At 37.8% G+C, this 144,179-nt stretch overlaps 8 protein-coding genes, 3 long non-coding RNA genes, 2 other non-coding genes and 2 pseudogenes across 15 annotated transcripts; 11 read left to right on the top strand and 4 right to left on the bottom strand.

Annotated features, from left to right (window-relative positions):
* The first annotated feature begins 20,890 nt into the window (after window positions 1-20,890).
* LOC110778835 (uncharacterized) lies at window positions 20,891-22,060 on the top strand. Its single transcript, XM_056832709.1, has 2 exons — window positions 20,891-21,521; window positions 21,639-22,060. The coding sequence occupies exons 1-2, from the start codon at window positions 20,891-20,893 to the stop codon at window positions 22,058-22,060; spliced, it is 1,053 nt and encodes a 350-aa protein (XP_056688687.1).
* A 267-nt stretch (window positions 22,061-22,327) lies between these two features.
* Window positions 22,328-26,427, top strand: LOC110778834 (uncharacterized). 2 transcript variants are annotated; one of them, XR_008923595.1, is made up of 2 exons: window positions 22,328-23,213; window positions 23,754-26,427. It is a non-coding gene; the product is annotated as an uncharacterized lncRNA (long non-coding RNA). The 2 variants fall into 2 exon arrangements; XR_008923594.1 differs by having other exon boundaries at window positions 22,328-22,806.
* Window positions 26,428-38,479: 12,052 nt separating this feature from the next.
* Window positions 38,480-45,631, bottom strand: LOC130463549 (uncharacterized). Its single transcript, XM_056832710.1, has 2 exons — window positions 45,495-45,631; window positions 38,480-42,911 (listed from the first exon to the last, which is right to left on the bottom strand). The coding sequence occupies exons 1-2, from the start codon at window positions 45,629-45,631 to the stop codon at window positions 38,480-38,482; spliced, it is 4,569 nt and encodes a 1,522-aa protein (XP_056688688.1).
* Window positions 45,632-47,779: 2,148 nt separating this feature from the next.
* Window positions 47,780-48,232, top strand: LOC110793582 (uncharacterized). Its single transcript, XM_021998474.2, has one exon. It carries the CDS (start codon window positions 47,780-47,782, stop codon window positions 48,230-48,232), a length of 453 nt encoding a protein of 150 aa, XP_021854166.2.
* A 19,865-nt stretch (window positions 48,233-68,097) lies between these two features.
* LOC130463837 (uncharacterized) lies at window positions 68,098-74,894 on the top strand. Its single transcript, XR_008923996.1, has 5 exons — window positions 68,098-68,677; window positions 68,930-68,994; window positions 69,630-73,775; window positions 74,028-74,092; window positions 74,728-74,894. It is a non-coding gene; the product is annotated as an uncharacterized lncRNA (long non-coding RNA).
* A 3,204-nt stretch (window positions 74,895-78,098) lies between these two features.
* LOC110805409 (60S ribosomal protein L4-1) lies at window positions 78,099-81,395 on the top strand. Its single transcript, XM_022011011.2, has 2 exons — window positions 78,099-79,299; window positions 81,110-81,395. Exons 1-2 carry the CDS (start codon window positions 78,187-78,189, stop codon window positions 81,221-81,223), a joined length of 1,227 nt encoding a protein of 408 aa, XP_021866703.1. The 5' UTR covers window positions 78,099-78,186; the 3' UTR covers window positions 81,224-81,395.
* LOC130464764 (small nucleolar RNA SNORD14) lies at window positions 79,923-80,044 on the top strand. Its single transcript, XR_008925114.1, has one exon. It is a non-coding gene; the product is annotated as a small nucleolar RNA SNORD14 (small nucleolar RNA).
* On the top strand, window positions 80,318-80,439 carry LOC130464748 (small nucleolar RNA SNORD14). Its single transcript, XR_008925099.1, has one exon. It is a non-coding gene; the product is annotated as a small nucleolar RNA SNORD14 (small nucleolar RNA).
* Window positions 81,396-86,209: 4,814 nt separating the features above from the next.
* On the top strand, window positions 86,210-86,818 carry LOC110805411 (uncharacterized). The gene is made up of 2 exons (XR_002538010.2): window positions 86,210-86,493; window positions 86,586-86,818. It is a non-coding gene; the product is annotated as an uncharacterized lncRNA (long non-coding RNA).
* Window positions 86,819-93,588: 6,770 nt separating this feature from the next.
* On the bottom strand, window positions 93,589-96,726 carry LOC110805418 (uncharacterized; annotated as a pseudogene).
* Window positions 96,727-102,039: 5,313 nt separating this feature from the next.
* LOC130463551 (uncharacterized) lies at window positions 102,040-103,227 on the top strand. Its single transcript, XM_056832711.1, has 3 exons — window positions 102,040-102,096; window positions 102,193-102,730; window positions 102,812-103,227. Exons 1-3 carry the CDS (start codon window positions 102,040-102,042, stop codon window positions 103,225-103,227), a joined length of 1,011 nt encoding a protein of 336 aa, XP_056688689.1.
* A 564-nt stretch (window positions 103,228-103,791) lies between these two features.
* LOC110805410 (rRNA-processing protein CGR1) lies at window positions 103,792-104,599 on the top strand. Its single transcript, XM_022011013.2, has one exon. The coding sequence runs from the start codon at window positions 103,899-103,901 to the stop codon at window positions 104,463-104,465; it is 567 nt and encodes a 188-aa protein (XP_021866705.1). The 5' UTR covers window positions 103,792-103,898; the 3' UTR covers window positions 104,466-104,599.
* A 137-nt stretch (window positions 104,600-104,736) lies between these two features.
* Window positions 104,737-113,580, top strand: LOC110805408 (cysteine-rich receptor-like protein kinase 5; annotated as a pseudogene).
* Window positions 113,581-125,630: 12,050 nt separating this feature from the next.
* Window positions 125,631-126,812, bottom strand: LOC130464214 (uncharacterized). Of its 2 annotated transcripts, XR_008924560.1 has the most exons (3): window positions 126,604-126,812; window positions 126,309-126,513; window positions 125,631-125,708 (listed from the first exon to the last, which is right to left on the bottom strand). XR_008924560.1 is itself a non-coding variant. In XM_056833679.1 (2 exons), exons 1-2 carry the CDS (start codon window positions 126,808-126,810, stop codon window positions 126,310-126,312), a joined length of 411 nt encoding a protein of 136 aa, XP_056689657.1. In that variant the 5' UTR covers window positions 126,811-126,812. The 2 variants fall into 2 exon arrangements, 1 of the variants encoding a protein (XP_056689657.1); XM_056833679.1 differs by lacking the exon at window positions 125,631-125,708 and having other exon boundaries at window positions 126,310-126,513.
* Window positions 126,813-139,836: 13,024 nt separating this feature from the next.
* On the bottom strand, window positions 139,837-141,088 carry LOC130464215 (uncharacterized). Its single transcript, XM_056833680.1, has 2 exons — window positions 140,909-141,088; window positions 139,837-140,385 (listed from the first exon to the last, which is right to left on the bottom strand). The coding sequence occupies exons 1-2, from the start codon at window positions 140,994-140,996 to the stop codon at window positions 140,075-140,077; spliced, it is 399 nt and encodes a 132-aa protein (XP_056689658.1). The 5' UTR covers window positions 140,997-141,088; the 3' UTR covers window positions 139,837-140,074.
* Window positions 141,089-144,179: the final 3,091 nt, after the last annotated feature.

Below are 144,179 nucleotides of genomic sequence, written 5' to 3' on the forward strand. Positions count from 1 at the left end.
TGACTAAATCCTCAATACCTGAGTGATTTGAGATTACTTGTTTGAGAACTGGTTGCTTTGACGTTGACCAACCGTCGCACCGTAAAAGGAGGCTATAAAGGCAACGCTCAGGTAATCACCTATCAAACGAAGTCTAATCTCAAGATCGCAAGATTGGGATTGTCCTCCCATAAATCGGGATGAGATGCTTAAAAGTTGTACAAGGCCACTCGGAGAGCTAGAAATTGTGAAATGCATGGCCGTGCTCGGATGAATCATAGGCTATGATTATCTGTTTATTTGATCAGTTGAACTCTGAAACCGAGGAACACCTCTGGACATAATAAGGATGACAACTCTTACCTTATGTTCAAGAGCAAGCATCGAGCGACAAAGGAATTAGGAAATGCACACTTGTCCCTAAGGACAAGTGGGAGACTGAAGGAAATAATGCCCTTGGTCCAAGTATGCATTCTATGTTAAGTCTAATAAATGCGGTTCAGTATTAATTAACAAGTTAATAATTCAGTGAGATCAAGTGAGCTGAATGCCTAGCTAGAGGTCGCTTCAGTTCAAGTGGAATTAATGATATTAATCCACAGCTTACTCTTGACTGAACCCGTAGGGTCACACAAATAGTACGTAAACGGATCAAGTATTTAATGGCATTAAATACTCTATCTATGGATATTCGGAATCGACGGATCTTGGTTTCAGTGGGAGCTGAGATCGTCACAGGCAAGAAATGAATACTCCGGAAACGATGATATTACCGGAAACGGAAATATGGATCGTATCGGAAATATAAATATTATCCAAGTCGTAGATGTTGCCGGAAACGGAAACATGGTACGTATCGGAAAATATTATCGGAAATGGAAATATTACCAGAATCGGAAATATTGCCGGAAACGGAAATATTGTCAGAATCGGAAATATTACCGGAATCGGAAAATAATTCCGGAAACGAAAATATTAAATATTTGTTCGAAACGGAAATTAATTCCGGAATCGGAAATGTTAAATATTGTTCGTATCGGAAATGAATTCCGGAATCGGAAATGAATTCCGGAATCGGAAATTTAATCGGAAGCGTATCGTACGAATAAGCATCGGACGAGGCCTGCCGGACGAGGGCCCAGCACGAAGCCAGGCCATCGCCCAGCAAGCCAAGCGCGCCGCACAAACAGCCACGCCAGGCCCAGCGCAAGGCCAGGCCCAGCAGGCCGTGGCAGCGCGCACAGCGCGCGCAGCGCGCGCGGGAGCTGCGTGGGCTTGCAGCTCGCGCAGGCCTCGCTGCGTGGGCTGCTGCTCGTGCGCACGCATGGGCGGCCCATCGTGGCTGCCGTGTGTGCGTGTGTAAGTGTTTGTATTCGTGCACGTTTCCTAAAACGTGCAGAGTTCGGTTAATGATTAAATTCCTAATTCTATTTGATAAATTAATTAAATTAGAGTTCTTGTAGGATTCTAGGTTTAATTAATTTGTATCTGAATAGGATTCCAATTCCCTTTCCATACCCCTATAAATATGTGGCCTGGGTTCACAATTTATAACGAGTTTAAAAGTATTCAAAAAGTGAGTTTTTGAGAGAAAATTAAAACACACATCTTGCTCATAAAAGTGCCGAAATTTTCTAGTACCTTAAGGGCGATTCTAGTTGGTCAATCTTAAGGCGGATCCGGACGTGCTGTGGACTATCTACGGAGGGACGACACTTGGAGTCCTAAAGACTTGTTCTTGTTCGGTTCGGGCGCAGCTAGGGAGGGCACGCAACAAAGAGTATGCATCTAAATTATGCTATATGATTATGTGTAAATAATATGTTGTCCTGGGTTAATGGTTGTTTCCGCATGATCTATGTAATGTCATATGTATCATAACCTAACAGCGCCCACGTTAATCATTCAGTGGAGGATAATAAGTGGTTGATCTTGGTTTTATGATGATAAGATGGAATGATTAAGCTACTTGTTCGTATATGATCACCGGCACTCCCTATTAAAATATAAGTACTTAAAATGTAATACACTTGGTCGGTAAGACATCTTAGGCAGGATCCCCTAAGGTGATGAACACATTGGTGGTATGACACATCGTGTCTTAATATTATAGTCGGAGCTAACTAGCACGACCTAGGCTTATTCTACTCCTTTGAGTTCAAAATACTCACTGGGGGGTGTGCACACTTAAGGACTAAGACCTATTTTGGTGGTTACACCCATTAGGGTGGTAGTCTCGAACTACAATTATGGTGGAATTATCTTGTTCTCTTACCTCTAAGTAATTAATTAACTGTTAATTATGGACTGAGTGCGTGTGCTTGTTACGTGCTAGTTGTGCATGAAATGTTTTTAAGATAAAGTGTTTTCCAAAGTAAGAAAAAGGTTTTCGAAAATTGTTTTACAGGGTGAAGTAGTACTTACTCAATTTCCACTGATTTGTGGTTTCTTTTCTGTATATGTTTTTCCAATTTACAGGTATGCATGGCACGTCACGAGCGACCGTTTCACAGCAGTAGTAGCAAGTTATTAATAACGTAGATCACCTAAAGACAATCAGTTGGATTTTATTTAATTCAGTTTATAACGAAATTTTGGGTAGATGGTTTAAGTTATCTAATTGTGACAATGTTGGTTTATTTATAAAGGTTGGATTATTGATGGATAATATAGCCTTACATTTGGGTTGTAACCTAAATGTGGCGGTAATACCCTTAATTTATTATTTTATGCTTCCGCTATAAGTCTTAAACAGGTATTGAAATTGGGGGTGTTACAAATTGGTATCAGAGCAATAGGTTTTAGGACTAAATTGGTTAATGTTAAATAAATATTAGGATCTTCAAATGAATTAATTAGGAATTAAAACTTGAAAAAGCCGTTAGTGAGGTTGAGCGACGTTTATCATGCTTTTATGTGCTATCTATTTTTATATTTTAGTATGTGTTTACATGTTAGTATTTTGTGCTGTAGATGAGTCTTACCTTTTTGCCTAATTACGAGAACATACTCGAAGAGTTTGATGCTTGGGTACAAGGAGAAGATGTATGGGTAAAATACATAGAAGATTTATATGGTGTTACACTCGTTAAACATGAAGTATATGAAGGGATTAAAATAGAGCCTATGTCCCCTCCTGCATCTACAAGAAACCAAGTAGAGGACTTAGAGATAAAAGATATGCCACTACCAGATCTGTCTAGCATAACTGGATGTTTTTGCGCTTTCTGTTCCGGGGAAAAGATTGATATTATGTTGAGCGACAATACGGAAGTCCTCAGTAAATGCCCTATTTTTGGAGATGAAGTTAAATGAATTTTTGTTTAGGAATTATTTTGAGTTATGTTAAATAGCCATGAGTCGAATTATAGTTTGGAGTGTTGAACATATACCTACTCGAAAATAAAATTTCAAATGATGGTCGTTACTGGTGATAAATTTGGATACATCTGTATGAATTTTTTTTTTTATTTGATTTATAATTGATTATTATATGTTTAGAATTCTAATAATGGGATAAAGGGGGTAAGTAATTAGTTTTTATTTTATTTTCTTTTGTGGTAGATGGAGGACCACCCAATGTACCCCTACAACCTAAGGATGGGACAACATGAGGACATACCTCCCTATGTAGAAAGAGTAAAAGAATGTTGTGAAGAATGGGGAGATCTCCTAGGAGACCTGAACAACTATGACACACACGCTAGAATAATAGACGTCCTACTCAAAACCATACCACGTTATGAGCCTTGGATCCCAATTACGGAAATGTATGATGATGTTCTCACAGAAGAAGGGGGGATTCACCCAACCAAATACAGATATGAGGGTCAATGGTTCCTTACCATTGAGTATGTCTCGACGAGGTTGATGGAGGCTTGGTCAAAGTGGGAACCTGAAGATGAGATGGGGGAAGTAATCGATGCGGAACCACCCGCGTTAGAGAATGAAGGAATAGGAGGTGAGAGAGATGAAGTGGAAGATGATATGCGAGTGGACCTCCAAATAGAAGAAGACCCTGAAGAAGACCCTGAAGAAGAAGACCCCGAGGAAGAAGACCCCGAAGAAGAGTTTGACGAGTGAGATTTTGAAAAGACTTAGTAGTGGGGCTATATGGCCCCTCATGGAATAGAAGTAGTCGTAGGAATGGTTTATTTTGACCAAGGGTACATTTTCATTTATTAGTTTTTTTTCTTTTTTTTTTTTGTTGTTGTTGCTTGTTTAGTTAAGTTTTCTTTCATTAATGGACAAACCCTATTGGGATATTCAATGTCAATTGATTATATTATTGAAATGATAAAGAGAATTATTATTAGTTTTATGTGTTGGATATTTCTTGAATTATATGAGGTGGAAATCTTTGTAAATTCTGTCTGGTGGAAATTGTCTGTGATTAAATTGTCTGAATGTACACGTAAACTAGAAGAGAGTAGTAATTAATTGAGGAATACATCAATCCTTTGATGCAGATAAACATGTCAGGAAGAAACAATCGTCCTCCCACTAATGCTGAGTTGGCTGCACGACTTCAGCAACTCACAGAACTGACCCAAACCTTAGGAGCTGCTTTGTTGAACAACAACAACAACAACAACAATGGAAACAACAATCCTGACTATGCTAAGAAAGTTGCCAGTAGAAACCCACCTTACTTCCAAGGTGAAGAGGACCCTAGTATCCTAGAAAACTGGATCCGTGAATTTGATAAACTGTTTGAGGCTATAGGGTGTCCTGAGGAAGAGAGAATCCCTTCTGCAACCTATTATCTTAAGGCAGAAGCTGATATTTGGTGGTCCACCTCCAGAGATGACCTAGTTGCTGGACATGGATTTAACTGGGAGGCCTTTAAGGATGCTATGAGGGATAGGTTTTACCCTGAACATGTCAAAATGCAGAAATTCGATGAGTTTGCTAACCTTAGGCAGAGAAACATGTCTGTCCAGGAATATCATTCCAAGTTCCTAGAGCTAGCTAGGTTTGCACCTACCATGGTCCCTGATGAGAGAGCTAAGGCAAACAAATTCATTCGAGGTTTGAACTTTGACACCCAGAAGGTTGTGATTGTTTTGAGATGCCAAACCTTGCAAGAAGCTTATGTTAGCGCAGCGAGTCACTACAGAGTTGAGAAGTTAGAGGAGGAAATCAAGTCTAGGGGTAAGAGAAAGGAGGGAGATTCGAGGAACAACAATCAGAATGGGGGAAATTCTGGAGGCTATGGGGATAAAAGGGCTAGGTACAACAATGGTGATCAGGGTTCGGGTAGAGGATACCATGGAAATAACAACAATTATCGAGGAAACAATGGAGGGAAACCCCAAAACCAAGGGCAGAACCAGAAGTATGGGAATGTGAACGGAAAAAGAAATGAGAGACACTGCTATTGCAAGCAGTGTAGTAAGGACCACCCAGGAGTTGATTGTAAGGGAAATGCTGTGCAGTGCTTTGGTTGCAAGAAGATGGGACATCGTGAGTTTGAGTGTTATGCTAAGAAAAATGGTGGGCAACAACAACAAGGGAGGCAGAACAATTTCAGGAATAACAACAACCAAGGGAACCCTTCAGGGAGCCAATCTGCTCAAAATGGCCCTAACAAGACCTTGTCTACCCCGAATAGCAGCAATGGGAATGTGAATGGTGGTAACAAGGGGAGGATATTTGTGATGAACCAAACTCAGGCTAATGGAGAGGCTAATGTGGTGACTGGTACTTTTCTTATAAACTCTATTCCTGCATATGTACTTTTTGATTCTGGAGCTTCACATTCATCATATCATCTTCCCTAGTTAAGAAGTTAGGTCTAGAACCTTCTTCTCATATTTCTGCTCAAATTTCTATTCCAACTGGAGAAGTAGTGTCATGTAGAAAACTTTATAAGGATGTTTCAATAAACATTAGCGGGACTATACTACCAGGAGACCTTATAGAGTTCAATCTTGATGATTTAGATGTCATATTGGGAATGGATTGGTTGGGAAAATATAGGGCCCGGATAGAGTGTCATGATCAAAAGGTTGTTCTGAAAGGTCCAAATGGGAATAGAATATCCTACCAGGGCATTGTAACCAAACCTGGGGTGAAGATCATATCAGCCTTAACTATGCATAAGTACCTTAGAAAAGGACAAGAAGCCTACCTGTGTCAGATTCAAGATTTGGGGAGAGAAGATAGTGAATTAAGTGATATTCTTGTTGTTAAGGAGTTTCCTGATGTATTTCCTGAAGATATTCCAGATATGCCCCCGGATAGAGAGGTTGAGTTCACCATAGAGTTGATTCCAGGAACTGCACCAATTTCTAAAGCACCTTACCGTATGGCCCCTGCTGAGAGGAAGGAATTGAAGGATCAGATAGAAGATTTATTGAATAAGGGATATATTAGGCCAAGCGTGTCACCATGGGGAGCCCCTGTGCTCTTCGTGAAGAAGAAGGATGGAAGCCTGAGGTTATGTATAGATTATAGGGAGCTAAATCAAGTCACGATCAAAAACAAGTATCCATTGCCTCGTATAGATGACCTTTTTGACCAGTTGAAGGGTGCTGGAACCTTCTCTAAGATTGACTTGAGATCTGGGTACCATCAGTTGAAAATTGCGGATAAAGACGTAGCAAAGACTGCTTTTAGAACAAGGTATGGCCATTATGAGTTCACAGTTATGCCATTTGGGTTAACCAATGCCCCAGCCGTTTTTATGGACCTCATGAATCGTGTATTTAGACCCTACCTTGATCAATTTGTGGTAGTATTCATTGATGATATTTTGATATACTCTAAGACCCCTGAGGATCACGAACAACACCTGCGTGTGATTTTGGAGACTTTGAGAGAGAAAAGATTGTACGGAAAACTATCTAAGTGTGAATTCTGGAAGAAGGAAGTAGCTTTCTTAGGTCATATCATATCAAAAGAAGGAGTTTCTGTAGACCCCTCAAAGGTTCAAGCTGTAATGAGTTGGCCTAAACCTACCAATGTGACTGAGATTCGTAGCTTTTTGGGTTTAGCTGGTTATTACCGTAGGTTTGTGAAAGACTTTTCGAGAATTGCGAGACCCCTTACCAACCTTATGAAGAAAACTGTGAAGTTTCAATGGGATGATAAATGTGAAGAATCTTTTCAAGAGTTGAAAACAAGGTTAACCACAGCCCCGGTGCTGACATTGCCATCTGGAGATGAAGGATTTGATGTTTATAGTGATGCTTCAAAGAAAGGTTTAGGGTGTGTTCTTATGCAAAATGGTAAAGTTGTGGCTTATGCTTCTAGACAATTGAAACCGTTTGAGGAAAATTACCCTACTCATGACCTGGAGTTAGCTGCAGTCGTTTTTGCACTCAAGATATGGAGACACTATTTGTATGGGGTAACCTGCAAGATATTCACAGACCATAAAAGCCTTAAGTATATTTTCACACAGAAGGAGCTGAATATGAGGCAAAGGAGATGGCTAGAACTTATCAAAGATTATGACCTTGAGATACAATACCATGAGGGAAAAGCCAATGTAGTGGCGGATGCGTTGAGCAGGAAATCCAGTCATTCAGTCAATTCTGTGTGGGTACTCCCAAATAAGTTGTGTGAAGAATTCTCGAGGTTGAACTTGGAGGTTAAGGAGTATGGAGAGGTGGAATCTGAAATAAAACTTTATTCTATGACTATTACCCCTACCATATTTGATAAGATTAGAAGTGGTCAACCTGATGATGTCAAGCTAAAAAGGGTGATATCTAAAATGGAGAACGGTGAAATAGGACCTTTTAAGATGCATGATGATGGTAGCATTCGCTATGAGGGTCGGTGGTGTGTTCCAATGAAGTGTGACGAAATAAAGAACCAGTTGATGAAAGAAGGACACTTCACGCCCTATTCGGTACACCCCGGAGGCGACAAGCTTTATAAGGATCTCAAGCAACACTTCTGGTGGCCTGGAATGAAGAGGGAAGTCGCTGAATTTGTCTCTAGATGTATGACATGCCAGAAGGTAAAAGCTGAGAGAAGCAAACCTAAGGGATTACTCCAGCCATTAGATGTTCCAAAATGGAAGTGGGATTCGATATCCATGGATTTTGTGACTGCCTTACCTCTGACTAAAACCGGAAAGAACACTATTTGGGTCGTAGTAGATCGTTTGACCAAGACTGCTAGGTTCATTCCGATGAAAGATACATGGTCAATGGAGCAAATGGCAGCTGCGTATGTTAAGAATATTGTAAAACACCATGGTGTGCCTGAAAACATTGTTTCTGATAGAGATGCGAGGTTTCTTTCGAACTTTTGGGAGAAAGTGCATTTGGCGTTTGGAACGCAATTGAAGTATAGTACTGCATTTCACCCAGCAACAGACGGTCAGACTGAGAGGACCATTCAGACCTTAGAAGACATGCTTAGAGCTTGTGCCATTGATTTCAAAGGTTCATGGGAAGAGCAATTGGACTTAGTAGAATTCTCCTATAATAATAACTATCATGCAAGTATAGGAATGGCTCCTTATGAAGCTCTCTATGGAAGAAAATGTAGAAGCCCGTTATGTTGGAGTGATGTGACTGACCAAGTGGTGCTAGGCCCTGAGTATTTGCATGACACAGTTGAGAAAGTACGAATTATTCAAGAGAGGATGAAAGCGGCACAAGATAGACAGAAATCATATGCTGATCAGGATCGTCGCCAAGCTGTCTTTGAAGTAGGAGAAAAGGTGTTGTTGAAAGTTTCACCAACCAAAGGTGTTATGAGATTTGGTAAAAAGGGAAAACTTAGCCCGAGGTATATTGGCCCCTATGAAGTGTTAGAAAGAGTTGGAGAAGTAGCTTATAGACTCGCCATGCCAACCGAGTTGTCTAAGGTGCATGACGTTTTTCACATTTCACAACTCAAGAAGTATATCCATGATCCGTCGCATGTGATTGAGCCAGAAATAGTAGAATTGGATGAGACCTTGACTTATGAAGAGAAACCCATAAAAATATTGGATGAGAAAGTTAGAAAAACAAGAAATAAGGAGGTGAAAATAATAAAAGTCTTATGGTCGAACCATCAAACCGAAGAGGCTACCTGGGAAGCAGAAGACACCATGAGACAAAGATACCCTGAATTGTTTTCGTAGGTACGTATTAGAGTTACGGGGACGTAACTCCCTTTAAGGAGGATATATTTTAACTCTTTTTCACCAATAATAAGCTAAAATAACATTTATTATCTAAGATTCGAAGACGAATCTTTCTTTAAGGAGGATAGATTGTAATATCCCGTATTTTACTAGATTGTAATATCCCGTATTTTACTATCAAAAATAATCTTTCTTTATTTTATCTAAGATTCGAGGACGAATCTTTCTTTAAGGATGATAGATTGTAATATCCCGTATTTTACTATCAAAAATAATATTTATCATCTTGAATACATAGTAATACTTTATACTAAATACTTTGTACCGTATTTTAAAACTAGTTTCCTACTCCCTTACAAAGTTAGCTATTAGTATTATTTATGCACTTTAAATATCCACCATAATAAATTACTCAGTAAGCTTCACTTATGTGTATTACGGTCCTTTTACCTTACCAAATTAATAAATCAATGTTGAAGAAAGTATATTGTAGTGGAGCATCCTTAACCATTTATTTTTCTCACTTGTATTTACCTATATTCTAGGAAGCTTAACGTATTTATCCTAGATTCTTAGACCTCTATCTATACTAGAACTCCCTAAGCATATCTTTACAACTAATTCCTATTTTGAAGCTAACTACGTGCATTCCTAATTCCCTATCCAAATTGGAGATTTGAATTACAAACCTTATTTGACTTTGTAACAAACTGATAAGCTAGAACAGATAATGCTTATCTACCGCTAAATCGTAACTTCTATCTCTTGAACCCCTCCCTATAAATAATAGTCAGAAACCCTAATACACTAGTTTTGCAAAACAAAAAACCCTTATACTCTCAAATACCACCAGAAAGCTCCGCAAGAAAACCTCGATCGCCGAAATTGATTTCTAGCCACTTTCGGCTTCACCGAAGCACCATCAAACCACCCTCGAAACCACCGCGAAAAACACTAGTTCATAGTCCTCACGACCCTCTTCGTAACCGACCATTCCTCTCTAAGAACCGTCAATAAACAGAGGTACGATAATCAACCAAAGTTGGTCTCTCGTTCATATATATATATCGCATTTCATAGTTTCACTCAACTAGGTAGTTGTAATTTCGGCGGCAACATCCTTATCTTAACCATGATCAAACCTCTCTTATTCTATTATTACTCTTCTAAAAATCCTGATATTTTGGTAAAACAAATAAATTAATAAATAGAGTAGTAGTATTGACGCTGTTACGGGTGATGTTTTCTTATATTAAAGTCTTTCTTAAACCTAGAGAACAATCACTATAATACACCCACTATGAATTATTATGCTGATAGATATATACTATACAACACGTGACGCTAATATTGGTAATATACGAAAGCTTAGGGTACTAAAAATACTAGATAGATAGCTCCTAATATACGATGTATACTTGTTTGTAGAGTCCGTAGAGCGGGAAGATCACTACTAGTGTTCGTGTTTGTGATTTGTGAAGCTAAGCTTAATAAGGTAAGCTACTACGTTCACCACTTTACTAAACCCTGTAAAGAAATATGGTTTTGACGTGAATATGTGCGACATGCTATTTGTATAGTATATGAATATGGGAATTATTATGATATGTGGTTCGTATAATTACATGATACATGTTTTATTGATGGGGTTTGATAAACAATGACTGTAGTAAAATTGGTGATTTACTTATGAGCTATACTCCTAGATTTAATGTATTGCAAGTACGTAATTTAGCATGTGATGAATGTTTAAAAGTGGTAGCAAGCTAACCCTCCCTTGCGCCCACGTTAATCATTCAGTGGAGGATAATAAGTGGTTGATCTTGGTTTTATGATGATAAGATGGAATGATTAAGCTACTTGTTCGTATATGATCACCGGCACTCCCTATTAAAATATAAGTACTTAAAATGTAATACACTTGGTCGGTAAGACATCTTAGGCAGGATCCCCTAAGGTGATGAACACATTGGTGGTATGACACATCGTGTCTTAATATTATAGTCGGAGCTAACTAGCACAACCTAGGCTTATTCTACTCCTTTGAGTTCAAAATACTCACTGGGAGGTGTGCACACTTAAGGACTAAGACCTATTTTGGTGGTTACACCCATTAGGGTGGTAGTCTCGAACTACAATTATGGTGGAATTATCTTGTTCTCTTACCTCTAAGTAATTAATTAACTGTTAATTATGGACTGAGTGCGTGTGCTTGTTACGTGCTAGTTGTGCATGAAATGTTTTTAAGATAAAGTGTTTTCCAAAGTAAGAAAAAGGTTTTCGAAAATTGTTTTACAGGGTGAAGTAGTACTTACTCAATTTCCACTGATTTGTGGTTTCTTTTCTGTATATGTTTTTCCAATTTACAGGTATGCATGGCACGTCACGAGCGACCGTTTCACAGCAGTAGTAGCAAGTTATTAATAACGTAGATCACCTAAAGACAATCAGTTGGATTTTATTTAATTCAGTTTATAACGAAATTTTGGGTAGATGGTTTAAGTTATCTAATTTTGACAATGTTGGTTTATTTATAAAGGTTGGATTATTGATGGATAATATAGCCTTACATTTGGGTTGTAACCTAAATGTGGCGGTAATACCCTTAATTTATTATTTTATGCTTCCGCTATAAGTCTTAAACAGGTATTGAAATTGGGGGTGTTACACTAGGTCATGGGTAGGGTAATTGATTTCATGAGGTTTCAATTGTCGCGACGACAGGTGCGGAGGTCAAACGCTCTTTTAAAATCTAGAAAGCTTTCTCACATTTCTCACTCCACTCGAATTTCGATTCCTTTTTCATCAAGTTGGTCATTGGTTTTTTTTTCTTTGTTCGAAAAGTCTTACACAAACCCCCTATAATAGTCAGCTAGGCCTAGGAAACTTCAGATATCAGACACGTTCCTTTGAAGTAGGTCACTCACTCACAGCTTGATTCTTAGTAGGATCTACAGAAACTCCTTATACTCAGCTTTCCCTTTCTAGTGAACCTCATTACGCCGTTCATGGATGTATAACTCTTGGGCTTAACTCTTAGCACTTTCACCAATTCATACATTCCCATCTTTTCAAGACAACAATTGATTTCAAACGATCCTGGACCACTCAAATCTTCTCTTAAATTTATTCCCTTACGTAACGTAGTTTTCAATCAATTCAATCCTTCACTTTTCCGTCGGTGTCACTTATACACACATAACTTCAAGATTTGTATACTTCATTTAGTAAAACTAGATTCTTTCTAAGAGTCTCCAAATAATCCTCAAGTGTTTGTCATGCTCTTTCTCATTCCTTGAATAAATCAGGATATCATCAATAACATAATAACGAACTTAATTCGGAATTCGTAGAAAATCTTATCTCAAATCCATATTATGGCAGGTGCATTGGTTAACCCAAAAGGCATTTCTCTAAACCCATAATGACAATACGAATCCTAATGAGGTCTTAGGCCCTTATCAGCTATCCTCAATTGGTGGTACTTCAAACACAATTCAGTCTTCGAGAACACACTCGCCCAATTCAATTAATCCAACATGTCACCTATCCTAGGCAAATGGTGCTTGTTCTTGATGGTGTTTAGTTCTCTAAATTCGATGCATAATTCCATACTCTTATCTTTCTCCTTAATAAACAACACAGGAGCTCCCCACGGTGACGCACTAGGCCTAATATACCCGTTAACGAAACAACTCTTGCAATTGTGTCCTAATTAGCTCATTTATAGGTGTCGTTTCAGGATTTAACTCTATAGTGAACTCAAATGCTCTAGCTGGTAACATACTTGCAATTTCACTCGGAAACACATCAATGAATCCACTCACAATGGAAACATCCTCGATTTTCACTCCAACTTCTTTACTCACCTCTAACACATTACAGAAAAATCGTTCACACTCTCTATTCATCAATTTCCTCACTTGCATTACAGAAATAACTAAAGGTTATTCGACTTCTCCAAAACGTCTATATGAGGTCAACCTTCTAATAAGGTTCCTTAAACTTACTTTCTGAATTTCACAGTCTACCTTAGCCTTGTACAAACTTAGTCAATCCATCCCCAGACTTACATCTAGGTCCCTCAGATCAAACGTTATCAAATCAGAAGGAAAATGCAATCTTTGATCTTCCAAGACAAGTTCTTAAACAACTTGATATACCCTATGGTTACACCAGTAGGTATATTAACAGGTAAATCAATCACCTTAAAATCTACTAAATTCAGACTCTTAACAACAGATGACGAAACAATAGAATAAGTTGCTCCCGAATCAAATAATGTTTTAACTAGCACGGAGTTAATAGAAAAGTACCATGAACTACGTCTGCAGAATGTTCAGCTTCATTTTTAGTCATCATGAACGGTTTGCCCGGAGCCTTATTCTGGTTGTTGTTCTCATTGGCAGACTTACTGTGGTTCCCTAGGTTATTCTGCGACTTTATAGGCTTCGAACTTTAATTTCTTGTCTGGTTAAATCACGACTTCACCTGGTTACCACTCCCATTACCATTTTGTTCCTTTTTCTGCTTAGTAAAGCACTCATACTTCCTATGCCCCTTTTTCTGACAATAGTTACAGTTCATTAATTCTCCCTTACAATTTCTACCAGGATGGTTGTTATTGCACATCTTACAGTGATACACTCTCTTAGATTGGTTCCTATTGTTGTGACCCTGTTTGTTTCTTCCTTGAAAGTTTCCATTCTCATTCCCATTTTCATTCATATTTCTTTTAAAATTCTCTTGGTTTTCCCCAGCATTAAACTCTCTGGTTTTTTTGAGTCAAATAAAACCACTTCTCATCAATATGAATGAAGTCATACATGCTGTAATATGTTGGTTCTTGTGGTATAGTGTAGTCCATTATCAGTCTGATTGCCCACCTTATCCTTGCCATTTTGCATGCTTCTGAAATGCCTGGATGCAAGGGACTTGAGTGTGGCTTTATAATTTTCCTCTTGATGAGCCTCCATACTGTTGTTGGTCCCAAATTCAGCATTCTTGCAAGATCTACGATGCATGTTCTGTCCCCCATGCCTATTTGTGCAATTGAGTCATAGGAGACTTGAACCTTTTTCCTTCCACATCTGTGATATTGGCTTTGCACAATATATGAATTCATTGCTGCCTTCTGTTTCTTTGCTTTGTCCCATATTTTGCCTATGGTTTTTCTGGTGTAATCATATTCTATGACTGCATCCCTTATTGCCCCATACAACAGAGTTTCTGAATCTGGAATCTTTCTACTGAGCAGGAACACCAATATTTCTAGCCTCAATTCATTATTTATTCTTGGAGTCCTTGGCTTGTGATGATCTGTTGTGTGTGTTGCTGTTTGATGATGATGAGGTGATGCATTTTCTGATGGTGGTGGAAAGTTCAAATAAAAAAGAAATGGTACCTCTTGAAAGTTGGTAGTTTGCTGCTGCCCTTCCCCTTCTACTTCTGGTACTTGCTGTACATATTCAGTGCTGTTTGGTACATCTTCATTAAACCCAATGTCCCCAAAATCAGCAGCAGTACTTTCAGAAGCTTGTACCAAGTCAGCAGCATCATCACCTTTCTCCGAGTCAGAATCAGAGTTAATGCCGTCGCCTTCATCATCAGAAAAACCGAGGAAATCGTCTTCCTCTTGATCTGAAGCCATTAAGTCCCCTGTTTTTTAGCTATTTAATGCTGAGTTGAGGAATAAATTTTGGTGTGTGTTTGTATTTATTGAACATGAGTTGGATCAGAATTTTGGTGTTTTGTGGGGAAAGTCACCCTATTTATAAAGGCATATCACTTTTTCAACCCCTCAAAATTTTGGAGGGAAAAACAAAGTCAATGTGTAATTGTTAGGGAAAATTTCGTGGAATTTTTGGAGGGAAAAGTGGGAGTCAGAATTTTGGGCAAAATTTCCACCCAAAAATACGTGACTCATTGTACTGTGATTGGTCCATATTTTTTCAATTGGGTCCCCCAGCCCATGTGACAGAAATTGTAACTCAATTTATTCAATACTTTAATAAATATCTACTTTTTCCCCAATTAATTTAATACTTTCTCTCTCTTTACTTTATTCTTTTTCTTACACACAATCATTATTCTTACACCCAATCATTACCCATATCCCAATACAACCCATGATTCAGTTTTCTTAAAATACCCCCAACATTCCTTATGGGTACAACAAAAAGGAATGGAGGGAGTAAATAATAAATAATAAATAATAATAATAATAATAAATAATAAATAATAAATAATAATCATAAATAATAAATAATAATAATAAATAATAAAATAATAAATAATAAATAATAAATAATAAATAATAAATAATAAAATAATAAATAATAAATAATAAATAATAAATAATAATAATAAATATAAATAATAAATAATAAATAATAAATAATAAATAATAAATAATAAATAATAAATAATAAATAATAAATAATAAATAATAAATAATAAATAATCAATAATCAATAATGAATAATGAATAATAAATAATAAATAATGAATAATGAATAATGAATAATGAATAATGAATAATAAATAACGAATAATGAATAATGAATAATTAATAATTAATAATTAATAATAAATAAAAAATAATAAATATAAATAATAAATTAAAAATAATAAATAATAATAATAAATAATAAATAACAAATAACAAATAAAAAATAAAAAAATAAAAAATAAAATAATAAATAATAAATAATAAAATAATAAATAATAAATAATAAATAATAAATAATAAATAATAAATATAAGTATAAATAATAAATAATAATATAATAAATAATAAATAATAAAATAATAATAATAATAATAAATAATAAATAATAAATAATAAATAATAAATAATAATATAATATATATAATATATAATAAATAATAAATAATAAATAATAAATAATAAATAATAATAATAAATAATAATATAAATAATAAATAATAAATAATAAATAATAAATAATAAATAATAAATAATAAATAATAAATAATAAATAATAAATAATAAATAATAAATAATAAATAATAAATAATAATAAATAATAAATAATAAATAATAAATAATAAATATAAATAATAAATAATAAATAATAAATAATAAATAATAAATAATAAATAATAAATAATAAATAATAAATAATAAATAATAAATAATAAATAATAAATAATAAATAATAAATAATAAATAATAAATAATAAATAATAAATAATAAATAATAAATAATAAATAATAAATAATAAATAATAAATAATAAATAATAAATAATAAATAATAAATAATAAATAATAAATAATAAATACTAAATAATAAATAATAAATAATAAATAATAAATATAAATAATAAATAATAAATAATAAATAATAATAATAATAAATAATAAATAATAATAATAAATAATAATAATAAATAATAAATAATAAATAATAAATAATAAATAATAAATAATAAATAATAAATAATAATAATAAATAATAAATATAAATAATAATAATAAATAATAATAATAAATAATAAATAATAAATAATAAATAATAAATAATAAATAATAAATAATAAATAATAAATAATAAATAATAAATAATAATAATAAATAATAAATAATAAATAATAAAATAAATAATAATAATAATAAATAATAATAATAAATAATAAATAATAATAATAAATAATAAATAATAATAATAAATAAATAATAATAATAAATAATAAATAATAAATAATAAATAATAAATAATAAATAATAAATAATAAATAATAAATAATAAATAATAAATAATGAATAATAAGGAGTAATAAATAATAAATAATAATTAATAATAAATAATTAATAAATAATAAATAATAAATAATAAATACTCCCTCCGTTCCATAATGTTCCTCACTTTTACATTATGCGCGGTCTCCAATGCACTACTTTGACCGTTAATAATTTTAATTCCGTATTAGTAAAACTATAAAAAAAATTATATTTAGAAAATTTATATTGAAACGAATCTAATGATATCCCACAAGTTAACATTTATACTCTTAATCATACTATTAATTACGGTCAAAGTTTTAAAACTTTGACCACATGAATAGTAAACATGAGGAACATTATGGAACAGAGGGAGTAATAAATAATAAATAATAATTAATTAATAATAATTAATAAATAATATTTAATAATAAAAATTGTTAACTAATAACTAAATAATAATTAATAATTAATAACTAATAATCCGTAACTAATTAATAAAAATAATAATAAATTATATTAATTATTTATAAATAATTAGTTATAAATAATAATAATAATAATAATAAGTAATATAATAATATAAATATAAATAATAAGTAATATAATAATATAAATATAAATAATAATATAAGTGATGTGGCCTAAAACAAACGCCACCTAGGCTGTACCATGAAGGCCCAAAAAGAAGGCCTAAAAGGCCCAACAGAAGATCCTGAGACCCACCTGCTCAGGATGGGCCCATTTATGAGGCTTTCAAGAAACCCAAACGCTTAAAAGGCCCATCAAGTTCAAAACAAATCCCCAGCAAAACACGTGTCCTGATCTTGCACAAATATCTAATCAATGCAGGACCAATTCCCAAGAAACCCTATCACTATAAATAGTGCATATCCCTAGGTAAACGGGACAATCAATTCATTCCCACCAACCTAAAACTATCTTTGTTCTGCTTCTCTCTACAAATTACTTCTCTCTCTAGCTTATACTTACTTAAGCATCGGAGGGAATATTCCTACGGGAATATTCTTGTTTTGCAGGTTGTCAGAAGTTTGTGCCAGCTCATACTTGATACCTCCGAGGAACGCGTGACACGTCATCACCGTCAAAGATCCCACAACATTTGGCGCCGTCTGTGGGGAGGTATAGTATCATGGCCGAACTGCACTCTGACAGAGAGTATGCTGGTGAGGGAGAAGAGAAACGACCTATCGAAAGGAGTCAACGTCATATGGAAGAGGCCAATCGAATCGCAAATGCAGGAAGCACACCACGTCGGGTGCAGGAAGCTGAGGTGGTCGTAGAAGAAGAGCCAATGGTAGAAGCGTCTCCGCCAGGCGGCCATCTAATCCCCAGCGTCCGAGATGCCGTGCTAGATGAGAATTTAGACTTGCCAGTCTCGGTAGGGTCACTACGCGAGATCTTAGCAAGATTCCAGCAGCAAATGAATCAAACCTTTCGACAGCAGATGAGCACCACAATGTGTGAGGGGGTCGAAAAAGCGCGAGGCTAATGCGTGACCTCGTCCCTCGTGGGTGTGACGATTCTTTTTTATTCAATCAAGTGTAATTGGATTTCCTGTGAGTTTACACCCAATTGACTAGTAATATAGGAGTCGCCATTCAGTTTTTAACGACAATGAGAAAAACTGACAAAACCCGGTTATCGTGACATAAAGGGAGTGCAATTATGTTTGACCACGACGACCGTAGGTTCCCTTGTGATCCCTGGTATGGGGATCTCTCAACATACACCCGCAAGGTAGAGATTGAGGGTTCGGGGGACTGTAACTACCGAGAGGAGTACTCGCTCGTCGATTACTCCAGAGGCAGGATATCCTTACTAGCTCAGCATAAATAATTGAAGGGACATGCGTTAACTATTAAACTAATCTGAGTTGATTTTAGCAATATGCAACATATAATACTAGATCGATCGCGATTATCTGATTTAAATAGCATTAAGGGACCTAGCATGATAATCCAATTTCCCAAAAATATTATATTTGTTAGGCGTGATAGAACAATCAGATTTAGTTAGTTTAACAGTTCATAAAAAGGGCGAGGAAAACAATTAAATCATCGAGAAGGGGCACATTACGACGCACCCTTGAGAGGTGCGTCACGGTTCTCAGAAAACTAACCACTTTGACTTTGTTGTTTCTCCTTTTATTTAATGAATCTCAAATTATGGGACAGGATGCGTTCTGTTCGATTTATGGATCGATTGCGACAGAACGTGTGAACAATTTCGCAGCGTGAGGCTTAGGCTAGGGGTTGGAGTCAATACTCAGAATCTAATTGTGTTGTGTGTTGCTTTCACGTCGAATTTGTGCTGTATTTATAGGGAAAGTTCGTGGAAAGATAGAATTGTAGAACTCTAATCCTCGAGGAATTAGGAAAAAACACGTCCCAGGTATTTTCAGCGCCCAGCTCTGGGCGTCAAAGATTTCGGCGCCCAGCTCTGGGCGTTGAAAATAGGACCCATGCAATTTCAGCGCCCAGGGCTGGGCGTTGAAATTGATGTTTGGGCTGTTTTCTTAGTCAGATTCGGATTCCTGAAATCCGTAGTGTTTGAGACTTAATCGAGTCTTTTAGTGCGTAACAATTTCATGACGGAATGCGTCTGGGCCCGTTACGAACTCTAGGCTCGTTAGGATTTTAATTAATACGTAACTCTTATTTCCGAATCATATTGGGAATAGGATTCTTGTAGTTTTCTATCTCATTTAGGATTTATGTTGGAGTGCAACACCTAATTCTGACAGGTTTCAATCTTTTATGACTTGCCACTTTTAGAAGCTACCCTTTACGGCAGTTACTATTTTAGCAGGTTTCCATAAATAGCAGGTTTCTATAAATAGCAGGTTTTCGGGTGAAACGAGAAGGGTGATTGAGATTCGTTATTTTATAGGAGATGCGTTGTCAAGTGGAGATTTATGTATTCATCATCGAACCTTCCCTTTTAGGAATGGGGACAAAAGTAGGTGTCTACACATTGCAAGATGAAATACGGAAAAATATGCTAATCTACAGCACTGAGAGGACGGCTCCACAGAGACCCCTCAGCCTAGGCATCAATCGGATAAACAGAATGCCACTTAGATCCAATGTGTGGAGGGCTGGAGAGGGCTCCCGTCCACAAGCTAGCCAGGTGCCTGAGCTCTCGGGGATTGGCCGCGATCCCCCAACTTCCTTACTTCGAAGGGACCAGGTCATACGACCACCGTCTAGGGGAAACCCACCAGCCGTCTTCCGGCCCGCCTCAAGGCGTCAAGAGCATTATGAAGTTGAATCTGAACTATCAGACATTGGGTCCACTCCTGTGATGGAAGATCCACCATTTTACCCCTCTACTCGAGGACAGACTCAGATGACGCCCAACAGGGTAAGCTTGCGCCCCCGCGTGCTTTCCAATCGCCGTGAACCAACTTATCACATTCAGCAAGGTTTTAATAATCTGACTCTAAGGCACATGAGTACCCCCTTCTCAGAGGATATCATGAACTCCCCAAAAGAACCCAAGGTAAAAACTCCTACCATTGAAGCCTATGACGGGACCACCGATCCTTATATGCACTTAGTCGCATACCGTCATCACATGTATGTTCAAGGAACCAACGAAGCCACTTGGTGCAAATATTTCCCGGCCACTCTCAAAGGAGTGGCGTCTAAATGGTTTGAACGACTACCCCCAGGGTCAATTCCCTCTTTCAACGAACTACAAACTCTGTTCTCCACTAGATTCATGGCACACAAGGAAGAAAGGAAAACGAGTATGCATTTGGGACGGATTCAACAGGGGAAAGATGAATCACTAAGAAGCTATGTGAAGCGTTTCAACCTAGAGGCCGGACAGATCCCAGATTTGCCTGATGGCGTCTCTTTCGATAATTTTATCAGATGATTGAAGAAGGGATCCTTTAAGTTTGACCTGGTCAAGAAAAGCGTGAGGACTATGGCCGAAGTTTTGGACGAAGCCGAAGCATTTATCCATGCAACAGAAATATGCAGCGCGTCAAAAGAAGGAAGGATTGGAGAAACAACAGAGTCCTCAGGAAAGAAAGACAAAATGGACCGAAAAGCCCCACGAGAAAATGGCACATGGGCCCTCTCAAAAGAACATGATACCAACTCTCCTGGGCACAAGAGAGAGCGTCCACAAGAAAGGGAATATTTTGAGTATAACACAGATCTCCTCACGATGCTGAAAGACGTCGGAACCAGGTTTGACCTTGAACGATCTTTCCCCATGAAATCTCCTCCTGAGAGTCGAGACCCCAAGTTGTATTGCCAGTTCCATGAAGACATAGGACATGAAACCAAGAACTGTAGAAGCTTGAAAAGGGCTCTAGACGGCCTGGCCTCCAAAGGAAATCTCAAGAACTATTTACAGAAGAATGCTCACGGCTTTGGGAAAAACCAATACAAAAAGAACAAGTCACCTGTCTCACCTGCGGAGGGACAGCACAGCGAATGGGGGTTTGTAGCCATCATATCTGGAGGACCGGCCGCTGGAGGACCCACCATGGGGGGGCAGAAAGATTATGCTTGCCGCCTAGGGCAAGTAATGCTGTCAGCAAAGTCACCTTTGGATCCATTCCCACGGATAGAGATATGTGAGTCGGATGGTGGACGAATAGCCACTCCGCATGATGATCCTCTTATGGTCGAATTCAAGATATCCAATATGAGGGTAAAGCGTATCCTAATAGACACGGGAAGCTCGTCCGACATAATGAGCCTGGAATGCCTCAATCGCCTAGCACATGATCCCAAAACCATGGATAGTATACACTATCCCATCATTGGTTTCGGAGGGAGCATCATACACCCTGTAGGCGTCATCACTGTGCCGGTTCGAATTGGAGACAGGAAAAATGGACGGAAGATGGAGGTGAATTTCCTGATTGTTAAGGACCTAACAGCATATAATGTCATCCTGGGACGACCCATCTTGAACAAGATTAAAGCCGTAGTCGTCACCCATCTGATGCTTTTGAAGTTTGTGTACGATGATGGGGCGATATGCACCATACGTGGAGACCAACAACAAGCTAGAGACTGTTATCTCACCACCCTCAACCCGTCAGCATGGAAGCAAGATTCTGCCGAAGCCAGAGGCAAAAGAAAGCACAAAGACGAGCTGCCAGCCGCCAAGGAGAGTAAACCAGCCAAAACAGAAACTGTAACATCCCGTATTTTTAAACCTGTTTTATTATTCGGTAATTACGATTACTAACGTAATTACGTCCTAATTTTTTTCCGATCTACTTTAAATATATTATTATGCCTAACTTTTTATTGTGACATAATAAGAATTATTTGAGCCCAATTTATTTTCATACATGAGTTTTCTCTTTTAAGCCAACTTTTATTCTCCAAAATCTGATTATTCTTTTTAATCTCTGAAATTACATTTTATGCCCTTGGTCAATCAAAGGACCAAAATTCAATTCTCTTTCTCCTTCTTTACACGTGTAATTATACACTTGAGCCAACAGAAGTTTTGACTTCTCTTTCTTCATGAAATATGTCCAAGTTCATGGCAATTCACTCTCATTCTCTATGCGTGTCAAAAACCCAGATAACTTGATTGACAATTGTCTAAATTCTCCATCTTCTTCCATGACTCACCATGTTAAGAAATTCCTATAAATAGCCATTGAAAATCCAATGTTCTTCAAGCTATAAACCAATTAATATTCTGATTTTATTTAATTACAAGCTTAATTTGTTTGCCCTCTCTATTTATTTCCTTGATTTTTCACCATTAATGGACACCCATTTTCTCTCTCCTCCGTTCTACCACCGCGGAGCCACCCATTGGCCACCGCCGAGCCACCACCTTCTGCCGTCAAATCCAGCCACCACCTCCAACTCGGTGCCACCTGCTTCCTGTTGCCGAGTCCACCTTGCCGGCAACATCTCTGGTTGATGTTGCACCGTGTTGTTGCTGCTATTATGCCTTCAATTGTCTCTTATTATGTAAGCTTCTTCCCTGGTTCCAATTTTCCAAAGACCCAAATTATAATATGAGCTCTAAATATGTTAAAAGCCCATTTTATTGTTTTTTTTTAAAAAGCCCAAAAGTTTCTTAATTCCTACTATTACATGTTTCTTATTCATTTGATACCAAAGTTTTAAATTTTATTTTACAAAAGCTAAACTAAGATTTCTACCATTACTCATTTACTCCATAAGGAGCACCATTTATAAAAAGGGTTGTCTATTCTTAAGAATGTGTAGTATTTTGGATACATGTGTTTTAGTAAAGAGTGATAATTCTATTGTTATGATTCTATTACGGGGCATTGAGAATGGTTGAAAGTGATGGAACTTATGAAATATCGGTTACCGGAGTCTAAGTAAGCAGTTAAGGAAAAACAATCGAGGTAATGTTTATGTCCAGCATTTAAGTTTATATGCCCGTATATGAAATGTGTGACTATTATGTGATTATATGTTTTATGTGATAAATGATATGATATATGTTTATGATTATGATTATGATGTTAAATACGTGGTTCGGGAATAATGATGATATTTATAAAGTTATTTTAAAGAAATACGATGTTGCTTTTGTCGGCCTGGAAAAGTGAACTGAACTAGTAAATGGGCGAGTTACATGTAGAGGCAAGTTAAAGTTAAAGTTTGGGAAACAGTTCCCCCCCGTGAAAAGATGTAAGAAAAGCCCCGCCAAAGCCTGTACTTGCCAATGAGCTGTAAAGGAAATGATTCCTTGCCGACACAGTTTTCAAGATAACGAGATTAAGTTAGTTATTTCCGAACAATAAATGCTAATGATTGATATGTGCCAAATGATTTTCAAAATAAAACCGTTTTGATGGGCTGGAGTAATATTACTGAGTTTTCCACTCATTTTTGGATTTTTCTGTGTTTTTCCTATTTTCTATTTTTATGATGATGCACAGGTTCGATTAAGGAGCTAGAGTTGCTCAAGACGAAAGTTATTACTGGAGTTAATATTTTATTATGGAGATATCGAGATGAGACATTATTTATTATGGAAATCCTGTTACTGAGGTTGTTATAAGAATATTGATTTATAATTATTTTTGGAAAAGTTGTATTATTTATGAAATGTTATTAAGGATTATTTTATTTGTGGGCCCATACCCACGGGTCCCATGATTAATTATGTCTAATTCCGCTGCTAATGATCAGTTAAGTACGGTTTATTACCGATATTTAAGGTACCAAAAAGTCGGGACGTTATAGTATGGTATCAGAGCGGAGCCCAGCCGGAAGTGCTCAGCACTGCCTGGGTATGATCTTTGGGATATGATAATGTTTTGAGGTTTTAACAGCTATTTGGGATATTGATGTTAAGTTATGAGAATAAGTGTTTTAAGAGAAGTGAGTAATATTTTTGGGTTGTTAAAAGAGTATGTCATAGTGTGAGTGTCTGAGTTTAGACTGATCTTAAGTTTTGAGATATCCAGTTTCGAGTACGAAACTTTTTCTAAGAGGGTAAGGATGTAACACCCCGTATTTTTAAGCCTCTTTTATTATTCTGTAATTATGATTATTATCGTAATTACGTCCTAAATTTTTCCGATCTATTTTTAATTATCGTATTATGTCTACCTTTTTGTTGTGACATAATACCAATTAATTGAGCCCAACTATTTTTGTACAAGCCCATTTCATTACTCCAAAATCTGATTTTATTCTTTGATGTGGAAATTACATTTTTGCCCTTAAAATGTTAAAATTCCAATTGTCTTCTTCCCCATCTTCTTTATACGTGTAATTTCCATGAAAGAGCTTGGTGGCAAGTATTTTGACTTCTCTTTGCTTCAAGTATTCTGTCTGTAGGCAATTGGCTTCTATGCGTGGCAAAAGACTAACATTTTGATTGCCAAATGTCCAAATTTTTCCTCTTCTTCAATGACTCACCATGACAAGAAATTCCTATAAATAGCCATTGAAACCCCCTTGTTCTTCAAGCTCAAAACTCAATTAATATTTCTGATTATATTTCCAAAGTTTGATTTATTTCCCCTCTCTATTTTTCCTTGTGCAAATTCAAGAAATCATTGATATCTACCTATTTTCTCTCTCCTCCCTTCGACCACCGCGGCACCGCCGCTACTGCAACCACCTTGGTCGGCGAGTCCTTCCTTCGTCGCCTCAGACCACCTCCATGAACCCGACACCACCTTCTGTCGTCGCCGGAAGTCGCGTCTCTGTTGAAGCATGAGTTACTGTTTTTGTGTGGGTTTCATTTCACCTTGCTTCCTTTGATTTTGCTGATAGTTATACCAAAATGCCAATAAAGTATAAATGGGGTATAAATAAGTGGGCCTTGAATCCATGATGGAGTATTATTTATGGGCTAAAGTCAACTATTTTCCTGGTGGGTTTCGGTTACAAGGGCAAGCAAAGTTAAGTAAGTAATTTGATTTTATTAAGGTTGCCTATTTAAGTTTAATGAGTAACCATTCCTAATTATGGGTTTTTATTGTTATTATGGAGAAATTGGGCTTATCAAATAAAACGTTTGGTGGGTTATGGAAGATACGTTTTGGAGTATAAAGATATAGTCACTTTAAGGTTATGGTGATCGAGGTAATTTTTATGTCCAGCACCTATATATATGCCTGTATAATATTTTAAGGTGTAATTATTATGTCTAGCATTTTAGCCTCATGCCCTCGTATGTGTTACGTAATTTTTATGTCCAACACTTATATTTATGCCCGTATAATGTTTTAAGGCGTAATACTTATGTCCAGCAATTATATTTATGTGCCCGTATATAAAAGTATTATATTATGTTATTATAACTATTATGTCCAACATTTAAGCTTTACATGCCCGTATATGAAATGTGTGACTATTATGTGATTATATGTTTATTATGTGTTTTATGTGATAAATGATGATATATGTTTTTATGATTATGATCATGATGTTAAAGACGTTGTTCGAAAATAATGAAGATATTTATAAAGTGATTTTAAAGAAAGACGATGTTGCTTTTGTCGGCATGGAAAAGTGAACTGAACTAGCAGGTGGAGACAAGTTACAGGTGGAGACAAGTTACAGGTGGAGGCAAGTTAAAGTTAAAGTTAAAGTTTGGGAAACAGTTCCCCCCCCCTGAAAAGATGTAAGAAAAAGTTCTGCCAAATCCTGTACTTGCCAATGAGCTGTAAAGGAAATGATTCCTTGCCGACACAGTTTTCAAGATAACGAGATTAAGTTAGTTATTTCCGAACAATAAATGCTAAAGATTGACATGTGCCAAGTGATTTTCAAAATAAAACTGTTTTAACGGGCTGGAGTAATATTACTGAGTTTTCCACTCATTTTTGGCATTTTTCTATGTTTTTCCTGTTTTCTATTTTTATGATGATGTACAGGTTCGGTTAAGGAGCTAGAGTTGCTCAAGACGAAAGTTATTACTAGAGTCAATATTTTATTATGGAGATATCGAGATGAGAAATTATTTATTATGGAAATCCTATTACTGAGGTTGTTATAAGAATATTGATTTATAATTATTTTTGGGAAAGTGGTATTATTTATGGAATGTTATTAAGGATTATTTTATTTGTGGGCCCATACCCACAGGTCCCAGGATTAATTAAGCCTAATTCCGCTGCTATGATCAATTAAGTGCGGTTTATTATCAATAATTAAGGAGCCAAAAAGTCGGGGCGTTACAGAAACTGTCAAGATAGAGGAAAGTGGCTGAAAATAGAATGTCATTAGGATAACTATTGTACTAGAGCCTACAAAACGGCCTAACTATTGTACTAGAGCCTACAAAACGGCCTGTAAATGCCCGCCTACGACGCGGTGAATTTAGTTTGCAACTTAGTAAAATGAATGTTTTCTTATCTGACAAATACAAGTCTCGGTAAAACCCCTTAAAACACTAAGGGGTGGAGAACCCCACAACAACAAAAGAAACTCCAAACGGTGGCGTCAATATTTACTAAACAAACGACGGCGCTAAAAGTACCATGTACTAACAAAAACGCAAAGTAAGACTCAACAAGAGCAGAGATTCAAAATGACGTCTCCTCCTTGGAAGGCGTCTAAAAAAGACTAATCGGTTGACCTCCTCAAATTAGGCTGATCACCTAAAACACTGAGGTTCCCGTCCATCAAATGGACCCATAAAAAGAATTCCTACGAAATCAGTAACGAACTGAAATGGATTAAAATAAAACCAGTGCACGAAGGCACAAAATGTTTATACATGCGCTCAAGGCGCAAACAAACCAAAACAAATAAATGCCAAAAGGCACCAAAGTTATTACAAGCGCCCACGGCGCCATTCAAACCAATTGCACAAAAGGCTACTTAAGGATGAGGGGCGGTGGAACTCCCGTCCTGAACGTCTTGGCCTTTAGGGGAGTTCACTTCTTCTTCCTCCATGTCCTCATCCTCCCCCTCGCTAACAAATTTAGGGGGATCTAGGCTTAAGCGTCTAGCCGTCGAGACGGCCATTTGGTAGGAGATACGACGTTTAAACCAGGAAAAGTCCTTGCCATCCATAGACTGATCCCACGCCCTTCGAGCATTCTCCAAAATGGACTCTTCGCCTAACTTGAAAGAGCTCATCGCCGCTCTGCGCACGGCTTCAATCTCGCCCTGCGTAGCCTTAAGCTGACCCTCCAAGGCGTTCACTTTGGAGGAGAAATTGGTCACCCGCTCCGAGACGGAGGAATACTCCTTCCTCAGCATGGCCAACCTCTCCTCATGCTCTACCAATTTCTTTTCATAATTCTGGACGTCCTGCTCAGCCTTTTTCAGAGCGTCCATCTCAGACTTAATCTTCTTGTCCGCGTCCACGTTGATCAATCTGGCTGTCCTCTCAGCATACTTCACATGATTCTCAATCTGGTTCTTATGCTTGAGCATCTCTGTATGCATATCAAAGAGGTAGTGCCTACTCTCGGCAAAGCGGATGAAGAGCTGCCGAGACAAAAATAGAGTAAAAAAAATGAGAAAAGAAGTCCATGAATAAGTATCTCACATCGAGTACGAGGGACTGAATGGACCCAAAGTACCCCAAGTCAATCCCGGAAAGCGACCTCACATACTCCTCATGAATGGCCGCATAGACGTCTGAAAGGATCTTATCCTTTGCCTCTGAGCTAAAACCGTCTGACGGGGGGATGTTCGCCACCTCAGCATGCCGCATCCGTTTGAACATATCAACTAAATCAATGTCAAAGATATTAAATACCATACAATACCAAGTTGTCATAACAGATTAAAAGTATAGAAACACTAACCACTCGACGGAGCAGGAGGAGGCATGGAAGCGTCGCCAGCAGAAGGAACATCAGTCTCCTTGCCCTTACCCTTGCTCTCCTTGGACGAAGTGGTAGCTCCAACAGCATCAGCCTAGTCGGCCGCTACTTCGTCAGCAGCCGACTGGGCCGCAAAATCTCCTTCAGTGTCCACCTGGGGAGAGACTTCCTTGTGCTCAGGCAGAGGGATAGACGCCTGAGAAAGGGGAACCTCTCCCCCAGTCAGAGGAGCAGATGGTTTTGCCAGTGACGGCTTCGTTGCAGCGTCGGCAGTACTCAGCTTCTTAAAGAATGACCGTTTTGGCTTGGGAGCCACCGCCGAAGACGCAGGGCGCTTCTTCGTAGCTGACGAAGTGGGCTCCTGAAAAATGCAACAAGTAAAATGATCAAGTCTAGATCTGAAAGGAATACAAAAGCATATTAAAGGCAAAAAATATACCTTGACAATGTCACCAGAGGCACCCGCGTTAGACTCCTTGGAGGAGTCCTTCTTCTTCGCCTCCACGGCCTTGAGAATGTCCTCAGTATACACTTCAGACAACCAAGTGGGTACGTCCACTACGCCCTTGTCCTCGGAGGATAAACGATCCATGGCAGAATCTACAGAACCAAGGGAGTTGGTAGAAGAAAAAGAACAAAGGTGTTGAATGAAAATCTATGGGAAACTACCTCTACTCAAATAGGGACAAAGACCGACGACCGAAAGGAAAACTATGTTGGTGAACTGGCCCACATGGGGAAGCCAAGCGTTAGGCACCCATGCATGGCTCTTTGAAGACAGCCGATACATCTCGGCCTGAAATAAGAGCTTTATGAGCCCCCAATCCCTTGACGAAAGGCGGGGGAAGGCGTAATCCCTAGATAAATAGCGGGGTCGATGGTTCCACCTAGAAAGACGCCTTGAAAGGGAGAGGTCCTCCATTCGAACAACATACCACTTCTTCCTCCACCAAACCTAGCTAGAGGTCTTACCCACTACCGTCTTATATCCCCGACGACTGTAAAGGGTGAACCATCCCTGGGGAGAGTGAGAGGAAGGGGCAATCGCTACAAGTCGGAGGAAAGCAGGAAAAGAAGTAGTGATGTCGCTCAAAGCACACTTGGCAATAAACCCAAAAATGTTTGCCCAAGAGTTAGGGGTCAGCTGAGCAAGGCCAATATCATATCCTTCCAGGACGTCCATCACAAAGGGATGCAAAGGAAAACTAAGGCCCAATCTAAAAGCAGCTGTGTAGACAGCGACCACTCCTTGAGAGAGTTGGTCCACAGAATTATGGGGTCGAGGGCTCCTAAGACTAAAGCCTGGGGGAAAAAGCAGAAAACGCTCAAAATCATGTCCTTGTTCCCTCAGATACCTCAGCCATTTCATGCTGGGAAAGATGTCAGAAGGAAACAAATCAACATCTTCTCTCCCCGGGCCATAGGAGGAAGATTTTTTGCAAACTCCTCGTCAGAAGAACTAGAGGAGTCACCTTCAAAATCCTCGCGCGGAACGCGAGGACGGCAAGCCACGCTTTTCCTTCTCCTAGAAGAATGAGCCGCCCTTACGGCCCCGTCTCCTGAATGACGAGAGGAGCTGACTCCACTCCTATCTCCCTGAGACGGGTTCGAAAAAGGAACCATGTTGTCCCTCTCTCGTGGTGTTGCCCATGCACCTACATTGGTCGTTTGCCTAATTCGAGCCATGCCGCCCTGCATAAGGAACAGGACGTCTGACTTTAGTAAAAAGAAAGAAAAGAGCGTCGAAAACCAACAGGACGCCTCCCCAAGATACTATAAACGACAAGAGAAGAAGTTCCACAAGCATGCAGAAAAACAAGAGTTTTGATAAAGGACTTACCAAAAATGATCGATCTGATGAGAAGTCTAGGAAAATCTTCTAAAGCCTCAAGAACACTGAACAAGAATCCAAGAACACTCAACGCAAGCACATGCAGATCTTTGGCAAACCAAATTCTCTTTCTCTCTCTAGAAAAATTGCTCTGAGGTAACAAAAGGAAAATGAGAGAACTTCTGAAGGTTTTAAAGGAGAAACCAAGCTCTAAAAAGCCATCACACGTGGCACTCCCTCAGGTCAAGCAGCCTACCCCACATGGGCGAGGGGCATCCTCCTTGAGGGGTAAATGATGTGGCCTAAAACAAACGCCACCTAGGCTGTACCATGAAGGCCCAAAAAGAGGGCCTAAAAGGCCCATCAGAAGATCATGAGACCCACCTGCTCAGGAGGGGCCCATTTCTAAGGCTTTCAAGAAACCCAAACGCTTAAAAGGCCCATCAAGTTCAAAACAAATCCCCAGCAAAACACGTGTCCTGATCTTGCACAAACATCCAATCAATGCAGGACCAAATCCCAAGAAACCCTAGCACTATAAATAGTGCAGATCCCTAGGTAAACGGGACAATCAATTCATTCCCACCAACCTAAAACTATCTTTCCTCTGCCTTCTCTCTACAAATTACTTCTCTTTCTAGCTTATACTTACTTAAGCATCGGAGGGAATATTCCTACGGGAATATTCTTGATTTGCAGGTTGCCAGAAGTTCGTGCCAGCTCATACTTGATACCTCCGAGGAACGCGTGACACGTCATCACCGTAAAAGATCCCACAACAATAAGTAATAATAATAATAATAATGATAATAATAATAATAACATATTATTATTATTATTAAATTAAATTAAATTGAATTGAATTAAACTGAACTGAACTGAACTGAACTGAACTGAACTGAACTGAACTGAACTGAACTGAACTGAACTGAACTGAATGCTCCTGAACTGAACTGAACTGAATGCTCCTGAACTGAACTGAACTGAACTGAACTGAATGCTCCTGAACTGAACTGGACTGAACTGAATGCTCCTGAACTGAACTAAACTGAACTGAACTGCCAAATAAGTCCTGAAACTGAAATTAAGCCAAAAAGAACAGGGCCTTACTCAATTTGAACGTCATGTTAAAGCTTTCCAATGTGACCATGGGAGAGAATTTGATAGTGACCCATTTAAATTATTTTGTGTCAAGAATGATATGCTTTTCGGATTTTCATGTCCTCACACGTCTTCTCCAAATGATAAAGTTGAATACATGATTAAAACTATTAATAACATGTCTCGTACCCTCCTTTTTCATGCATCACTTTCACCATTTTATTCGGTAGACTCTCTAGAAACAGCAACATATTTATTAAATATTTTACCTACTAAGACACTTGATGACATTACTCTCGCAGAGGTTTTGTTTCGAAAAATCTCATCTTATGATCATGTTGCATGACGTTCAGGCGATACTTGCGATTCCTATTGAGGGGAGTGTAGTGAGTTGTACCTACGACGACACGAGCAGATCTCTTATGAGTCTTATTCTTGAGTTGCTTCAGGTGAGCGATGAGGCGACCCTTAAAGCAAGGAAAGCAGCAGGGAAAGCGCCTATATGGGAGCGCGGTTGTGTGAAGATTTCCACTATTATTGGCAATTTGCAGGGATTGGGTAGGGACTCAGATTGTGAGATGACTGGTTGGTTGTTGACTACTATTGGATGTTGTTTGTTTACTGATAAGAGTAGAAGTCATGTTAGCTCACAGATCTTATGTAATTTCGATCATCTGGATCGTGTATAGAGTTATTCTTGGGGTTCATCTTGCTTAGCCTTTCTTTATCGCCAGTCGAGTATGGCTACACGATCAAAGTCACGACGTATTGGAGGTTTTCTCACGCTTCTTCAGGCGTGGATATATGAGCATTTTCCATGCTTCCGACCACGATCATTCAGGAAGGATATAGGACTTAGTGATCCTCGTGTATTGAGATGGTTTTATGCTCCTGAGCGTAAGGATCAGACTAAATTGGCATCGTTTCGTGCTCCACTAGACAAGCTCACACGAGAGTAGGTAATATAACAAACATAATTAATTATTTTAAGTGCATATTGCGTATGTTTTATATTTTAGTTATAATATTTTGTTGATGTTGTCATTATTCGTAGGTTTTGTTGACGCCATTTGGCGCCACCCCAACCCCGCCGCTCAGAGTCTGAGGACTACTTATATTGGGCCCATATGTTATCGTGATATTAGCGAGATGTATAAACTTGATCGGGTTACTCGGCAATTGGGTTATGTGCAGCGTGTTCCGTATGAAGTCATTTTCTTTGGTAAAGCGTATCAGCCACCTAACTCGAGGAAGTATGAGGTGAAGATTCATGACTTGTCACATATAGACAAGTTGTGGAAACGTTTCTGTTTACACAAATTTTCTAGTCTAGGAAAATAAGATAGAAAATAATGTAACAAAATATTTTTATTGATATTTGAATGTTTGGGTACAATCTCTGTAATTGACAGTTTACAAGAAAATAAACTAAGTCCTCTGATTCTGTTCTGCAGCTGATGGTGACACGTGTATGACACCTGAATTTGGTTTTAGGGTGACAGTCGTCTGATGACGTCAACCTGAGTTTGAGTTTAGGGTGACAGTCGTCTGATGACGTCAACCTGAGTTTGAGTTTAGGGTGACAGTCGTCTGATGACGTCAACCTGAGTTTGAGTTTAGGGTGACAGTCGTCTGATGACGTCAACCTGAGTTTGAGTTTAGGGTGACAATCGTCTGATGATGTCAACCTGAGTTTGAGTTTGGTTAAGCAGTCGACACAAATTTGATGTGTTTATTGACTACTTTCAGAGAGAATTCCCAGAGAATTTATGGACTCTTGAGAATAATGAATTTCTGATCCCCCGCCACTGAAGTAGACGAGAAGTATTTATAGGAGATGAAAACTTCTTTACTGGACTTGATAGGTTTAGGCTCGGGCCCATTTTGTGACTTGAGAGTCTTTAACCTGGTCCACTCGGTTAGTTTATTTTGGGCTAACAACATGACCTAGCCCAAAAATACATGATCCAAATTGTATCTGAGTAATTCGGATATTTAATTTAGGTGGGCTAAAATAATTAAAATGGATTAATATTATGATATTGATCCAAATTAATTAATTTATATTAATCGTAATACACTTTAAATTTTCAGTGTCTACAAATTGCCCCCTTGAGATCATGTCACATACACGTCTTGAAGTGTTTGAGGGTGACAGGGTCTCAAAGCCTCTTGACTTCACCGTTTCCACGAGTAGATCAAATTCTTACTTAACCGTCTTACACGATTTTAACTCTGGCTTGACTCGACAGTCTCCCTTGAATTCCCGTTGTACTAGGGTTTGCACTTTACATTGACAAATCAGCCGCAAGGCCCGCAACTTATAAAGGGAAGACTAAACTTTTTTCTCAATCACTGACGGCTTGACGGGATCAAGGTAATTCATCTAATTCACTTATTTTTTAATCCCTGCTCGTCAATCCCTTTTATATTTTTACTTTGATATTTGTATGATGTGTATTGTTAATTAACACAGACTAGCAAATTTGATTTCCTTATATTTTTTGTGATTCACTCGCTGCTCTTTGTTTTTTTGGTTTTACGAGTCGCATCTTGCCTCTGTTCATGCCTCTATCCTTTTGTATAATTTTGGATTGTAAAGCACCGAATTTTGTTGACCTTCTTGATTATTGGCATAATCAACAATCACGGGGAGAGAGGAAATCCAACACTAATCATATCCTGTGCTCCGTATAATACGTATTTGAATTCTTTCATACAACTAGCCTAATTTATCATCTTTGAGATCACATCATGATCAAAAAGTTTATAATTCCATCCGAACCAACTAGTCTAACTTATCAGGCGATATATTGACTTAAATTTTTGGTATGTCCCTTGTAGAAGAACCGAATATTTAATTTGATTTGTTGCTCGAGTGTCGAGAATGGATGACAAACCGCCATTGCCATATACTTTGTCCATACTACTGGTCTAAAGCCTTTGACATTCCAAAACAAACTGATGACACCATTATTGCCTTCTTTATTTAATTATGTAGTTAACATGCTGCATAAAAGGTGGACTAGTGAATCATCATGTTTGGTATTTTCTTGAGTTTTCTGTCTCCGCAACATTTGTGTAGTCATGTATTTCAACTCAAACTTTGGACCTCATATACCTGCTTTCTATCTAACTGAAATGCCTGAATATTTTTACAGGCTTTTAATTCCAACGGAAGTATCGCATGTCCTCATTTCACTTTAAACAAGATTGTTCCTCCATCTCGGTATCCAAAGCATTGACCATTTCAGGCTAAAAGGTAGATTTCATACACCAATTTAGACTAAATTTCCTTTCTCTATTTGCATATCCTCCATTTTTGTATGCGTGCGTGGTTTTTTGTACGCAGCTTAATGGGAGTTCAAGGAAAGAAGGAGGATTTATCGTGATGGGTCATCGTGTTTGCTCAGTGAACCCATCAGGGATGTCGGGTCATCGTGTTTGCACAATGAACCTGTCATCCTCAGATGATCCGTTTGAAGACCTGGATGCTTTTGAAGGAGGATTTATCGTGATGGGTCATCGTGTTTGCTCAGTGAACCCATCAGGGGTGTCAGGTCATCGTGTTTGCACAGTGAACCTGTCATCCTCAGATGATCCGTTTGAAGACCTGGATGCTTTTGAAGGAGGATTTATCGTGATGGGTCATCGTGTTTGCTCAGTGAACCCATCAGGGGTGTCAGGTCATCGTGTTTGCACAGTGAACCTGTCATCCTCAGATGATCCGTTTGAAGACCGCCTAATGTCATTAGCAACCAAGTTTTTTTGTTTGTCAATCCCGTTTGATTCTTTCTCATCCTTTCTTGTTGTCATTGCAGGAATGGTATATCTTTCAGAGTTCAAGAAAGGTGATGACATTCATCTTTCGATTAGAGACGCTGAGGAAGATGATCCAAAAACTGGAACCCATTTTATCATTCAAAGGTCACTTCGGCGCCCTACTGGCAGCATGAGAGCATCTCTTGATCAGTCAATCTTTCGCAGTGAGATGGCGATCCAAGTGACTCCAGGAACTTCTAGTGATCCCCCTTTTTATGTTCTCAAAAGCACTCTCCCTGATAGGTATCAACTAGATGCCTTGTCTCCAATGCTTGGTCGTCGTATTCTTTCGGGTTCAGTGGGCTGGAAGTCCAAAAATTTAAGGGTCTCTGGCGAGGCATCTTTTCTTCCTGGCTGGTGGGAGTGGACAGAAGATGTATTATCCCGCTTTGGAGACATTCTTCGTGTTTGCTCAGTGTACAAGGCAGTTCAGGCTTCTCTTTGTTTATACGATAAAGACCCCAACATTATCCGTGCTTTTTGTGAGAGCTGGAGCCCCACTACAAACACACTCCATACCATGACTGGGGAATGGTCCGTTTCTCTATGGGATGTTTATAAGCTTGGGGGGTTGCCCATTCTTGGAGGAATATATGATGAGACGATCCCTGATTATCATATGCTTGGAGCGCGAGATGAGAATGGTAATCGACAAATATCTCAAGCTTGCGTAATTCTCTTTACAGTCTATCATCGACTTGCAAAGGATCCTAAGTCAAAGAAAGGGGTTACCGCTCAGTTATGGATTGACTTTTGGTGCAAAAGGGAAAGGATTCACAAAGTCCCTCTTAAAAGACGAAGGTATACCGAGAGTCGCCCGAAGGTTACTAACAACCCTGATGTGAACATTGAAGCTCAACCAATATCTTGGTCACAAGAAGAAAATGACTTGTTTGAATCTCTTGGAGTTGTTGGCGCTAACAGGAGAGCAATCACTTATGTTGGAGCCTTTTTATCGTGCTGGTTGTGTACATTTGTGCTTCCTCAGTCTGAGGACAGGCTGATTAGACCGGGAACCTTTGAGACTGCTACTCTGATGGCGCGAGGTGAGACGTTTAGTCTTGCGGTGCCTGTGCTTACCAGCATTTACCGTGGTTTAAATAGCATTTCAAGCAATTCGAAGCCCTCCTATTCCAAGACTTTCTTCCCAGCTCATTATCTCTATGCTTGGCTTGCATATTATTTCAACACTCATCACGATGCTGATCCTGTTCCATTCGGGCCTTTAATGGTCATATATTCAGGGGCGCAGGGGTCAAAATATTTCAATGACGGTGATGCACGCACTCTTATACATGGTGGGGCGAAAATGAATGTGGGTTGCATGATGTTGAACAAAAATAGGAATGAGCGTTTGTTTGACGATGGTAACTTAGATAAAGTGAAGTTTAGTTACATGATGGCTCTTCGCTCAAGTTATCTTGTTTTGCGCCGTGAATCTCATGATGGTCATTTTTATGTTGAACCATATTCCCCTCATCGATTTGGTAGACAATTCGGTTTTTGTCAAGAGATCACAGGTGTACTTCGTCGTGGTGTGGACGAGCGAAGTGTAACTTACTATGAGGCATTGAGGTATTGGTCAATCATACTCTTCAAAGACAGTCGATCTCGAGTATTCACCCCAAGTCAGTCTCTCAATTGGAAGGAATTGGTGACACCTGAGTTCAAAAAGGTGTGGCCTACAATAAGTATAGGCGATTTGAGAAAAGGTGTTGATGTTCTTTGTTCGGGTGCAGTGTCTGACACGTCCAAGCCTAAACAATGTCAAGGTAACGAGAAAGGGGTACTTCGTCAAAGAAGTGATGTCATGCATCCGGAGGGGACTGACGACAGTCGTAAACGACGTTCTTCCGGAATAGACAGTGCTCAACGCCCGTTGATTGGACTTGACAACAATGATAAGACTGCTAGCGATGCCGAGTCTGATGTCGACTTCAAACACAGACGAAGGGTAAGACAAAACTCTGATGACTTAAGTATGGACGTCGACGACTTGGGCACTGATAGGTTTTTCTTGGACGTTCCCGAATCATCCGTTGTACCATCCAACCTTGAAATAGTGAGTACTTCTTATTTACTTACTGTCAGATTTTTCCTTAACATTTCTGTCTAGCATATCTTGTAAAGAAAGTAACACCCTATCAACCAAACAAAATAATCGTCCCTCAATTTATTTATTTTTAACTTGCAGGACGGTGATCTCGACTTGGAAGTTGATATAGGGAATACTGCGACTGACTATCTGTTTGCACAGGGTGACGACCCGTTTCTCCCTAGATCAACTCCTGGAAAAGGGAAAGGGTTGACTGTCATAAAGGACTTGGCTCCCCTAGGCTCGGCGCAGATGAATTCGAATGTCAACTTATCATCTTCCCCCAAAAGTCAACAATCAGTCGACGGCCCTAACTCTCTTGAAGTTGCTTCTAAGGCTTTGGGCGTTCGACCTTCTCCCGTGAATGTCTCTAATCATGTATCGAAGACTGTTCATACCCATGCCATGTCTGTTAGTTCTTTTCGTCCGGGTCCAAATTCTTCTACTATCTTCAATAATGCAGTAAAACTGATAGGTGCAGAATATTTACGCCTATTGCAGAGCACACCCTTTCTCGAGGTTACCCAAAGATATGAAGAAGCTTCCATGGTGTATAAGGGAATCCAACAACTTAGAGGTGATCCAAGTTTGTTGAAACGCAAGGTAGACTCCTATGTTTGGTCTGTCAAGTCTTATCTTGCGTTGGAAGAGGCTGCAGCGAAGCGACAGAGATCTGACCAGGTGGAGCGTGAGATACACGCCCAAGCTGAGGTGATTAGACAAGTCGAGTCTGACTTTGCCGAGGCACGGGAAAGGCAGAAACAGCTGGAGGAACAGGATGTCGCGATCACGAAGAAGATAAACAGTCTTGAAGTTGAATTGAAGGAAGCTCGTGAGATCAAGAGTTACTTGGTAGGTGACTTGGCGACTAGTGGTACATCTTTGGCATCTCTTGAGGATCAAGTAAAGGTTGCGAAGCAAAGTCTTGACGAATTGGAATCAACGCCTTTTGTGAGTGCCGAAGAGATCTCTCAACTCGAAGAACAGAAGACGCACCTACAAGAGCTTCAATCCATGATTAAGCCCTATGAGTGGATGGAGTGAAGGCGTATCTTTTTTTTTATTTGCTTTCCTTTCTTTTTTGTCTGATGTATTGTCTAAATACTTGTCATTACTCATACTTATTACATGAACATATTTTGTTTATTATTTTGCCGTTCACAGTTTTAGACTCTTGCGGGCCAGGAGTGTAGTAATGAATAATTATTTTGCCGTTCACAGTTTAGACTCTTGCGGGCCAGGAGTGTAGTAATGAATAATTATTTTGCCGTTCACAGTTTAGACTCTTGCGGGCCAGGAGTGTAGTAATGTTTGTGATTTTTTTTTTGGTGTGGCTGCACTTGAATAGTTTTTTTTTTGTTACTCAAGCTGCCTACGTACTTGCAAAATAATTGATGATTTACTTTACAAGATCAAGCCAACGTAGTTCAACACCCATCTCTTTTTTTTTTTTTTTTTTTGTTTCTTTTGGGCGAGCAGTTTATCCTCTTACTTAGGAGTTTACAAAGATTCCACTTTTCATGAGTAGTACCGCTTTAGAAACTTGCCGTTGATAGGCCCCACGCGTAGTCCTTCTGCGTCAACGATTTTGTAAGCCCCATTAGTGTATACCTCTTGCACAACATATGGACCATCCCATTTTGAAGTGAATTTACTTCCAGTCTTACGTGAAGTAATGATAGGTCGTCTCACTGCTAGAACTATGTCCCCCACTTGAAAAGAGCGAGGTCGAACTTTCTTGTTGAATGCGCGTGACAGACGAGCCTGATAGCATTCCGATTTCTGTTGTGCCTGCAGTCTTTTCTCGTCAAGTGCCTCTAACTCTACTAGACGAAGTTTGTCATTATCATCCTTAGTCAACCCTTCTTGAATAGCTACTCGCAATGATGGAATTTGAAGTTCCAAAGGCAAAATAGATTCGACACCATACACCAAAGCGTATGGGGTTGATTGTGTTGCTGTTTTGTATGACGTCCTGTAAGCCCAAAGAGCTTCCCCTATCCTTTCATGCCAGTCGCGTTTTGATTTTGAAACAACTTTGCTCAACAATTTACAAAGTGTTTTATTGAAGGCTTCCGCTAGGCCATTTGCAGGAGCGTTGTACATGGACGATTTATGCTGCGTGAATTTAAACTTCTCACAAAGACTTGTCATCAATGTGTTGAAGAATGGCTTCCCATTGTCAGTGATGATCCGTCGAGGTATACCGTACCTGTAAATGATGTGGGTACGAATGAAGTCGACGACATTTTCTTTCTTGACCTCGCGAAGAGGAATGGCCTCCGCCCACTTAGAGAAATAATCAGTTGCTGCTAAGATATATGCTTGACCCGCAGACGACTTTGGTGTAATTGGACCAACCACGTCAAGTCCCCATGCTTCAAAAGGCCAAGATGAGACCGTAGGGTGCAATGGTTCTGGAGGCTGGTGGATGAAATTAGCATGAAACTGACAAGCTTCACATTTCTTCGCGTAGTCCATGCTATCTTGCACCATTGTTGGCCAATAATAGCCCATTGTTTTAAGGCAATCATACAATTTAGGACCTGATTGATGTGCACCACAAATTCCAGCGTGAGCCTCTTCCATGGCTTTCATTGTTTCCTCGTCTCCGATGCATCTCGACCATGAGTGGTTGAAAGATCGTCGAAACAAAGTTCCATTAAAAAGTATAAATCGAGGGGCTCGACGACGAATCTCCATTCTATGCCTTGGGTCACTAGGCAATTTTTGATGACTTAGATAGTCAACAATTGGTTGACGCCAATCTTCTTGGTCAATTTGATGAACAGTGATCATGTCGACTTCCTCATATTCCTCATCTTCAATTTCGTCTATGTCTGACGCAACGACCCAACGGTTACAAACCGGTACTGACATGGTTTCTTCTGCCCCCAGTGCCAAAGTGGCTGCAAGCCCTGCAAGTGCGTCAGCCATTTTGTTGGCACTCCTTGGAACATGATTTAACTTAACAGTGTCAAGCTTCTCAAGCAATTTTGTTGCATGTCTGTGATGAGGAATTAAATCCTCTTTCTTGACTTCATATTCTCCTAAGAGTTGGCTAATCACTAGCTGTGAGTCTCCGTAAATATCCAAGTCCTTTAATCCTAGTCCCACAGCCATTTGGAGGCCTAGAATGAGGGCTTGGTATTCGGCCATATTATTTGAGCATAACTGAGTTAACACAAACGAGTAAGTCAGAACATGCTTTTCTGGAGACAAAAAGACAACCCCAGCTCCCGCGCCATCTTGACGAGCAGCCCCGTCAAAATACATTTCCCAAGGTGGGAGTACGTCAATATAGAACACATCCTCCCCAGGCAAATCAACAGAAAGCTCCCATTCAGGTGGCACTGGATGATCTGCAAAGAAATCTGCTATTGCTTGACCTTTGACCGATTTTTGCGGCACGTACACAATGTCATATTGTTTTATGAGTACAACCCATTTAGCAAGTCGTCCTGAGAGAACTGGTCTTGAAAGGATATACTTGATTGGGTCAGCTTTTGAGATGACATGGACTGTATGAGCCTGCATGTAATGCTTCAACTTTTGGATGGCAAAAACCAAAGCAAGACAAATTTTTTCAATGGGTGAGTAGTTCAATTCAGCACCCACCAAAGTCCGACTCAGGTAGTAAAGAGCCGTCTCTTTGCGATCCTCTATTTCTTGAGCGCACATTGCCCCCAACGACCGCTCTTGTGCAGCAATGTAAAGGATAAGAGGTTTTCCTTTGACTGGTGCCCCCAACACTGGTGGAGAAGACAAATACTTTTTTATGCTTTCGAATGCCTTTCGACACGAGTCATCCCAGTCAAACGAAGTATCTTTTTTCATGAGATGGTTGAATGGGTGACATCTCCCAGCAAGGTTGGAGATGAACCTTCGAATGTATGCCAAACGCCCCTGAAGACCACGAAGTTCTTTAAGGTTTCGAGGTTCGGGCATCTCTTGGATTGCCTTAATCTTTGTCTGATCAATTTCGATACCCCTATGCCTGACAATGAAACCTAGAAATTTTCCAGATGTGACACCGAATGCGCATTTAAGGGGATTCATTTTTAGTTGACATTTTCGTAATCTTTCAAAGACTTTGCGGAGATCAGATAAATGACTCTCCCTCTTTTTGGACTTGACTACTAAGTCATCAACGTAGCATTCCACTATCTTGTGCATCATGTCTTCAAAAATTTTCTGCATCGCACGTTGATACGTGGCTCCTGCGTTCTTCAATCCAAAGGGCATGACTTTATAGCAAAATATCCCTTTCGGTGTGCGGAACGCTGTCGCTTCTTGATCTTCGGGAGCCATGCGGATTTGATTGTATCCGGCTGTACAGTCCATGAAAGACAATGCTTCATGACCAGTCGTAGCATCTATCATTATTTCCGTGACTGGTAGCGGGAAATCGTCTTTCGGGCATGCTTCGTTCAAGTCACGAAAGTCCACACAAACCCGTAATTGTCCATTTTTCTTTCTCACGGGGACTACATTTGCTATCCATGTGGGGTATTTGACTTCACGAATAAAGTCTGCACCAATAAGTTTGTTTACCTCGGATTCAATTTCAGGGATCAACTCCGGTCTAAAACGTCTTTGAGATTGTTTCTTTGGACTAACACCCTTTTTTATCGCCAAGCGATGGACAGCAATTCTCGGGTCGAGACCAGGCATTTCTTTATAGCTCCAAGCAAAGACGTCTTTAAACTCTGAGAGTAATTCAGCATACTCATGTTCTTCCTCTTGAGTGAGAAGAGAGCTAACATACACAGGACGTGGTTCTTCAAGAGTTCCAAGGTTTAACTCTTTTAGTTCGTCCACAGTCGTCTGCCCCCCATCTTCAAGTATTTTGGGAGCCACCTCGGTCTCTATTTCTTCATCAGAATTTGAGACTTCTTGCGCTGTCACATGATTAGAGGAAACAAACTCTTGGTCGTCCTCCGCAAAATTATCAGATGACTTCTCCTGATTGGTAAACACCACAGTACGAACCCTTGCTTTAAGAGGTTGTTGTTCGGTGATGTCTATGTCTTGAGTACGTTTCATGCGGGAGGGAACCACACTTCTTGCGTCATCACTTTCCTTTGCGTCGTCATTTTTTCTTGCATCATTATTTCTCTTCCTGATGCGACTAAGTGCCGAACGTCTTGGTTGGTCGTCAGGCATGGATGACACGCCGACACGACTAAAGACGGATCCTTTCCTCTTTGTCTGAGGACTTGATGATATCTTCCTCATACTATCATGTTCACCAAGCCTGTCAAACACAGATGCCTGGTTCTTAGTTGCAGGTGGACACAGTCGATCAAAAACAGAAGTCTTTTCTGGCCGACCATCACTTTCAACTTTATTTTCTTCAACCTCTTCTGCAGTTATATACTGTGAAGATGAGGTATTCACTTTTCGCCATATCGAGATTTTGACTGGTGTAGGGCGTTTAAATCCTATCCCCGTCTTGGATTCTTGAAACCCGTCACCGTACTCCAGAAGTTTCTTTTGTGTGTCATTGAGACCATGAGGTTTAGCATCAATGACTTTACCCATAGGTGTTGGGTTTTCAAAATCATATCCCGACTTCGCCAGGAGCTTATATGCATTCGGGTCAAACTTTTCTTTGTTTAGCTCCTTGACTCCTGAAGGTTCTTCAACTGTAGGCGACTTGATGATTCGATTCTTTTTACCCTTAGCTAGGGGAAAGATTGTTTTACTCTTCAAGTCTTGGAGAGCGACTTCATCAACTTTCTTCTCCACCTTTCCCTCAATTTTAGGGTCCTGGCATTCCTCAAATGGTGATTCTCCTTCTTTGCGTTGCGACTTTGGGATGTACCGCAGGATAGGGGCGGTCGACGACGCTTTTGCCTTTTGGGTGGGTTGAGTGACAACCTCTTTAGTCACCTTTTCCTTCTGAATTTCTGGAACATTGCAGCCAATGCTGCAGCTCGCTCCTGAACTGTGACAGATGTCGCGCCAGCGGGTTGAGAGCCAATTTTCTTTGGATCCATGGAAACAGAGATGAGAGGCAGAGAATGTCCCACCGAGCGTGCCAAAATTTGTTTACACAAATTTTCTAGTCTAGGAAAATAAGATAGAAAATAATGTAACAAAATATTTTTATTGATATTTGAATGTTTGGGTACAATCTCTGTAATTGACAGTTTACAAGAAAATAAACTAAGTCCTCTGATTCTGTTCTGCAGCTGATGGTGACACGTGTATGACACCTGAATTTGGTTTTAGGGTGACAGTCGTCTGATGACGTCAACCTGAGTTTGAGTTTAGGGTGACAGTCGTCTGATGACGTCAACCTGAGTTTGAGTTTAGGGTGACAGTCGTCTGATGACGTCAACCTGAGTTTGAGTTTAGGGTGACAGTCGTCTGATGACGTCAACCTGAGTTTGAGTTTAGGGTGACAATCGTCTGATGATGTCAACCTGAGTTTGAGTTTGGTTAAGCAGTCGACACAAATTTGATGTGTTTATTGACTACTTTCAGAGAGAATTCCCAGAGAATTTATGGACTCTTGAGAATAATGAATTTCTGATCCCCCGCCACTGAAGTAGACGAGAAGTATTTATAGGAGATGAAAACTTCTTTACTGGACTTGATAGGTTTAGGCTCGGGCCCATTTTGTGACTTGAGAGTCTTTAACCTGGTCCACTCGGTTAGTTTATTTTGGGCTAACAACATGACCTAGCCCAAAAATACATGATCCAAATTGTATCTGAGTAATTCGGATATTTAATTTAGGTGGGCTAAAATAATTAAAATGGATTAATATTATGATATTGATCCAAATTAATTAATTTATATTAATCGTAATACACTTTAAATTTTCAGTGTCTACAGTTTCATAGCCGATGGTTATGCTGCCAGTTTGATTCTCGCGTCTCTGACTCCTGTTCCAGATGGTGTGCCTTACTCGTGTGAAGACGGTTACGATACATGGTTTATGGGTCACTCTCATCCATACATTTGTCCTGCTTTTGCTGAATTTCCACCGACTACAGTTATACATGGCCGCTCTCACACTGAATATGAAAGTCTATTCACTTTTATAACTACATTTTTATAAAAATTTGGTTGTCGTTAACATTAAATTCATATTGCAGTTATTGGCGATATAACCAAGTCGTTCGTGGACTTGTTGAACTTCAGAATGATCCTCATCACCCAATGGTGATAACCGCGCAAAAGTTATTGGACGATTGGAACATTATTTTGCATTCCCAGTGATTGTAATGGCTCTTCATGAACTTCATTTTTATTAGACTTTGTATCTCATTTTTAATTGAGTTTGTAGTTTCAATTTCAAATTGACTTTGTAATTCGTGTTTATTTGAACTTTGTAATTCGTTTAAGTTATGTATGTTTAATTATCATTATTAAATCCGCTTTTCATAAATTATAACATAAATGAAACAGAATAACGATATAATATATTATAACATAAATGAAACACAATAACGATATAATATGTTATAACATAAATAAAACACAATAGCGATATACGAACTAATAAATTCGTAACATTACACTAAGTTCTGCCTATCCTAAAATTAAACTCGTTTGAATATCAATTCCAAGCTTCTCTTCTAGCCTGATATCTTGATTAACGTTGTAATCTGCCAAGCCTTTCCAACTACAAGGTATGGATGGTAACGGGAAATCGGGAGCCATATCCAAAAGAAAAACTCTGCGGCACATCTGAATCTGTCGTTTCCATCCGGTATAACATCCCTGTATCCTCTAACATATTGCAACATGACGTAATGACTCTTTGAAACGAGATGGGATTAGATCAATGCTCATTCACTTCCTAATGAAATGATTAAATGTAAAAAACATTAACGGTTAAATATAACAATCATTAACATATACTCCCCCGGTCCCTTAATACTCGCACCGCTTTCCTTTTTGGGTCGTCCCTTAATACTTGCACCGCTTCTATAAATGGAAATATTTACCAATATTATATTATTTCTCACACCTACCTACTAACCCACCTACATTTCGACTCCCTACAAAAAAATCATTTAAAAGTTCACACCCCTCACTCACCACTCACCACTCCCCACCCCTTACACATTTCCCACTAACTATATTAAAAAAATACCCCACTATCAACTAACACTCATTAAATTAATAAGTCAATTCAAGTGTCTTAAACTCCGCACCAGTCAAAATGGTGTGAGTATTAAGGGATGGAGGGAGTATATAACAAACAATTTTTAAAGTACCTAATGAAGATCGTGTTTGTTGGGTGCTTGATGACGACGCCCCTTGATCACAACTTCGACGAGGACCCATGTTACGCACAAGTTCGACAAAACTGAGATTCCTTGTAGTGGAGTTTTTTTGTTTATGTGGTCTCCCTCGCCTAGTTAAGTTGGGATCCGGTTCCTCAAAACCCGCGTTCTCGGGATGCAACTCATCGTGAATGATCCTCGAAATATGTCAAACAACTGCAATATCTCGAGCTAATATGTCGTCGACAAGAGATCGGAATTGCTGGGCAACTTGTTCGGAGTCCTACAAAAACTCAGGAATGTACGCCCCTTCTCCAATCTCCAAGGTCCTCCAAAATCGATGGACAAGGTCAATATAAAACCCAACTCCACCTTGGATAGCCATATATATGTTGCAAGCACACTGGAGTCCATGAGAAGACATTTTAGCACAACCACACCTCTCAAAAACTTAGGTACTTAACTATCACATCCTTGTGTGTTCTTCCAAGATAAGCTCCAAAGCATGATGGGACACACGACCAACAAGGTGTTGGTATAGATAACCCTTGAACAACGCACCATGTTGTCGTCTCAAACTCTCTAATCCATTTTTAATCTTTGTAACTTGATTATTGATCAAAGCATGCACTTTTCTAAAAACAATATCCAATGACCCTTGCGAACTACCAAGCCAACTATTCACGGTAGAGTCTTGACTCTCGACCCTACAAGTCATTATATTGCCAAAGTACAGGACCTCATTCGTCCAAGCTAGAACAAACTTCTGCCTATGATCAGTAAGCCATGTGTTGTGCACATAATCAATTACGCTCTGCCATCTTGCATAAAGATCTTCCATGCTTGCAACAGCATGATCATATTCTGCCTCAGTCGTAGCCTCCATGATTCTTTTCCTAACTCCGTTCTTGAACGCTTGACCGACATCCTTGTTCTTCTTGCACAAAAATGATACATGGGCCTCTACGTCATTGTTGATATGCCAAGTACATAGCAAATGTCTGGAATTTGGGAATACCTCGGCTACCGGTCTCATAAGACCACCCTTTTTGTCTGTCACGATTGTCGAGGGAAGGATGGACTCCCCGAGGAGCAACTTCAACTTTTGTAACACCCAACGGTAGCTCGTTGCAGTCTCGTCTTTCATAAATGCATAGGCGATCAGGAAATTTTGATTTGTCGGTGTGACACCAACAATCTCCAAGAATGGAAAACCATATCTATCTGTCTTGTACATCGAATCCAAGCCAATAGCCAGTGGATATGTGCGTAACACCTCTACCATCACAGGGTGAGCTAAGAATGTGCGGGTAATGACTTTACTCATACGGTCACTGCATGAGACCCAGTTTATGTGGTCGTGCTCTCTAGCTATATACAACATCTGCTCAGCAACGTTTCTTCCTTTTGAATCTTCTCATCTAATCTTATCTTTCAAGTTGTACATGTGCCTCATGTTGGGATATTCATCTGGATACTTATTTTTAATGGCCACCATAATGTTTTTTGGCTTAGCTTGTGCATCGTTCATCTCACGAACAACTTCCTTTGCACCCAGACTAAGACCGCTAACACCACAGTGATCCTCAGGATATACAATCAATGCGTGATTATGTTTTTCATGGTCATGAAGCAACTGAATAACCCAGTTACTTTCTTCAACTCGTTGTTGTTCACACTTAATCGTAAACCGACAACCACATGCCTTACTCTTTGTGTTTGGCCGTTTTGCGGTCTCTGGATCCCTAGCACTGTTTTCTCTCCTTCCCCTGTCACATTACAAGTACTTGTACATCCGACCATCTTTTTGTGTCGTTTTGTACGACACATTTATCAAGTTGAACCCAGATTCAATAGCCACTTGCTTTGCCCAATTCTCTGCGTTTTCAAAGCCATCGAATATTTCATTTGTCGCAAATCAAACACTATAATCAGCAATATCGCCACCATAATCCGGAAGTGGGGCCTATGATAAAACATAATTTAAGAACTAAAATCACTAACATAATTTCTAAAATATATAACAATTAAATTAAAATATAATTTCCAAATTAAGTAACAATTAAATTAACATATAATTTTTAAAAGGAACATTTCGTAATTACTACCTTTTAAATAACCAACTTTTGTAATTACTACCTTATGTAATTTTTATTTTATTTTACTACCTTAAACTTCCCATAATTTATTGTTTACTACCTCTTAACAGTTTCCATCCAAAATTCCGTCACATGGGGCCCACTAACGGCTAGTTTAGGATTTCCCTCCTTATATTGTTTCAATCTTCCACGATTTTCTTCATCTTAACCCCAAAATTTTCCCGAAATTTCCAATCCATTTCAATACTTCAATTAGGTTAGGGGTTTTACTTTAATTTGTTACTCGTTCGTTTATGTGCTCAAACCAAGGAAAATTCTGCTCATTACAGGTATCAATTTTATGTTTTTGTTCTTTAATTAGGGTTTAAATCCAATTTGGGGGTTTTTGTTCTTCAAATGAATTAACAAAATTAGGTTACTACTATTCGAATTGATAACATAATTAACGAGAATTAATGTAAATTGTAGGAAAAATGGCTCCTCCTTCTCCTTTATCAAAGCAAAAATGTTATTGTGGACTCCCTGTTGCACGTTTAACTTCGTGGACAAGAGAGAATCCTGGGCGCAAATTTATAGCTTGCCAAAGGTATGATCCAGTTACAGAAACAAGGGGATGCAAGAAATTTGAGTGGCTGGATGAGGAAGATTGTGTTGATTGGCAAAGGAATGTCACGAATGCTTTGTTATTGGATAAGAAGTTGCTAAAAGTGGAAGTGAATGCATTGAAGGGTGAAGTTGATGATTTGAGTGGGCAAAGAAGGTGCCTGTTGAATGAAAGTGACAATCTGAAGCTCAAGTGTAAGGCTCTTATGTCTGAAGTGAACAAACTGAAGGAGGGGAACTACAACACACTTGGGAAGCTCAACCACATTGCCATTGCTGCTGCTGTGTTGTGTATGGTATTTGTAATGTTTTTCAAAGCTTAGAGAAGAACTAAACTAAATGTGGAAGGTGTTATTGTATCAGTTTATGGATAGTTGACTCATTTTGTATTTTGAATCATTAATGAAATGAAATGGGATCCCTTTTATGTTACTCGTTGTCTTTGATTAACGACAAATTCGTTTTTCGTGTCGTGTCTTTATTTTGTGAAAACCCCGTGTCGTGTCTATTTTTTAAGACTCGAAAATGGTATGGAAACTTAAACGAGTGTTGACATGGGTACGAAAACTTAAAGGAGTATTGGAACGGGTACGGAAACTTAAAGGAGTATTGGAACGGGTACGGAAACTTAAACGAGTATTGCAAGTTCCCTCTTATTTCTGTTTAGTAGTGGAATAAGGACCAAGAAATTAAGAACAAAACCAAATAACGAGCTCAATGAATAACAAAAGTCACTGGTTCTTGCATTTCTAGTTTGAAGGATGTTTGAAGGACAACACAACACAAGCTAATTTGTTCAATACACAACATCAGATTACTTGTTCCATCAGAAATACATATCTAACAACACAAAATAGAATGCTAATGGGCTAAACATTAAGATGTAGTGCTTCTCTTCAATTCCATCTTGGATCTTGTTTGAACTTGGGATGGAGCAGCTGAGGTACTAGCTGTGGGAACATTAGCTGATGTACTAGCTGTAGGCACATTAGATGAGGTTTGGCTCAATATTGTTTGCCTCTGTGATGTTGATCTCTGTAATGGTGGTTTTTTAGCAATCTGTTAGGAGGAGTGATTGAACCTTGAATCTGCAGTAATTGGATAAGATTTGCTAAGCACAACCTGAACAAAACAAATATTGTAGTGCAAAATTACAAAAGATAAGGCAACAAAACTTACATTGTGTTCAAGCTTAGACCACTTTTTCTTTCTCTGCTCCACAACCCATTCATTGTTCAGAGGAGGCCTCCCACCTTTGTTTTTGGGAGCTGAAGCTGAACTTGTCTCTACAGCTCCATTTTTGCACTTTCTTTTGTTATGCCCAAACTGACCACAATTCCCACATTTGTTTTGCCTTTTGGCTCTATCAGGATGTGGTACCTTCTGCTTCTTGCTCTTTCCATTGCCCTCTCCCTCTCCCTTTTCCTTCTTCCTTTTGGTTGATTTTGGTCTTCCTGGCATAACCCTAACTGCAGGTGGGAGTGGTTGTGGCAGGTCAGAAGTATCCCAGTGCTTTGGGCCAGGCATACCCTTCACTGGAAGTGCATAAGCTTGTATATATGTATCCTTGCTGTAAGCAGTATGCACATAATCAAGTGGATTTGCTCTTTTATCCAGCAGGCTTGCATATGCATGGACACATGGGATACCAGTTAGATCCCATTTGTAACATGTGCAAGTTCTTTCATCCAAGTTTACCAAAACTTGGTCCCCCCCTAGCTGAACCTCATATTCATTGTCCCTGGATGCTTGTACTATGCATGCTCTAACTGAATTCTCCATCCCCTCAAACACCTGATTCACATAAGGCATAACAGGTCCCCCCCCCCCAACTGGTTGATAGATTTCCACTTATCGTTGTTCCTTTTCATCATATACCTTCTCAACCACTCCATTTGGGTGAGAATTGGTTTATCTCTGGCATCCCTAATCACTGCATTGAATGTCTCACACATGTTGTTTAATAACATGTTGGACTTGCAGTTAGTGGTGAATCCATGTCTTGACCAGTGTTTTGTGGGAATGTCATCCAGGTATTCATATGCATCCTCATTCAATGTCTTAATAGATTCCATTGCCACTTCATAGTCAAACTACAAATACCACATACATGCTGTCAACAAAAAACTAAAAACAGAAAAGAGAAGGCAAAACAGAAGCAGCATGCACACAAGCTCTACAATCAACTCAGTTAAGGAGCATAGTCAATCAAGGTCAACTATAGTCAATATTCACACAAGCAGCATAGTCAACTCAGTAACAACAAAATTCCAGAAAAAGTAAACCTAGGTCAACTTAAGCAACCATGCACACAAGCTATACAATCTACTCAGTTAAAAAAAATTACAGAAATAGTCAACCTAGGTCAACTTAAGTCACAAAAGAGTCAACCTAGGTCAACTTAAGTCAACCAAGGTCAAATTAAGCAACCATGCACACAAGAATTACAATCAACTCAGTCACAACAAAAAAAACCAGAAAAAGTCAACCTAGGTCAACTTAAGTCACCATGCACAAAATAAGCCGAGTCGGGAACTTGGACACGTTCCCGAGTCCAACTAACTAACATAAAATAAGCCGAGTCGGGAACTTGGACACGTTCCCAATGTCCAACTAACTAATATAAAATAAGCCGAGTCGGGAACTTGGACACGTTCCCGAGTCCAACTAACTAAAGTAAGTATTTTACCTTAGTTGTAGCCCTAGCAGCATTCCAGAAGAGGTCTTTAAACAGAGAACCAGTGAATTGCAACTTGAAATTAGCCCAAATATGCCTTGCACAATATCTTGTTTCAGCTTAGGGCACCACAGTACTAAAAGCTTGCAACAGACCCTGTGTTTACAACCAAAACAAGGTACACACAATGTTAATTAATGAAGTACTTAATCATATACAAAGAATTAACTTTAAACAGGTTGAAGACCATACCTTTTGTCTGTCTGACATAAAGGTCCAACCTGCTCCACTATCACCACCCAATTCTTTCAGTAGCAAGTCCAAGAACCAACACCATGTTTCTGTATTTTCAACCTCTACTGTGGCCCAAGCAAATGGGAAAATGTTGTTATTACCATCTTTGCCAACAGCAACAAGTATCTGACCAGGGTAAGCACCTTTCAGATGGCATCCATCAACCCCTATGATTGGCCTGCACCCTTTTTTGAAACCTTCCCTTAGAGCATCAAGGCAGACATACATTCTTAGAAACAAGGGAGGTTCTGGTCTTTCAATACCTTCCACAAGCACAATACAAGTACTCCCAGGGTTGTATTTCAACACAGCTTTAGCATAATCCCACACCCTTTGATATTGTTCAAGCGAAGAGCCGTAAATGATCAACTTTGCCCTAGCCCTTCCTGACCATGCCAATCCATACTTGATTTGGATTCCAGTATCCAGCAACACCTTTCTCATAAAGGAAAACAACTTCATATGAGGTTCACTCCTCCACTCCTCCACATACCTTTCTCCTAAATACTCTGCATTCAACTTAGAGTTCATGATTAACCTCTGACAGAAATGTTGCATGTTCAATGTCCTAATCTGCCACACATCTTGCTTATACAACTTCCTAACAAGGACCTTAAAGTGACACTGCACCCCAGCTTCACACACACACTTACGTTTCTTACTCCTGCTTGAATCCCATGGACAGTCACACCTAAACTTGCAATAGGTTGTTATTCTGTTATTTCCATTGTGTAGGTAATAGTAATCATACCTCTTTTGGATAGCATGCCACCTCAATGCCTTCCTCACAGCCTGAACACTTCCAAACTTAAGCCCCAACACAAGGTTAATTGGCCTACTAAAGTCAGTATCAGAGTTGAACCAAGGGCTGTTGTCTACCTCATCATCAGACCCATCAATGCTCCTTAACTCATCTGACTCACCCTCAATCTCTTCCTGAATCCTAACCTCTTCACATTCTAGATTATCATCCAACTGTGACTTCTTCCTTTGGACTGATTTCACTTTTTCCCCTTTCCCTGTATCTTGTTTTGCCTCATCTAAACTGGAATTGACTTGCCTTAACAACTCAGCATCACCTGATTGTGTGTTATCTCGTTTTCTTTTCCTAAGTAACTCCTCAAAATCATCAGCATCATTTAGAATAGTCTCTTCCTCCCCAGGTTCCCAATCAATATCAAGATCAGAAAAATCTGAGTCTGAACTATCTGACCCAGATCCAGACAGTTCAGAACTAAACAACTTCTTGCTAGCTCTGGTTTCTTTCTTCCCAGTTGGTTGTTTCCCCTTACTCTTCACAGCCACTGTCTTTACCCTAGGGCTCCTCCTAACAACTCCCTCCCCCTCACCAGAAACTTCATGCCCCTTACCCTTACTCACACCTCCCTTTTCAGCTTTTTGTTGTTCAACACTTTGTTCAGAAGCAACCCTTTCCCTTTCAGCAGCAGACCACTCTCTTCTGGTAATAACAACTGCAGAATTGTCTCTAGCTGAAGTGTTTGCCCTAGGTTCTAACTTCACTGGTTTTGGTTTTATATTGCTGGTTGGTGGGTTTTTTGTTGTTGGGCTAGCAGCTTGGGTCAAAGGCCCATTTAGTGGTTTTGTTTGTTTGTAAACAGGAGGTTTCCTTGCATTGGGATCAATTGTGCAAGACAATTCCACACAGTTATTTCTGTCCACAGTTTCTAACAAACATCTAGCATCCTCATCACCACTGAACTCCCTCTTCCCAGTAGTGAAAGTTCTACCCTTCTCCCTATACCATAACTTCATTTGATAATATTGAGGAATTGCCCGATTATTGAACTTATATGCACTAGATACAATGTGCTTAAGTGCAGGAATCTTAAGATCATTTCTAGGCACTTGTATCCTAGTATACTCCCACCCACCCTCAAATCCAACCACCCTTCTACCTCTAAATATATTTTCCTTAAAAAAACCCCCTAATTTAAACCTAATGTCCACAAATGTATTGTTAATATCAGCCTGCATTCTGTACACAAATTGGAAAAAAAAATGCATTTCAATCAATAATTCCAATCAACCATAATTACCCCAATAAGTAAACCACATGAATAAACAACTGAATAACAGCAGCCCCAATATGTAAAGCACATGAATTGGCATTAATTTTTATTTAATTACCCTAATTTGTATTAAAATAATTGTTCCCCAAATCCTAGGGTTTACCAGTCAACAAACCTCCAAAATCCACAATTACCCAACAAAATCCACAACATATTTAATAAAACACCTAATTTAACAAACGAAAATGACTAAAGTACTTACATTTTGATGCTTACGAATTTCCAAAGGACAAAAGTCACCAGCTTTGGTCCCCTCCAATGATTGAGATGCTTTGTTGCTTTCCAATTGGACCCAGCGATGACAGAGATGAAGATTCGCCTTTAAGATTCGTCACAAGTGGTTGAGAGGAAGTGAAGAAGAGAGAGAAAATTGTGAGGTTGAAGGAACACAGTGAGCATTGAAGGAGAAGAGAGATGAATCGTGAAAGGAATTCCAAAAGAAGGAGGGAATTTAGAATTAAATCCGTTAGTGGGCCCCATGTGACGGAATTTTGGATGGAAACTGTTAAGAGGTAGTAAACAATAAATTATGGGAAGTTTAAGGTAGTAAAATAAAATAAAAATTACATAAGGTAGTAATTACAAAAGTTGGTTATTTAAAAGGTAGTAATTACGAAATTTTCCTTTTTAAAATAATATAACTTTGCGCGTAATAACTAACATACTTCTAAAATCACTAACATAATTTACAAAATAAATAAAAATTAAATTATCATATTATAATCTAACTTTGCGCGTAATAACTAACATAATTTCTAAAATAAATAAATTCTAAAATAACTACATAATTTCTAGAAATTTCTAAAATCACTTACATAATTTTATAAAATAAATAAAAATTAAATTAACAAATTATAATATAAATTCGAATAAACTTTACGTTAAATTTTTTTAAAAAAATATAAAAATTTGAATTTCAAAGAAACTTCCCGCGCACGGACTTTGCGTGAAGGACATGGCAGTGGAGCACAGACTTTGCATGATAGACATGGGAGTGGCGCACGGAATTCGCATCGATTCCATGTCCACGGCGCAAATTCTGTGCGCCAGTTCCATGTCTTCCATGCATAGAATTTGCGCCATGGACATGGGAGCCAAGCAAATTTCATGCGCCACGCCCTTGCCCACCATGCAAAATCTGTGCGCGGGAAGTGAATAGTAACTAGTTTTTGGGCCCGGGCGATGCCCCGGGTTACTACAATAACTTCACATTTAGTTAGATTTCTATTGCAAAAATAACATGAAACATGTCATGTCCTAGTGGTAAAAGCTTTATTGTTTAAACTCAAGGTTGGGGGTTCAAACCTTATACAAACCATGTTTAACATTTTTGTATGTGTATGAAAATTACATGGAGTGAAAGAATCGTAAACAGAGCGCCACGTGTCACGCATACTTTCTTACAAACGCTTTTTAATATATAGTATAGATAATAAATAAAAACACATCAATTTTTACCTCCTCCATTGAAGCTACTAGTCGAAATTCAGGACAACTTCCATGACTAAAACCACCGCAGCAGCTCCCCCTCCAGCTTCTTTAATTTGATGAATTATGAACAAAGTAACGTTTCCAACAACTTTTTCCGGCGAGATTACGAGTTAAGGTACCATAATGAGTTAAAGAGGGAAAAAAATGGCTCGCCGAAATTTAGGTTTTTCGACCAAATTACGGACACCAGGTTGGAGGGGGAGGGGGAGTTGAGAGAGAGGTCAGGGAGAGGTTAGGTGAGAAAGGTAAAAAAAATGAATGGAGGGGGTAAGTTTTTATAAGGGAAATTTTATACACTCATTATAAACAGTAGGGCAACCCATTGAGGTTAGCATGATTGGTTAAGGGCATCTTGCTCCTTAACCAAGGTCTCGGGTTCGAGTCTTGGGAATGAAAAAATCTCAACTGGGAGGGATGTGCTCATCGAGGTACTCATGCAAACTCCCGCGAGAGATTAGTTCACTCGCCGAAGACAATGGCAACTACTCGTAGTAGAATCAAAAAAATTAAATTATAAATAGTAGGGAGATTTTAGCAAGGGGGGCGACAAATAGCGATACACGTAATAAAGGGGGAACAAAAAACACTATTGAGTACTCCGTATATGGAACGTAAATTTTTGGATGTACCTGTGTACAACCAGAGCTGGTTGTACCCCATCCAAAACGACGTCGTTTTGTGCTGTTTAAAATGAACATTAATACACTGGTATAAAAATGAACATTTACTATTTTGGAAATGAACATTTATTTACTTATTTGGAAATTAGCATTTACTATTCTGGAAATGAACATTGACTATTTAGAAATGAACATTCATTTATTTGGAAATGAACATTTATTTACTCTTTCAAAGATGAACTTTTGTCTAATTATTTGAAAATCCTCATATATTCAACCAATTTAGAAATGAATATTACTGATTGTGAAATGAGTATTTACTAATTTTTCAAATGAACATAGTTAATGTATTACTATGTTATAACATTGAGCATTATATCTTTCTTCTATAAAAAGCCGAAAGGGGGAAAAGTTTTTGCGTAACTTTCTATACCTATTATACCCCTGTGTTTGCCTTATTATTACGAGCATGCATGTGTTCTACTACTATATTTTTATTTTTATTTTCATTTGTTTTCCATGTTGGTTTTGCATGATACTGGCACACACATTGATTCATCCACGTGTACATTTTGTAAAAAAAATGCCCCTCTCAAAAGGCTCAACAAAAGGTTGATCAAAAGGAGGAAAGAGGGGAAAATAACACTTTAGTTTATACGGAGTATGCCTTCTTCATTACAAGAATTTTCCTTATTCGATCGACGTTTGTGATTTTTACATGCAACCGACTCACTATATAATTTTTAAATTTTTCAAAATTACATTAGATTAGCTTAGAGAAAAAACCTTTATATTGACACGATGGGTAAGTTTAATTTTTTAAAACTTCAAATATGGTGCAACATTACAAATACTCAAATCTCTAAGTTTAGTTTGAATGGTGTTTTGGTGTTAATTTATTTTACTTTTTTAACGGCATATTTTAGTGTATACTCGCTCCGTTTCTATAAATGGTATACTTTTACTAATATTATATCATTTTTCTCACTTTAGGGTGCGTTCTGTTATTTGGATGGAACACTACAAGAGGGGGGGTGAATTGTAATATGGAACTTGCTAGCCAATTTTTGCGAAATTATAAAGAACATAAGCAAGTATAGAAACAATGCAAGAGAGATTTTACGAGGAAACTTTCCAGGGCCCAACTGGAAAGAAAACCTCGACCCACTAGGGATTTCAACTCAAACTCTTTTCACTATAGGGCAACAACTCAGTTACAATCCTATAAGAAACTTGGCCATTACTTGAGTTCCTCTACGAACTCAAGTTCCCAATAGTTGTTCCCTCAAACAACTACGCTCTCACTGACTTCCCTAGAAGTCTCTCTTGACTCTTAGACTTCACTCAAAGCCTCTCTGCTTCTCTCTCATAGACTTCACTCAAAGCCTACCCAAATACATATCAGGAACTCACTCACGTTCCTGCCCCATACACATCAGGAACTCACTCAAGTTCCAGCCCAAAACTTGATACAAGAATTCACTCAAACCCTTGACCAATTCCCCATTACAAGAGTTCACTCAACCCTTGACCAACTCTCAAAATATTGATGATTGATAATTGATTAGTATCCCTCTAGAATGTAGCACGTGAAAAACCAATGGGGAACATGTCACTCGTAGGAACTTGGAACTCGTAGGAACTGACTCAAAAATGTGGAATGAAAAACATATTCTTCTATAACATTATTCCACAGCCAACCCTTATGGAATGACACAAGTCAGACTCTTTGGAATGAAGATATAAGCCTCTATTTATAGCGTGTACAAGACTTAACCATAATCCCACTAATTCCTCCACTAACAGTAAGTTTCCTAACTTCTAGGCACTTACCCATGATCAGTTAGTTGGGGAGAAACTTGGGGAGAAAGCAGTCAAAGTCTTGGGCACAACTTATACCACGTTTACAGTAAAACAGTTAGAGTAAAAATAGGAAATAAAAAGAAAATAAATACTTGGAGAAAAAGCAACGTTTTATCAAAACATAATCCAGGAGATATTTTTCCAAAACTCACTTTTTATTTATTTTCTTATGCAAAAATATTTTACTGAAAACCTTTTCATAAACGTGAAATAAATACATGAGATTTCGTTCGTGCAGGAACTTGCATTACAAGTTCCAACACTCACAAACTCATTATACGTATTTTAAATTTTGACTCTTTATTTTCCAAAAGCAGGTAAGATAAAAATAAATAAAAGATGAAATTAAAATCAGAATCCTAATTAAAGTTGATTTAATTTAAAACTTATCTTTTATTTAAAACTAAATCTTATCCTAAAATAACTAGTGCATATTATCTAAAACTCTTAACCAAGTAGAGATTTATTAAGAAACAAAACTCTAAATAAATCCCTACAGATTACGATAATAATATGCAACATATTCACTGACTCTTAGATGCTTTTGACTCTAAGTTCCACGAGTTCCTTTTGACACCTTGTTCCATTACCTTTCACGCTACTACATACTTACATGAATCCTAGAAAATAAACTCTTATTTCCTGTCTTCATGTTCCATGCTGCTCCGCATGTTGGTTGTTCCACCTCTGGAACTTCTCGAACCATGTTCCCATCAGGAACTTATTTATGCCTGCTTGATCAGTTTCTCTGATTGTCCAAGTCTACATGCTTTGGCCTTCTCTTGTTCCTGCTCTGGAACTCCTGGTTTTCTTAGCATAGAAACTTAAACATTTATTAGTTAAGTTTGCCTGTCATCATCAAAACCCTGTGGGTCAACAAATTCCCCCTTTTTGGTGATGACAAACCAAGCAAACTTAATAGAGAAAATAAATCCAACATGCATAGAAATCTTAAAACAAAATATTTACAAGAGTTAAAAGAATATACATAGTTGTAACATACTTGAGAAAAGCAGATATTTGAGACTAGGAACTCAAAATATTTTGCCTTCAATGTTTGCCTTTCTTTTCCCCCTTTTGGCATCATCAAAAAGGTTTAGCTAATTGTATTAATTTAATCCCATCACAGCACCATACTAACGAGAATGGTTAGTCAGAATCAGAGACAAAGCAAAATATCTCCCTCAATGTTGTACTGTTTAGACAATCATACTCAAGCGAATAGAATTCAAAGTGAAAAGAAATTATCATAAGCCAATGTTCCTTAGCAACAAGCAGAAAAGAAAGAAATAAGTTCACCCAAAAAAAAAACAGAAAAGCAAAATAAAAATAATGAAAAATTATTTCAAAATACATAAACACCATCAATTTGTATTTTGCAGGGATAGGCAATTTATGAGGTAAAGGTTAGGCATGGCTCATGATTTTAATGAATGTATTCCTTTGTCACTTGTTTCTCTGCATGTCTCCTTCTTTACGGATTTTCAACTGAAGATCCTCGCCATAAAATACACCGTTGTTCCTTTCTTTCTTCTATTCTTCTTTAGCAGTACGTATAAATTCTTTGAAGCTTTTTGATAGTTCCTTGATTCAATTTTTGTAGGAACTTACATTTATGGTGTAAGTTCCCATGTGAATCTTGAAGGAACTACATAATTTTTGAGATAATTCTTTAAGGTATAGACAGCTTCATTTGCATTTCAACTTGGAAACTTGAAATGCTTGTAGGAACTTATGATCCCTTCTCTTTCTATTTTCACATATCTCTCCTTTTATTACCCTTTTTTTTTCGATTTCTTTTGTCTCCTTTTTTTTTTTCATCTCCCTTTTTTTTCTTCAAAATGTACATTAACGCTCTATTAATCACCTTCCTCATTAGTTCCCCCTCAGTTGTTGCTGCATCGATTTAGTGACAAAGGAGGAATATTTTGTAGAGGGTTTTGTATAGTGATGAATTTTTGAGAATGTTTTTGAAGAGAACAAATAAATCAACGTGTGGTATTGATTTGGCTTTTGTGGTTTCTAATAGGTTGATATGGTAAGAGAATATTGGGAAACATTTTTGTGAGGAACAAAACTTAATTGGTGCATAAGTCTTTTAGGATATAGGTGAAAGAGATTTTAAGTGTTTTAGGTGTTTATGATAGATTGAAACATTTAAAAGATAAAATTTTATTTTATTGGGTGTAACTTAACAGAAGATGGAACATCCTTGAGGAAAATTGAGATCGGCAAGGAGTCCTTTCATTAAGCAAATACGAAAAATTGTAAAGGAAAAAGAATAAACGAAGATTGAATCAAAAGAAAAAATATAAAAAATTGCTTGTCGTACTAGTAATAGGAACACACAAAACAACATGGCTTATGACTCTTCTTTTTACCTTTTCATCAGTTAGCACAAGTAATTATGAACCAAAAAACGAGAAATTAGGAGAGTCCTTCACAATGTACAATTCTGATCTATGTTCACACACAAGAATTGCGTGGGATTAATTTTACCAAAAGCTAAATACTTACAGTTTTGCCATATTTGGGGAACTTCAAGGAAAATATATCCAGCTTGAATATACTGAGTTCCAGTCACATTTTCTCGTGCTTCTGATCAAGAGTTATAGGATGGTAAAATGCGACTTTCGGAGATTTGATTGGAACCTCTCGCTTAGACCTATGGATATGGCAATATTTGGTCTATTAGCGGTTAAATATTGGACAATTTAACAATCATACCTCTGAAGCTTTGTGTATGGCTCACAATCATCCCTTAGGAACCTTCATTTAGTCTTGCTCGTGTTCCTGTGGGAGTGTGATGCGTCTCTGCATTCTTACGCTCATGTTACTTTATGAGTTTAGTAAAGTACTTACACAAAGATTTGTTAGTTGTACCAAAGAATATATAATCAGTGATAAATACGTACAACAACCAAATTATAACATGCATTCATATGAAGGATTTTTAAAGAAAATTCATGATGCATGAAGAATAATTCTTTGGAAAAATAAGCTATAATGCGTTTTCCTTTTACAGCACAAAATACAAGTGTGACACATTTACTTTAAGCATACATAAGTGCCTTATTTAAATATGTGTATGCGTTCCAAATCAACAAAACTCTTGTTAAAGACTATGTTATGCTCATGTCATGCTTCACTAAGTCTTGATCCTCCAAACAGTCCATGAGTAGATGAAATCATAAAGAAAGCATATTCACATAATGCATTGCAAAACTTGTACACTTGTATTAATAAGTTAACAATATAACGCATTAAAACATGCTATGATATGAATAAGAAAAATTTACCTTATATAAATTTTCACCATGTATATGATTTCTTTGAAGTGCTGGACTGATTTTGATGACTTTATGTTCGAGTTCCTAGAGTGCTAGTTCCACCATCTTGATGCCCTCACATGTTATGGAAACATTCATGTGTAATCGAATATTGTCAATCATTCTTCAGAAGTTCCTTGACATGCTTTTGTCATTTGATCATTTCAAATATCACTCTCTATTTAATTTTTATAGAAATTAAGAGAGTGGTTGTTGTGTTCTTTCATCATGTTCATATAAACACTTATGATAATGAAACCTTATAAAACAATTCGTTATGTTCAACATTTATGTATATATATCACTAATAAATCAGTTTCTCTTGAAAACAAAATATGTTAATTTTAAAATCAGTTTTCAAGAAGGGACTTGACATTGTTCTTTATAAGAAAAAAAGAAGTCATCTTCTGTTTGGAACAACCTACGTCCCATATGTGCAACAACATAGGATTATATATAATTACCTTATAAACAAGCTACTGGAGAAAGAGTCTCCTAAAAATCAATACCTTTCTGACTGGTTGTTCCTTTCAAGAACCAACCTTCTCTGAGTTCCTTTGTCGATGTCATTGATAAATTGATTGAATGAATGTTGTAGTGCACACAGGAACTCGATAAATGAATCTGGCAATTCCTCTACTACTAGAGCAGTCGTGGAACTTGTTGCATGATATTGATTGATCGAGTTGATCTTCAGCTTCATGAACTGGAACTTGAACCTTAGTTTGAGGTTCCTCGACATGAGCTTATGTAGCTGGCTACTGTTGCTTTTAATAGTGACATATTTTATCATTAGAAACTCGATTAGTTCTACAGGAACTTGCGAGTTCAATATTGAAATAAACTTTAACCTGTTGCTGGGAATAGTCATGTTAGTTTCAATCACAAGTAATATATTCACTTATTTCAACGCACATTTATATATTTGTTGTAAACTCTGGATCATCTTCAATAACCCCTAGAAATATCAAATTATTGTTAGGAACCAAATTGTGATCCACAAAGTATGTGTTCCCTCTTTGATTCCCTTCAACTATGACATTTATTACTAATGATGTAATTTGTTTTTAAAATTACCAGAGAAAACATAATTTTGGAAACTCTAAACAAATGTGCATTAATTACTCGACAATAAAAATTCACAATGGAACAGGAACTTGACTTACCAACTTTTCATTTGGAACCAATCTTACCTTAACTGTCAAAAGTTATAAGTTTCCACTGTAGGTAGCAACCAAACGATAATAGTGAATTTTCTTTCATAGAACAATCATTGTCGAGATATAACGAGTTGTTCCCCCTTAGTTGTAGCCACCTCATTTTTCATGTTACAAGTAAGCTAGAACATGTTCCTATGGTCTTCATGACCATTCTCCATCTTGAGTTATTTTAATATGAGTAATCTGGGAAAAAATAACACTCAAGTGTAGTACTTTTGTGCAAAGTTATGATTAGCAGGTTAGTCTAAAATAAATATATATATATACTCAAACATAATAACAAAATATGATGTTCCTGAAAAGTTACTTCACGAAAGAAACATGAAACATATATTCCATGGAACTTAGGTTAACAAGAACCAAGAACTTGTACATGAAAAACTTTGACACCAAAAATTTGCTATCAAATAGTTTATGCACCATTTATCAAGTTACTGTAACCTTGAGTTCGCTGATTGTTTCACCAGAACTTAGAAAGAGTTCCTTTGATCAATGAAACTTATTATTATGCATTTTATACATATTAAATTCCAAAACAAAACCTATAACACAAATAAGGTTAGTTTGCACAATAATTTAAGAGAAACAGGTTTATAAAAAATTCAACATTAATTAACACAAGTAAAATGAGGGAACAACCTTACTAGCATTTCACATGATTGAGTTCCTTTGAGATGTTCAAAGTGACTTCCAATTATATAGTGCATGTGAGTTGATTCGTTGATATGACCCATCATATTTGGAAGGAACTTACATGCTGGTGGAACTGGAACTAGTTTACATCTGAAGTTCCAAGTTCCGAGCCTGAGTTCCTCTTCACTATTCCAACGAATCTAATGGATTTCCAACTCATTTTTCCTTGGTGTAATTCTGATGTTGTTCCTTTACTTCATACACACACTCAATCATGAGTTATAAACCTGTAAAAATCATTTCTCTTCTACTTAAATATATCATTAAGGATCTTTTAGTTGCAGCCTTTATCTGTTCCTTGGAATGGTGCTGGAATGAGTTCCTTTATCTAGAAGTTCCTCTTCGGATTTTGATCCTTGTTCCGAAGTGGGGTGCTGATGTAATGTATCTTTAATAATGTCACACCCTCATGAGTTACTAAGTGTAACTCGTGGGTCAACAGTGATCCAGTGAGTTCCTCAATGTGGAACTTATATTCATAGGAACTCTGACATATTAATGTGCATCTTTGTTTGTTCCTGTACCAATTTCTTTGTCAAGGGAACCCAACAGATTTGGGTCCCTTCTTGTTAGTAGTAACTGTTAAGAAAATAATCAACACAACAACTACTACCAAGATACAATAAGCCTTCATATAAATGATATTCAATATATTCATGAAGCATATAAAATAATAGTTCTTAGGCAGAGAAAAAATAAGAAGAATATTTTGTTGCCTAAAAATTAAAAACTCCGAGTTCCACATATATGCATTTTTCAAAATACGTTTCCTTGACATAATTTTAATGTACTGAAGTTTGAAAAAATAAATTGAAAAATCATTTATTAAATATAGATTTTAGATTTTTCAAATTTAATTTTAAATCAAAACAAAACAGAAGTTCCATTAGAAACAATGCAAGGAACACACAATAAATTAATGCATGCACACAAAGAAGGTCTAAAGGAATAGATATTTACCTTAGAAGATCGCCTGTTACACCTTGACTGACTTTTATTCAACAATAAAAGTCAGATCTGCCTTGTTCCTTTGAATGGGTAGGATCGAGTTCCTTTCATCAAGTTTCTTGTAATTGTTCCTCCTTCCAGGAACTTAACTCGGCAGGGTTGCCTGCTTATCAGCGAGTTCCGGCTCTGATACCAATTGTTATTTGGATGGAACACTACAAGAGGGGGGGTGAATTGTAATATGGAACTTGCTAGCCAATTTTTGCGAAATTATAAAGAACATAAGCAAGTATAGAAACAATGCAAGAGAGATTTTACGAGGAAACTTTCCAGGGCCCAACTGGAAAGAAAACCTCGACCCACTAGGGATTTCAACTCAAACTCTTTTCACTATAGGGCAACAACTCAGTTACAATCCTATAAGAAACTTGGCCATTACTTGAGTTCCTCTACGAACTCAAGTTCCCAATAGTTGTTCCCTCAAACAACTACGCTCTCACTGACTTCCCTAGAAGTCTCTCTTGACTCTTAGACTTCACTCAAAGCCTCTCTGCTTCTCTCTCATAGACTTCACTCAAAGCCTACCCAAATACATATCAGGAACTCACTCACGTTCCTGCCCCATACACATCAGGAACTCACTCAAGTTCCAGCCCAAAACTTGATACAAGAATTCACTCAAACCCTTGACCAATTCCCCATTACAAGAGTTCACTCAACCCTTGACCAACTCTCAAAATATTGATGATTGATAATTGATTAGTATCCCTCTAGAATGTAGCACGTGAAAAACCAATGGGGAACATGTCACTCGTAGGAACTTGGAACTCGTAGGAACTGACTCAAAAATGTGGAATGAAAAACATATTCTTCTATAACATTATTCCACAGCCAACCCTTATGGAATGACACAAGTCAGACTCTTTGGAATGAAGATATAAGCCTCTATTTATAGCGTGTACAAGACTTAACCATAATCCCACTAATTCCTCCACTAACAGTAAGTTTCCTAACTTCTAGGCACTTACCCATGATCAGTTAGTTGGGGAGAAACTTGGGGAGAAAGCAGTCAAAGTCTTGGGCACAACTTATACCACGTTTACAGTAAAACAGTTAGAGTAAAAATAGGAAATAAAAAGAAAATAAATACTTGGAGAAAAAGCAACGTTTTATCAAAACATAATCCAGGAGATATTTTTCCAAAACTCACTTTTTATTTATTTTCTTATGCAAAAATATTTTACTGAAAACCTTTTCATAAACGTGAAATAAATACATGAGATTTCGTTCGTGCAGGAACTTGCATTACAAGTTCCAACACTCACAAACTCATTATACGTATTTTAAATTTTGACTCTTTATTTTCCAAAAGCAGGTAAGATAAAAATAAATAAAAGATGAAATTAAAATCAGAATCCTAATTAAAGTTGATTTAATTTAAAACTTATCTTTTATTTAAAACTAAATCTTATCCTAAAATAACTAGTGCATATTATCTAAAACTCTTAACCAAGTAGAGATTTATTAAGAAACAAAACTCTAAATAAATCCCTACAGATTACGATAATAATATGCAACATATTCACTGACTCTTAGATGCTTTTGACTCTAAGTTCCACGAGTTCCTTTTGACACCTTGTTCCATTACCTTTCACGCTACTACATACTTACATGAATCCTAGAAAATAAACTCTTATTTCCTGTCTTCATGTTCCATGCTGCTCCGCATGTTGGTTGTTCCACCTCTGGAACTTCTCGAACCATGTTCCCATCAGGAACTTATTTATGCCTGCTTGATCAGTTTCTCTGATTGTCCAAGTCTACATGCTTTGGCCTTCTCTTGTTCCTGCTCTGGAACTCCTGGTTTTCTTAGCATAGAAACTTAAACATTTATTAGTTAAGTTTGCCTGTCATCATCAAAACCCTGTGGGTCAACACGTTCTATTCACCTGATTTTCACTTATTTTTTCTGAACTTATCTTATCTGAACTTAACTGAACTTATCTGAACTTATTGGAACTTATCAAAACTTATTTTAGTTATGAATTGTACTTGGTCAACCCTTATTTTTCCTGAACTTATTATCTTATCTAAACTTATCTGAACTTAACTGGACTTATCTGAACTTATTTTTCCTGAAATAAGTGGAAATAAGGTGAACAAAACAAGGCCTTAACAATGGACCCACATGCATTCTTACTTCCTAAAAAAACATTAAGAAATTCAACCACCTAAATTCCCCACCACTTTATTTGACACATTTTCACTAACTATATTAAAAAAAAATACCCCACTATCACCTACCACCTAATAAATTAATAAGTCAATTAAATTGCCTAAATTATGTAGCGGTCAAATTAGGACGAGTATTAAGGGACGGAAGAGTATTTTTGAGTGATCGATATGCAATAAAGTTGCATGCAAGAAATTATGTTAATTGCAATCTATCTATACTATTCTAAAAGTCTGTTAAATTTCATTGATTTGGCTGTTGTATTCAATTAAACAACAAGGCATCCGAAGGCATCGCTGTGGTGCATCGATGGGCAACGAGGCAGCAACATGGGCCACAGGGGCACCCATGGGTCTGGCAGCAGGGAGGAGCACCCACCCCCTATAGAGGATTATTTTGAATTAGTCATAAACTGCCAGTGAACACCCATATGACATTAACGTAATAATGGGCCGTTTGGTAGGCCAAATGAACTTGGATTGGGCTCAAACTTGGGGGTCCCACATATTTTGGCCCAATGAAGACAATGGTTGTGCCAGAATTGGGTTTTGAGGCCCGCTTGGGCACGATGGTGCAGCAAGGTCCTTGGAGTGCCTCCGGAAGGCTCTAGAATGCTCTTGGGCCTTCTAGCTTGGATTTCTCTAGGGCATTCTAGCATGGATGACTCTAGAACATCCTTGTACATACTTGTGAGTATTTTTTAGAACCCTCCATGTATTTTCTGGTTCCTTAGGAGGGAGGAACATTCTAGACATGTGTAGAGAGCTCCTTAGAGAGAGCCTTGTAGAATCTCTATTCTATAAGCCAGCTCCTGAGGGTATTGTAGTAAATTAACTTTTCGTGTCCACTTGCCAAAACTCAATTATACCCTCCCCCGTTAACCAATAACCAGTTACCCACAACCCAAATTTTTGTGTCCAAGATACAGATTAATAACTGATTTTTTTAGCTAAATTAAATTAATTTAGAAAACTACTTACTGTTAATCATCAATCACAAAATTTTAACGTACATAATCAATCAATTGGGAAAATTTATTGCAAAGAAGTCAACAAAAATTAATCCATATAGCTAACTGATTTTTTTAATCAAATTGAATTAATTTATAAAACTGACTGTTTAATACTAATCCTCAATCACGAAATTCTAACGTATAGAATTGTCAAAATTTATACTCCGTAGCAAATAAGTCAACAACAATTAATGAATACAGCTACAAGAAGGCAAGTTACAAAGTAAATAACACATTAATCACTCAATTAATGTTGTAAATCACGCCGGCATTCTCTCTCATTTTCTTCCCGGAAACAACTATTTCTTTATAAATTTCCAGCATTACAAATCAAAAGAAGATCGTGATGAAATAAAATTCTCAAATTTAACAGATAAATCAAATTAGACATCACCACCACCATTGCGGCGGAGCGATACCGGAAACCCCAATAATAGTTAGCCTAAATAAGAAAAATGAGAAGCGGTTGGTGAGGAATATTGTCGGCGTCTTTGGGCAATTGGGCAGATCTCCTTCTTTATTAATGTTGATGTTGCTGGTGTTGTCACCAAAGAAGAGAGAGCGACGAAGAAAGATCAGACAAATTGATGATTTTCTGATAAAAACAGGCGAGAGGAAGAGATTAGATGAATTGATAATTTCCTGATATGATGTTTTGATGAAAAGAGGCGAGAGAAAGAGATATGTTTGGAGTAGGGTTTATTGTTTTTATTAAGAAAAGTTTGGTTGGAGTAATTTGGTGAGAACACCACCACCACCAATTTGGAGTAAGTGGAGTACGGAGTATATAATTCTTTAAAAGAAAAGTTCTTTATTCTTTTTTTTTTTGAGAAAAAAAATAAACTTATCTAGAAAAGTTCTTTATTCTTGAACACATGATAACTTTATCATAGATTAATATTTGATTTTTTGAAGGATAAGTTTTATCTGATAATAGATTAATTATAATTTCTGACTTATCCTATATGGTAAAAGTGATAATTTGAAAAGTAATAATACTTACCTTACACAATATATTTTAGACTGCTTAGCTACTAAAATAAAATTGTTATTTCATTAGAGTTCAATCTACTATGACTATGATTAACTGTAATACCCCGAATTTTAAAAACTTGATTAATTATGCTAAATTACTTTTATTTAGCTTAAAACCGTTTTAAATCCTAATTTCAAACTTTATTTCAATTAACGAAGTTTTAATGCGATTGAGTTTTAATATTGTTACACGATTTATTTTTTTCAGATTTTATAATTTAATTTTTTTTTTTACGAGCTTAAACTACCTTCTTAAATCTTATTTATTTCGAATTTTTAATTTCGGAACGTTCTTATTTTATTCGAAAACTAAATTTATTTTATGTTATCGATATTTTATAAAGAATTATTTGAAAATCTGATTTTAATTAAACATTTCTATTTATATAGGATTCCTAAATATAGCAAAGGAATTTCTGAATTTTACCCAACTTTGAAATAACCCAAAATGCTAGATAAAAAAAAAAAAAGGAAAAAGAAAAAAAAAACTCATCCCCTAGCTTCCTCCCCCTTCTCCCACGTGTATGTGTAGAACAAGGGTCAAATTTTACTTGTTTCTTTGACTCCTCTTTACCCCAAATTCAGTCCAAGTTCATTTTCTTGACCCCCAAGTACCTCTCCTTCTTCCTTACTCTACTTCCATGGTGAGGTCATGAATGATGTCCATTGAATTCCAATTACCTTATAAATAGAGGAGGAACCTGCTCCCCATTTCCACCACAATCAGTTTCCAAAGAAAAGTTAAGTTTATATACGGAGTAGCTCACAATAACCTCTCGCCTCCTTTCCTTTGTTCTCACGCTGAACCACCGCCACCACCGCGGCTCTGCCGTCGTCCAAAATAATACCACCACCCTAAAAATCTTCCGTTTTCCTCCACCCAAATATATTCATCCATTACTCTCAAACATCAAGCTCTAATTGTAGAACTCCATTGCCGAAACCGAACATCAAAACACGCACACACTCTCCTAAGCTCTCTCTCTTCAGACACGGACCACCTCCACTGCCGCCCAGACCACCGGTCCTGCCGCTCAGTCGTGCCGGCAAGACCTTTCTGTCCCCACCTGAACTCCTCCTTGCTCTATCCTGTGGCGGCCGTTAACTCACGCAACCCAACCCCTTCTTCCGTCGTGCTTCCTTGTTTCATGAAACCAAAAAAAAAAAAAAAAAAACTCTGTTTTGGTTTCCTTTTCTAAGTGTACAATACACTTATGCATTACTAAAGTCAACCTTTCTTTTTTAGACACTAAGCCAATTTTAGTAAGTTACTTTCCTTTTGTTTTATACGTATATTACTTTCAACTAATTGGGAAAAATAAATAAATAAAAGAATGGTGTCAACCATATGTCAAACAAATAACTCTAATTAATTATTGTACTTAATGGATAAGTACTAATTTGAAAATTAATTTCATAACAAAACCAAAAGCATTTAAAAAAAAAGAGAGTACCGTATTTACATATTATATTATTTTTGTATAGTTACTAATCGGGTAATTTATAAATTACAAGAATATCCGGTTCTTGAAGCTCAGGAAGAACGGTCCATCGAACAGGAAGTATAAACTACGGTTGAGGTAACATCTATTGCTAACACCCACAATCCCCTTATGAAATGTGTTTTGATGAGATTATGAAATATGTTTATAATGATATGTTTTTATTGGATTGTGGGATATGAAATGTGTTTATAAAGTATGTTTTATGATGATTATATTCAAGCATGTTTATGTATGATTTTATAAGAACGATGTCTAAGAGTTAATAATAAGATACGAAACATGATAAATACAAGTGTAACCGGTTCTGGTAGTTAGTGGGGTTACTATTTTTAGGTCGTGCACGTACCGCCGTACCGCGGGACACCCAACAAGGGAGAGTGCTCCTTGAGGGTTACCGCAAGCTAAAAGAGAAACTATTTAGGTACGGGCGTATGTCCAACAAGGGAGAGTGCTCCTTGAGGACTATCGCAAGGTGGGAGACGTCCCGCAAGGCTAACTAGTCAGTTACCAAGTAAAAAGAAGGTTTTAAGAAAGATAATGGGAACTATCAAAGTTTCAAGTTATAAATGATGTTTTATTGTATTTATGAAAATGTTTTACTATGTTCTATTCTCCCTGATTGCAAAGTAAATAAAATGAATTGAAATGAGTTTACGTTGTTAGGGTAGTATGTTACTGGGCCTCGACTCACGATATTGCTTTTGTTTTAGGTACGAAGAAGATCATGGGATGCCTTAGAGTGAGGATGCAACCACCAAATTCACGATCGATGTTTAGTAAAGATAACTATGTCATTAGTAATAAAGGGATGTATTATTTAAAGTCTAAGTTTGATTTCATGATTTGAGTTAGATTTTAATATTAATGTTTAATCAGATGTTAAAAGTGTTTATTATTAAAGTTTCTTTAGTAATTTAAAAAGGTTATGTCGCCTTGTATTTCCCACGAGGGAGATACGGCAGTGACACTCCGACTAAATTAGGGTTTCCGCTGCTAATTAAAGATAATTAACCTAATTTATGGTGTTTAGAATTCGGGGCGTTACAGTTTGGTATTCAGAGCAAAGGTTCTGCGACCATAAGTGCTAAACCTTACGGGTTTTGCACGAAATAAAATTCAATAGGCTTTAAGCAAAGAGGTTTAAGGAATAAGTTAAAAAGAATATGTTAAAATCAAGTCAAGTTAAAATGGAATGAGTGTGAGTGTAGGAACGGGATTAAAGGGATTTATTCTTCTGTTATTTATGTTTTCTTGATTGAATATGTTATGCAAATATCGACTATCGAGGTTACTAACGATGCCACGAACGAAGCTTATAAGCGCAACGTTCACGATGACGTCGTCCACAATGATGTTTTCCATGATGATATTTATGACGACCAACTTATAGAAGACCACAAGAGATTATGGAACGATTAGGAACGACAAGTACGATGTTAACTGAATTAGTCAAAGATTCTCGGAAAACGAAAGACACTAAGCGAAAGAAAATGCGTCACTATTCGGGAAAAAAAAAAAAAAAAAAAATTCACCCTCGAATCCACCAATCTATGACGACAAGCCCGATTCGATGGAACTTGAAAAATGGATCAATCAGATAGATCAACTATTCGAAACTTTGCAATGCCCGATGAATAGGAAGTAAGTGTCGTGCAGAAACGAATACGTGTTATCGATGTGGAGGAAAGATCATTTCGTCAGAGACTGTCATAAACCACCTTTCACGAATACAGGAGGAGCAACCTCAGCTCGACCGATCACGGACGAAGCAACGATGCTAAGGTTAATCATAATCCATCACGACCACCAACATATGTAAGAGCTTACATGATGAAAGACGAAGATGACGCCAATGCTGATATTATTTTAATTTATCTCTCTTACTCTGGAACCGAACTTCCCTTGATTTCACGTTTATCAAGTTTCCTACCCTGGACAGACTACGCAAAGTTTAAGCATTACTGTTTTCTTGGAAGAAGTTAAGTTAAGCACGATGCGAACTCAAAGAATTTGTGGATATGAATTGTTTTGAGGAACTTTTATGTTTATGAAATCTTTAAGGATGATATTAATGTTAGAGTACCAAACGAGCATAAGGTTGTATTTCGTGAGTGGTGGATCATTAATTAAGTAAAGGTTATTCTAGGTTTAAAGTGCTCAAGTTAAGAATGAAATTGATTTTAGGGTTATCTTCCTGTGTTATTCATGATGAATATTTTGGTGTTTATAAGAACAAAAGTCTACTATCTAAATGATGATTGATATGCCTCTGTTAAGGAAGCTAAGCTAGAAATTTTAAAGGTTATGCAAGAATATTATGCGAAATCGAGCATGATTTATGGTGAAAATATGAAAGTGGGTTTGCATATAAAGTTTTGAGGACCTTACCAAAAGAAGTTATTAATAATTAGTTTGTCTATCAGGTTGATGATATCAATGAATGTTATGAAATTCCAAATGAATTATGAATATAATGATTGAGGAATGCAATGGAATTGAGAATAGGAAATCGACAAAATGACATGTCTATAAAACCAGGTAGTATGAACTAAGTTTTCTGGAAGATAGATTGTTTCTGATAAAGGCACACTTGATGACTTAGCATTATCCGCAAAATACGAGGGTTGTCTACCTGAAATACTAAGAATAAGTAACGAAGTCGTATGTCCAACGATGTATTTTCTGTTGCGTGATTGACTCGAACCCCTGCAACGAACGTAGTCAACGAAGTTATTCAACGTAGAAGAAAAGATCGGAGATCGAAATCAAAACGAATCGAATAAAGAAAGTCAACGACAAGATTCCTGCAGCAAAGAAGCTCAAGAATGAACGAAAACGCAATATCTCCAATTAGTCGCCTAAGAATGATATAATGTACGAATCACGATGTTTTATGTAAACGTATTGTGAATCAACCATGCTCATGTGTTAGATCAAATGATTATGATATGAATGTTATGCTTATGTTGAATGTGAAATTTTCAATTAATGAATTATGTCTTTATGATATGCTTTATGGATTATGTTTATGCTGACATGATAGTATTGGTAATGTAATCGTTATACATGGAAGCCGACCTCGATGGAAGTTCTCCTGAGCTCAGAGTACGAGATTGTTATAATAAATTATTTTTACAAATTATTTGACTATTATAAATTGTTAGATAAATATTTATTTTCATTATAGATATATCTTCAGAATTTTAATTTTGTATTAAAAATTACTATTTTGGTGGAAAACATTTTCAAACGGGATCTCACAAAGTAAAATGTGAGCTTAGTCTATGCTAACAAGTTTGCCCCTTTTTATGTCCTTTGCTCCTCGATCCTATTTTTATGAAGTAAAGTGGAGATACGAAAGATGATGACGGAATTTGATTGACCTTAATGACGATTAAGGATCAACATATAATTTTGCCCCTTTTGTATTCTTTACTCTTCGATTCTAGGTCTCGAGTTGAAGCGGAGTCATAAAAGAAGATGGCGAAATGAAGGCTAGATGTTGTCGGAATTAAAATGAAATTGTGAGATCTTGGTTTTAAAAATAAAACATCATACTTTTACTCGAATATTTTCGATTTTCAACAATCATTTTATACGTCTAGTTTTCAAGTTTCGAGGACGAAACTTTTTCTAAGGGGGAAAGAATGTAATACCCCGAATTTTAAAAACTTGATTAATTATGCTAAATTACTTTTATTTAGCTTAAAACCGTTTTAAATCCTAATTTCAAACTTTATTTCAATTAACGAAGTTTTAATGCGATTGAGTTTTAATATTGTTACACGATTTATTTTTTTCAGATTTTATAATTTAATTTTTTTTTACGAGCTTAAACTACCTTCTTAAATCTTATTTATTTCGAATTTTTAATTTCGGAACGTTCTTATTTTATTCGAAAACTAAATTTATTTTATGTTATCGATATTTTATAAAGAATTATTTGAAAATCTGATTTTAATTAAACATTTCTATTTATATAGGATTCCTAAATATAGCAAAGGAATTTCTGAATTTTACCCAACTTTGAAATAACCCAAAATGCTAGATAAAAAAAAAAAAGAGGAAAAAGAAAAAAAAACTCATCCCCTAGCTTCCTCCCCCTTCTCCCACGTGTATGTGTAGAACAAGGGTCAAATTTTACTTGTTTCTTTGACTCCTCTTTACCCCAAATTCAGTCCAAGTTCATTTTCTTGACCCCCAAGTACCTCTCCTTCTTCCTTACTCTACTTCCATGGTGAGGTCATGAATGATGTCCATTGAATTCCAATTACCTTATAAATAGAGGAGGAACCTGCTCCCCATTTCCACCACAATCAGTTTCCAAAGAAAAGTTAAGTTTATATACGGAGTAGCTCACAATAACCTCTCGCCTCCTTTCCTTTGTTCTCACGCTGAACCACCGCCACCACCGCGGCTCTGCCGTCGTCCAAAATAATACCACCACCCTAAAAATCTTCCGTTTTCCTCCACCCAAATATATTCATCCATTACTCTCAAACATCAAGCTCTAATTGTAGAACTCCATTGCCGAAACCGAACATCAAAACACGCACACACTCTCCTAAGCTCTCTCTCTTCAGACACGGACCACCTCCACTGCCGCCCAGACCACCGGTCCTGCCGCTCAGTCGTGCCGGCAAGACCTTTCTGTCCCCACCTGAACTCCTCCTTGCTCTATCCTGTGGCGGCCGTTAACTCACGCAACCCAACCCCTTCTTCCGTCGTGCTTCCTTGTTTCATGAAACCAAAAAAAAAAAAAAAAAAACTCTGTTTTGGTTTCCTTTTCTAAGTGTACAATACACTTATGCATTACTAAAGTCAACCTTTCTTTTTTAGACACTAAGCCAATTTTAGTAAGTTACTTTCCTTTTGTTTTATACGTATATTACTTTCAACTAATTGGGAAAAATAAATAAATAAAAGAATGGTGTCAACCATATGTCAAACAAATAACTCTAATTAATTATTGTACTTAATGGATAAGTACTAATTTGAAAATTAATTTCATAACAAAACCAAAAGCATTTAAAAAAAAAGAGAGTACCGTATTTACATATTATATTATTTTTGTATAGTTACTAATCGGGTAATTTATAAATTACAAGAATATCCGGTTCTTGAAGCTCAGGAAGAACGGTCCATCGAACAGGAAGTATAAACTACGGTTGAGGTAACATCTATTGCTAACACCCACAATCCCCTTATGAAATGTGTTTTGATGAGATTATGAAATATGTTTATAATGATATGTTTTTATTGGATTGTGGGATATGAAATGTGTTTATAAAGTATGTTTTATGATGATTATATTCAAGCATGTTTATGTATGATTTTATAAGAACGATGTCTATGAGTTAATAATAAGATACGAAACATGATAAATACAAGTGTAACCGGTTCTGGCAGTTAGTGGGGTTACTATTTTTAGGTCGTGCACGTACCGCCGTACCGCGGGACACCCAACAAGGGAGAGTGCTCCTTGAGGGTTACCGCAAGCTAAAAGAGAAACTATTTAGGTACGGGCGTATGTCCAACAAGGGAGAGTGCTCCTTGAGGACTATCGCAAGGTGGGAGACGTCCCGCAAGGCTAACTAGTCAGTTACCAAGTAAAAAGAAGGTTTTAAGAAAGATAATGGGAACTATCAAAGTTTCAAGTTATAAATGATGTTTTATTGTATTTATGAAAATGTTTTACTATGTTCTATTCTCCCTGATTGCAAAGTAAATAAAAAGAATTGAAATGAGTTTACGTTGTTAGGGTAGTATGTTACTGGGCCTCGACTCACGATATTGCTTTTGTTTTAGGTACGAAGAAGATCATGGGATGCCTTAGAGTGAGGATGCAACCACCAAATTCACGATCGATGTTTAGTAAAGATAACTATGTCATTAGTAATAAAGGGATGTATTATTTAAAGTCTAAGTTTGATTTCATGATTTGAGTTAGATTTTAATATTAATGTTTAATCAGATGTTAAAAGTGTTTATTATTAAAGTTTCTTTAGTAATTTAAAAAGGTTATGTCGCCTTGTATTTCCCACGAGGGAGATACGGCAGTGACACTCCGACTAAATTAGGGTTTCCGCTGCTAATTAAAGATAATTAACCTAATTTATGGTGTTTAGAATTCGGGGCGTTACATTAACGTTTATGCAGCTTAATGGACATAATAGGTCGAGTCATGGAAAAAGTATTCTCAAACTTCAAAACTTTTTCGTGGGCTACCTCCACTAATTGAAGATTTTAATCTAGGACATTCTTATAATTAATGGTAGTTATGTGATGCAAATTGATTGGGCGCAGGAGTGTTAGGCAAGTACAATGTGAGAACAAAAAATGAAACACACTATTTTATTCTATGTATGTTTTAATTAATTTATTTATTTCGGTATTACAATTAAGCTTTTTCAAAGTGTACGGGAATGAGTATTATATTGTTTGAATATTTAGATATATTTTTTTTAAAGTAGAAATGATGTCTAAATTCTCATTAGATCAACTTTGAAACAATAATTTTGCTTGCCTATTATTTGTGGTGATTAGCTGGAACAACACATTTTTTTATTTTTTTATAATCCTGCACGCATCGCGTGCATATAAGACTAGTATTATAGAGTAGAAGTCTCTAGGCCACCAAGGCACTATAAATAGGCCTTGGCATTCATTTGTACAAAGCATCAAACACTTGTAATTCTCTCTCAAGCAATACAAAGCATTCTTTAAAATCCATACACTTTGGGCCTTAGCATTTTCCACACAAAAGCTTTCGTAGCATCACTTAGCATCGAGCAAGCATCGAAGTGCCTTGACTAGTTAGTCCGACGGGTGTGAGACGCTAGTAGGCAGCGTGTAAGACTAAGGAAAATAGTCAGCACGTGTATATACTTGATCTAACATTCAACAGCTTATAAATGTACATGCTTAAAATGAATTTTAATTAACAGGTTGAACTGTTATCATATAAATCAAGCACAATTAACATCATAATCATTTTATAAATGAACATAACACTTCCTCAAAATGAATATACACAATTTATATATGTATTATTTACTAAAGTCAATATGAAAATGTGTTTTTTAAAAATAAAGAGAGAACTTATAAAAAAAATGAACATAAATAGTTATACATTGAACCTCATACCTCTTACCTTTTTATAATTTGAACATAAAACTTTATGATAATGAACATTTCATTATCATAAAATGAACATTTCATTATCAGAAAATGAACATTTTATTATCCGAAAATGAACATTTTATTATCAGAAAATGAACATTTTTAAGTTCCACAACTTAATCAAGTTAACCATGATAAGTGTATTTTTTATAATAAGTAGACATGAACATCATAATCTCGGAAAATGAACATCATACCTCTTACTTTTTAATAATTTGAACATATTTTTTTTGATAATGGAACATTTTATTCTCAGACAATGAACATTATTAAGTTGCATTACTTAGTCAACAAACACAATTTCAATCTTAATAAAATAAGAATATTTATAAGCATTTGAATATTACAAAATGAACATAATCATGCATTCGATCATATGAACCTCGAAAAAAATATAGATCTAAACAATAAACAACATTCTAGAACTTTTTTGAGAAAAGAAGTTGGCAAAAAATTGAGATGTCAACCAGATTTTATTTTAAATCACATACATATATTAACAAAATCAATTTTAAGAAAAATAAAGTATTATACACAACAAAATAAACATTTTATTCTCATAATATGAACATTATAAAGTTCCATAACTTAATAAACAATTATGTATTTATTCTTCATAATAAAGTGATATGAACATCAGAATCTTACAAAATGAACATAACTATATATAAATATGAACATTTTGAAAAAACCGGATCTGAACATAAAAAATTTCTAGATCCAATTTTTGAAGAAATTTTGCAAGAAAATGGAAAGAGAATATGGAGATTCAACCAGAAAATTTCTAAATCACATAAAAATTGACGTGCGCACAAATGTAGAACATAAAAGGAAAATTCGATTGAGTTATTAAAGACATGCTTCTAATCAACATGTAAATTCAATCAAAAATCACGAAAAAATAAGAAAATTAACATCAGAAAAAGGAGAAAAATAAGTTTACAGCTAGTGGCAAAGACTGCGTTGTCGTGAATGATAATGGCGGCGCAAACGCAAACGGATTTTCAGATTGACATTGTTATTTGAGATAAAAAAATCACGTATAAATGAGAAGAGAGAAACTTTTGGGGAGAGAGAAACTTTGAGGAAAGGGGAAAAAAAAGGAGAGAATTCTGGTTTTTGAAAAATTTATATGCAATTTTTTAAAAAGAAATCACATGTCTATATAGCTTCTTTATTTTCTTTGGGAAGGGGTACACCAATAGATGGCTATACCTAGGGATGTCAATGGGGCGGGGCGGATGCGGATGTAGGTCCCTCCATCCCCATCCCCACCTAAAATTTTCATCCCCATCCCCGCCCCATCACCCATGACGGGTATAAAATTCATCCCCATCCCCGCCCCAACGAGTGTAAGCTAAAAGCCATCCCCGCCCCGCCACCCAACTGGGTATCCATCCCTGTCTTATCCCCGCGCTAATACCGGCCTAATTTTTTTTATTTAGCAAACATTTGTCATATATACGGATTAATCAAAGTTAATATAGAAAAAAAAAACCTTATGACTAAAGTAACCTATATAATAAAAAAAATACTCGTCATAAAAAAAATCCAAACAAAAAACATAAAAATCTCACCTAAATTTATATTATCACCTAAAGATGCAAATAAATCCAAACTCACCCATCATCATGGCGGGTATGAAGCGGGGCGAGTTGGGATGGGGCTGGGCGGGCGGGAATGGGGCGGGTTCAACACAAAATCCACACCCGTCCCATCACCCAGACGGGTACGATTTTTATATCTATCCCCACTCCATCACCCGCTAAACCTACCTCCATCCCAGCCCATCACCCGCTAAACCTACCTCCATCCCCGCCTACTTGGGGCAGATGCGGGGATGGTCTCCCGCGAAACCCACCCCATTGACATCCCTCCTGGTATAGCCATTAAGGATATGTATATGGAAGATCTCCTGGTGTAGTCGTGTTGCTTGAATAAAACCCAGGCCCAAAAAGTGAAAAACCTAACCTACTCACTCCATTAGACAAAACCCTAAGGAGTAATGAATTCATTTTGTAATTTAAGTCACACTTCCCCTGCCGCCATCGGCCATCCCCTTTCCATTTTCTCTCTTCTCCAAAAATGTCGTCCACCGCGGCCGCAGCCCGCCCTCTGGTGTCAATCCAGACTGTCGAATCCGACATGTCCACCGACTCCACCCCCACAGCTCATCTTCCCGACGTTATGAAAGCCCCAATCCGCCCTGACGTCGTCAACGAAGTCCATTCCCTCATGTCAAAAAATGCCCGTCAACCCTACGCCGTATCCAAAAAAGCCGGTCACCAGACCTCCGCTGAGTCCTGGGGTACTGGACGTGCAGTCTCCCGTATTCCCCGTGTTCCTGGTGGCGGTACCCACCGTGCTGGACAAGGAGCTTTCGGAAACATGTGTCGTGGTGGTCGCATGTTCGCTCCTACCAAGATCTGGAGGAAATGGCACCGGAAAATCAATGTTAACCAGAAGAGGTACGCCGTCGTATCCGCCATTGCTGCCACTGCGATCCCTGCTCTTGTTCTCGCTCGTGGTCACAAGATCGAGACTGTGCCTGAGCTTCCTCTTGTCGTTTCCGACTCGATTGAGAGCGTCGAGAAGACCTCTGCTGCTTTGAAGGTGTTGAAGTCCATCGGTGCTCTACCCGATGTCGAGAAGGCGAAGGACTCCATTGCTATTCGTGCTGGTAAGGGTAAGATGAGGAACAGGAGGTACATTTCTCGCAAGGGTCCTCTTATCGTTTACGCCACCGAGGGTGCGAAGCTTGTGAAGGCATTCAGGAATCTTCCGGGTGTAGAAATCTGCCATGTTGACAGGCTGAACTTGTTGAAGCTTGCTCCAGGGGGTCATTTGGGTAGGTTTGTGATCTGGACCAAGAGTGCTTTCGAGAAGCTCGATGTAATTTACGGGTCGTTTGATAAGCCTTCTGAGAAGAAGAACAAGTACCTGTTGCCTAGAGCTAAGATGTTGAATGGTGATCTTGCTAGGATTATCAACTCTGATGAGATTCAGTCTATTGTTAGGCCGATTAAGAAGGATTATGTTCGGGCTCCATTGAAGAAGAACCCATTGAAGAATCTCAATGTCATGTTGAAGTTGAACCCCTATGCTAAGACTGCTAAAAGGATGTCTTTGTTGGCTGAGAAACAGAGGGCTGCTTCCAAGGAGAGCAAGCTTCAGAAGAAGAGGAAGGTTCTCTCTAAGGTATATCTTTCTCCTTATTTTTTTTAATATATTATCATCATGGATTGCATTTCCTAGGTTTTTGTTCAGTGCATTTTATTTATTTTTTATATTTTGTTATTGCTTTGTTGAAGTTATTGTTTCTTCTTGTTGGAATTTCATTTTGCTTAGTTATGAGGCTTTATTGGTTGATATCAATTGAAATTATTTGGAGTTTGAACATAAAAAGAACCATATGTGATGATGAAAAACTGATTCTATTGAAATTGGTGATAGATTATCATAATTGGCAGGGCTGATGCTGCTTTGACCACGTTTTTCAAGTAATAAATTGAAAATGGTAAAAGTTTGTTTGATTTTCCCTTAAAAATATGGGTTTGGCCCGCAAATCACGGTGATCAATATTTTACAGTTTATTAAAACTTGATAAACACTTTGAATCGCTGAAGGTTATTTCCGATGATCATGGAAATGTGGCAAATGACTGATGTTTTCAACTTATCAATATAGTTTGAATTTTTGACATGATTGGAAATAGTACATAAATTGAAACATGCTAGTTCAACCCATTAGTTGTAGGCTTATAGGTAGGTGATAAGTTTAGTGAATTAGGATGGAATTGTAAATTGTTATAGTGGTCTACTGGTCTATGATGATAAATGGAAAGGCTTGTTTCTCAAAATATTCGCAGTGGCCGCCTAAGAGCTTTCGTCTGCGCAGACTTGAGAGCTAATGCTGTTCTATCCTTCCTTGGATGTCTGAGACCTCTTTAATTACTAATACTTTGATATTGGTAATAATTGTGCTTGGCAGTCTTCAAGAACAGAATGTTTGTTTCATTGTGCTTGACATAGATTAACAGGGACAAGCAGATATGATAGAATACGTTTTAGAAATTCTGGAATTGCTTTCTTTAAGAGAACTGATTATGTATAGCTGGCGTTGCTGTTAGTCAAAGAACTTGATGGTTCATATTTAGGGAATCCTCAAAAAAAAAGAATTAGTAAATTAGGATGGAATTATAAGTTGTTATAGTAGTGGTCTATGATGATAAATTGAAAAGCTTGTTTCTCAAAACATTCGCAGTGGCCGCCTAAGAGCTTTCGTCTGCGCAGACTTGAGAGCTAATGCTGTTCTATCCTTCCTTGGATGTCTGAGACCTCTTTAATTACTTGCCTAAATGCTTTGATTTTGGTAATAGCTGTGCATGACAGTCTTCAAGCAATGAATATTTGCTTCATTGTGCTTGACTGAGATTAACAGGGAATAACAGAAATTATAGAAAAACATTTTAGAAAATCTTCAATGGCTTTGTTTAGGTGAACTGATTATGTATAGCTGGCATTGCTAGTTAAGAACTTGATTGTTCATTTTTATTGTTGAGGGGATCCTTAAAAAATACACTTTCAAAGCATCAAAAGCTTGGTGCAATAGCTTGTGATTTTGGTCATGTTCTCATGTGCTTGTAGTTTGTTGGGTTTCAAATTTATTCTGTTACCATTGAAATCTTCTCACTCTGTGTAGTATGATATAGTGTTTGATTAGGTTTGCATCCATGTTTATTTATACTGTAGTTATTTTGTTAGTCATTTCTTAGTCTGATTGATCTCGAGTTTGTAATTGGAATTTCTGGTTTCTTGATAAGCTGTTGATGTCATAGTTTTAAGATTTACTCGGTATGACTTTGGTTTGATGATCAAGTATCTGTAAAAAACTTGGTATGGGAATGAACTCGTAGTTAGTTGCTTTTGGTTCGCTGAGTCTATTGTAATCTCTGTATATGTATATGTATTTGAATAGCTAATTTTGCTTGCTGCTTAATCTTGAGCAGGAGGAGCTTGCTGCCATCAAGGCTTCAGGAAGATCGTTCTACAAGACGATGATTTCAGATTCAGACTACACAGAGTTTGAGAACTTCACTAAGTGGCTCGGTGTATCACAGTAAATTTGGCCTTTTAGATAAAAGTTTTGATAGAGAAATTTGATTAAGCTTTTCAATCTGCTGAGTTTAGCGCTTGTTCCTATAGCGTTTGTAGTTGGAAGGCTGTTTAATTGGAACCTTGACAGTGTATTTTTATGATCCGGATCAATGTGGAGTATTATATTACAGAGTATCATTTTTTATTGTCAAAGTTATATTACAGAGGATCAATCAGGAAAGTTTCTTTATGGGATTGGGTAGTTTACCTTGCATATTTGCGTTCATATCTGGTACCCATGACTTGTGATAATATCTTCATTAATCCAACTCCAATTCTACAAATTCGTGCCTCTTGATGCTGGTGCAAGTGTATGAGCTATATGCCTATATGACATAGCCAAACAATTGCAGTCGGTTTTTCAATTTGGATTCTCCGAAGCATCTTATCCCGTGAGGCTGTGATACCACAATTCCATTTCAGCACTAACATCCTGCACGTGATATGTCTACCAAGGCGAACATTCCATTCGTATAGCAATGAGCAATGAGCAATGCGCAATGCTGGATGATAAACAGTTCTATAAAATTATCCCCATGCCTCAGTGAATCAAGGTAGGCAGCAACGGGCTATTCTTGTCTTCAATCAAGTAGCCTGAGAGAGGAATGATATGTTGGTGTGAAATGCTCGTACCTTTTATAAGGAACAATAGTCAATAGGCTACAGACTTAGTATATGGATTATGGACCTCATAAATCACAATATATCAAACTAAATAAACCATCTTCTTTATTTTCACGAATAGGAACCAACTATCACTGCATTGCGCTCGTAAAGTTGAGCAGCCGCCAGCCAACAACTTTCGTGAATTCCCGCCTACGTAATGTTGGCTTCAGAGGACATACCTACGGTGAATGATCTTGCCCGAGTTTTCTACAAAATACTTTTGGCGATGAGAATTGATCCTAAGTTGATTTTTTTGTTTCTTTGGAAGCTGCTTCAACCATTAGGGTCCTCACAGTCATTTATATCTTTCTAAGTGCATGTTTGGTATGAATACAGGAAATGAAATGGATTGGAATCATTTAAGGAGAAATGGTAATGTTAAGTATTATCATTATTTCTTGTTTGGTATACCTAAGGAAAACAATACATCTCTTGTATCAAATTAGGGATTGGGGAGGGTAACACTTTGTTACCACAAGGTTAGGACTTAGGAGAGGTAACAAATTAGTGGAAATGGTTACCCTTTGGAAATGGGGTGTGTTACCCGCCTCCCATACCAAACAATAGGTAATGAAATTAGTTAATTGATACCAATTCCAACACTTGAAAAGTGTTATACCAAACATGCTCTAAATGTTGTTATTAAGAGTATACACCATACATTTTCATGACCTCAAATTTTCAAGGATTAGTCATGAACTCCATCAAAACACCATAGACACCATAGTCATGAACGCCACATAGGAGATCTAAGGGTTTCGCCCAATGAAAAATAAGATTTCTAATTTATGTTTGAATTAATAAAATCGAATAAAGTCTCATCTTGTGCTACGTAGATAATTAATTAGGTGACACGCAGATATTTTAATTAATTAATTACTAATATAAAACTCCATCCAAAATCAAACACTCTAATAATTAAAAAAATAAATCTAAAATAGAATTCATCCAAAATCAAACGCTAATCTAAAATAAAATTCATCCAAAATCAAACACATCTAAAATAAAATTCAATAAAAAATCAAACACTAATCCAATATTAGAGCGTCACGTAGGAAATTCTAATGTTTCGACCAATGAAAAATAATATTTTGAATTAAAAAAGTCGAATGCCACGTAGATAAATAATTAGGGGCCACATAGATATTTTTATTAATTAATTATCAATATTACGCATATACAATTTCATCTAAAATCAAACACTCTAATAATTAAAAAATAAATCTAAAATGAAATTCAATCCAAAATAAAAACCAATCTATATATAAATATAGCAGTTAATTGGTAAAATAAGAGTTTTATTTTAACTTAACAATTTAATAGAATTCGTGCATCGCACGGACTAAAATCTAATTAATAATACTTCCTCTATTCTTATTTATATGACACAATGGGGTTTTATACACTATTCACACAAACACATTTGACTTCCTTTTGTGGTTTATACATAAGAATAAACATAGTCGTGTGGGGTCTTATTAGATTCGTATCAGTAAATATTATTTAAATATCAACTTTTTATAATTTTTTCCGATCCACATTTAGAGATATTAATGTTTGAAATCGTGCATTGGCAAACGTGCCTAAATAATTGTGTCATTTAAAAAAGAACGGAGGAAGTAATTGAGATCAATATGATCGCTTGAGTATACAATACATTGTGTCGTAGAAGATACCTAAGATAAAATATAACTTGTATACACAAAAAATAACTAGGGTTAGCTGTGACGCGACCGTCAAAGAGTCCTTAAAGACAACCCTTTTGTTCCGTGAAGATAATAAAGCGCGACCTCATCGTATGTAAGTACTCCCTCTGTATTTATTTAAGGGATACACTTGTCTTTTTTGGTCGTATTTATTTAAGAGATACACTTATCATTTTTAGTAACTTATCAACCCCACCCTCTAATTAAATAATTTATCTACTTCAACTTCACTTGTTTTATTACTTTATTTCGTTCAATTCTTTTTCTTAATACACGTGTACGGTCAAGTGTATCCATTAAATAAATACGGAGGGAGTATGTTGTAATACCCAATATTTTATAATTTTATAAAATATATTTTATTGTCAAAAATGTATTTATTTCCGTTTTTAGTTAATCTCTTTTAATATTTTCAGAAAGTTTAAAAACGTTATTTTAAAATTAGTAGGACTCTTATTACGAGCACCTATATATATTCCGTTAACCCTAATTATTTTTAGAAAATCTTAGTGCAGCCGTTTTACATTGTAATCGTATGGAGTTGCGTATAAATTAAGAACCCATAATCATCTTTTTTTTTTTGTTCGGTAATTTGTGGAAAGTCAAACTCCAAATTTAGTGACCACATATTGAATCTCATAGGAAGATCATCATGTACGTACCTTCGTCAAAGATCAAAACAATATGTTGCGTGAATCCCTATCACCATATACCAACCATGATCTTTTAGCTTATGGATTTAAATTGATACGTTGTCGTCGAGATGTAGTGGGTAGGCGAGTCTTTATTGTTCTAATGCACGGTCTCGAATCCTCGGAAGGTAATCACGCACACCCAGTCTTTTCGAGTCATTTGTATAGTGTGAATTATTATTACTATGTGTAATCACGCTTAGTCCCTTCTAATTGTTTGTGTATATTATTATTTGTAATCACGTGCACCTAATTCTTTGGAGTTGTTCGTATATATTCCTTAATTATATGTTATCGCACTGTTCTGATTTTGGTGTGCAAACTGTACGATTTATATTTGTATAGATGTTTATATGTGATTTGGAAATGTATCATACGAGAGGTTATTGATGATTTTGTTTTGAGTTGAATTATATTGTTTTCAAGGTATAATTAGCGATCTGATGTTTGTTATTTGCTCGTAGATTTCAATTTGCTGTTTTGCACTATTGTTTAGAATTTTGGGATTTTTGTTAATAAGGATGTTCGACATTTTGCTTGAGGTTTAGTTAGTGCTTAAGAGGAAATATATTACTGGTTATTAAGGGCTAGTTCAGTTGTTGAGAATATAATGATTGAAATAAATATTGGGCAGTAGTACATACTTTTGTCTTAAAGGAGTAAAGTTTAAGTAATGGATTGCTAATCTTCCGTCAATTGTTATTTGGACTTTGTGCCAGTATTGAGAAATATCGATTATTAATCTAAAGTGGGTACTGATCAGATGATGAGAAAATGTTGAGAATAATTATCATATTATTGGTTTGAGGCTCAACGTTATATACCTTAGTCCTTGGCATGTTGGTAAGGAGATGATAACCATTAGTAGAGGAGCAAGATACAATCTTTATTTTTCTTAATCTCCCCAAAAGTGGGATTTGGTCCAAAAGTGGCCTTGACTCAGAGAGTCTTTCTAGTAGCTATTGAGAGTTTCAAGTTTTTATACTTGTTGGTTTATTATTCGAATTACCCATGTCCAAGGCTAGGTATAGAACAAAGAGCAAATATGGCACCTATTGGTTTGAGTACGTTTAGTAGAGGAAAAGATCATATCAATATATTTGAGGTTCATATGAAGAGAAGATTTATAGTTTCCGTATAGTATGGAGTTAGTTTTATTTTTGGGATCATACTTGAAATGTAGTTTCATACTACATTATTTACATGACACTTTATTACTCTATTTTAGTATGTTTCTGTTTGTAACGGGTGATTACTCAGCTTTTTGCTGACGTGTGTGTTTATTTGCTATGTGTGTTTGCGGCCATGTCTTTTTCTTATGGTGGCCCTGCGACGATCCTTTTGGAATTTGTCCTCTATGGTGAGCAGTCAATATTAACTGGAGCAGATTGATCGTGAAAGATCGCAATTCAAGATGAAGGAGCTCAAGTGTTATCGTATAGTCTTTTATGACAGTTTAATACTTTTCAGTTGTAAATAGACCACCTAGTAATCGAGTTGTAATAGTTTAAGTTTTGTAAGCCTTAGCACTTGACAATGTGGTCAAGTGTGGCGGTGATGCCTCCGATTTAGATGTAAGCTTCCGCAAATATTTATAAAGTATGTATTATTTCTCATTTATTTAAAGTTAGTAAATCGAGAGTGTTACGTATGTAATTGCTCATACACTTGGTCACCTAGGTTGATTTCCACGCATTTTTGTAGTATTGAAATCGAACGTGGTGTGTTGCCATGTCACTAATTTGAGTGATTCTTACTGAGGCCGTCATGTCGTTGACTTACATTACACATCACTGGATGGATATTTATCTACAATACGGTATAAATTAATTGCATGGATATTATCTAGAATATTTGTTTTCTTCCACTCACATATATAGGAACCATATGCCTTTCTTCGAATATGTACTCTAGTGGCCATTTTAATTTTGTAATTAGCATCTTTGACGTTACATGTCGGTCTATTTAAGGATTGGAAATCATGTAGCTTGAGTTCAACCAGAAGCAAGCTCATAAGAAATCAGAAACTTAATTGAAAGAGATAGATGGCAGAAATCAAGTCTGAATCAGCAAAGGCTTTTGAAGATTGGGCTCGATCACTGCCTCATATTTCCACTCTTAGCTCTAATTCACAAACTAGTGCTTCTGCTGTCACTTGGCATTATATTGGGGGTAAGTAAGTAATCTTATGAAAATACTCGTAAATCAAATTAATTAATTTATTATGTCTTCCTGATCATATTCAACTATATATCCAAGTGCAGAGGGCAAGCCCAAAGTTGAGAGCCTTAAGACGAAGACGCCTTAAGAGTTAAGACTACAAGTCTGAGTACTGCTTGGAGAAATTGCAGTGCGTTTGTAAGTGTGTGATCGATCATTGAATAACATGCTCATAATGGACGATCTTTTCATTTCTTAAATTCAAAATAAGCTCGGGAAAAGGCTACCTAACTACATTTGGACCTTTTCTATAAACAAAATTAATGTTTATACTTTATGTCTAATTTTATCTCCATTCAAGTTATACCATACTAATCCTATATGCACGTGATCACTAATATACACGATTTTATATTATGTAACGAAAGAATTAATTGCATAAACAATGCGTACTGTAGCAAATAGAGGGTAAGGAAATCACACATATGAGAGTTTAAGCAGCTTTCAATTAATCGCTTAGACCATTCAATTACTTTAACTTAGGAGGGCTGGAGGCGGAGCCTTGAATTTGAGTTAGATTATTGAACGAAACTGTCAAAAGCTGCGCTAGGCAAAACTCTAAAGTAGTGCACCTTGGTTTAATTTAGCGGCCAACTAAATTCTACTTCGTATCTTTTATTTCCGATTTTCAGTCGGTATTTAACTTCGTTTCAAAGACGTATTGGGATGCGATTATGACTTTATACACGTTCCACTTATTTTAAAATGTTTTCTATTTTTAGCCGTTACTGTAATTAGCAGGTTCTATTCCGGATGAATTATTCAATCAGTCGAGTATCGCCATTCCATGAATCAGCGTGCATTAATAACAAGTGGATTATAATTTCTTCATCGAACTTTCCGAATAGGAACGAGGGTCAAAAGTAGACGTCTACACACACCAACACCCGATCTCTCTCCTCTTTTTTTAATACTTGTACGAATATTATGTTACTGTAAGTGTTAACAATAGGGGTGCAAAAGAGCCGAGCCGAGCTTTACCCTGTTCATGTTCATGTTCATGTTCATGTTCATGTTCATTTAACTTATGCGAGCTCGAGCCCGAGCCAGAGCTTTTAACCGAGCTCAAAAATTTGTTCAAGCTCGGTTCGTTTAAAAGATTTTAATTGTGTTCGCGAACTATTCGTGAACGACTCATTTATTAATCGAGCCGAGTTTATAAACGAGCTTTTTTCATGAACGAGTTTTCTTAAACGAGATTTAGAGTATAACCACTTGAAAATCTAACAAATTATAATCATATCTAATAATAAACATTAAAGTACACTTTATTTGATAAACAAACTAATAATTTAGAAAGAGTCAAAGAGCACTAATTTAACAATTAAAATTTTATTTCAAAATATTTTTATTCTATTATAGATTTCAAAAGTCAAAAATATGATTTTTATTTATATTTGAAAAACGTATATATATATATGTTAAAATATGATACATAACATAACTAGACGAACTTGTTCGATCACGAACATAAATGAACGAGTTGTTCATGAACTTAATGAACGAGCATACATATGTTCATGTTCAAGCTCGTTTATTAAGCGAGCTTCAAAAGTTGTTCAAGCTCGACTCGTTTAATAAATGAACGAACATGAACGAGCTTTAAACGAGCTAGAGCCTGAGTAGTTTATTGACCGGCTCGGCTCATTTGCACCCCTAGTTAACAACATATACTCTGTAAAAACGTATAATAGGCTTACCCATGAAGAATTTGCAATCGTGATATGTGAATAACCCATAAAAGATCGAGTTGCATTTTTTTCAGAAATTTGTATTTAATGAATTGGTAACTTCAAATTGTGATCAAATTCTGACAAATACGGCTCAAACTCCTGTTCTTCTCATTCATTAACCACGTATATATATATTACAACGTAATTAACCTAAGGAGGTTAAACAAGTAACTTAACATAAATAGGACTCTACAATATTAACATTAATAACACTATTATACTCCGTACACTCCGTATACTCCGTATGTCCTATATTATAACATCCCCCCCTCAAGGTGGAGCATGAAGATCTCGAATGCCCATCTTGTCAAGAAAAAACTCAAATTGCGCTTTCCCCAATGCTTTGGTGAATATATCTGCCAACTGTACCTTTGTCGAAACATACGACGGACAAATAATCCCTTCCTTAATCGCATCACGAATAAAATGACAGTCTGCCTCAATGTGTTTCGTCCTCTCATGGAACACCGGATTCTGTGCAATATGCAATGCAGACTGACTATCACAAAACATGCTCATACCTGGTTTGTGCGCCACCCCCAAGTCGCTCAGTAGTTGCTTTAACCATTTCAACTCACATGTCAAAGCTGCCATTGAACGATATTCTGCTTCTGCCGAGGAACGAGAAACAGTATGTTGTTTCTTGGTCTTCCAGGACACCGGAGACAACCCAAGGAGAACAAACCAACCAGTCAACGAACGACGAGTCAACGGACAACTCGCCCAATCAGAATCACACCAACCTTCTAGTTGCAACGAACTGTCAGAGCGGAGGAGTATCCCTTGACCCGGACACTTTTTCAAGTACCGAACAACACGTAGGGCTGCATCCCAGTGTTCCTTTTTCGGTGCCTGCATAAACTGTGACAAAATGTGAACAGAGTACGCCAAGTCAGGTCTTGTTACTGCTAAATAAATCAGACGGCCAACCAGACGTCTATACTTCTCTCCATCTTCCAACTCCTTTCCTTCTGCCAATGCCAGTTTATGATTCTGTTCCATCGGAAAGTCAACCGGCTTTGCTCCCAACAACCCAGTTTCTGTAATAATATCCAAGGCATACTTTCTCTGACAAACATAGAAACCAAGACTGCTGCGAGCTACCTCGAGGCCGAGAAAGTACTTCAAGGCTCCAAGATCTTTCATTTTAAAACATTCACTCAAATATGCTTTAAAACTCTCAAGTGCAAAAGTATTATTTCCTGCAACAATCATATCGTCTACATAAATGAGCACACTCAATTGCAACGAACCTTTGGAAAGAGTGAACAAAGAGTAATCAGAATACGATTGCTGGAACCCATAAGATAATAGGGCCGTAGACAATTTCTCAAACCAATATCGAGGAGCCTGTTTCAAACCGTACAACGACTTTCTCATTCTGCATACTTTATCAGAATTATTCTTTTGAAATCCAGGTGGAATCTTCATATAAATCTCCTCCTCTAAGTCACCATGTAAAAATGCATCATGGACATCCATCTGGTGAACCTCCCAATTCTTAACCGCGGCAGCGGCCAAGAAAGTGCGAACTGTTGACATTTTTGCCACAGGAGCAAATGTCTCATTGTAATCCAACCCCTCCTCCTGATGATTACCCAAACAAACTAACCTTGCCTTAAGGCGCAACAGCTTCCCATCTTCATCACGTTTTTCTGTGTACACCCATTTGCTCCCAAGTGCTTTCTTTCCTGCTGGCAAGGTCTCTAATGTCCAAGTGCCTTGTTCCTCAAGAGCATCAATTTCAGCAGACATTGCTTTTCGCCATCCCTCATGTTGCATAGCCTGTTTAAATGTTTTAGGTGCCTTTTCTTCCTGTAAAGCTGCAATAAAATTTCTGTGTTTTGGAGAAAAACGTTCATAATTAACAAAATATGTGATAGGATACAGAGTACCTGAGGAAGATGATGTCGTAGATGAGTCTGTAGAAGTGCTATATTTTTCCCGTATTGTATGTAGGAGATGCCCTCGCAGCTTCGTCGACTGAAATTTTTCCCTCTTCCCTCTTCCCAATTCCTGACTCGTATCCCCACGAGCTCCCTCATCACTCGTAACTGCTGGCTGGATTACCTCACTCCCTTGTTCACAACGCTGCTCACACGCAGCTGTGGCAAGGCCTGCATTCCCTTGCTCTCTATTCTTCTCGCACACAACAGCAGTACGCCCTGTATTCCCTTGCGCACCATGCTGCTGCTGCTGACCCTGCACATCAGACGCATTGCCTAGCGCCTCAGCACCCGACCCCTGCAGCGCCTCCTGCGCATTGCCCAGCGCCCCATTCGCATCGCCCAGCGCCCCGTTGTGCGCCTCTCCTGGCGCCTCACTGCTCGCATCACTCAGCGCCTCGCTCACAAAGGGCTGCTCCTCATTTCTTCGCTCCACACTCCCACGCTGCACAACCTCACATTGTGGCTGTTGGACACTCACACTCCCATGACTGCCCATCACTCCCACACACACAGACCCCATCCCATTCTCATCACATTCCTCCAAACTCCAATGAGCAATAGTACCCACGCCTTCACACATATCCTCGCTCTCACCCTTGTGATTGTGCACCAACAACGACGTACTTGATGTATCCGCGTACGGAAACACCCGTTCATGAAACTTGACATCACGAGAAACGAAAAATTCACGTGTTTCTAGATCATACAATTTCCACCCTTTCTGCCCGAATGGATAACCTAGAAACACACACTTCCTACTTCTCGACTCAAACTTGTCACCCTTACTTCGTTGATTATACGCATAACACAGACAACCAAAAACTCGAATAGGAACATATGAAGGCGGCTTTCCAAACAACATTTCATACGGAGTCTTTTTTTCAAGTAACGGGGTAGGTGTATGATTGATTAAATAACATGCAGCCATTACACATTCCCCCCAAAACTTTTTAGGCAAATTTCCTTGAAAAAGAAATGCTCTCGCTACATTGAGAATATGTTGATGTTTACGCTCAACCCTCCCATTTTGTTGAGGGGTACCAACACACGAAGACTCAAACAACATGCCATGCTTAAAAAAATATCCTTGCAAACAATTAAACTCCGTACCATTATCACTACGAACAACCTTAATAACTTTATCAAATTGACGTTTAATCATAGCAATAAAATTAAGAAACATCAACTCAACTTCTGTTTTATTGCTAAGTAAATAAATCCAAACACCTCTTGAAAAATCGTCAACAATTGTTAAAAAATACTTGGCTCCACAAGACGAGGGCGTCTTGTAGGGACCCCACAAATCAATATGAACTAATTCAAACATTCTACTGGCATGTTTTTCGCTAACAGGAAAACTCTCTCTACATTGCTTTGCACGTGGACACACGTCGCAAATATTATTACTCTTCCTAATAGTATGACTCACAGGAGGGATCAACTGCAGTACTTTTTCCGATGGATGACCCATACGTTGATGCCACAAATCCACTACACAATCCACAGCAAACACCCGCACTCTCGGAACCCCACGGAAAAAATATAGCCCTTCCTGTCTATCACCCACGCCAATCACCGTCCTCGTCAAGTGGTCCTGTAACACACATATTTTGTTAGTGAATTGAGCTGAACAATGTAATTCGTCACTTAATTGAGTTACAGAAATTAAATTGCAGTTTAATTTAGGAACAAATAAAACATTATTAAGCACCAATCCACCCTCCAAAGTTACCGAACCATATTGATTCGAATTGGCTGTCTGACCGTCTGGCAACACAACCGGACAATTTCCGGACGTTCTGATATTACTCAAACTCAACAAATTTCCAGTCACATGACTAGACACTCCGGAATCAATAATCCATCGCGAGTCTGTGTTACCTTGCAATTTAGGTTGAGGCTTATTCAAGATTTCGATAATCTGTTGCACTTGATTATCGGACACACCCGCAAGTCCATGTGAAGCTACTGACGCTGCTGCCTGTGAAGAATTGTTGCCCGTGCTGATTGCATTAGCACGAGTGACAGCAGCACCCGTTTCCCTGCCAAGTATACTACGACCTCCTCTGCCCCCTCGTGAACTAGTGTGCCTGCCGCCCCTTCCCGGTCCTCTACCACCACATTTCTTCTCATCCCACCAGTCAGGAAAGCCAATCAATTGATAACAAGTGTCCTCATTGTGTCCCTCACGATTACAGTGATTACAAAACTTATCATTCGGTCTTGGTTTTGATTCTACTTTGAATGCCATCACTGCCTCTTTCTCCTTTCCAGACTTGGTGCGCAGGCTTTCGGTATTAATAATAGATTGGTAGGCTTCATCTACCGAAGGCAGTGGTGTTTGGGCCAATAATTGAGCACGTCGATCTTCATACTGATTATCAAGCCCAATCAGAAAATAGTGTAAATGATCTTCGGCACGAATCTCACTTACTTGTAGGGCAATGTTACACTTACATCCTCCACACGAACACCTCGGAACCCGAGCATGCTGAACCACCTCCTTCCAAATTTTCGAAAGTCTGCCATAAAACTCAGTAATGGTTTCGGTCGCCGTCTGCTTACACGCACTCAAGTTCATCTTGAGTTGACACACCCGTGTACCACTCACCACACAAAACCTTGTCTTCAGGTGTGCCCATAACTCTACAGCAATATCAAAGTCTTCTAATGTAGACCTCAAACTCTCATCTACCGTGTTTGTAATCCAAGAGACTACGGTGGAATTAACGGCAATCCAATGCCTTCTCTTTGTCACATCAGTCGTTGGTTCCACAATTGAACCATCAATGAACCCATATTTCCATTTGGAAATCAAGGAACGTCGCATAGCCTTAGCCCATTCATCGTAGTTTGAAGCCCCACGTAATCTGACCGGCGTAATTAAAGCACCCGGACCATCTCCCGATCCAAGATAGTAGTCGAGATCGACTGTGGTGTCTACCTTGGGTGTTTCGTCGTCCGTACCCATGATTAAATCAATAGGCAAACTCACGTTCTCAAGCAACCACGATGATTGCGTTTCTCAAACTCCAAAATCTCTCAATTGCGGAAAAAAATTAGGGTTTTTAACCTAAGCTCATGATACCATGACAAATACGGCTCAAACTCCTGTTCTTCTCATTCATTAACCACGTATATATATATTACAACGTAATTAACCTAAGGAGGTTAAACAAGTAACTTAACATAAATAGGACTTTACAATATTAACATTAATAACACTATTATACTCCGTACACTCCGTATACTCCGTATGTCCTATATTATAACAAATTCGAAACATAAACTGCTAATTGCAAAACCTACATAGTCTTCTTATAAATAACATATCAAAGTGACTTAATTTCATGTTTGTATGAAATTCAAAACTCATCGTGGGAAGTTGTTGAGGCAATAGGCAAGCAAGGGGTGAAGAAACTTAAGCTTTGAAGCCATACTTGATCTGCAACTATTGAGGCATTTGATTCCTTGTTGACCAATGAGCTCTTTTACCATCCAACAATCTCAAACGTCCATGTAAACACAGCCATATATGCATGGTTGAGTAAATCACGTGACACTCACAATTATAAAACCATAAACTGAATATCAACAGTCAGGGGCGGACCCATAAATTATAAAATGGGGGTCCAAAATTAAATACAACTTCATTGCAAAAAAAAAAATTAAAAGTCAACTATAAAAGTCAAAATTAAAAGTCAACTAAAAATTTGAAAACTCAAAATAATAAATTCGTTCATAAGATACAATAAAACTAATGAAAATATTAAAAAAAAAAATTACATTTTCCCTCGACGATTTTGCATTCCTTGAAACCGCTTCATAATAGCATCATCACTAACTTGGATAAAAACGTCTCGTTCTATAAAAGTGACCAAACAATCATTCAATAATTGATCACCCATACTATTTCGTAGACGATTACAATCTTCATGGAAGAGAATGCTCTTTCCACGTCGGCCGTTGCTACGGGAAGAATCAACACTAACTTTATGAGCAAATAAACTTGTTGGTACACTTGATGCTTTTCGGTCTCAACTAGCTTCATAGAGAGTTCACCCAAATCTTTCAATCCACAAAATCCATTACTCCTCCGCATATCCGCAATAAAATTATCAAGTTGATCATCAAGACTTAGTAATTCAACAATTGAGAACTCATTGGGATAAAATTCAGCAAGTTTAAGCACTTTATTTTTATCAAAAGAGGAGAAATTATTAAGCGGACTCAAAGAACTCATACAATTAAGTAACTCCATGCTCACCTCATTGAATCGGTTGTTGATCTCTTGAAGTTGAAGATCGATAATTCCCAAAAACACTTCAATTCGAAAATGGTGGTAATTTGTAGTATCCAAACGACCACGTTTCTTTCTTCCCGGGGGAACAAAAACATCATCCATGTCAACAATTGGGATACCATTCTTGTCACAAAATGAAGTGGTTGTTTCAATGAGAGATTCCCACCCATTTTCCCTCATGTCTTGTAATCTTTCTTTAGTCAAACTCACAAGTGACATAGCATTAACAATATCTTGGTCTTTTTTTTGCAAAGCTTTGTTTAGCTCATTCACAATCCCAAAAATCTTTTTCATCAAATGGATCATGAAAATGAAATTAAATGACTCAATTGCAAAACTTACATGATCGGCTTTTCGAGCATCATCATCACTTCGAGCATCATTTCCAATCGAATCAACTACCACACGAATTACCGGATACAAAGCAATCACATTCAAAATCAATTTATAATGTGATCCCCAACGTGTATCACCCGGACGACCCAAACCAAGCTCTTGGTTCAATCCTTTCCCACTTTCAATTTCACCATCTTCTAAAGCTTTTACAACTGTTTCAGATTGTTTCTCTCTAAGCATATCCTTTCTCTTACAAGATACTCCAACAACATTTAACAAGTCTCCAAGTGTGTCAAAAAGCCAACCACAATCTTTACTTTTCTTTGAAACGGCAACAAGTGTTAATTGAAGTTGGTGAGCAAAGCAATGAACGTAATATGCAGATGGTGTTTCATTCATTATCAAAGTTTTAAGACCATTAATCTCACCTTTCATGTTACTAGCTCCATCATATCCTTGACCACGTACACTAGACAAACTCAAAGAATGCTCATTAAGCAAAGCTATGATGGCTTCTTTAAGAGACAAAGATGTAGTATCCGCAACATGGACAATACCAAGAAATCGCTCAATTACCTTTCCTTTTTTATCAACATAACGAACACACAAAGCCATTTGTTCTTTACAAGATACATCGCTAGACTCATCCACTAGTATTCCAAAATAATCCTTACCAAGATCTTCCACAATTGCCTTGGTTGTTTCTTTGGCACAACAATTGATAATCTCCTTTTGAATTTTAGGTGAAATCAATTTATTATTCTTAGGAGCATTTTTCAAAACAACATTTCCAACTTCATCATTCTTATCCGCATACCAAATATAAAGTTCTAAATAATTTCCTTTATTACTTGATTCTTCACATTCATCATGACCACGAAATGCCAAACCTTGGAGCAAAAGAAATCTCAAACAATGAAGTGAAGCCGTCAAACGAATTTCATATTCACTTTTAACTTGTTCACATTGTTGGTTTAAAGAAGCTTGAATTGAACTTTGTGGATTCTTCAAATTTTCAAACTTTTCAAAAGCTTGATTATGAGCACTTTTAACACCACCAATATGCATCCTTAACCTACATGGCTTATTCCAACCTTGAAAACCATTTATGACAAATGCATCTCCTCCCGCTACTTTAGTAGTTTCATTCTTAAACAAATAGCAATAAAAGCAATATGCGGCATCTTTTGAAACACTATACTCAAGCCAAGTATACTTCTTAAACCAAGAAGGATTAAAGCGACGCATTTTACCTTGTTATTACATTAAAGCAAGGCCTTCTCTATTCCCTCCATCACCAATAGTTATATAAATCGGTCCACATGGATCAGCTTTGTTGCTATAAACTCTTGTCTGAAATCAAACACATATACTATATATATGATCAATTTATTTACATCAAAACATGCAAGTTACTAGTATGTTGTTAATTTAGAATTTAAATTAAGTAGACAAATTAATTCAATGAAGCTAGCAAGAAGCCAGAAGGTCGAATTGACTTACAAAACGTTCACATGCATGAACATGACCGGAAAATATGACATCAACACTAGCTTTATACAATAAATCCTCCATAGCTTGTCTCATGTCCTCTCCTTCGCCTTTATGAGCTTCATTTGAGTTGTACCATGGTGCATGAAGCAACACTATGATCAACGGGGTCTTTTCCCTATCAATTATCGACAAGTCACTTTGTAGCCACGCGTACTGCTCTGAGTTAGCATCATACTCCGTGTATGACTCAAGCATTAATTATGATGTGAGCTCCCATAACATCAAAGGAGTAGTAGAGGTTTGAGGTAGATCCGCTCTCCTCGTAGGGCATATGCCACCTTGCGTTGTATGCCCTAAAAGTGCCAGCCACGAATTGAAGGGGATTTCAAGTTTAAATCTCTCTTTCATCTTGGGGTCACAGTTCTGTTTGGATTATGGCTCTAACCAAATCCAAATTGAAATTATTCGGTCACAGTTAATTTGAAAATGAGGATTTAAAACGAGCATTTTGGTAAAAATTAATAAGAGTTTTATTGGAACAAATATAATTATATAAAATGGGGAGATACTTATAAAAGTTTAGGTTTTAATCCGAAATTTAACTTAAATTGGATTGGACTTCGTTTATATTTGAATAACTTTCATCTCTACTTCACTCATTGCATGTGTTTGGGTGCCCAATTGCCTCCCAGTTGGACTTGCTGCCCAAAAGCCCACTTGGCTATACATAACATATCCACACCCAATAAAGGCTCCATGCCTTATTCAAGCGGCACCACGGCCCAATAGCAATAAATTCCCTACCTGCATTCATTACACAAACACTATATATATGCCGCCAAAGCGTATATATCAAAGTACGTCCAATTTATTACCTTAACACTTATAATTCCCTAGAGAACTCTCTCTAGATCCGAACAAGTGCTTACTTAGGCATCAGATGGACTTTCCTCGGAAAAACCCCCGAGGCTAGTAACTTTGTCATTGTGCAGGTATATTTGGACTCCACACAATCAATAAACAAAGTCTTTCACATCAACAAAAGGGCCTTCAATCCGAAGCCCATTGTTTCAACACCAGAACAATTTGGCACCGTCTGTGGGGAAGATACTACAGAGCCTTGAGAAATCAACCACTTTTCATCCAAGATGGAGAATCTCAACGACTACGATTCAGAAGACGAATCTAAAGTACGTCCCTACTCCCAGCCGAGTCGGACAACACACATGCACACAATAGCCTCCAGACCTCCGGTCCCTACGCGGGAGGAGCTAACCGCGGCCATAACCATAATGCAGAAATTCCTTTTCAATGAAAAGGAGCAGAAAGCGATAATTGACCGCCGTACGCACCGAAGAACGGGGAGACAACTAATTCTGGAGCCACAACCAAGCGGTGAGCCCTCTAGGTCTAACCAAACTCTTCCACCGTTGGCATGGACTCACCTGACGTACGCCACGGTGGACAGAAAGCACATGGAACATCCGGGAAAAGGCTTAGAATCAACTAGGATGGTTCAGGGAACCAACTCCCTAAACTTTCCCAAGTAACGGGACAACTGCAAGTCGCCCTACTCGGGTCTGAAGCAGTGTACAAAGAAGGCTAAGACCCTCGGTACACGAGATCAATCGACGATACCTATGGCTCCGCTGACCAACCAGAAACGAGCAGTCGAGCTGCTAGGAGAAGGAAGGGAAGGCGAGATCGAACTCCCATCCCCCGGCGTACTCCGGATGATACCCACGCAGGAACCTCAGGCAATAGAGGAATCAGAGCGAGGCTGTGAAAGAAGATAATGACACCAAAATCTTCTTCATTCATTGAAGAGCTGGTCATGGAAGAAATCCCGAAGGCCAGGCTGCAATCACATCTGACTTATGACGGAACGACGAATCCGAGGGACAACGTGACACTCTAAGAGCAACACATGTATATGACTCTTCAATCCGAAGCATGTTGGTGCAAATACTTTTCAACCACGCTGACTAGAGTGGCAGGAGAATGGTTCTGGTCGTTGTCGAATAGCTCGACCGTTAGCTTTGGAGATCTGAGCGAGAAGTTCAAAGTTCAATTCGTTAGCAATAACCGAAGAGAACGAACTACAAATGAACTCACAGCGGTGCAACAGGGGGCAAACGAAATTCTTCAGGACTTCATGGCTCGGTTCATGAAAGAATCAAAGAATATCGCCATCTGCAGCCCGATATTGGAATCTTCGCATTGAAGCACACCCTATTGGAAGGAAGGTTCTGTGACAAATTGTCAATGAAGAACTCTACCACAATCGGCGAGGTGCTAAACATGGAAGATGCATTCATCAAAATCGAAGAGTTCAACAAAGATGCGGCGAAGTTGAAAGGTCCCTCGGAGTCGAAGGAACCAAAAGAAAATCAGAGTAAGCCCGAGGGAAGCTCGAGGAAAGGGAAAGAGACTAAGGGCGCAAGAGCTACGAGCCCGGTGAAGGAGGGAAAGAGAGGTGATCTTCAGCCTAAGTATACCAATTACACCCCTCTTTCTCTCTCCCAAAAAGAAATCTACAGCCTCCACAAATATGATGAGAAATGACAAAAGCCACACAAGTTGCAATCCAAGCACATGAATAGAAACAAGTGGTGCGATTTCCACGATGACTTCAGCCATTACACCGAAGAGTGTAACCAGCTGAAGGATAACATCAAGGACCTCGTCCGCTGAGGATACCTCAAGCAATACCTGGCTGACCGAAGAGAAGGAGTGCTGGAAAAGGAAAACAAGCCTAGTGGCAAGCCTCAAGAGCAGCCCCAAAAGAGAATCCACAAAGCTACTGTAACACCCCGACAATTCTCTCTTTTCTAAAATAACTTTTTAACATAAAACGTAGAGAATTATCAAGGCATTATCGTCCGTGTGAAAACGTAACGGCTTATTCAGAATTTTGCAGCGGAAAACATATAACTAACCTTTGGGTTTATAAATAATCGATTACATATTAAATCCAAAAACCAACCAACGGAAATAAGGAAATATAAATAGTATGACAAGTTTCAAGTCCAAATTAACAAACCAAGTCACTTAGCAAACAAAACTAAATACAAGCTCTCTAATCCCGATCCCAATGATGCATCATCTTCAAACATGTAGATGGCAACGCTTATTGATCCCTAGAGACTGCTCATAAAAAATGGGTCATCACATGATCAATAAGGCATAGCCATGATCAACACACACAAACAAAGCATGACACTAATAAAAGCTGAGTACTACATACTAAAACAATAACAATCCTAACATGATACTATTAAACGAACAACCCTAACATGACACTAATAAAACATAAGTAAGGGCAGACAACACATGTTAATTTGACGACCACACTTGACTAGACTAGGCTAGACTGGACTGGACTTTATAACAATAATATTATTTAAATTGAAATAGTCAATGGACCGATTTTTCTAGCTAGAAGCTTCACTAAGGAAGACGAGGTACGTGCGCGACTCCGTAACCTCAGTGATCTGCGATATCGAGGAACGTTTGAATAAAAATAGGACACGGTGATCAATCCGGTCCGAGAAAAAGGCCATGGGCTACCACCATGAACCCCAACTCCTGTTTGTCCGTCACTTTAGACGTGCACAGTCTAAAGCTATTGCTACTCAGTTTCACTTTACATGATTTACAAATTGAAACTCTGTTATGACTCAACAATCACATAAGGCATACAATCCACATTTATTCACAACTGTTTTTATCTCGGAATTAAGTAAGTGATCACAAAGGTATGAAACAAGACTCATTCCAATTAAATTCAACATTTCCTTTAATACTGATCAACCCCTCTATATGGGTATATGTTTTCAACTTACTAAACAAGGTCCTCGGCCCTCATAAAGTAGTGAAAAGCTAAAAGGGAATAACAATCAATCGATCTGAATCAATATATATAAAGTAATCTAGTGTTACCAATCAAACATGTTTGCATCAATCATCTACTAACATGTTAAAATCCTCATAACGAAATATATATGTTCAGCATGTCCATCCAACAATATTAAACATGAAATTCCAACACAATCAAGTTCATCAACAAATTTCAACTTGGTTTCAACAAATAACACACGTTCCAAGCACACAGGTATGTACGTACCTTGTGTAAACAAACTGATACGTCACTTTAACTACTTTCAAAAGTCGCCTAAAGAGAATTCTCCGCCTAAAACAACCAACAAATAATCCCAATCAATTTCTAATCATTGGCAATCATAATAAAGCATTCCAAATGCATCCTTAACATATTTAGAACATTTCCCAACATCAAAACTTGAATATTTGATTTCCTAGCACAACAATTATCGAGTTAGTGATTGAAATTTGTTGAAAACTTTTTGCAAACACCGTACTTTAAATTTTCAGCAATATAAATTCATTTAAAAACTTCACCAACGCCAATCTACGTTCCTAGTACATTGAAACAATAAATTTAATAATCCATACTCGTCCTACCATGATTTACAATCATAAAAAAACCTTGAATTTCATACTTTAAATAATCAAAAATCAATATTTCAATGTAATTAGATAATCTGAAAATTAAACATATTATTCAAACATAATATAAAATTCTGAAATCATAAATTCATAAATTCAATTTAATTAAAATATAACTTAAATTAATAACATTTAAATTAGAAAATTTAATTCAATTGGTTAGAGTTCAAGAAATAACCAAGAAAGAGGGAGAGAGGAGGGCTGGCCGGCGGACAGGGCACGACGGCGGCAGGCGGTGGCTTGCGGCGAGGGAGGACGTGGTTGGCGCAACAATGGTGCTGTTCGAACAAGGGCCACGATTAAGAAGGAGAGAAAACAACCAACAGAAAAGAACGAAAAGAAAAGAAAAGGAAGGAGGGAAGGGAGACTACCGTGAGGCTGTGGTCGAGATTGTGCGGCGGCTGCGCTAGATTAGGCTGACGGCGAGGGAGACTCACGAAGTCCTGGTTGCTGCGCGAAATCAAACAAGGGAAGGGGATTACTGGTAAGGGAGGCCGAAACAAAAGAGGAGCACGAGAGAAAGAGAGGACGACGGAGAAGGAGAGGGTGAGAGGCCTTACCGGCGGCGACGGGTGATGGTGCTCCGACGGCTGAAGTAACGAACGTGAAGGAGGAGGAAGGTCTTGGGGTTTCACGTGATTGCAAGGGGAGAGGATGAGGGTTTTGCTTTTCTTATTTTTTTACGTGAGGTAGAGTAAGGGAAGGAAGGATTTGTTTGGGTTTATGGTTTGGGCTTTGCAAAATGGGCTAGAAATAGGATTTGGCTTTTATGATTCAAATCCAAAACTGAATAGGATCGTTTTCTAAATTCAATCGATTTTCGTAATTCAAATTCTTTTCAACTTAAAATTCTAAAATTATTTTTGATTTCGTAATTCATCAAAAATATTAAAAATGTAATAAATAAATATACGTTAATTATATATTTATTTCTAAAATTCGTAAATTCTTATTTAAATATATTAAATATACGTTAACATATATAAAAAAATGTATAAAATTACGGGGGATTACAGCTACAGGGTATAAAAAGCATGATATCTTAGTGATATTCGTGGGGCAGAGGCCAACCAACGCCAACAATAAACACATGAGGGCTCTCTCCCATTGAGTTAATTTCAGCACTGTCGAGGAGAAGGAACCCCATCCTCCAAACATGACCTTCACAGCTGATGATTGCCTCGGAGTCCAGTACAAACTTGAAGATCCATTGGTAATCTCCATGGACCTCAACAACCACAATGTTCACATAGTACTGGTCGACAGAGGAAGTGCAATCAACATCATCTTCAGAAACTGCTTTGAATAGCTAATCCTCGAGGATGCCGAGGAGTCAATGACGAAGGTCAACTATCCGCTGATCGGATTCAATGGCTCATCGGCAATCCCCCGCGGAAAAATCACCTTACCAGTCACCATCGGCAAAGGCCAAGCCGCAAGAAATGTCCTAGGGGAATTCCTAGTAATGGACTGCGATTCAGTGTACAATGTCATCATGGGACGAACCATGATCCACAAAATGCAGGCCATCCCATCAACACACCATCAAATGATGATGTACGTCTCGGACGCAGGCTTCGCCGAACGGGTAAGAGGAGTTCAGGAGGTCGCAAGGAGAACTTGCCATACCGCTATCCGGAAGCCAAGATTGGGAGATGGTTCCGAAGATGATGAAAAACAGGAGCCCTCATGTGAGGAACATGAGGCTAAGAGGAGAAAGGCTGAATCGGGCAGTCTGGTAAAACCCGCAGAGGTTGATGCTCGGCTCGAAAGTCCTTCTCTCGAGCCAGACCAAGAAATGGAGGACGTCTTCCTAGAGGATGACTCTGGCAGGAGCGTTCGAATAGGCAAAGGCCTAAGCTCGGGGATCCGAATCGATCTCATATAGCTACTGAGAGACCACAAAAACATCTTTGCATGGTTGGCAGCGAACATAGCAGGGATAGATCAGAAGATGATCTGTCACAAGCTGGATGTCAGCGTCGAAGCCCGACCGATTAAGAAAAAGAAGAGGAAGTACTCCTCAAGGAATAACAAAGCCATCGCCGAGGAGGTGAAAAAGTTACAAGAAGCAGGTTTTATTGAACCATGCATATATCCCAAGTGGCTAGCCAGTGTGGTGATGATCAAAAGAGCAAACGGCTCATGGCGCATGTGCGTGGATTTCACAGATCTGAACAGAGCCTGTCCCAAGGATTGCTATCCTCTCTCGGTGATAGACCAACTGGTAGACTCAACCAGCGGCCACGCACTGCTGAGCTTCTTGGATGCATTTTCGGAATACCATGAAGTATTCATGCACCCCGACGACAAAGCAAATACAACATTTAATACAAGCGCATGAGTGTTCAACTACAAAATGATGTCATTCGGTTTGAAAAATGTCGGAGCAACCTACCAAAGGCTAGTTTAAAATAAATTGAAGATTAAGTATTATAATTGACAAAAATAATCAGACGTTAAAAAATTGACCACACCCGATCTTGACCCGTGACCAGGAGTGAACCCGACCTGAATTTTAATCGACCAAATAATTATCTGATCTAAACTTGACTTGTACCCAAAATTACCTGCTATAAAACCATCTTAAATCCGACTCGATAAGACTCCATTGTACTCAACCCGAATATGACGCAACCCAAAATGAAAAAAAACTTCGACATGATAGACCGTAAATCAACCCGACCGGTTGATAAAATAACCAACATGACCCGAACAGATCATGAACATGAGATCTAAAATGACCAAATCGAACCCGACTCGAGTAACTGTTTTAATGGCTCTAGGAATATGGCAATAAGGCAATTAGGCAAACGTTTCACGTTTCTAGTACGGAGTACTCCGTAAGAGCGGACATAGAAGGTAAAGCACAATAAACCGAACAACATATATATACCGAGCCATGGACAATATTTACGTCTTTCAGAAACCCTAAAGCCCTAAACCACTCACTAGGTTTTAGCGGCACAAGTTTTCAACCGGTTCTCTTTCCTCCACCCACAAACCCCCAAATCAATGGCGTGCACCATTGATTTCCGGCGCCTCGACGAAGGATTTGGTGGAAAAACCGCCAAGCGTAAGCGCGAAGCTCAATCTCTCGCCTCTGAAACTGCTCAAAATGATTCATCGATGGAGGTTGACAACCAAATCGACAATCCACCAGCAAAAAGAGCTGCCGTTTCATCCTCAGACGATCCTAACACGCCAGTTTTTGGGAAGCCAACATACGACGGAGTAATCGCGGGTAGAGTTTCCGGCAGAAACTGGAAGCAGCCGAGGAAGCACCGGTCATCAGCGATGGGGGTGAGTCGGAAGCCGGCTTCGTTGGAGCAGAAGAAGAGGGACAAAGAGTTGAAGAAAGCGTTTAAAGAGAGGAAGGATGAGTTGAAGGAAGAGATTCGGCAGCATAAGATTGAGAAGAGGAAGAAGAAAGAGGAGAGAGAAAAGAAGAAGCAAGAGAACATTTTGAAATCTGGTACCAAACTTCAGAAGATTACAAACCCTAAAACTCTTCAGAAGATTGCTAAATCTAAGCACCGCAAGCAGCTCAAGGTTGTTTCTGATGATCTTCTCAGGAAGTAGATTAGCTTATCTGTCTAATTAAGAATTGATAGTCTTTTTTCGTGTAATTTTTTAAATTCATCGAATTTTGGGTTAAAATGTACGCTCGTCTCATAGAAGATCCTGGGTTGAAATGCAAATTTTGTTCTGAAAAATTCTGGTTTAAATTTGTTTTGAGTTCATTTATCTTAGAGTCGTGCTTAATTGTTCCAGTGAATGCTGTTGAATTGACTTTAGTCAGCCTCCTAGTTCATACCACAATCCTAATCAACACTGTTGATTAGGATTGTTGTATGAACTAGGAGGCTGAATTATAACTAATATGTCAGGAACAAATAATCTCAAGTTGTCGAGTTCATTTGTTCTAGATTATGGAATGAGCCAGGAGGCTGAATTGAAACTTAATGCCAAGTAATCAGAACAACCGATCTCTTTTCTCTATATCAAAACAAGCTGTATAAAATTGGTTTATATCAACAATGCTGTAGATTGTACCGGTAGCAGTGTTAGGATAAAGGAAGGCAAATTCTTTTGCAATAGAAAGAATTGGGTGATAACCAGTATCCCCTCTTTCTTCTGATGATATCCTATGGATTTGTATACTACTGGTGATGTGTTGGAATGTTATGCTTTAATCAGATAGTGGACTCCTTTTCTCACATGAGAAGCTCAAGGGAGGGACAAGTACCAAGTCTTGCAACTCCTTCTCAAAGTTCATGCTTACTTTGGATGTGGCTTAAGAGATATCTGCATTGGATAGCAGGATCTGATATGGGCTTGTTAATGACTTGGAGAAGCTTCCATATGTTTGTTCTGCTACGCAACTGTTGAAGTGTAGAAAAATTGTTGAAGTTAATGCTCGTCGACATTTTGGAGGAAGCAAATCTTGTCATAATACTGATTTTGAAACTGTTTATGATGGTTATACTAATTGCAAAGATGACGAACTTGGACATGGAGCTTTGTCCTGGCTATTCATGATGCAAACAATGTAATGGAAGATGTAGTCCATGGTGGTGGTTATTTAGTTCATTTTTCTGATGTGTCTGTCCTCTTCATATGACGGAAGCAAGAACCTGCATACTCCAGTAAATCCCTCTGGAGACACCAAGGAGATGGAAGCATACAATTTTAACCAGGTATGTGAGATTGTGAGAACAATCCCTCAGATCACACCTTTCTGTTTTTGCCGCAGTAGATTAAGATATTCATACAACTATTAGCCTGTTGCTGTTTCAAATGTTGTAGACTTTGTTTGATCAAAAAGCGTCATCCATTTTAATGAGTGTTCACAGTCTTCGCAAGTTATTGTTTTGAACCTGATTACCATAAAGAATTCTTATACAGTTTCACATACAAATATTCTGCAACAGGGTTGCAATTAAAGTGACATTTGGACATTTGCCTCAAAAAAATTGTTAGCTAAAATCTGGTTTTAATTCTTTCTAGATACCTTTAGATTTTAGTGTGATGAGTGTGCTTTATGTTCAGGCAGTTGATGGTCACACTCACATGGTTCATCCTTCATCCACTGAACTAAAGTGTCTTCTGGACCATTATGATAGCTATGATCTAGCTTCCTGCAAGGTATGACATTTCAACGAAGCATTTTTTTTTTCTGTTTTTTTTTGTTGACCACGCGAAAGGAAAAAGAGGCTCCCTATTTTATAGGCTTCTTCTGGCTAAGGGAAGTTAGGAATATTTTGATGCCTATGAGATTATATTTTATCAGTAGTGCCTTTGTATGATGGCAATGTGTGTGCTATTACTAGTGGATTATGGTGGCTCCAGAAGGAAGTCAGGCACGAGATGACTTGGTCAACATTTTACCTTTATGGATTCCCATCTCCAGCATCGAGGAGCCTTTGGATTTGATTTATAACTTGAGGGGATTTTTGGTTGGGGTATTCAAGAAAGGGAAAGGAAATGAACTTGGCAAGTTCCCTTTGTTGTTATTTGTTATGTCATTTTAATCATTCCCTTTACCCCCTCCTTACCCCCAAATGGCTCTACTCTGATTCACCCCACCCCCCATGGACTGGTGGTCATGGTGGATGTGTGGTGTGTTAATGACTTAGGGAAAGGAATGGAAATACCATGGGTAGGGGTGAAAGTTCGGTTTTCGGTTTGGATTATGGGCCATGGTATTTCCATTCCCTTTCCCTAAGTCATTAACACACCACACATCCACCATGACCACCAATACACCTCCACGCCATCACCATCCACAACCACATACCACCCTCATCAGATCGCCGGAGCCGCCATCCTTGTCGGAGTCGCCATTGCCACAGGTGTTGTCATCCTCGTCGGAGCCCACCACCACAAAACCCACCACCACCCATGAAAACCCAACCACCATCTTCTACGGAGTTGCCATCTTTGCCGGAGCCAACCACCACAAAAACCCACCTCAACCCTCGAAAAAACCAACCCAACACCCAAAATACCACCTCAAAAAACCATACCACCCATCAGAAATCAAACCCACCACGAAAAACCAGCCCCACCACCCGTGAACAACCCCAACCATCAAACTCACCCGAAAACCACCACGAAAAATCAACCCACCCACCCCAAAAAACCACCACACATACCTAAAAAACAAACCAACGACCTCGGAAACCACCCACGACACCTTTAAAACAACCCCAACCATCCTAAAAAGCACCCAACCCACCCCTAAAATAAACCTAACCACCACTCTAAAAGAGAGGAGAGGAGAGAGAAACAAATTACCTGGTGTTAGAGGGGAAGGGGAGGCGCCGAAGAAGGGGGGGGGGGGGGGGAAGGGAGGCACCGGAAGCGCCGCCGCGCCGGTGAAGGGGGATGGGGGAGGTGCAAAGTCGTGAGTGAAGGATTGTGGTGGGGGTTATTTTATGAAGTGTAAAACAAACAACCTTTAAAATAAAACACTTTCACTTTCCTTTCCCCTTCTTTCTTTTTCTTGATGGCATTCCCTTTCCCTTTGTTGTACCAAACCGTTTGAGGAGCCCTAATGGTTTGAGGAAGTGAACTTTGTGTATGTTCTGTTTTCCAAAGGTCTAGTTAGGCTTCAAATGGATGCTTATCTAAATTGGTTATCCTTAGAGAGAGGAAGGAGAAGGAGAAGGAAAACGAGAGAATGACCAAGGTTATTATGGTTGCTCGTTTCTATCAAAATTTGGAATCATTTATATCACATTGGTTATCCTATTCTTGTCTTTTCTTTGCGTCGATATCTCATGTTTGGTAAATGGGGCTTTCATTCAGAGAAACCAAGGTGATTTGCTAGTTTGCTTAAATAGTTTCATAATCATCTGTTTTCACTTTCCCTTGATTTTGTACCCTTTTGGATTTGCTTAAAATTTTCTGTTAGATTTTGCGTTCCAAACTCCAGAGGGATGCTTTCATGTTATGCTCAAGTTTCTCAAGATTTGATATTTGGTTTAGGGCACCTATGTTTTCCTTTTCTATTGATTTTCTGCACTGTCAAAATTCCTCAAACCTAGCGCATAGACAAATCTCCATGCTACAATAATCTCACTACTGCTATTTCCAGATATTAAGGACAATCAATTGTCAACTAGTTGCACATGCAGGAACACGAGGATAAAATCAAAGCTGAAGCTGTTTCTGCATATCCCCTACCTGTTCCAAACAACATTATGCACGCTTCTTATCAACTACTTTCTCCTTGGACGACCTTGCAGGTAAAAGTATGTCTGAGGTTCTGTCATCCTCACATAAGTTTTGATATACTCCGTAATACTCTATTTACAATTGCCGTCATAAGTTTGATATAGTTTTATTCTGCTTCCATGAATATTTAGGAAACCGAACCTGAGATGATGTCGGAAAAAATTTCTTCCAATGTATATTATAAACATAATTTCTATCCACAGAAAGTCAAAATTACTCGGGAGCAAGTCATGAGTAAAAGTCACAATCTGCGCAAAATTGAAGAACTACTGCTAGTGGTGACTTCAATTTCGGGGTTTGATAGAGGAAGTGCAGGCAGTGCATCAAACTCTAGGTGCCAGAAGCGTTCAGGTATACAATGGTGACAACCTGGAAATATGACTTTTAAAATGACAATCAAATCACTAATTTTAAGTCAACCTAGAGAACTCTTCAAGCTATAATTTTTATGTACATCATTATTAATCAATACAATCCTTAAAGTCAAACCTATAATAATATTCACCCTTTTGTGCTGTTAGATTCATCAATTTACATTACTATCTAAAACAACATAAAATAAACTTGGTTTTGGAGTATCAAAGAGGATTAAAAATGGCCAAGCTCTGCTTGTTGGTGATCATGCTGGGAATAACGTGGTTGTCAATTCCAATAACTGTACAATCACAATCAGGGATTTGCTGGGAGAATATCACCCAATGCATGACAAGTAATCTTAATAGCACAGAGCCACAGTTTGATCGATCAAGCGCGTCATTTAATCTTACCGAATTCCTTTGCTGTAATCTCATCCTACAAAGTGTCAGAAATGAGAAGGAATGTTTTTGTAACATTAACACCTTTATAAGTCAAGATCCCTCCTCTGCACCTAATGTTATTTTGGTTTTGGGTGCTTGTGGCGTTGCTGATTCTGTGGCTTCTGTCAACGCCTTATGTCAAGGTAATAATACCGTCCTCCTGTATAAGCTCTTATATGTAGAATGGTCTGTAATTCCTTGTGTCTGCATTGCATAGTTATAGAGGACTAATTTTCCTTACAAAGAGTTTCTACTTTTGTATCTTTCATTACCTTTATAGTTTGTCCATTTTGAATTATTGAATATATTTGGATTCTGTCGGTTCTCTTAATTAACAGCTTTCCCTAAGTCATGCACTAACTGTGTAATAGCTAGATCAATCCTTGCTTTGTAGATGTCATCTACATTATAAATGGTTAAAACTATATAAAACGGAATACTCAAATACAAATTAAAGAAGTACAGAGTATAATTTAGGGAATTTCTGCCTGCATTAAGTACTGGAACACGAAGTATTATAGCATTAATCTTACTTCTTTCTGATCCATCTTCTACATCCGTGTGCCAGACTTCCAAGCACCATCACCAACATCGGCCCTGCCTATGCCCAGAACATTGCAGTTTCCTCCGACAAGTGACGCTTCCTCCCTTACACCAACTACACCAGTAGGAGGTACTTTTAATTTCTTCTCTCATTTTTTTTAATTAACTCCCAATCACTTCACTGTGAAAATTGAAAAAGATAGGTGAAGTTGAGAAGATTGGTCAATTACTCTATAATATGTGTGAGTTGATGTATTGTGAATTACTCCGTATCTGTTTGTCCATTATTATTTAAAATTTGTTAGCAAGTTTTGAAAGTCTTCAAACACTAATTTTATCACAAAACTTGAAAAGTAATCCCATAGAAAATTGTCAAATTAAAAAAAGTAAAACCTCGGAACAATGAATACCTCATAACAAAGCCTTCATTTTGGTGTCAATGTCCCTAATATTTATAGAATACTTATAAGTTATAAGTGTAAATGGAAATTTTAAAATACTGTACATTTGAATTTTGATTGGTGGAAATTTGAAACGAAAGTAGATGTGTGGAGAGGTACAAGGAGAAGTACGTCTAGAAGACATTTCTGTTAAAGGAAAAGTTCTCTTAAACAATCTAAGTAAGAGAACAAATATTCCAGTCGGAATAGAGTTCTACATCAGGCACTGCCCAGGAATATTATGGCCTATATATGGAAGTTTATCAGCTACTTAGTTAGTTTCCTGATATACATTCTTGAATTGAACCGGAATTAAAGAAGATGCATTATTTGTTCATTCCCTAATCTTGACAATAATGGTGGGCGGCTGGGCGCGAGAGCTTTTCCTAGTTGTATTCAAGGAAATAGTTTTCGTTAATAATTAACGAACACGTTAAAACTACAAGATGACATACCCTCCACAGTCCACATCTAAAATTTAGAAAACCATTTAGGAGACAAAATACAGTGACATTAATAACCTTAACTAACTAGTTAAACCTATGTTTATCTTCTTTTAAGTTTGTTTGATTCTCAGTTGGACAAGGGGAAAGGGGGATTTGGCCTTTAGGCTTCAACAAACCTTTGGATTTCTCCACAATAGGACCCTCGACAAGGCCCGTTTCACAGTTACCATCATCTTGATGCTACGTATTACGGAGTATCTACTTAATAACTACTCTGTACCTTTTTTAGCTTTAAACTTTGGATACACAATCACAATAAATCTAGGGAGGTTGGGTACTGAATAAAACTCAAATATTTTTGTTTTCCTGTTTGTGAAAGGGGTTGTTTTGATTTTAAAAATCAAAGGTTCTTCTCAGTGGTCTACGTTCTTCACCCCGAACTTCAATAATGTTCCCTATGACTGTTTTGAGATGTCCATAATACAAAATACCCTTTTTCAGACCCTACTGCTATAATAAAGATAAACCAGGAACTATTCCAAATGTCTTTAGCCTTGGGGTAGTCTGTTAGCACATAGATTACACGAGGAACCCTGAGTTTCTCGGAGATCATGTTTATTTACGATTTTGTTAATGTGTTCCATAGTTGTTAATCTGTTATTTACATAACATGCTATGTCCCTATCTGCGTCCGTAATCTGTATCACAGCGACTTCACCTCCATCGCAGACTCGTCCCCCGGTTTCAGAACCACCCCCAAGCAAAGGTAAATTTGATGAAATGTATAAAAGTGTGACTTATTCGATGAAATTTGTTTCCCTCCATGCAATGAAGTTTTCTTTCGTGTACAGGGCTTCAAGTTATACTTCCTGCCATTGTTGCTCCATTAGCAGCGCTGACAGTGTTGGTTGTAATTGGATTATACATTTGTAAAAGAAAACGTAAGACAGAACCAAATGTTGCAAATAATACTCAAAATGGTAATATTCTGAACTTCAACTGTGATTGAATTGTGCGCCTGGTAAAGTAATGCGGACCTTCTTAAGTTCATTGTATACTTTTGGTGCAGTAAACGAAAATGTGTTAACAGGTGATGTAGCTCTTTTGACTCAGCCTCCTGTTCAGGTTCAAGTAACAAATCTTGCAGATAATCCAGAAAAAGGTTCTATCCCAAACTCTTTAGCACATTGTAGTGTATTGGTTTAGTTTTTTTTTCTGAAACAATACTGGTCATCATCTTAAGGAACCGTCTACTTCCACTCTGCCTACTTTAGCTTCAGCTGCAAAACCAAGAGATAATTTTATGCAAGCTGACTCTATGCAATATGAAGTAGCAACTCTCCAGGCTGCCACTAACAACTTCTCCAATGATCATGTAATAGGCCGAGGTGGATTTGGTGTTGTTTATAAGGTAAGACAATCATATACCTGCTAATCCGATGCCCACCCCGCCTCATAAGTACTTACAAGTAAAACTAAAAACGAGCTGAAGCTTGGTTCACTAATCAAAAAACGCCTAGATGCCCCTTGAGCCTTTTTATACATTGAGCTCAACTCATTTGCATATGCTTAGAGGAATTTGACATTGTCTATGGAATATATTTGGTGTTCGTAGAAATAATTGGAAACTGCTTATTATTTTTGGCTCAGGGAACCTTACCAGATGGGCGAGAAATAGCGGTGAAAAGGCTATCAGGAACCTCTAATCAAGGTGACAAAGAGTTTAAGAATGAGGTTTTATTGTTAGCAAAACTTCAACATAGGAATCTGGTGAGGCTGGTGGGATTTTGCTTAGCAGATAAGGAGAAGTTACTCCTGTATGAATTCGTGCCTAACAAGAGCCTAGACTACTTCTTATTTGGTAAGTGATATAGCGTTATGTTTTGAGTGTCCAGATAAGTATCTTTTTAGCTGATGGGGTTTCAATAAAACAAACATATGACACAGGTTCTCAGAAACGAGAACAATTGAATTGGTCACGCCGTTACAACATAATAAAAGGCATTGCTCGAGGAATGCTTTATCTTCATGAAGACTCTCCTGTTAAAATTCTTCATCGGGATCTTAAAGCTGCTAATGTGTTGCTCGACATAGAGATGAACCCAAAAATTGCAGATTTTGGCATGGCGAGAATCTGTGCATTTGAACAAACTCATATTGATACAAGCAGAGTTGTTGGAACTTAGTATGTGCAAATAATATCAAAATTTTATAACAGAATGGTGATTTAATTGACTATGACATTTATTTTCTTTCTTTTATCATGATTAACAGCGGTTACATTGCTCCAGAGTATTTACTTCATGGACAGTTCTCAATAAATCAGATGTATACAGCTTTGGCGTGCTAGTCTTGGAGATAGTATCTGGAAGAAAGGTTGGCGATTCCATTTATCAATCCGGAGGCAGCTTAAAGCTTTTAAGCTATGTAAGTTATACAAACTACTGCTCTCTAATCTCTATTATTTAGTGCAGTTCATGAAACTGATTAATGCCATATTATCAGGCCTGGAATTGTTGGTTAGACGGTGAACCTTTAAAACTTGTTGATTCAATTTTGAGAAATTCATATTCAAACAACGAGGTGACAAAAAGCATACATCTGGGTTTGTTATGTGTGCAAGAGGATATTAATAAGAGGCCAACGATGGCGACTATAGTCCACATGCTCAACTCTTACTCTGCTGCTGCTGCTGGAACTCTTTCAATGCCTCAACCTCCTGCATTCCTGTACAGTAGCAGCTCCGACCAATCAACAACAAGAAGCAACACGAATTCAACTCCATGGCCGCAGAGCTAACCACATTGATCAGCAATTTGAGTGTTATTAGCGTAGGAGTGCAGTGTGCCAGTGAAGATAGAGTGTACGCATGAAACAGCAAGAAGGTTGCGCCCTAAAAAATGTGTTTGAGATGTTCTCCAAAAATGTGTTTGAGATGTTTTCAAACGTTAATGAACATGCAGATTCATGATACACGTCAAAATTTTCTAAGCCGACATGGACATGCAAAGGTGATCATGAATTCTTGCACAAACCAGGTAGCTAGCGCGGTCGTGTTTTCCTGCATAAGCGTGTCCCTTTGCACGGATCAACATGCCATATATAGTTATATATTACTAGTCTTATATGCACGTTACGCGTGCTAGATTTTATAAAAACTAAAAATTACGTTAGTGTAACTAATCACAGTAAATAATATAATATGCAAAAAAAATTGTTCAAAAAGTAATCTCCAGTATTTCACTTTTTATTTATTTTTATTGTATTTTAAATTAGTATTAATATGAGTTAGTTGGGGTATTTCAGTCTATTTGCTTGGGGACACCAAAAATGATGTAACCGAAATGTCCCTCCCCTTTTGGCTTATATAATAGAGATACGTTCGAGCTTCTACACAAAAAACAACACATACTTACATTTTACCAAAATTTACTTCTCATGTTTAAATAAACGACCACTATACGGAAAATCAAACCAAAAAGTACTTCATCCGTTTTTTTTTACATGACATAATTGAATTTTTGACACTATTCATACAAGTTGCTTTGACTTTCTTTTGTGATTTATACTTAAGAAAAAAGATAGTCGTGTGGGATTTTATTAGATTCGTCTCAATAAATATTTTTTAAATATAAATGTTTATAATTTTTTGTTATCTATAATTGAATATATTAATGTTTGAATTTGTGCACTGGCACACATACCTAAATATGTGTCATTTAAAGAAGAACAGAGAAAGTATGATTTAAGGTTTTTTTTATGGAGTAGCATTTCTTAAATTTTTAGTTCGGGTTTGGCTTTATACCTGTCATTTATTCATTAAAGCCTTCACCTTTATTTTTTCTTCTATTGGGCTCATTTGGGCCTAGGCAAAATAAAACACAATCCATAAACATAAAATTACCTAGGGCTGTCAAAGTTTGACCCGATCCGAGAAACCGACCGAAACCGACCGACATCCGAACCGAATATATCCGAGAAGTAGAGGCTCTTGAAACCGAACCGAACCGATCCGACATTGATCCGAAATTCGATTTGACCCGTAAATCAAAGACCCGAACCCGATCCGCTAACAACCCGAGGAGACCCGTGACCCGATTAGTATCCAACTAGTTTTAACCGAACCGAACCCGCATCCGATCCGATAGCAATCCAAAATCCGATTTTACCCGATAACTACTGTAATCGACCCGACCCGAAAAAACCCGATATCAGATTTAACCTGCATTGGTGTTGACCCGGTCCGAATGAACCCGTAAGCGACTTTCAACCGAATTTCGGACCGAGGGAGTAGAATTCTAAAAAATTAGTATTTGTCATTTAATATTAGAATTATAAAGTGATCTGAATTTGATATTGAACTCGAGAGCTACTCGATCCATACAACATAAGAATACAAGCCAACCTAATCTTAGCCCGAACCACAAGCCGCAAACTCAATCCGTAATTGACCCGGATCCGAGGTGCGACCAGTCCGAACTTGACCCGAATCCGAGACTCACGATCAAACTTGACCCTAACCCGAGACTATATTCGATCTAGACATGACCCATACCCGCAGTAAATCAGTTAAAATAGTAAATGAATCCGACATACACCCGAATTTGAGACTTATCTTATCCGGACATCATCCGGACCCGCAGTTAGCCGGTAAAAATAGCAACTGTATCCGACATACACCCGAACCGAACTAGACCCGAACCAAATTAAACCGATACAAAACCGTTTTAAACCCGAACCACTTCAAACCGAACCCGAGATTTAACCGAACCGAAATTACCCGAACCGAAACCGACTCGAAACCGAAGCATCATATTAACCGACTTCTTCCGAAACCGAAGTTATCCGAACCGATCCGAATTGACCCAGGTAGAAACATTAACCCGACATTATCCGATTTCGACAAGACCCGAACCGTTAATAACCGATCCGAAACCGATCCGATGACCCGATTTGACACCCCATTACCCAACACTTGGTTTAAATTTCTTGTTCTTGCTATCCTCACTAAATTTTTTTTCCAACCACCAATCATTTTTTTTCTCGCTTCTTTTGTTGACAAAAAGTTTGGGTGAATGTTGTTAGCTAATTTTAGGTTTTGTGATGTGATTTACTGATTTAGAACAATTTATTTTTAGGATATTAGGTGGTCTTGGCTTCGGGTATTTGCAGTGTCACTGAGGAGATTCGAGAGTTTATTTCATGCTAAATAAAATTATGAAAGTTTGGTATGGGGAACTGCAACAGTCATAAAACGGCTGCGAACCGCATTCGCCAAGTACCAAGGCCCAAGGCCCAAGGCCCAAGGCCCAAGTACCAAGGCCCACGGCCCTCGCCCGAGCCCGGCCCGGCGCGCGCGTGTGTGTGTTGTGACCACCCATGCCACTCTCAAGCACTCTTAAACAAATGATTAAAGGGTAGTGCAATATATAAAGAAGGTAGTATGTGGGTTTTTTATCAATGTGGGACAATTGGTTTTTCATTCTTTTGAAGCATTCCTTTTTGGAGGAACAAACTCCAACATTCCCCCACATGATTCAAAAGAAGGACGGCTTTGGTAATGAAAGATGTTCTGGGCAAGGGATACTTAGTTTTGCAAGTATCAATGTCTTGTGGACTTGAATTGATACCTAGTGCATACTAGTATGTCATACAGCCATATAAGGTAGTAACACAACAGCGCACCAAACTTTTCTCAAAACAAGTAGTGTTCTCGCGAACTTTAATAGTCAGTGCCCCACAAGTTCCTGGTATTTCATGAACGCTCTAGAGGTCCTAAGCCAAGGGACCTCATAGGGGGTTGGGCGTAGCCCCCACATTCACATAGGTAAGTTCATCAGGTTTATACTGTCATAAACCACCTCAATAGGCTATGAACTTATTAAGAGCTTTGGCTCATCCTTACTCATTTGACAGTAAGACAAAATACTACATCACTTTATTAATAGGAATGGCAGTAGTATACAAAACGCGAGTTCTTTTGTGACTTGGTTTGACCCATTGAACTTAGATTTCTCCAAGATGGGTATCCATCACAATTCACTCCTCAATAGGCTTTAAACCCATTCCTTGTGCTGACTCATGCACCATTTTCTTACAAAGGCCTTTGGTGAGAGGATCTGCAATATTCCTCTCCGACTTTACATACTCAAGTGATATCACATTATTTCTGATCATATCTCTAACAATTGCATGCCTCACGCGAATGTGCCTCCTTTTTCAATTATAGGATTGATTGTTCGCTACCCCAATTGCAGCTTGTGAGTCACAATGCATGGACACTGATGGAGTTGGCTTCCCCCACAATGGTATGTCAGCTAGCAGGCTCCTTAGCCACTCGGCTTCTTGACCTGCCAATTCTAAAGCAATAAACTCAGATTCCATTGTAGATTTAGCAATACAAGTTTGTTTAGATGATTTCCATGAAATAGCACCACTAGCAAGAGTGAAAACATAGCCACTAGTAGAATGAATCTCATCATTATCTGACACCCAATTAGCATCGCAATATCCTTCTAAAACACATGGTGTCTTATGATAGTGCAAACCCCAATTGATAGTGCCTTTCAAGTACCTCAATAGTCTTATTAAAGCATTCCAATGATCACGATTAGGACTATGAGTATACCTACTCAATCTACTAACAGCATATGCAATATCTGGTCTAGTATAATTCATTAAAAACATCACACTTCCAATGATCTTGGCATATTGTTCATGAGACACACTATCACCTTTATTTTTCTTCAAAGTAATATTAGAATCATATAGGGTTTTCGCAGGTGTACAATCAAATTGATTAAATTTCTTTAAAATTTTCTCAACATAATGAGATTGGTTTAAAGACAGCCCATATGAAGTTCTAATAATTTTTATGCCAAGAATAACATCCGCCTCTCCCAAATCCTTCATTTCAAAACAAGAATTTAAGAAGGCCTTAGTTGCATTAACAACATCTATATTGGTTCCAAAAATTAACATATCATCCACATATAGACATATGATCACACAACCAAACTTGTCAAGTTTAGAATACACACAAGCATCAGAATCATTAACACAAAAACCATCAGAAATAATAGTTTGATGAAACTTGTCATACCATTGCTTAGGTGCTTGTTTTAGACCGTATAACGATCTAATGAGTTTACATACCTTGTTTTCCTGTCCAGGAGCAATACATCCCTCTGGTTGCTTCATGTAAATATCCTCTTTCAAATCACCATTCAAAAAAGCAGTTTTCACATCCATTTGATGCACAATAAGATCATGAATAGATGCAAGTGCAATTAAAGCTCTAATGGTAGCAACCTTTCTCACAGGAGAATAGGTATCAAAGAAATCTAGACCTTTCTTTTGATGATGACCACCAACTACTAATCTAGCTTTAAACTTGATCAAATTCCATTAGTATCCTCTTTCTTTGTAAAAATCCACTTACTTCCTAAAGCTTTACAACCCCTAGGAAGTTCAGTCAAAACCCAAGTATTGTTACTCATGATAGACTCTATCTCACTATTTATGGCCTCTAACCAAAAACTAGAGTCAACAGACCTCATAACCTCCCCATAGGTCCTAGGATTTTCTTCTAAAATAAATGCATCTATCTCATGCTCATTCAGAAACTCATTTTCAATAAGAAATGCAGTTATGAAATCAGGACCAAAACTAGACTCAGTTCTAGCTCTCTTACTCCTTCTAGGTTCTACATTAGATGATGCAATGTCATGATGCACAACAGAAGAAGATGGAGATGGAACAGGTAAACTTGCTTGCACATTCAATTTCATAGGAAAAATATGCTCAAAAAATTCAACATCCCTTGTCTCACGAATTGGACCAAAACCAGATGCATCCTTAAGAATGAGTCTATATGCAGCACTGTTAGAAGCATAACCAATAAAAATCCCATCAACAGTCTTAGGCCCAATCTTACTCCTTTGGAAATCAGGAAGTCCTATTTTTCCTAGACACCCCCACACTTTAAGGTAACTCAGGTTTGGTTTAAAACCTCTCCATAGCTCAAAAGTGGTTTTATCTAGTTTTTTATGGGGAACACGATTAAGCACATAGCAAGCAGAAAGAATGGCCTCACCCCACATGTTAGTAGGCATACCCGAACTAATAAGCATAGCATTCATCATATCCTTAAGGGTTCTATTTTTCCGCTCAGCTATTCCATTTTGTTCGGGGGTATAAGGAGCTGTAGTCTCATGAATAATACCATTAGTTTCACAAAATTTCTTAAGGGGATTGCTATCATACTCTCCACCTCTATCTGATCTCAGCCTTTTAATCTTAAGGTTTAATTGGTTTTCAACTTCAGCCTTATAGATAAGAAACTTTTCTTCAGCCTCATCTTTAGTACTCAACAAATAAACCTTAGTAAATCGGGAAAAATCATCAACAAAAGTAATATAGTAATGCTTACCTCCTCTACTCATTGAATTCTTAAAGTCACCTAAGTCACTATGAACTAACTCAAGTAAAGAAGAAGTACGAGATACACTTTTGTTAAACGCTTTCTTAGGGTGTTTAGCCTCCACACATACTTCACACTTATCGAAAGAAGTATTGCTAAAGTCAGGAATTAAACTAAGTTGTTTAAGTCGTTTAACAGATGCAACATTCACATGACCTAGTCTAGAATGCCATAAAGAAACAGACTCAGCAATATAAACAGAAGCAGTAGGAGTTTTATTATCAGAAACAACATCAAGCACAAACAAACCCCCATTACAAAATCCCTTTCCCACAAAATCCCCATTTCTGGTGAGTACAAGTTTATCAGATTCAAAAGTTAATTTGATGCCAGCTTTGTTCAATAATGCACCAGAAATGAGGTTTCTGCGAATATCAGGTACATGTAAGACATTTTGCAAAGCAATGGTTTTTCCGGAAGTTAATTTCAGAAAAACCTTTCCTTTGCCAAGAACACTCACAGTGCTTGAGTTGCCCATGAAGACACATTCTCCTTCAGAAACTTTTTGTACTCCTTGAACATCTCCTTGCTAGAACAAATATGACGAGTTGCACCGGTATCAAGCACCCATTCTGTTACGTTGCTCACCAAGTTTACTTCCGACACCACAGCAGCAATGATTTCATCCTCAACAAGATTGGCTTGAGCTTTATTCTCCTTTGCTTTGTTGTTCGGTCCATGCCCTTGTCTGCAATCTTTTGCAATATGCCCGAACTTCCCACAAGTGAAGCAGTTTCCCTTGAATTGCCTATTTCCCTTGAAGTTGTTGTTGGCTTGTCTGGTCCCATGAAGTTGATTAGAACCTTTTCCCTTCGAACCTTTATTATAACCTGCATTTTTAGATTCAACAAGGTTAGCAGTAGAAGAGGAATGATCCTGAGATTTCCCTTTGGTTTGGATGCGATTCTGCTCTTCTATCTTGATCCCAGAAACCAACTCTTGGAGGGTGAAATCCTTCTGTTTATGCTTCATGGAGTGAACATAATTCTGCCAAGAAGGAGGTAGTTTTTCAAGAAGACAATTGGCTTGAAACTGATCACAAAACTTCATTCCTTCAGCAATAATATCAGCACATAGATTCTCATACTCATGTACTTGATCTAAAACAGGCTTATCATCAGTCATACGAAAATTTAACCACCGAGAACAAGCATACTTCTTAGTCCCAAAATCATCAGTACCATACTTAGATTTCAAAGCATCCCAAATATCCTTTGCATTCTTTGACTTACTATGAATCATGTAAAGGGAAGTAGTCATATAATGCAACAACATATTCGCCAAGTACTTGGTACCAAGTACCAAGTACCAAGTACCAAGGCCCAAGGCCCACCGCCCGAGCCCGGCCAGGCGCGCGCGCGCGCGTGTGTGTTGTGACCACCCATGCCACTCTCAAGCACTCTTAAACAAATGATTAAAGGGTAGTGCAATATATAAAGAAGGTAGTATGTGGGTTTTTTTATCAATGTGGGACAATTGGTTTTTCATTCTTTTAAAGCATTCCTTTTTGGAGGAACAAACTCCAACACCTTCTAACAAAGACAAGTGCCAAAATTTGTTAAGTCTAAATACTATATATGCAGTATGAACTAAAATACACTAGTATGGTACTTAAACTTTCTCCTTGTTCTCTGTTGTCAACATGAATGGTAAAGATATTTTTTAAACTGCATACTAGTATCTAGTGTTGTGATTTAAGACGATAAAAGAATAATGTTGCAACAATAATATAATTGGAGTAGACTGATTGTGTTGTGATGAATGAAGTAAACGATTTAGAACAATTGTCGCACCGTAGTCGAACCACTGCTCTAAAAGACAAATCAGTGCTACCTCACCACCTCGGTGAAGTAGAACGCTTATGGTTGTCCTCCAGGGTTAACACGACATCAAGACTTGTGTGCACTCACAAGACTCGATTGCAAACTAGAATACTTGCCCAAAAACGGAAGAGATTTTGGAGAGGATGAATTGAGTTATTTTAGATGTCTAATGTGATTGATCAAGCCTTGATATATAATCAAGTTGATGGGAAAAACAATAGTCAAAAGAGGGGAGTTGCAAAGAGAGATTAATGCTTAATCAACTCTTAACGGTACAATAATTAATATCATAACGGTCATAAGATTCCTCGTAACAATGACAATCAAAACGGTTGGTTAAAAACAAAGAATATGTAGGCCCACACAACCCACCCCACGCCCACGCGAGCCCGATCCGGCCCCAACGCACGCATGTGTGCTCCCACCAAGACTTATCTTCGACTTTCTTAAACAAGTAATATTACTAACCTCCACTATATAAAGTAAGAAAATACTTCGTATTCTTTCCATGTGGGATAAAAAGACTGCTTAATTTCTTTTTTCACTTTCGTTTGTGGGCTTCTTTGAATATATAGAGCTTCCAACATCTAGGACTATTGTTATTCATACTTTGTAATTTGTATAGAGTGTTACAAAATATCGCGTATACGTTGCATGCATAAAGATTAGCTACGAGTATAAGTTCTTGTACATTGTTCCAACGACACTAGATCTCCCTTAAGTTTATCTCTAGTACGAGGAACGAAGAAGCTTTCTTCTTCCCTCTCTCCGTGTCTTAATGTTCAACTCACTTTCTATTTTAGGGTATATTTATAAAGTTGTACATTTCTATTTTATTTCTTTTTTGACAAACATATTTTACCATCTTATCTCATACTTCGTACAGAGTACATTTTATCGTAGTATTACATTATTTCACTCACTCTCTCTAACTTTATCCATATTTTTCTTATACCTATTCACTTTTTCTCAAACTTTTTTAAAAACAAAAGTTTACAGAAAAATAAGTAGAACATTACCCAAACGTAATTCTCGCAAAAAATAACATTGCAACAACAAAACATTTTGATTTTCACATGTAATGATGACGACACCATACTAATGCGTACTATCACTTGTTATTAAAATTCGACATTAATTGATAATAAAAAATTAAGCCAAATGAGCACGAATAGAATCTTCTCCAGTTGGATTGTAGTCTAGATTCTTTGACTGAATTTGTAACTTTCGGTCTTTCACTAGGCATGTTACCATGCATGACAAAGATTAGTACTGACATTAAGGACTTAATTAAATGATTACTGTATAAGTGTAAATCACTACATTTTGCCTTAATTGCTTTTCTTTTAATCACTGGATTTCTTAGTTAAACTAGTATCAATTTGGTCTTAAAAAAGAATCTACTTATTAAAAATGGAATCTTTATTCAAAGATACCTAGCTAGTTTCGAAGTAGCAGGCAATTAGGTACATCTCTTCTGTACCTTCGATCTCCATTATATTTATTTATTGTTTTTGGAAGAATTTTGAGTTATTGATCCACATTAGTAAGAATAATCAGCTTTATGATTTCTTTAGTTTATCCTGCCGTTTTTTTTTTATTAAAAATATCAGTTTTTATAAGTTAAGATAAGTTCAAGTTTCACCGTGAAGAGAACGCAATCTGAAATAATTCAACAGTTTGTATTTCGAAGATCACAAAGTTAATTGGTACTAAATATGTCAAGCACGAACGTGAAGGACATTATTTGTATTAACGAAGTATAAGTATAAATTAAGTAAATAATTACCGTGAAAACTGATCTTGACATACAAACTTTTACATAAGGCGGTCTTACACAAAACACCGCATTGGTGTCATATAAGTTAAGCAATGTAATTAATTAGTTAAGCACTGGAGTTAATTAGTTAAGCACGAGAACCAATTAGTTAAACAATAGAACTAATTAGTTACACACCAAAACTAATTAGTTAAGCAATGAAATCAATTAGTTAAGCAATGAAAGTGGTCTTTCCGGTAAGACGGTCTTACACAAAAGTTACCGATCTTGACAAATCTTGGGTTAATCTTGGCATATATACTTCCATGTGAATACAACACAGAAAACCGTGATTTTAAGTGAATACACAATCAAATTTTGGAAATGACAAGTCATTTACCTGTTAATTTCTATGTGTGGAGTATCAACTGAGTTTTTGCGTATAATCTTGTTGATATGCCTATAACTAATAAAAAAAATGAAAGAGATGTGTAATATCATGATACGTATTTCCAAAAAAGGTAAAAACCCGCGCCCCAGGTGTCCCCACTGCCTGGTCACTCGAGCATCGCGATCGTGAAGAAGGTAAGTCGTATCATATACCTCAATTGATCAGTGTATACAGAGTTGTGGTTTTTCATTCGAATCATGAACATTTAACACATTTTCAAACTCCATCATTTATTCTTTGTCAACTAAGTTATGCGTTGAATGGGATATGCTAGGAAGTTGAATGGGATTAGCTCATTAACGAACACCTTTGTTGTCAATTGTGTCTCATCTATACTATATATTAAAAGGCGTTTAAAAGAAAGTTTATGTGACACGTGGCGCTCTTCTTATGGGTGGTGTTTGCTCCATGTAATCTTCATATACATTAAAAAAATTATCAAACATAGTTTGCATAAGATTTGAACCCTTGACCCTAAGATTAAACAATAAAGCCTTTACCATTAACCTATCACATGTGTTCATGTTATCATTGCAAAAAAAAAAAAAGTAAATGTGAATGTCATTAATGTAGTAACCCGGGGCATCGCCCGGGCCCAAAAACTAGTTTGTTCTTAAATCAAGCATGAACATGCATGGCTACTTTTATTTGTTAAAAGTTCTCCAAGTACATACAATTGTCAAGTTATTGATGGTTCACAAATTTCATGGTTAATTTTCTAACGAAGACCAAACACAAGATGCCATGAATATATGAATGACTTTCCAGTCTTCTTGGGTAATAATTAATTAATCACTAAAACACCAGAGAATTTGATGCAAAGAAAGCTATCAAGGTGTCATTGGTACTTGAACCCTAAAAGTTTTACTCCCTCCGAATCTGAGTAAACTGTACTGAAGGTCCCTAAACTTTGCCAAAAGGAGCAGTTAGGTCCCTCAAGTTTCAAAAGGAGCATTTAGGTCCCTCAAAATGGATGGAAAACGCTACTTTTTGTTTTCCGTCACTAACGGCCGTTAAAATTCAATTAAATTAAAAGGAAACTAAATAAAAGGCACTAAGCGACAAAAAAACAGTTACATTTACCATTTACCAATAATTAAACGGTTTTTTCATGAAATACCCTCGAGGTTTCATATAATGCACCAAATACACCTGCGTGTTTCAAAATACATAATATACCCCTATTTAAACTTATTTGCACCAAATGCCCCTGAACTTAACGGAAGTCTAACGCCGTTAGTAATTAACCTCTAATTAATCTAATTAACCCCTTAATTAACCTAATTAAACCTAATTAACTCTAAACTATCCTAAACTAATCCTAATAACTACCTAACTACAACAAACACCAATCCACCATTGTCGTCCTAATACCATAACCACCGTACCTGCAAACACCTTCGCTGGCCCTTGCGTCACGTCGGCATACTCCGGCTCCCTCGCTTGACATGTCAGAGCCGCCGACGCACCTCACTGTCCCCTATTCTTGCTCCCTATTCATGAACCCATGCCTCCACAACCCAACCCAATTCTGTTAACTCTCCACGAAGTATCTCATTTTTCATCTCTCCACCTTTACCCCATCACCATTAACACTAAATTACGTGTGGGCTTCGTCGAAGTCGAACGCAGTTGCTGCTAGTAGTGGAGGGAGTTGTGAGCTTTACTACGACAATGGTGGAGGATCTGGGCTTCGATTAAAGGACATCCATGGTTAACTACCATGGAATTGGCTTGAACGAATGAGAGGGGAAGGGATACATTACAAGAAATCAGATAACAAATCAAACCCAATTCTAATATGAAACCACACAACACCAATTTACAAGAACAAACCAAAATAAAATTAGAACATCCCAAATTCAACCGCCTTCAAAGTACCGCCGGGAACACAAATTTTGTTTTTCCATAATCCCATTATTTGTGCTTAATCATCGCAAATCATCACAAATCATCCCAAACACCAATTTTGTTTTTCCATAATCCCATTAATAGTATGGGGAAAGAGAAGAGAAGATGAAGGTTAGGGTTTGATCAATTAGGGGTTAGGGTTTCTGGGTCTTCAGATTGGGCGTTGAGGGTAGAAATGAGCGAGCCGATCCACCATGCTTGGGCCCACATGAAGTAGCGTAGGTTGGTTTGCCGGCGGGATTTACGGGGGACTTTTGATTAAGGGTGGTGGCGGTTGTGGGTAGAAATGAGCGAGTCGAACCACCACCGTCGCTGCCTCTGCTGCGGTTCCCCAGGTAGGTGGAGATGGGCGTGGAAGTTCGGTAGTGGTGGTGGTGGGAGGTCGGTAGTGGTGCCGCCGGTTGGGGTAGTGGTGTCGGGTTGGGATGCTGGAGAATGGTGATGTTGAATTGAGTGATGGTGGGAAGGAGGAGGAAGAGAAGCAAGGAGATGAAGTTAATTAGTTAATTGGGGGCTAATTAGTTAATTAGGAGTTAATTTTTTAATTAATTAGGTTTAATTAACATATTTGGGGTTAATCACTAACGGCGTTAGACTTCCGTTAAGTTCAGGGATATTTAGTGCAAATAAGTTTAAATAGGGGTATATTATGTATTTTGAAACACGCGGGTGTATTTGGTGCATTACGCGAAACTTCGAGGGTATTTCATGAAAAAACCGATAATTAAATAAAGGGAAATTCATTTCAGTTAGCTTTTTACAAAAATATAGCCGTTGAGGCTCTCAAAAAACAGAGTATTTAACATTCCATGCACAACAAAACAACAATAAAACACTTTAAAAAAAAAATTCTTTCTTCTCCATTTTCTGCTCTGTGTTTTTTCTCTGTTGCTCCACCATAGCTGACTCTTCTCAACAAAAAGGTATTTTTCTGCCATTTTTTTAAAAATCTTAAGTTAGCTTATTTTAACAATAATTAACATATTTAGGAAATAATTATTAAAACGTAATTTATTTGCAGAATGATGAACAGGGCTATCTCTTTGTTCAACAATGGTGATAATGAACACCCTAAGAGGTGCTACTGTGGATTCACAGTATCCATTCAAAAGGCATGGACAAAAGAAAATCCTGGAAGGAGGTTCATTGCTTGTCCAGATTATGATGTTGAAACAAACAGAAGGGGTTGCATCTTTTTTAGATGGATTGATGAACAAGAACCAACAACTTGGCAAACAATTGTCATACTAGGGTTAATGCAAGATAAACAAAGCCTTGCTGCTGAAGTTGATAGTTTTAGGACAAAACTTAGTGAAGCTAACAATTATGCAAGGAAGAGGGAGGCAGACTATGTGATGAGCAAGATGAGAAGACCTATTAGTGTGAAATGTGAAGTGTGGGTTGTAATCCTAGTGGTTCTGTTTTTTTTTATCTGGTTTGTTTTAAGTTAAGTGGGTTAAGTGGGTAGGTAAAATGTAATGATCTGCACTAATGAAATGTAATGAAGACTTTAAATTCAATAAAATCTAACCTCATGGTCTTTTTTCTAATCTTCTAGCCATTGCAAGATCCTGCAATGCTTGGCTTGATATTGTGTGTCCTTGGCTTGGTTGAGTCTGTGACAATGGGAAGTCATGTGCAGGGAAGGAGTAGATGGTTTGCTCACCCCCATGATCAGAATAGAAAGCTGCAGGAGGTCTTTGCCTCTGTGGTGTGGGGAAGTGTTGTGATATAGGCTGCATCTATTTACTCAAATTAGGAACAAGTTGGCTTCAGTACAGTAAAGTAACATGTAAGAAAGAATTTGAGTATATTGAATGACTTACAGTAGCTATTCTTTGATACCCATTTGGGTAGGTATAAATACCCACACCCCTATTGTGCATTGGTATAGCTGAACTGGTTCTTGGGTGTTGTTGCTGTGGTGTGGTCTGCTCTGCAGTAGCATGATTGTTGCTGTGTTGTTGTTGCTTAGGGGCATTCTTGCAACCCCTTTTGTTGTGGCCTATCACACCACATAAGCTGCATTTCATAGAACAACCTGTTCCCTTCAGCTTACCAGATGCAGTTACCTCTCCAACACCATATCTCCTCTTTGTTTTAGGTCTTCCATTGACCTTTTTCACCTTTGGAGCCACAACAATGCTATCAGAAGTAGGCCACTCTTGAGGACCATTTAAAGGCTCTAAAAAAAATTCATATGCCTTCATGTAGGTCTGTTTGCAGAAATATGCATTGACATATTGTTCTGGGTGGTCTAATTTATTCCATATAGCAACAATTGCATGTTTGCATGGAATCCCACTCACCTGCCATGCATTGCAACTGCAAGTATGTTGGTTCAGATCCACCACATACTTAACCTGTGTTGCACCTTCTCTTACTCCATAGCAAAACCCACCATCCCAGTATGCATTCCAACCCCTAGCCCAAATTTTGTGTTTCTCTAACTGAATTTGGATCCTAGGACACAACATTATCTCCTTTTTCCCAATGAAATCTCTTTTCTTATGCAGTCTTTCCATCAAACCCTCTCTGATATCTTCCAACATGGTAATAATAGGCTTGTGCCTTGCACTCAAGATGTATGCATTAAACACCTCACTCATGTTGTTGTCTACACTGTCACAACAAGATAATGGAGTGTAGAACGCCCTACACCATTTCTTGTAGTTCCTTTTCAGTAGGTCTTCAGCAGCTTCATGTGAAATACCCCTCATTACTTCAATGTTTTCATTGAAGTGATTTACTGTGTTGCTTTTTGCAATAGTCCAAAATTGTTTTCTGTACTCTAAACCACCTCCAAACACTCCCCTAAAGTTACAGTACACATGCCTTGCACACACCCTACTTTCAGCTTGTGGAAACACATTTGACACAGCAGCAAGTAAACCCTTTTGTTGGTCAGACATGAAAGCGTACCCTGCTCCTTCACTAGTGCCTAAATCAGTAGCTAGAAGTTCTAGAAACCAACTCCATGTGTCAGTGCTCTCAACCTCACAAACAGCCCAAGCCAAAGGGAACATTTGATTGTTTCCATCCCTCCCTACTGCTACTAACAATTGACCCCCAAATGGTCCCTTTAAGAAACATCCATCAAGTGATATGAAAGGTCTGCATCCTGCCAAGAACCCTTTCCTAAGTGCCTCAAAACACAAATACAGTCTGTCAAACACATTTGCATCCAACTTCAACTTCACTGTGTTCCCTGGATTGCTTCTTAGTATCTCAGCTGCATACCTTGGGAGTAATGCATACTGCTCTTTGTATTCACCAACAATCAGTGCTTGACCCCTTCTCCTAGCTCTGGCAGCCTTGTCTTTGCTCACCCTTATACCCTTTTCTAACCAAATGGTTTCCTGAATATCTTGCACTCTCATGTAAGGGTTAACCTTAAACAGATTCTGGTAGTGTTCTGCAATCCAATGTGAAGTCATCTTCTTAATGATAGGTGTCCTACCACAAGTGTGCTCACTGACAAATGTTTTCACTGTAAATGACCTTCTTCCTCTCTCCCATGAAGCCCAAATTCTCCATTTACAACCTTTATCTTTGTGCTCACACTCTGCACAAACCCTAGTGGAATCATTTTTAGAAAATGGAATGTTTCTTCCTTTATCAATTGAATAATCTATGATTGCTTTCCTAAATGTCTTTGGATTCTCAAACTGTTGCCCAACATAAAAAGTGGCTTCCCTCTCTTCAGTTTCAGTGTTGTTTTGCTTCTGTTTCCCTCTCCCCCTCTTATGGTGTTGTGGTGCAACTAAGTAACCAACATCATCCTCATCTTCTGACTCACTAGGGTTGTCTAAGTCACTGTATCCATCAAAGTCATCCCCCAAATTCAGACCACCTTCTACTTTACTTTCTGCTAGTTTTTTCAGCATTACTAACTCCTCCAAATAAGCCTTTTCCCTTCTCATATCATCAGATATCTTAGACCTAGCAGTGGCTAACTCATCATCATCTTCATCTGTACCATCTGAATCATAATCAATTTCAGGTTGAGGCACATTTTGAGGTTGAATTTGAGGTTCAGGTTGAGTTTCAGTTTGTTTGGGTAGGAGTACTGTAAAAGGTGGTTTCACATAATCAGAATTTAAGTCAACCACATCAGTATTCAACAACTCAAGGAAGCTACCTCTCCCTCCTCCCCCTCCTTCACTCCTGTTTAGGTTAAAGTTGTAGGTGGGTTTGATTTTATGTTCAATGTATATATGAATGCTTTTGTATTCAAAGAGTAAAGCTAAGAAAGGGTCACAAGTACTACTATCAAAACCTAAAAACCTAACCCCATTCTTGAATTCTTTCCTAGGGTCCCAGAAATGTACTTTCTCTATATCATTATAACCTAAACTATCCACTTATTCCTTAACATATTTGCCATCTGCATTCTCATGGATGTAATCAAAGACATCCACCCTCCCCCCACTATAAACCATATTACCTTGCACAACCCATTCACCACCATGATGCACATATATGCAAGGGTTCAAAGTCAAATCATCAACATCTGATCAAAGTTAAAACAATATCAATTAAAAAAAAACTTTAAGAAATCAAACCAAACCAAATCTTGAATAACAACACAAGAGATTGTTAGGTTATGATACATATGACAATTCATAAATCATGCGGAAAAAACCATTAAGCCAGGAATACATATTATTTACACATAATCATATAGCATAATTTAGATGCATACTCTTTGTTGCGTGCCTTCCCTAGCTGCGCCCGAACCGAACAAGAACAAGTCTTTAGGACTCCAAGTGTCGTCCCTCCGTAGATAGTCCACAGCACATCCGGATCCGCCTTAAGATTGATCAACTAGAATCGCCCTTAAGGTACTATTATTTTCGGCTAAATGGGCAAGAGTTATGGCTGATTTTTCTGCTTAAAAATCATAGTTTTGAATACTTGAAAACTTATATATAAATAATGACCCCTAGGCCCTTATTTATAGAGGTATGGAAAAGGAATTGTAATCCTACTAGGATGTGGATTTGTTAATTAGAACTTTATTAGGACTCTAAATAACAAAGCGATTCTAATAAGATTAGGATTTTAATCTTCGCACGAATCCCAATAGAATTAGGATTTCCGGCATACGCATCGCACAAGCCGTGCACCCGCGCAGGCCTTGCGGCCCACGACAAGCGCACAACCCATGTGCGGTGCTGCGTGCGCGCGCGCGCCCTTGGCTGGGCCTGGCCTTGCGCTGGGCCTGGTCGAGGCGTGCGTTGCGTGCGGCTCGCTGGGCGATGGCCTGGCTTCGTGCTGGGCCTTCGTCTAGCGGGCCTCGTCCGATGCTAATTCGTACGATACGCTTCCGATTAAATTATTGATTCCGGAATTCATTTCCGATACGAACAACATTTAATATTTCCGATTCCGGAATTAATTTCCGTTTCGAACAAATATTTAATATTTCCGTTTCCGGAATTATTTTCGGATTCCGATAATATTTCCGTTTCTGACAATATTTCCGTTTCCGACAATATTTCCGATTCCGGCAATATTTCCATTTCCGATAACATTTTCCGATACGTACCATGTTTCCGTTTCCGGCAACATCTACGACTTGGATAATATTTATATTTCCGATACGATCCATATTTCCGTTTCCGGCAATATCATCGTTTCCGGAGTATTCATTTCTTGCCTGTGACGATCTCAGCTCCCACTGAAACCAAGATCCGTCGATTCCGAATATCCATAGATGGAGTATTTAATGCCATTAAATACTTGATCCGTTTACGTACTATTTGTGTGACCCTACGGGTTCAGTCAAGAGTAAGCTGTGGATTAATATCATTAATTCCACTTGAACTGAAGCGGCCTCTAGCTAGGCATTCAGCTCACTTGATCTCACTGAATTATTAACTTGTTAATTAATACTGAACCGCATTTATTAGACTTAACATAGAATGCATACTTGGACCAAGGGCATTATTTCCTTCAGTCTCCCACTTGTCCTTAGGGACAAGTGTGCATTTCCTAATTCCTTTGTCGCTCGATGCTTGCTCTTGAACATAAGGTAAGAGTTGTCATCCTTATTATGTCCAGAGGTGTTTCTCGGTTTCAGAGTTCAACTGATCAAATAAACAGATAATCATAGCCTATGATTCATCCGAGCACGGCCATGTATTTCACAGTTTCTAGCTCTCCGAGTGGCCTTGTACAACTTTTAAGCATCTCATCCCGATTTATGGGAGGACAATCCCAATCTTGTGATCTTGGGATTAGACTTCGTTTGATAGGTGATTACCTGAGCGTTGCCTTTATAGCCTCCTTTTACGGTGCGACGGTTGGTCAACGTCAAAGCAACCAGTTCTCAAACAAGTAATCTCAAATCACTCAGGTATTGAGGATTTAGTGTCTAATAATTTTAATGAAATTTACTTATGACAGATTTTCATCTCTTACAGTAAAGTTTCATAGGTCTTGTCCGATACTAGTCTTCCCAAAGTAAGTATCTATGCAAATGATTATGACATTGCCATGTCCACATAGTTCAAGAAACAGAACTACTAGTCATCTTGCATTCTAATCGTCTAACGTTTTCTATGCGTCCAATTTTATAGAAAACTCCGACTAGGGACCATTTTCAACCTTTGACATTCAAGTTCACTTGATAGACATTTCTTAGTCACAGGACTGGTCCTGACAGTCTATCTTGAATATATCGTCAAATTGAAGGGACTCATCATTTAATAAACCACAAATTAAATGGAAAAATGAATTCTTTTCATTTATTGTGAATGATTAACCAATAATGTTTTACAAATATTTAAACTCTAAAACTTTAAAACATTAAACAGAGACATCAAAGCCATTCTCCAATATGCTTGATTCCCATAGCTGCAGTGTGCGAGTTGTGCTTCGCCTGCGGTAGAGGTTTAGTTAATGGATCTGATATGTTGTCATCAGTACCAATTTTTCTTATCTCGACTTCTTTTCTTTCAACGAACTCTCGTAGAAGGTGAAATCTACGAAGTACATGCTTGACTCTCTGGTGGTGTCTAGGCTCCTTTGCCTGTGCAATAGCTCCGTTATTATCACAATACAGGGCTATTGGTCCTTTAATGGAGGGGACTACACCAAGTTCACCTATGAACTTCCTTAACCATATAGCTTCCTTTGCTGCTTCATGTGCAGCAATGTACTCCGCTTCAGTTGTAGAATCCGCAATGGTGCTTTGCTTAGCACTTTTCCAGCTTACTGCTCCTCCGTTGAGGCAGAAGACAAACCCAGACTGTGATCTGAAATCATCTTTGTCGGTTTGGAAACTTGCATCCGTATAGCCTTTAACAATTAATTCATCATCTCCACCATAGACCAGGAAGTCATCTTTGTGCCTTTTCAGGTACTTCAGAATGTTCTTGGCAGCAGTCCAATGCGCCTCTCCTGGGTCTGACTGGTATCTGCTCGTAGCACTGAGTGCATACGCAACATCCGGGCGTGTACATATCATATCATACATTATTGAACCAATCAATGATGCATATGGAATCCCATTCATTCGTCTACGCTCATCAAGTGTTTTTGGGCACTGAGTCTTGCTTAGAGTCATTCCATGAGACATGGGTAGGTAGCCTCGCTTGGAGTCCGCCATCTTGAACCTATCAAGCACCTTATTGATATAAGTGCTTTGACTAAGTCCAATCATCTTTTTAGATCTATCTCTGTAAATCTTGATGCCCAATATGTACTGTGCTTCTCCTAGATCTTTCATCGAAAAACATTTCCCAAGCCAAATCTTGACAGAGTTCAACATAGGAATGTCATTTCCGATAAGTAATATGTCGTCGACATATAATACTAGGAAAGCAATTTTGCTCCCACTGACCTTCTTGTATACACAAGATTCGTCTGCGTTCTTGATGAAACCAAAGTCACTGACTGCTTCATCAAAACGTATATTCCAGCTCCTGGATGCCTGCTTCAATCCGTAGATTGACTTCTTTAGCTTGCATACCTTTTTAGCATTCTTTGGATCCTCAAAACCTTCAGGCTGTGTCATAAACACAGTTTCTGTTAAAACGCCGTTTAAGAAAGCAGTTTTGACATCCATCTGCCATATTTCGTAATCGTAATATGCAGCGATTGCTAACATTATCCGAATAGACTTTAGCATTGCAACTGGTGAAAAGGTTTCATCGTAATCCACACCGTGGACTTGCCTGTAACCTTTTGCAACCAATCTAGCTTTGAAAACTTCAAGTTTCCCATCCTTGTCCTTTTTCAGTTTGAAAACCCATTTGCTTCCAATGGCTTGGTAGCCATCTGGCAAATCGACCAAATCCCATACTTGGTTTTCAGACATGGAGTCTAATTCAGATTGCATGGCTTCTTGCCACTGCTTGGAGCTAGGGCTCGTCATAGCTTGTTTGTAAGTCGCAGGTTCATCACTTTCAAGTAATAGAACGTCATAGCTCTCGTTCGTCAAAATACCTAAGTACCTTTCCGGTTGAGATCTATATCTTTGCGATCTACGCGGGGTAACATTTCTAGATTGACCATGATTCTCACCAGATTCTTCTAAAGATCTCTGAGTTTCATCCTGAATGTCATCTTGAGCATTCTCTAGAGTTTGTTGTTCGACTCGAATTTCTTCGAGGTCTACTTTTCTCCCACTTGTCATTTTGGAAATGTGATCTTTCTCCAAAAAGACACCATCTCGAGCAACAAATACCTTGTTCTCAGATGTATTGTAGAAGTAATACCCCTTTGTTTCCTTTGGATAGCCCACAAGGATACATTTGTCAGATTTTGGATGAAGTTTGTCTGAAATTAATCGTTTGACGTATACTTCACATCCCCAAATCTTAAGAAAAGACACATTTGGAGGCTTTCCAAACCATAATTCGTATGGAGTCTTTTCTACAGCTTTAGACGGAGCTCTATTTATAGTGAGTGCAGCTGTATTTAGTGCATGTCCCCAAAATTCTAATGGAAGTTCGGCCTGACCCATCATTGACCTGACCATGTCTAGCAAGGTTCTGTTCCTCCGTTCCGACACACCGTTCCATTGTGGTGTTCCAGGAGGAGTCAATTCTGATAGAATTCCACATTCTTTCAGATGGTCATCAAATTCATAGCTCAGATATTCACCGCCTCTATCAGACCGCAGTGCCTTAATCTTCTTGCCTAATTGATTCTCTACTTCACTCTGAAATTCCTTGAATTTGTCAAAGGATTCAGACTTATGCTTCATTAGGTAGACATAACCATACCTACTGAAGTCATCAGTGAAAGTGATAAAGTAGCTGAAACCACCTCTAGCATTTGTACTCATTGGTCCACATACATCTGTATGGATTAAATCCAATAGTTCATTTGCTCTTTCTCCAACTTTAGAGAAAGGTTGCTTTGTCATTTTGCCAAGTAAACATGATTCGCATTTACCATAATCCTCTAAGTCAAATGGTTCTAGAATTCCTTCATTTTGAAGTCTTTCTAAGCGTTTCAAGTTTATATGGCCTAATCGACAATGCCACAGATAGGTGAGATCTGAATCATTCTTTTTGGCCTTTTTGGTATTTATGTTATATACTTGTTTGTCGTGATCTAATAAATAAAGTCCATTGACTAATCTAGCAGATCCATAAAACATCTCTTTAAAATAAAACGAACAACTATTGTCTTTTATTAAAAAGGAAAATCCCTTAGCATCTAAGCAAGAAACAGAAATGATGTTTTTAGTAAGACTTGGAACATGGAAACATTCTTCCAGTTCCAAAACTAGCCCGGAGGGCAACGACAAAAAGTAAGTTCCTACAGCTAATGCAGCAATCCGTGCTCCATTTCCCACTCGTAGGTCGACTTCACCCTTGCTTAACTTTCTACTTCTTCTTAGTCCCTGTGGATTGGAACATAAGTGTGAGCCACAACCTGTATCTAATACCCAAGAAGTTGAATTAGCAAGTATACAGTCTATAACGAAAATACCTGAAGATGGAACGACTGTTCCGTTCTTCTGATCTTCCTTTAGCTTTGGACATTCTCTTTTGTAATGGCCTATTCCATCACAATAAAGACAGCTTGATGTGGACTTGTCCTGCTTTGATTTAGCATTGCCCTTGGACTTTCCACCTTTCTTGAACGGTCTCCTTCTAGCCTTGAGTAAATCTTTGGCTTCACAGTCCAGTATTATTTCAGCCTTTCTGACAAGGTGAACAAATTCTGCAACTGTTTCTTCTCTTGGTTCACTTAGGTATAGTTGCTTGAAGCGACCAAACCCACTGTGTAGTGAATTGAGCAAGATAGAGACTGCCATCCTTTCGCTTATTGGTGTTCCTAGTAGACTTAGGCGATCAAAGTATGAACGCATAAGATCCACATGGAACCTCAGTGGGACGCCTACCCTCTGTTTAGTGCGAAGGAGCTGAACATGTGTTTCTTGGACCTCCATCCTATAACACCTGTTGGGAGAACTAACCTTTAGACCAGACATTGATTCAATCAACTCATGGACGTTCAGGTCCCTGTCCTCCGTGCTTCCACGACAGATATCCCTCATATTCTTGATGAGCGTAAAAGGTTCATAGGCTACAAACCTTTTAGCCCAATCATCAGGGATATTGTTCAGCATGAGACTCATAACCTTTTTGAGATCCGCATCCCAGGCGTAAAATCTCTCAGGGGTCATGTCTCTGGCATAGTAGCTTGGCATGGGATGTGACAGTACATACTCAAGTCCATTGAGTTTGACTATTTCAACTAGCTTAGCTTCCCATTCAAGAAAATTTGCTAGGTTCAGCTTGACCATAAGCTCAGAACCCATGATGATGTTTTGATTGTTGTTTGCCATATTAAAAACTACAATTGAAAAGAATAAACAAATAAATAACCATTCACAGTTTCTCTTAATAAACTTAAATTCTAGCATACATGCATAATTCAATGTTTATTAAGCATTTTATTCAAGTTATGTGTTCCGGCAGGTGTGAATAAAATGATTCCAAGATCCTAAAATCATTGAAGAACTAAGCACAGTTTGTCGACTTAATCCTAGAACATCTTAGGTAAGCAAAAGCCTTTTGCTAATAGTCTAGAAACTATTCTTGGTTGATAGGTACGTCTAAGAACTTATTAGGTAAACCTATCGATTTTGCCACGACATAAAAGGACTCCTTACTTATATCGTTGAGTTTCACCAAAACTAACATGTACTCACAATTATTTGTGTACCTTGCCCCTTTAGGACCAATAAGTAACACCTCGCTGAGCGAAAACTATTACTAGATTGATGTAAAGGATATCCAAGCAAGTGTATATTTTGGCATGGCACCTTTTAACTCAATTTTTAAGTTTGGAACTTAAGGCTCTTACTATGTTGGTTAGATTTTAAGTGAACTAAAATCCTTAATCATGCAACATAATCAAGCCACAATCTTATGCATAATTAAGACATATTTAAAGCAATAAATAACTTAAAGCATGCATAAGATAAATGTGATCTAGTATGGCCCGACTTCATCTTGAAGCTTTGACTTCAAAGTCCGTCTTGAAAATCTCCGTGGGAGGCACCATTTTCTTAAAATAGGATAAGCTATAATTAAAACTAATTACAACTATTTGATGGTACGCAGACCATATTTGAATTTGAAAAACAACTTTGGTACTTTAGACCAATTACATTCAAATTAATGGTACGCAGACCATATTTTCTATCCTATTTGGGCCATACTAGTCACTTCATAACCTGCAAAACAGTACATATACAATATATACCATTCAGATAATGAATGGCCCACATAGCTGGTTAGTTAAAACACATTATGCATCACGTAAACATTTGCAGCAATTAATCAAGGGCACCAATAATCTACCAATTATTCAGTCCTTATTAATTCTAATCAAGTTGTTTTAACCTTAAGGATTTGTAGACCTAATCAAGAGTTTATGACTAAAAGCGCTCCCACTTAAACCAATAAATTCATATGCTTTACTAATTTTTAAACATAAAAATGTATTTCTAGTCTAACCGGAAACATACAAATTTAATTAAAATTTAAAGCTCATATAAATTTATAATTGAATCCAAAAGTTTAATTTAATTTCAGTCGTATTTAAATTAATTCATGATTTTAATTTTAGCAAAATAATTAGAATAAATAAAATTTATTATAATTACAATATTCAAAATTAAAATCCAAGAAAATAATTTAAATTATTAATTTTAAAATTAATTAAAATTACGTAAACTCAAAATTTCAAATTAAACATTCAAAACGATCTAATCGCAACGCAAACACCCTACGCATCGCACGCCCATGGGCCACACGCACACAGCCATCGCTGGCCATGTGCGCGCAGCCCATGCGCTCGTCGCATAGCTGCTGCATTTTCCCATCGCAAGCCATCGCACAAGTGGTGCTCGCTGCGCGCGCGCCAGCGCTCGACGCACGCGAGCCATCGCTCGCTGTGCGCGCTCGTCAGCGCTTGCTGCGCGCGCTCCAGTGCTTGATGCACGCGAGCCATCGCTCGCTGTGCGTGAGCAATTGCGCGCTGCGCGCGATCAGCGCTGGGCGCAGCGCTCGTGGCACGCGAGCTTGCGCTCGCTGCGCGTGAGGCTGCGCGCGCTTGCGCGAGGCAGTGCGCGTTCTGGCGCAGCTCGCTTGCTGCACACACGCGACTGCCATGCCTTGCCTTCGCCCATGCCCATTCATCCATAGCTCGTGGCCCACGACACAAGGCAGGGCTGCTGCCTTGTGCTCGTGCACCATGCCCCTGCTCATTGCATTCGTGCCGCACGGGCGACGAGCTCCCTTGCTCGTCGTCGCATGCCCGCACTATACAACACCCCTTAAGGGTAACACGAAGCGTCCATTGCTTTGTGTGTGCAAGTTATATGAACGAATCGCATAAAAATTTAAAATTTATATTTAAAATTAATGACAAATTAATAAATTAATATTAATTTCACAATTTTAGGGCGAAAAATCGAAAATTTATTATTCAATTGATTTCCGATTATCATGGATTCAAGCCTAGGTCATAAAAATTTAAAATTTATCATAAATTTACAATTTTTATGGTGGTTTTTAATCATAGGTTTCTAATTAAATTATAATTAATTATGAAAATCAAATTAATTCTAAATTATTCTAATTTTCAACAAATTAATCATAATTACAAATTAGATTGCATAATTAACAAGGCTAGGCATTCAAACTTGTTAAACATATACAGTAGGTCAATCAAAAATTCAAGATTTATCAACAAGAATCGCAAATATTTAATTTAACATCTTAAATTTACGAAATTTTGCATTCGAAAAACTAAAACCTTCGAAAAGTCATAGTTAGGCTTCGAATTTGAGAATTCTGGGTTCGGCAGAAAAGTACTATTTTTGTCAAAATTTTAGAATGCCTTTTACATGCGGAATTGACACAAAAATCACTCGATTTGGATGAGTAACGAAGAAACTGCCGAAAAACTGCGTACGTATAATTAAATAAACGCAATTTGCAATTAATTAACAATTACGAAAATTAATCACCCCTTTTAATTCTTGCAAATTTGTAATATTTAACCATGTTCATGCAATTTAGATTATGAAAATAATAAGAGGCTCGTGATACCACTGTTAGGTTATGATACATATGACAATTCATAAATCATGCGGAAAAAACCATTAAGCCAGGAATACATATTATTTACACATAATCATATAGCATAATTTAGATGCATACTCTTTGTTGCGTGCCTTCCCTAGCTGCGCCCGAACCGAACAAGAACAAGTCTTTAGGACTCCAAGTGTCGTCCCTCCGTAGATAGTCCACAGCACGTCCGGATCCGCCTTAAGATTGATCAACTAGAATCGCCCTTAAGGTACTATTATTTTCGGCTAAATGGGCAAGAGTTATGGCTGATTTTTCTGCTTAAAAATCATAGTTTTGAATACTTGAAAACTTATATATAAATAATGACCCCTAGGCCCTTATTTATAGAGGTATGGAAAAGGAATTGTAATCCTACTAGGATGTGGATTTGTTAATTAGAACTTTATTAGGACTCTAAATAACAAAGCAATTCTAATAAGATTAAGATTTTAATCTTCGCACGAATCCCAATAGAATTAGGATTTCCGGCATACGCATCGCACAAGCCGTGCACCCGCGCAGGCCTTGCGGCCCACGACAAGCGCACAGCCCATGTGCGGTGCTGCGTGCGCGCGCGCGCCCTTGGATGGGCCTGGCCTTGCGCTGGGCCTGGTCGAGGCGTGCGTTGCGTGCGGCTCGCTGGGCGATGGCCTGGCTTCGTGCTGGGCCTTCGTCTAGCGGGCCTCGTCCGATGCTAATTCGTACGATACGCTTCCGATTAAATTATTGATTCCGGAATTCATTTCCGATACGAACAACATTTAATATTTCCGATTCCGGAATTAATTTCCGTTTCGAACAAATATTTAATATTTCCGTTTCCGGAATTATTTTCGGATTCCGATAATATTTCCGTTTCTGACAATATTTCCGTTTCCGGCAATATTTCCGATTCCGGCAATATTTCCATTTCCGATAACATTTTCCGATACGTACCATGTTTCCGTTTCCGGCAACATCTACGACTTGGATAATATTTATATTTCCGATACGATCCATATTTCCGTTTCCGGCAATATCATCGTTTCCGGAGTATTCATTTCTTGCCTGTGACGATCTCAGCTCCCACTGAAACCAAGATCCGTCGATTCCGAATATCCATAGATGGAGTATTTAATGCCATTAAATACTTGATCCGTTTACGTACTATTTGTGTGACCCTACGGGTTCAGTCAAGAGTAAGCTGTGGATTAATATCATTAATTCCACTTGAACTGAAGCGGCCTCTAGCTAGGCATTCAGCTCACTTGATCTCACTGAATTATTAACTTGTTAATTAATACTGAACCGCATTTATTAGACTTAACATAGAATGCATACTTGGACCAAGGGCATTATTTCCTTCAGAGATAACAAAAGGTTAAAGTTGCATTCATTCATTCATCATGACCATGTCAGTTGCATTTACAAAAGGGTAGGCTTCAACCCTAACATTTCAAACCTCAATCCACTATTGAGGGAGAAGCCTACGGTTAGATATAAACTACTGTCATAGCAGTGACAAATACCAAAAACCAACATTTGTCACATTCACAAAAACCTAATTGCAATGACAGTAGTAATGTAATTGTCCTTGAAAATTAAAAATAAAAAAAACTATAAACAAGCTGGATCATCATAAGCTTGACAAAAGAGGGGCCACCACCAGCGCCACCACCACCCACCCCTGCATGGCCTCCACCACCAGCTACTCCTCCTCCTTGAAAAGGAGGGGGAAGCCGTCAAAGTAGACGGTCATGTCCTTGTCCATCCAGGCGTGGAAGTCACGGCCATCATTGTCAATGATGTCCATGATCACCCACTCCCGCAGCCACGCGCGGTAGCATCCTTGAGGGTAGTGGTATGGGAGGCGGTACCGCAACTTGGCCCACCTACGCCACTGCTTGCATACCATCTGCACAGCAGCCTGCCCCTCCCAGTCCAGCTTGGTGAAGATCTGGGTGATGAGGATGTCTTGATGATGGCAAAGGGGGTGTGCCTCCCTTAAAGCAAGGTCTCCTAAAGTCAAAGTAACGGCCAAAGTCAATAAAACAGTAAGTAAACCCTAATTATTATACGGAATCTAGATTAAAATACTTCTAAATTAAGAAACAATAGTTTAAATAAACACCATTTTCAAGAACATGCAAGCATCAATTCGAATTAATCAAACTCTGTTTTTTATTTAAGTGAATCAAAAACAGTAAGTGAAACCCTAATTACTACAAAATCTAGTTTAAATTAATTCCAAATTAGGCAACAATTGTATAATTTAACATATTAAACACCATTTTCAAGAACATGTAAGCATCAATTCGAATTAAATATTGGAAAGTAAAAACGAACGAAACCCTAATTCCAACTTCAATTGATAAATTATGCGAAATCAGCCCACGATTGTTTAAATTAACATATAAAACACCACAATCAAGATAATGCATGCACCAATTTTGGGAAAAAGTTACTTAACAAAAAAGCCCTAATTTATCATGGCTCAACTGCAAACATTTATTGAAAAAACCGACAAATTGAATGAAAATACCTTCGTCCCATCTGGAAATTCTTGTTCTCTTGGGGGTGCGACATTCCCACTTATCAGCAGTCCTCTTTCCTGATACGCAAGAACCCATTTTTGCAGAAAACTCAGAGTAATAACTTCAAATTCTCTTAAGTGTTTGAGTGAGTAAATGGCAAAAAGACAACTGAGAGTGAAAATGGGGGGGGGGGGGGACCATATAAATAGGAAGTGAAAAGGGGGGAAATAGGGTTGGGAACAGTAAAAAATTACAGCCAAAACATTATTAGGAAGGAACCAGAAAAAACGAGAGAAGTTGGAAGGTTTCCACGTGTACACATTGAAAAAGTAAGTTGAAAAGGCTAAGTAATTGGAAAAGGCTTATTTTCATCAAAATCATCTGTTTTCAATCATTAATCTACGTGTATATTAATTCTCCTTTTATTTTAATAATTTTTAATATTATTATATTCATTTTAACGGCCGTTAGTGACGGAAAACAAAAAGCAGCGTTTTCCATCCATTTTGAGGGACCTAAATGCTCCTTTTGAAACTTGAGGGACCTAACTGCTCCTTTTGGCAAAGTTTAGGGACCTTCAGTACAGTTTACTCCTCGGAATCTAAATGTTTTTCTCATTTCACTTTGACACATTTGCCAATGCGTATTTTACATCGTTAATATCTCTAACTAAGTGTTATTAAAAATTATAATTTTTAATATTGTCAAAGTACTCTTTGAGACGAATCAAACAAGACCTCATATGACTATATTTTTTCTTATATATTAATAGTAATTCAAGAGATTCTTTTCCATAGTGAATAGTGTCAAACTTCCAAATGGAAAGACATTTATATTCAGAGGGAGTACAAAAATATGTCATAAAAATTATTGTACTGCGTTTTATTTCCTAAGTTTATATTCGAAACATTCTTGCAAAAAAATAACAAAATATGACATTCTTAATTAGGTTAAAAAAAATATTATGCAACATTAACGAGTACATATAAGAAGTTTTTTTTGGGTGTTAGCACCCGGTTCACCCTTAGGGCTAATCCGAATTTGGGGCGAGTTTTGGGTGAATAAGTTCCAGTCCCTTTTTCCAATTGTTGTTGCGGGGGATCGAACACGAGTCCTCCCTACCAAGTTCAGCTTCAATCACCACTGAACCAACACGCAATTGGTACGAGTATATATATGAAGTTAAAAGTGGAAATATATGTTTATACTGTATATTAACTATATCGAACAATACGTTATTTTGACATACTAAATTAATTCCAATTGAAGAAATATTAAATGATTATCTACAAGTCTACAACTCCTAAATGAAAAGGCTACATATATCATATAAGGGGGCGTTTGGTTGGGGGTAATAATCAAAGGGAAAGGGAATCAACTACCTTTATTCCTTTTGTTGTTGTTTGTTTTGCTATTTTAATCATTCTCTTTACCCATTTGTTTTCCCTACTTTCCTCTACCATGATTCCCACCTCCCCCCAGGGAATCACTCTATACCCCAAACTCCTCTTCAACCCAACTAACTTAACCACCCATTTGACTAACATTGACCAAATAATTCGGTACACCTGCATGTGACCCGCCTCCCAAACCACCAGGAAAACCTACTCCCCACCACGAAAGCCACCACCACTCACCGGAAAATAAATCCCCACCATCTTACCCACCTCAAAAACACCGGAAAAGCCTACCACCCACCCCTGAAAACCGCTACCACTCACTGACAATCAAACCTACCGACCCGAAAAACCCTCCACCACCCGATAACTCAATCACTCACTGGAAATCAAACCCTAAACCACCTTAAAACCGCAGTCGAGCATCCACCTGGAAAGTGGAAACAACCTCCACCAACCGAAATCAACTCTCACCCCCAAATATAGCCTCCACTACCCAAAATACAATCAGATCTAATAAATATTTCACTTACCCCCAATTTAGAGAGAGAAATAACATTCAGATGAAAGTAAGACGACGGCGAAGAGGAAAGGGCGGCGGCCGATGACCATGAAGAGGGACACACCACGGTGGTAATGGTGGATGTGGTTAGAAAGGGCAAAAAGGAAGGTAGAAAACACGTGATGGTGGTGGTTGAGAATTGAGAGTTGGAGATTGATTCCCTTTGTCAGTTTGTTGTGTCAAAACAAACAACATAAGATATTTGAGGGTTTTCCTTTCTTTTCCCTCCCATACCCTTTCTTGATTCCATTCCCTTTACCCTCTTTGAACCAAACGCCCCCTAAGAAGTACTCCGTATTAGTCATAGTCTTTTTACTTTTTTACAAGGTCTCTTGAGTTTTGACAAAGATATAATTCCCCATTTTATTTTACTCATAGTCTCTTGACTTCGACACACAATTTGAGTAAAGATTAGAAAAGATAAACAAAAAACTTAATACCATCAAATCCCGATTCACTCCTCTAATCAAGGTTTAAGTTTTTATTTTATTAAATTGTTTGTTTATCTTCTCTAATCTCTTTCTAAAAATTATATTCCATAGAATTTTAGGTCTAAGTAAAAGGGCTTTTATTAAAGGGACTTAATTTGAACCGATGAAATCAACAAGTAGAAAGTAAGGATATAAAAGACAGCATCCCTCCAAATTAAAGGCATGGGGATTCACCTGATGATGCACTTAGCTTTGTTTGTTTAGGCCTCACATGGTTTAAGGATCTTAATTGATTTTAAGAAAAAGTTGTTACCTGTTTGGTGCTCTCCCATTAATGATTAATGCCCTTAATGGTAAAAGGGTAATCAATTCGTATGTTAATTAAGGTAATTAATTAGCAATTTGCAGTGTAGTAGATCCTACATGTTCTGCTAATATTAATTAATATAGTGTTCTAGTGGTGTGCCTAAGTATATATGGATGTGTGGTTGTCCAAAAGTTGTTGTTGGACGTTGATCATCATCAGACATCAGGTCTTTTAGGTTTAGGCCCTGTTTAGTTCACCTTATTTCAGGACCTTATTACTTATTTCAGATTTAATCAGATCAGATCAGATCAGATCAGATCAGACCAGATCAGATCAGATCAGATCAGAAAAAATAAGTTCAGATCAGATCAGATCAGACCAGTTCAGATCAGATCAGATCAGATCAGACCAGATCAGATCAGATCAGATCAGACCAGCTTATTATGATGATGATTATTATTATTATTATTTATATCATTGTTATTATATTTAATATTTATTACTATTATTTCTTTAATAAAAAAAAATGTTGTCGGTGCAATTAAAATCTATTACTTAAGGCATAAAAAAACATTAACAAAA

The sequence above is a fragment of the Spinacia oleracea genome, chromosome 6 (assembly GCF_020520425.1).
Source record: "Spinacia oleracea cultivar Varoflay chromosome 6, BTI_SOV_V1, whole genome shotgun sequence".
Lineage (NCBI taxonomy): Eukaryota > Viridiplantae > Streptophyta > Magnoliopsida > Caryophyllales > Amaranthaceae > Spinacia > Spinacia oleracea.

Bases quoted from the DNA above. Each gene is read 5' to 3' on its own strand.
- LOC110778835 (XM_056832709.1), top strand. From the start codon at position 20,891: ATGGACCGAAAAGCCCCACGAGAAAATGGCACATGGGCCCTCTCAAAA. The intron at 21,522-21,638 runs GTATCCTAATAG...TTGGTTTCGGAG, and splicing joins ATCCAATATGAGGGTAAAGC to GGAGCATCATACACCCTGTA.
- LOC130463549 (XM_056832710.1), bottom strand. From the start codon at position 45,631: ATGTCTTCTCATGGACTCCAGTGTGCTTGCAACATATATATGGCTATC. The intron at 42,912-45,494 runs GTAGGACTCCGA...CATCTGTCACAG, and splicing joins GCGTACATTCCTGAGTTTTT to TTCAGGAGCGAGCTGCAGCA.
- LOC110793582 (XM_021998474.2), top strand. From the start codon at position 47,780: ATGGCTCCTCCTTCTCCTTTATCAAAGCAAAAATGTTATTGTGGACTC.
- LOC110805409 (XM_022011011.2), top strand. From the start codon at position 78,187: ATGTCGTCCACCGCGGCCGCAGCCCGCCCTCTGGTGTCAATCCAGACT. The intron at 79,300-81,109 runs GTATATCTTTCT...AATCTTGAGCAG, and splicing joins AGAGGAAGGTTCTCTCTAAG to GAGGAGCTTGCTGCCATCAA.
- LOC130463551 (XM_056832711.1), top strand. From the start codon at position 102,040: ATGACCTTCACAGCTGATGATTGCCTCGGAGTCCAGTACAAACTTGAA. The intron at 102,097-102,192 runs GTAATCTCCATG...TGCTTTGAATAG, and splicing joins ACAAACTTGAAGATCCATTG to CTAATCCTCGAGGATGCCGA. The intron at 102,731-102,811 runs GCAAAGGCCTAA...CATGGTTGGCAG, and splicing joins TGGCAGGAGCGTTCGAATAG to CGAACATAGCAGGGATAGAT.
- LOC110805410 (XM_022011013.2), top strand. From the start codon at position 103,899: ATGGCGTGCACCATTGATTTCCGGCGCCTCGACGAAGGATTTGGTGGA.
- LOC130464214 (XM_056833679.1), bottom strand. From the start codon at position 126,810: ATGAAATGCAGCTTATGTGGTGTGATAGGCCACAACAAAAGGGGTTGC. The intron at 126,514-126,603 runs GTAAGTCATTCA...AAATAGATGCAG, and splicing joins GGTATCAAAGAATAGCTACT to CCTATATCACAACACTTCCC.
- LOC130464215 (XM_056833680.1), bottom strand. From the start codon at position 140,996: ATGGGTTCTTGCGTATCAGGAAAGAGGACTGCTGATAAGTGGGAATGT. The intron at 140,386-140,908 runs GTATTTTCATTC...CTTTGACTTTAG, and splicing joins AATTTCCAGATGGGACGAAG to GAGACCTTGCTTTAAGGGAG.